This window comes from Nomascus leucogenys, chromosome 18, assembly GCF_006542625.1.
Source record: "Nomascus leucogenys isolate Asia chromosome 18, Asia_NLE_v1, whole genome shotgun sequence".
Taxonomy (NCBI): domain Eukaryota; kingdom Metazoa; phylum Chordata; class Mammalia; order Primates; family Hylobatidae; genus Nomascus; species Nomascus leucogenys.
The window spans coordinates 40349580-40467810 of NC_044398.1; the positions used below are offsets into that span (position 1 = coordinate 40349580).

Below are 118231 nucleotides of genomic sequence, written 5' to 3' on the forward strand. Positions count from 1 at the left end.
TTGTGTAAGGTGTAAAGAAGGGGTCCAGTCTCAATTTTCTGCATATGGCCAGCCAGTTTTCCCAGAACCATTTATTAAATAGGGAATCATTTTCCCATTGCTTGTTTTTGTCAGGTTTATCAAAGATCAGATGGTTGTAGATGTGCAGTCTTATTTCTGAGGTCTCTATTCTGTTCCACTGGGCTATGTGTCTGTTTTTGTACCAGTACCATGCTGTTCTGGTTACTGTAGCCTTATAGTATAGTTTCAAGTTGGGTAGTGTAATGCCTCCATGTTCATTCTTTTTGCTTGGGATTGTCTTGGCTATACAGGCTCTTTTTTGGTCCCATATTAATTTTAAAGTAGTTTTTTTCTAATTCTATGGAGAATGTCAATGGTAGTTTAATGGGAATAGCATTGAACCTATAAATTACTTTGGGCAGTATGGCCATTTTAACAATATTGATTCTTCCTATCTAACAGCATGGAATGCTTTTCCATTCGTGTCCTCTCTGATTTCCTTAAGGGGTGGTTTGTAGTTTTCCTTGAAGAGGTCCTTCTCTTCGCTTGTTACCTGTATTCCTAGGTATTTTATTCTCTTTGTAGCAATTGTGAATGGGAGTTCATTCATTATGTGGCTCTCTGCTTCTCTATTGTTGGTGTATAGGAATGCTTGTTATTTTTGCATGTTTATTTTGCTGAGGGTACTTTTTGTTGCTGAAGCTACTTATCAGCTTAAAAGCTTTGGGCTGAGACAATGGGATTTTCTAGATGTGGGATCATGTCAACTGCAAACAGACCCAGTTTGACTTCCTCTCTTCCTACTTGAATACCTTTATTTCTTTATCTTGCCTGATTACCCTGGCCAGAACTTCCAATACTATGTTGAATGGAAATGGTGAGAGAGGGCATCCTTGACTTGTGCCAGTTTTCAAGGGAATGCTTCCAGCTTTTGCCCATTCAGTATGATATTGGCTATGGGTTTGTCATAAATGGCTCTTATTATTTTGAGGTATGTCCCATCAATGCCTAGTTTATTGAGAGTTTTTAACATGAAGCAATGTTGAATTTTATCGAAGGCCTTTCCTGAATCTAATGAGATAATCATGTGGTTTTTATCTTTACTACTGTTTATGTGATGAATTATGTTTATTGATTTGCATATATTGAACTAGCCTTGAATCCCAGGGATGAAGCTGACTTGGTTGCTGTTGATAAGATTTTTGATGTGCTGCTGGATTCAGTTTGCCAGTATTTTATTGAGGATTTTTTCCTTCGATGTTCATTGGAGACAATATGTTTTATAAAATAGACATAAAAATACTAGCAAACCAAATCAAGCAACATATAAAAAGATTATATATCATAAGCAAGTGGATTTATCCAGGAATAGAAGGTCGGCATAACATCCAAATATAAATCAGTGTGAAACAATAATTTTTGGAATAGACAAAAAAAGCATCTGATAAAATGCAACACCTTTTTCTGTTAAAAAAAAAAAAAAAAAAAACTCAACAAACAAAATAGAAGAGAATTCTCTTAACCTTCTACAGGGCATCCACGAAAAGCCCAAAGCTAACACCGTAACTTAGTAAAAGACTGAATACTTTCCCACTAAGATAAGGAACAAGACAAAGATGTCTGCTTTCACCACTTCTATTTAACACTATACTGGAGGTTCTAGCCAGGGAAACTATTAAAAGGCATGCAGACTGGAAAGGAGGAAGTAAAACTATCTCTACAGATGATATAATCTTGTATACAGAAGATCCTAAGGAATCCACAGGAAAATTATTGGAGCTAATACATGCATTCAACAAGGTTGTGGGATACAAAATCATCAGAGAAAAATTCATAGTATTTCAATACTTTGAATGAACAATTTGAAAATGAAATTAAAGGCCAGCCACAGTGGCTTGTACCTGCAATCCTAGCACTTTGAGAGGCCAAAGCAGGAGGATCACTTGAGCCCACGAGCTCAAGACCAGCCTGGGTAACATAGGGAGACCCCATCTTCTCTACAAAAAAAAAAAAAGCCAGGCATGGTGATACATCTGTGGTCCCAGCTATTCGGGAGGCTGATGTGGGAGGATCGCTTAAGCCCAGGAGATCAAGACTACAGTGAGCTGTGATCACACCACTGCACTGCAGCCTGGGCAACAGACTGAAACTCTGTCAAAATAAAGGAAAGAGAAAGGGAAAGGGAAAGGGAGGAAAGGAAGGAAGGAAGGAAGGAAGGAAGGAAGGAAGGAAGGAAGGAAGGAAGGAAGGAAGGAGAAAAGAAAAAGAAAAAATTCCATTTACAATAGTATTAAAAATTCAACAAATAATTTGCAAGACTTTTTCACTGAAAACTACAAAGCATTTCTGGAAGGAATTAGAGAGCATCTAAATAAAGTAAGGCATCCCATATTTATGACTTGGAAGATTTAATGTTTCTAAGATGACAATACCCTCTAAATTGATCTACAGATTTGATGTCCTAAAAAATAAAATCAGATTTTTGTTTTTCATTTTTATAATTTGTTTGTTTTTACTTTTTTGCTGATCTGATGTTAAAATTCATATGAAAATACGAGATACTCAGAATAGCTAAAACAATCTTGAACAAAAAGAACAAACTTAGAGAACTCGTATTTCTTGATTTCAAAACTTACTACATTTGGTTATATTTGGTACAATAATCAAACCACTGTGGTACTGGCATGAGGATAAGTCAATATTTCAATAGAATAGAATTGAGAGCACAGAAATAAGTGCTTACATTTATAGTCAATAAGTTTTCTACAGGGGTGCCAAGATGATTCAATGAGGAAAAAAAAGTAACATTTTATATCTTTCCCTCACATCAACCATATACAAAAATTAACTCAAAATGGATCACGAACTTAAATTGTAAGTGTTACAACTATAAAACTTTTTTTTTTTTTCTGAGATGGAGTTTCATTCTTGTTGCCCAGCTGGAGTGCAATGACATGATCTCGCCTCACCACAACCTCCACCTCCCAGGTTCAAGTGATTCTCCAGCCTCAGCTTCCTGAATCCTGAGTAGCTGGGATTACAGACATGTGCCACTAGGCCCTGTTAATCTTTTTTGTATTTTTAGTAGAGACAGGGTTTCTCCATGTTGGTCAGGCTGGTCTTGAACTCCCGACCTCAGGTGATCTGCCTGCCTCAGCTTCCCAAAGTGCTGGGATTGTAGGCGTGAGCCACTGCACCTAGCCTATAAAACTCTTTTTTAAAAAACATGAGAGTAAATCTTCATAATCTTGAATTAGGCAATGGTGGTTTTTTGTTGTTGTTGTTTTGTTTTTTGATAAAGTCTTTCTCTATTGCCCAGGCTGGAGTGCAGTGGCGCAATCTCGGCTCACTGCAACTTCCACCTACCGTCCCAAGTAGCTGAGATTACAGGCCCATGCCACCAAGCTCAGGTAATTTTTGTATTTTTAGTAGAGATGGGGTTTCACCATTTTGGCCAGGCTGGTCTCAAACTCCTGACCTCAAGCCATCCACCAGCTTCAGCCTCCCAAAGTGCTGGGATTACAGGCATGAGTTGCTGCACCCAGCCTTGAATTAGGCAATGGTTTTTTAAATATGACATCTAAGGCAAAAGTGACAAAAGAAAAAAAATTGATAATTGGATTTTCTCATTTCCTCAAAATTAAATTTTCAGGGGGTTCAAAGGACACCATCAAAAAAGTGAAAAGACAACCCCACAGGGTGGGGACAATATTTGTAAGTCATATATCTGATAAAGAACTCTCAAAACTCAATAGTAAAAAGATAATCCAATTTAAAAATGGGCAAAGGACTCATTTTTTCAAAGAAATTTTTCCAAAGAAGATATACATGATAAACATGTGAAAAGATGCTCGCCATCATTTGTCACCAGGGAAATGCAAAGCTAAAGCATAGGAAATACTGCTGCCCATTCATGAAGATGGCTAGAATCAAAAGCAGCCAACAACAAGGCTTGGCAAAGGTGTGGAGGGATCCGAACCCTCTCACTGCTGGTGGGAATGGATGATGGGGCCATTGCTTTGGAGAAGAGCCTGGCAGTTCCTCACAAGGTTAGCCTAGGTGCCACGTGATCCACCAATTCCAATCCTAGGTATCGTTTTTGTTTGTTTTTTTGGGATGGAGTCTCACTCTGTCACCCAGGCTGAAGTGCTGGAGTGCTGGAGTGCAGTAGAATGATCTCAGCTCACTGCAACTGCAACCTCCGCCTCCCAGGTTCAAGCAATTCTTCTGCCTCAGCCTCCCAAGTAGCTGGGACTACAGGCATACACCACCACGCCCAGCTACTTTTTGTATTTTTAGTAAAGACGGGGTTTCACCATGTTGGTCAGGCTGGTCTCGAACCCCTGACCTCAGATAATCCGCTTGCCTCAGCCTTCCTAAGTGCTGGGTTTACAGGTGTGAGCCACCAAGCCCCACCCTAGGTATGTATTAATACCTAAGAGAGCCGAAATATATTTTTACATAAAAACTTGTCCATGGATGTTCATCAGCAGCACTGCTCACAATCACCCAAAAGTGGAAACTGCCCAGTGTCCATCAGCTGAGGGGAGTTTTTGGGAGGCGGGAGGTGAGACAGGAAGGAAGGAAAGCTCAGGGCCTGGAGTGCATTCAGCAGTGGCTGGGAAGACTGCCTCAGGGCCCGTGTGCTCCCCGCTGCACTCACACCCCTTGCTCCATGGAGAACTGAGATGAAACCTTGAAGATCCCAAATGCAGTTGATGGAAATGGCAGTTGCTGTGGTTATTATCTAGGGAGTGCCTGTGAGAATCTAACAAGATAAGACACTTAGAGAGCCCCACCAGCGGCGCCGAACAGGAAGCCTGGGTTCTGTGTTTCCAGTTCCCTCATTGCCCTGCCCTGCCCTGCCCTGCCCTCTTTCCCACTCACTGGCTACACAGAGTCACCATTGGTATCACAGGAGGTCTTGGAGCTGTGTGTGTGTGAGAGAGACAGACAGACATAGACAGACAGACAGTCAGTGGGAGCCAGAGAGAGAGAGCATGCGAGCTAATTTCTCCCTGGCTCCCAATGAAGAATGAGGACAGGAAAAGTCATGCATCATCCAGGCTCCTTGGCACAACTGGGTCCCAATTCCCATCCTCCTGCCATCAGCCTCGGTCTGTCCCCACCTTGTCACTGCCCCCGAATTCAATGCTTCTGAGCATTTTCTGGAACTGTTTTTCTCACATCGCTCACCCTTTCTTATTCCCTTAGTCAAGGCTCTGTCCACCCTCAGCCCACTGGACAGTCAATTTTCCCAGCCGCTGCTGAGTTTCTGGTTTGCCAAGACCCAGAGGCTGGGGGAAGCCAGACAGCAGGTGGCGGCTCTCCTGGCTGAGGAGAGGAGAGGGACAGGGCTGGCTCCTCTAGATGAAGAGGTGAGGGAGCTGTGCTAGGATCAGGCCAGACAGTGTTCCTGGCAGAAGCAGCAGCAGGGGCACAGGCCCTGAGGTGGGGCTGAGCTGACCTATCCCAAGAGTGAATGGCAACCCCAGCCGGTCACCACAGGCTTAGCCTTTAATCATCCTCACTTTCAAGTGGAAGGCAGAGCTCCCCAGACACTGGATGGGTCAGGGCCATCATCTTCCAACTAGAGGTGCACAGCAGGGCTAATGAGTGAAAGGAGGCCACCTCAGGGCTTGGGGAGGGGATTGGGGCCAACAGCTGGAAATCAAATCATCTCCCAGAATCACAGCTCAGCAGACCCTGGGGGAGGGGCACCTCCACTCTCTGCATAGCTCTTGGGTGCAGGCTGGCAAGGCTGGGGGACGGTCCTACCCCCTCTCACCTTAGAGAGTGAGAAGGGGTAGAGAGAAGTGGAGGAGGGTCGCCAGGGGCCAGGTCACACCAGGCCTCATGGGGTCTGGTGGCAGCTTCCAGTTCTATCTTGGTTGCAGGTTTTAATCCCAAAAGTGGTGTTCCCTGGTCACACTTGAGAAATGTGGGCAGCTGCTATGTTGAATGGAGGTTGAAGAAAAGGGGCATTAGGGGGGTTTGCTGTGGTTGAAGTGGGCATGACCACATGGGCTAGGCATTGGGGGTGGGGGCAGGCTGGAGAGACGTGGGAAGACTTGGTGCATGAAATGATGTCCCCTGCCCAGGACTCACTGAGGCCACGGCAAGTGCATGAAGAAGCACAGAGTCCAGGGACTCTTGGTCTCCAGCTTGAGCAGCGGGTAGACAGGATGTGAATCCCAGTGTGGGGACGGATGGGACTCAGTGGAACCCTTGCCAGGTGGGCCCCGAAGCTCAGGGCCCTCCCGGGCATCATTTTATGTACATCATGGTGCAGGCAGGGTAGTGCTGTCCTGGGGCAATGTGAATCCATTATTTATTATGGCACAGCAGTGTTGTCATTTTCTTGTTTATTTGCTTAGTTATTGTTTATCCTTCAAATAGAATTAATGGCTTGCTGAAGTATCCTTTGTGCCTAGAACAATACTGGCACAGGGCAGGGGCTCAACTGATATTTATTGCATGGATGGATAAATGGATGAATGGATGGATGATGGATTATTGGTGGATAGATGCTGTATTAGTCAGGATTCTCTAGAGGGACAGAACTAATATATATAAAGGGGAGTTTATTAAGTATTAACTCACATGATCACAAGGTCCCACAATAGGCTGTCTGCAAGCTAAGGAGTAAGGAGAGCCAGTCCAAGTCCCAAAACTGCAAAAAACTGGAGTCTGATGTTCGAGGGCAAGAAGCATCCAGCACGGGAGAAAGATGTAGGCTGGGAGACTAGACCTTTCTCCTCTTTTCACACTTTTCTGGCGGTTTTTCATATTCTAGCCATGCTGGCAACTGATCAGATGGTACTCAACCAGATTAAGGGTGGGTCTGCCTTTCCCAGCCCACTGACCCAAATATTAATCTCCTTTGGCAACACCCTCACAGACACACTCAGGATCAATACTTTGGATCCTTCAATCCAATCAAGTTGACACTCAGTATTAACCATCACAGATGGACTGACGGATGAATGGATGAATGGATAAATGGATGGATGATGGATGGGTGGATGGATGGATGGATGGACAGACGGACGGATGGATGGATGGATGAATAGACATATGGAAGAAAAGGCAAATAGACGCACAGATGGGCAGATGGATAAATAGATGGACAGATGGATGATGGATGGATGATGGATGGAGGGTTGGTATTAAGGACTTAATTGTGTCCCCCCAAATTCAAACTGAAGCACTAATACCTAATGTGGCTGTATTTGGAGATAGGGCTTTTAGGAAGGCAATTAAGGTTAAAGGAGGTCCTAAGGGTAGGGCCCTGATTCAATGGGACTGGTGTCCTTATAAGAAGAGGAAGAGACACCAGAGAGCTCTCTCTCCATGTGTGCACAGAGGAAAGGCCCTGTGAGGACACAAGGAGAGGAGCCTCCTACAAACTGGCAAGAGAGGCCTCACCAGAAACCAGCTCTGCTGGCACCTTGTCCTTGGATTTCCAGTCTCCAGAAGTGTGAGAAACTCAATGTATATTGTTTAAGTCACCCAGTCTGTGGTATTTTGTGATGATGGCCTGACACGGATGATATGGATGGATGGAGGGACGGACAGCTCCCCAAGCCCCTCTGAGTCTTCCCTCTCGGTGCAGGCAACCGTCTTCAGGGACAATGTGAGTGCATGGCTGCTGCTGGAAAGACCAGTCTTGGGAACTGTGGTTATGTTTGACTTCCTGGCTCTTCAGCGTGATGCTCTCTAGTCCCAACCTGGGACAGGGCTCCTTTCCCACAAGGTTCAAGTTTGCAGAGGGACCCTGGAAACCCTGAAGGCAATGCCTCGGGGCCCTCACACCTGGACCCGCTCACACATTTCCAGGTATTGGTGCCTCCCCTGGGAGCCTGCCCGGAGCCCTTGCAGAGGACCTGGGGCAAGGGAATAGGGCGGGAAGCTGAGAGCCATTTTCCTCAGAGCTAATGGAACCTCTTCCATCACCACCGGCTTAGCCTTTAATCATCCTCACTTTCAAGTGGAAGGCAGAGCTCCCCAGACACTGGATGGGTCAGGGCCATCATCTTCCAACTAGAGGTGCACAGCAGGCCTAATGAGTGAAAGGAGGCCACCTCAGGGCTTGGGGAGGGGATCGGGGCCAACAGCTGGAAATCAAATCATCTCCCAGAATCACAGCTCAGCAGACCCTGGGGGAGGGGCACCTCCACTCTCTGCATAGCTCTTGGGTGCAGGCTGGCAAGGCTGGGGGACGGTCCTGAACTGTTCACCCAGGCGTTGCCCCCTGCACACTTCTTGGCCTCAAAACTTTCATTATATGGAAGCTTGATGAGTAAAAACTGGTCTGGTTGACAGCAGGTAAGGGCTTTCTTCCTTCCTGCCAGGCTGACCCTGGGAGGACACCAAATGGCACATTGGAATGCTCCACTTCCACCCTCCCCAACCTGCCTACAGTGACCATAGCTGTGGGCGGCCACCATCCTGCCCAGACCACACCGACGACCCTTCTCACAGCCTCCCCTTTGACCCCTCCTCCTCCACCTGCCCCTGGCACCTGCTGTGGCCCTGCCACCACTCCCACTGCAGTCCCAGCAGAATGAAGAGCCTCGTTCAATGTGTGGTTACAAGGAGTGAAATGCAAAGCTTCCCCTTTCCTTTGCAGTCCCTCTTGATGTGTTGTGGTGGTTATGTTTGCTATTTAATGGCATTCTGGTCAAGAAAAGTTGAAATTTTAAATTATAGAAAAAAATTAAAATTTTAATTTTAATGGTAAAGTAAAATTTACCATTCATCTTTATATCGTTCAATGCCAATTTTAAACATAAATTGCTGTGTAAGAGCATTTAACTCATGCAGAAACACCAAAATTTCTGTAATTCGTACATGCATATATATATTGTCCTTTTCAGAAAAGCGCAAACACTTCACTGAACTAACTCACCTGATTGAATTTCACTTCCTGGTGCAGGCGCATTGTACCAATCCTCTCTACTTCAGCCTACTGGGAGGGAGGAAGGCCACCGTCTTTCCTTCTCCTTCCATGTCATCCTCAGCGTCTATGCTTGTGCAGTACAGGTAGGTGACAGAGCCGGCAAGGATGCCCAGGGCTGCTCCTCTGTGTTTCTTAGGAGCCGCTGCCCCACAGTGCTCAGGTAGGGCAGCACGTGTTGGCCACGCTCACCAGCTGGCTGAGCTCCAGCCGGAACCCCGTGCTGGGGCCTTGGGAGGCCTGATGGGAATGGGCTCACACTCATCCACACATCCCTTTTGCTCAGAGGGCCCAGGGCTTCACTTAGCACAAGTTCAGACATGAAATCATTAAGAATTCCAGCGTAGCCGCAGCCCAGCACTGAACCCAATGCCTGCTCCTCTGCCTGTCTACCTTGGCTGATTACTGTGTCACTGGAAGGAGGAAGGAATCCCTCCCCCTTCACCACGGTTGTTCTGTTTTGGGGCCTGGCACCATCACCCAACAACTATTTGCTGAATAAACTCATCGATCACCCACTGAGTATTTGCTGAGCACCTACTGGCAGGGCGCCCTGAGGGCGCAGAGATACAGCCGAGGACAGTGCAGCTTCTAACCTTGCCATTCCCGAGGTGCGCGTAGCCCTTAGGGTGACCAGCTTGCTGACGAGCAAGCGGAGGCCGAGCAGGTGAGACCGGCTGAGGCAGACCTGTTGCCGGGGCAGACGCAGGACAAGGCTGCTTTTTTGCCCCTGGACCTCAGGATCCAGGTCCGGGACGCCGCGGGCAGGGGCTGCGGACCGCGCTGCTCGGCCCCTCCCCCACCGCCTGGGGCTGCCGGGCAGGAGGGAGCCGCTGCAGCCAACCTGCTCCTCCCGCACTATCGATTTTCAATTGACCTCCGCCTCCCGCTTTACACTTCAGAGCGCTCAGTGGCCTCCACACCTCCGGAGCAAGGGGGAAAGCCAGCTGGGCGCGGGGCCCCTCCTCCCTCCCGGAGGGAGTCCTCTACCAGGCCACCACCACCAATCTCGCTCCTCTCCCTTTCCTCTCTGTAAATGACACGAATGGCATTGTAAGGACTATAGCAGGCACTTGGCCTTTCTAACTTTTTATGTGAAAATAACATCACACCTACAGAGGAGTTGCAAGAACAGGACAATGGATTCCCGTGGGCCCTGTACTTAGATTCGCCCATTGTTAACAAGACAAGGACTTTCTCTTTCGGGACACAGCATCATAATCAAAATCAGGAAATTTAACCATGATGCAATACTCTTTTCTAATATTCAGTCCATATTCAAATTTCATCATTGTCCCAACCCCGTGTGTCCTTCAGAGCTCTTATTTTTCCCTAATGCAAGATCCGACTCCAGATCACACATCTCATTTCCTTATCCTGTCTCTTCATTAAGAACAGTTCAGAGAGTCATAGCATATGATTCTGACAGGTGCAGTGCCCTGCTCTCATGCTCCCCACACGCGTGCCTGTTCATGCACGTACACACACATGCACGTGTGCATGTGCACACATACATATGCATACATATGTGCACACACATGTCCATACACATACCAGCCTACAGCGGGCACTCGAGGTCCCCTGCCATCCTCCAGTACCTCCCCAGCCATGTGGCCGTCACCTTCTCTGCACACAGCACCCCACCAAGCTGCCACAACGCCTAACATCCCCTCTGGCGGCTGCATGATGATGCCCATAGTAAACATACTGTGCTTTACTTGCGGATTTTTGCCAGAGAATGGGGTGTACGCTGGCTTCTTGTGATTCCTTGAAATCATAAGACCTGCTAGTCTGTGTTGGGCTGTCTCTGAGTGGCCTCCCTCTGGGTCAGGGCCCAGTCCTCGGGGCCAAATGATGCCCATCCAGGCTGGCCTTGTGCCCAGCTGGCTTGTCCTGGCCGACCCTGCTCCAGGGGCACCTCTAGAGCTGAGGCCCGGGCCTGAGGGCTGTCTGTCCCCCAGACCTATCGGGAGGCACGTGAAGCTGCCAGCACAGCAGGAAAGTGGCTGAGTTCAGTGACTCTGGGACTCTTCATGTGACCTCAGGCAGTTTCCCTGCTCTGTAAGCCACAACTCTATCTGGAAAATGGGAAGAACATTATCTATTATATGAACGCTAAATGCTCAGAAAGCCCTTCCTTCCTGGAATGGGTTAGTGGCACAGCACTGCCCTATCCCTTCTTCCCTTTTGAGAAGCACAGAACCCTATGGGTGCTGTCCCCAGGGCACTCAGGCACCCACTGCTCCTTGGTGTCATCTGAGGCCGGGAATCAGCTGAGGCTCCGGCAAAAGGATTCTTGTTTTTCGTTCAAGTGCCACCTCTTCTTCTGCAGACACTCCTCTGCAGTCCTACATGTACTGCACACATACACACATGCACATGCAGTGGTCCCAGAAGGCAGCCCCAAATCTACAGGCTCCACAACCCCAGGGCTCAGAGCCTGGCCTAGCACAGAGTGACTCACAGGCCACCTGGGGCCGTGGAAGGCCAGGACCTGGCACCCTCCTTGGCAGCAGAAAGGACAGAGAAAGTGCCAGTTGGAGGCATGGCCCAACACAGTGACACTGCCTAGTTCAAGTCACAGGCCCTGCAGGAAGAGCACAGGGCTTGGATCCACTCACAGTGCTGTTCCAATGACCTGTGGGGCCAAAGTCTCAGACACCAATGCTTGGGTCTATACATTGAGACAAGCCAGACTCCATGGGTCTGACCCCAAGGCAGCCTCCCGTGCCACCTTCCCCTGGATCAGGCACACCATCCACACCTTGTCTGGCTTCACTCAGGCCTTTCTCAGTGCTAACCCACATGGCTGTTGGTTTGCTGCTTAGGTGTGTGAGACAGTAACATGCATCTTCTCCCAGAGCTCACAGCCTGCTGGCTTTATCTGGTAGCACACCTGCTAGTGCTCCACTGACCTGTCTGTTTTTCCTACCTCATTAGGGCAACTTTGTTTTTCTGAAGGTGATTATGACTACTTACTGAACTTGAATATACTAACAGATACTTCTCAAGTATACGCCTGAAGACGCTGCTCTGAGATGCATGGGAGTGTAGATGAGGCGCTGTCTGAGATCAGAGTTTACTTCTTGCAAGGCCATCAGAGGAGACGACGTCATGGAGGATGTGGTCATTGGTAGTGCCTCTGGCTCCAGACAGGCACAGTGTGCAGAGGACCTTGCAGGAGCATGGGTATGAAGGGAATAATGAGTGAGGGTGAGCCAAGAAATGTTTTAGGGGGCAGAGCCAGCCAGCGGCCAAGCCAGGACAGTTGGATGCAGCTAGACCCAGGAGGGCCTCCGCCCAGGTGGGACTCCGGTAGCATCCACTGCAGTCTCCATCCAGCCAAGTGCTGGGGTCACAAGGCATGAACATGATCTCATGATGAAAGCTGTCTGTCTATGGCTGTGGGAGTGATTGCATTCCCATCCTTTCAAGCTTCCCCCAGCAGGAGTGGCAACGCTGAGCCTCTCTCCCTGGGGCCTACTGTGACAGACGCCATGGCCAGCTTCTCGGGGTAGAGGTGAGGGTGAGGGATGCAGACCCCACAAAGTTCAGCCCAGCCTACTCTTCACTGCAGCTCTGACTTACAGATGTCAATGGGCTCCTTGGAATTCTTCAAATTCAGAGTCACAGCCCATTGAGGGGGCAGCCTGAAGCTGGTTCCCTGGAACCTTTTTCTGTCCACGTTGAGTGCTTGCTAGAAGCTTCAAGAGCAGCTCCTTCTCACTGTTGTGGTGGCACAAACCACAGCCTTAACTCCTGAGTCTGCCTGGGCTGGAGTTAGCCTCCTTGACCCCTCCCTCTCCCTCACACTCCATACAATGAAGCCCCATTCACTTTACTTCCATAATCCCTCTAATGAGCAGGCTCTTCACCCACCTCCTGCCCGCTTACTGTGCTGCTCAGTTTAGGCCCTCATGAGCCCTCACATTGATTCCCTGCCTCCAGTCTCACCCTCTGCAATTTCCTCCCAACCTAAGTGCAAAACACAAGTGGCATCATGGCAATCTTCAGTCTGAAATATCTAATGGGCATTCAGGTAAGAGAACACTTGAGCATGGGCATCCAAATGCCTCTCCCAAATGCTGGCCCAAATGACTTCAGAAATAGAAAAAGAAGGAGAAACCTGTATCCATTTTGGAAATCCATCAGGGCACCATTTACATGCCACATGCAGAGTCATTTCCGTAAGTTACAGTACAGGCAAAAAACAGCCTGAAGGAAACTTGCAACCCTCCTTGCTGAGCAAGTACAGGCATGGGGAAGGGAAGAAACTGCAGGGGCCTGAGAAAGGCCCCAGGAATAACCCAGCTATAGAGGATGGTGCAGATGATGAGGGCATGACACATGGAACCTCTTAGCACTGAGGGTCAGCATGTCTCAAAAGCAGAACAGGGCAGGGGGGCCAGGGCAATACTTTTCCTGAGGGGTGCGTAGTAGTCCAGGAAACAGGCTAGACAGACAAGGGATGGACCAGTCCAAGTAGAAAATTAATAAGAAAAATAGGTTCAAGGAAGAAATTCCCCTGTACAGAGACAAAACACCCTGTTGGAACTGACCAGAACCATCTCCTCCATCTTGGGCTCTGAGTTGATTGTGAGGCCCTTAGGCCATGTAACACTCTAAGCAGAGGATTCTGTTGTTATTTGGGTGGACAGCAAGGAGAAGCAATGATGTAAAGAAATGCCATACTTGTTTGAGGCAAATGCCAGTCTTTCATAGAGCCCTTGCAATTCAATGCTAGATCAATGGAAACAGCAGATATGAGAAAGAGAAAGGCTTTGCAAAGAAAAAAAAAACACACGCTTCTCAAAAGATAGATGAAGAGTGATGAAAATGATTTACCAAAGGAAACAGAAATTGTCTTAGTCCATTTGTGCTGTTATAACAACATCACGGCCTGGGTAATTTATAAAGAACAGAATTTTTTCACAGTTCTGGAGGCTGAGAAGTCCAAGCTCAAGACATCAGCAGGTTTGGCTGTCTGGTAAGGGCTGTTCTCTGCTTCTAAGATGGCTTCTTGAGTGCTGTGTCCTCACATGGCAGAAGGCCAAAGAGCAAAAAGGGTGAAATCATTCCATCAAGCTCTTTTTTTTATTTTTAAGTTTTATGGGTACATAATAGGTGTATATACATAGTAGGTATATATATTTATGGGTTCAATGAGATATTTTGATATAGGCATGCAACATGTAATAATCATATCAGGGGGTAAATAGGGTATCCATCACCTCAAGCATTTATCCTTTGTGTTTTAAACAATCCAATTATAATATTTTAGTCTGTCAAGCCCTCTTATAAGAGCACCTAATCCCACTCATGAGGGCAGAGCCCTTATGACTGAATCACCTCCAAATACTATGGCATTGGGGATTAAATTTTAATATGAATTGTGGAGAGAACACAATCATTTAAACCACAGCAGAAATAAATCTCAGAAACCATCCATTTGATGTTCCCAATAAAACATAAATTTAAAAATAGCTCTTAGAAGTAGTGACATTGTCAAAGTGGCAGAGTAGGAAGCTCCAAGCCTCCATTCCCCCATAGAAACACCAAAAAACAGCCAGAAACTGGCTATTTAAAACTTTATAGGCACTTTGGAGAGCAGCAAAAGGTCCACAATAGCCATATTCAAAAGAGTAGGAAGTTTTCTGGCATTTTTACACACTCTCACCTCACTCCCTTCTTGGCACAGCACAGTCTTGGTCTGGAGGAGGCTGCAGCCCAATTCTCAGTTTCCTCCCTCAAACTGGAAGGAGCAGAACAGATCTTAGTTGCAATGTTCTTTTTTTTGAAACAGAGTCTCGCTCTGTAGCCCAGGCTGGAGTGCAGTGATGCCATCTTGGCTCACTGCAAGCTCCGCCTCCCTGGTTCATGCCATTCTCCTGCCTCAGCCTCCTGAGTAGCTGGGACTACAGGCACCTGCCACCTCCCCCAGTTAATTTTTTTTTTTTTTTTGTATTTTTAGTAGAGATGGGGTTTCACTGTGTTAACCAGGATGGTCTCAATCTCCTGGCCTTGTGATCTGCCTGCCTCGGCCTCCCAAAGTGCTGGGATTACAGGAATGAGCCACCACGCCCGGCCTAGTTGCAATGTACGAACCTGTGTAGGGGCTGCCTGAAGAACTGCTCTCTTCCATGCCTAAGTCACATCTCAGGCAGGGAAAAGTGGCAAAACTCAGGACTTAAGCAGGGAAAAAACAATGGGCATTGCCCATAAAGGTTTCAGGGAGACTACAGACCCATAGACACCTGGGGTAAAACATTACAGAGGGAGACATACAATAGAACATCTAAGGTCCCAAGGAAAACTAGGGTGAGACTCTTTGGAAAATTAAGACATTCAAAAGCCACTGTGCATATAGAGAAAATTAGGGGTGGGGGTGCAGAAGCACACACACAGGCACAGGCAAGATGCATGCTCAAAAAATACCTGAGAAACTTTCACATCTGGCTGATCTTAAGTCTCAGAGCACACCCAGCCAAGCAGGAAATGACTGCCCTGGTAAAGAGTCAGTTTGAAAAGACAGAAAGAGGTGACTGCTTTCCAAATGCCCAATTTTCAACAATAAAAAATTACAAGGCATACAAAGAAACAAGAAAACATAGCTCATTCAAAGGAACAAAATAAAATGGCAGAAGCTGTCTCTGAAGAAACATGGGCATTGGACATAGTAGACAAATAATTCAAAACAATTCTATAAAATCCTCAAAGAGCTAAAGAAAACACAGATAAAGAACTGAAAAGAATCCAGAAATTTATATAGAATCAAAATGATAATATTAACAAAAAGATAGAAATTATAAAGAGCCAAACAGAAATTCTAGAGCTGAAAAATGCAATAATGAATTGAAAAAATTCACTAGAGGGGTTCAACAGCAAACTTAAACAGATGGGAACTTGAAAACAGGTCACTTAACAAGAGCAAAAAGAAAAAAGAATGAAGAAAAGTAAACAGAGCCTAAGAGATTTATGGCACATCATAAAGTTGACCAATATATGCATAATAGGAGTCTCAGAATGAGGAGAGAGGGAAAAGGGTAAAAGAGTTTACTTGAAAAAGTAACAGCCAAAAACTTGACAAACTTTTATATCCAAAGAAATAGATAAAAAAAATACAAGAAGTTCAACAAATTCCATTAGGATAAGCCCAAACAAGCCCACAGAAAGACACACTATAATCAAGCCACACTATAATCAAATCTTTGAAAGACAATGTCAAAGGGATAATCTTGAAAGCATCAAGAGAAAAGTGACTCACCAAATACAAGAGAGCCACAGTAAGATTAGCAATGAATTTCCTAGTAGAAGCCCTGCAGACCGGAAAGCAATGCAGTGATACATTTAAAGTGCTGAAAGAAAGAAAAAGCTGTCAACTGAACGTTCTATACCTAGCACAACTGTCCTTTTAAAATGAGGAAGAAATTAAGATATTCTCAGATAAACAAAAGCTGAGGGAGCTTGTTACCACTAGATTTACCCTACAAAAAATATTAAAAGGAATTATTTAAGTTGAAATTAAAGGATGCTAAATAGTAACTCAAAGCCATACAAAAATATAAAGTTATGCAATAAAGGTAAATACATAGACAAATACAAAAACAAGTATTATTATAATTTTGGTTTGTAGTGCCACATTTTATTATTTTATAGAGTTTATAAGACAAAAGTATATAAAATAATTATGAATCTATGTTAATGGGAACATATATGAAGATGTAATTTGCGACATACATCGATAACATAAAATGGGAAGAGCCATAAGGTTATAGAGTTTTTATATTCAATTGAAGTTAATTTGTTATCAGTTTAAAGTTAATTGTAATAACTTTAGGAGTTTTATGTAATTCACATAGTAATAGTAAAGAAAATATCTATGGAATACATACAAAAAAAAAATGAGAAGGCAGCCCTGATGTATGGCATACATATTTATAATTGTTATACCTTTTTGTTGAATTGACCCTTCTATCATTACATAATGTCCATCTTTGTCTCTTGTAACAGTTATAAGCTTAAAGTATACCTTATCTGACATTAATATAACCATGCTTGCTCCTTTTAGTAATATTTGCATGAAATTTTTTCCCATTCTTTTACTGTCAACCTGTACACATGTCCTGTGCCCTTAAATCTAGAGTATTGTAGGCAGCATACAGTTGGATCACAGTTTTTCTTTTAATCCATTCTGCCACTCTAGGTCTTTTAATGGGGGAAGTTAATCCATTTACATTTAATTAATGTAATTAATAATAAAGAAGGACTTACTATTGCTGTTTTGTAGTTTGTTTTCTGTATGTCTTATAGCTTTTTTGTCCTTCATTTCCTCCCTTCCTGCCTTCCTTTGTGTTTAGTTGACTTTTTGTATTGATATCTTTTGAATACCTTCTTATTTCCTTCTATATGTATTCTATAGATATTTTATTTGTGGTTACTATGCCCAACACCACTAATCATTAGGGAAATGCAAATCAATAACCACAGTGAGATACTATCTCATACCCATTAGGTTGGCTACTATTTAAAAAGCAAAAATGAAAATAACAAATGCTGTCAAGAATTTGGATAAATTAAAACCCATACGAACTGTTAGCTGGGATGTAAAGTGGTACAGCTGCTGTGGAAAACAGCATAGCAATTCCCCCCACCTTCTCCAAGAATTACCATATGATCCAGCAATTCCACCTCTGGGTATATACTCAAAAGAATTAAAAGCAAGGACTTCATCAGGTTTTTATACACCTATACTCATATCAGTGTTATTCTCAATAATCAAAAGGTGAAAGCAACCCTAGGGTTCACTAATAGATGAATGGATACACGAAATGTGGTATATCTGTATGATGGAATATTATTCAGCCTTAAAAAAGAAGTAAATTGTGATACATGCCACAACATGGATAAATCTTGAAGACATTATGCTAAGTGAAATAAGCAAGACACAAAAAGACAAATATCACACAATTCCACTTACATGAGGTGCCTAGAGTAGTCAAATTCACAGAGAGAAAATACAATGGTGGTCGCCAGGGGCTGGCAGAAGGGAGAATGAGAAGTTGTTGTTTAATGAGTATAGAGTATCAGTTTGGGAAGATGAAAAAGTTCAGAGCTGAATGATGGTGATGGTTGTACAACAATATGAATAATGTACTTAATGCCATTGAACTGTATACTTACAAATAGTCAAAATGGTTATTTTATGTTATGTGTATTTACCACAATTTTTTGAACAGCTTTTGAAGTAAAAGATAAAAATGAATTAGATGACTGACTTGGATGAGGAAACCAGCTGAGCTAAGGAAAAGATGAAACAACTCTAATGAAACAAAAAGAAGACTTTTCTCTGCTCAATACCAAGGGGCTTAGGGCAGGCACAGCTCCTCCTTCGGTGAGGAGTAGAATGAGCAAGGAGCAGAGATGTACCATTGGGGATCTGCACCCAAGGAGGCAGGTCACACAGTTGAGGTTCACACTTTGGAAAGGATGCAACCCCTGAGGTTACATGGAGAGAAAGAAGAGACAAAAGGGTTAAATTAAACCTGGAACAAAAGTAGCAAAATGAAGCTCAAAATAATGAGTTATTGGAGGAAATGGAAACTAAAACCATAAGGAGATGCCGCTACTAACCACTACTAGCCATTTAGCCATACGATAGCTAAAACTAAAAACGTTGACAATGCCAAGTGTTAACGGGGACGTGGAGCAGCTGGGACTCTCAGACAGTGCCAGTGGAAGTATAAGTTGGTACAACTATAACAGAAACCCAGTTGGCAGGATCTACTAAAGCTGAATATATTCACCCCTATAATCCAGCAATTTCACTTCCAAGTATTTACACAAGAAAAGAGAAAATTTATGATCAAACAGACTTGTACGTGAATATTCATAGCAGCTTTAGTCATAACAGCAAAAAAACTGAAATGAATCCAGAAGTATCACAACAGCAGAATGGAGAAACAAACTGTGATATGCCCACCCAACAGAATACTGCTTGGCAATAGAAAGAACCAACGTGCTAACTCACACAAGAAGGACGAAGCTCAGAAACATGAAGTTGGGCAAACGAAGCCAGCCAATTATCTGACATTCTAGAAGAGTCAAAACTACAGTAACAGGAAGCAGATCAGTGGTTGCCTAGGGATGGGGCGGGAGGCTTGACTGCAAAGTAGTACAAAGCAACTTTCTCGGTGCCGGAAATATTCCAGATCTTGATGGCAGTGGTTACAAGGGTATAGACATTTGCCAAAATGCATCAAACTGTCCACTTAAAAAGGGTGCATTTTATTATACAAATTATATAATACAGTTGTTGTTTTAAGTGAAGGATTTGAACTTTATATCCAGGACAGATGAGAGTGGGAATGAGACACGGACTGGGGACAGAGAGAAGTATAAGAAAGCAAGGAACTCACAGGAACTATAGAGGGCGCTGGGTTGGGATCTGGGTCCAGCTTCTCAGCTCTCTAGATGCAAGGAGGTCCAGTCAAGACATGGGATATGTCAGGAAGGCTATATCAGAGTTCAATACTAAGCTGCAAGCAGTAATGTGCAGAATCAGTACTTAAGAAAAAGAATGTGGGACGTGGAACATTTGCACAGGAAAAGGTTTCAAGACATAAAAGCCATGCAAGAGAAAAGGAGAGCTGTGCAAGAGCAAGAAGAGAGGCCCTTGTGTGGGCCACTGATGTCCCCGGGGTTGAGGCCAGAGGTGGAGCAGCGTGATCTGGAAGGAAAGCAGAGGGGTCAGGTTGCAAGAGAGGCTCTCATCTTGAGACAGCAAGCTGAGCTTTAGGGACCAGGGAGACCATGGCTGGTGGTCGCCACCTGGAAGCTGAGGACAGAGTTGTTTATGATGAGCACCCTTCTAGAACATCCACCAGCATTTGCAGCCCACTCTGGGACAGCTGGAGAAAATGGCCTGGAGGCTGGTCCAGGGTGAGCAGAGGTCCCTGGCACTCCTACCAGGAGGGCTGTCTCCTATGGACACCTGGCCTGAGTCACTGGTATGGCTCCTGAGCCCCCCAACCCTAGGCCCTGTGCTCCTGCCTGATGTTGCCATGCTTGGGTGAGCCTGGCTGGCACCAAGAGCCAAAGTGCTCAGGTGATCGAGTGCTCATGGAGGACCACTAGGCCCTTGGCCAGGAGCAGGGGGCCCTCAAAGGCACCTCCACCCTTGACCGCCCCTCACTGACCCACTCCTAGCTCTGCACATATGTGCTGATAGCCTGAAGCCATGTACCTCCTGGTCCCCATCTCTAGGCACCCACAGGAGCTGGAGGTGTGGCCCCCCAGAAGGTGTGGCCTTGGGAAGGGGGTTTCATGGAGGCTGCAGTTGCCTGGGGTCTGGATGCAAATTACTTTTTGGGGTGGGATGAGCTGGGGTCTGGGATGCATGCCCTGCCTGGTCTGTGGTCCTGCTGCACTCTCACAGCAGTGGGAAGGAAAGCCAGGTGGGAGCTGCGGCTGTCCCCGGCCCCTCTGCAGGTCTTCTGCTGTCCGCTGTCACAGAGGGTGGTGGGAACGGTAAAGAGAAGATGACGGAGAATGGCCAGGTGAATTCGAAGCCTGTGATATCTGTGTGCTGTTATTTTTATAGCTCTGATGTAAACCTGACTTCTCATCCAACCCAGACATGGGGTGTGGAGAATGGCATAGGGCTCAGAACTGGCCTGGGTGCTGGAGTGGGGCATGGGTGGGAGTGGACCAGGCTGACCTCTGGCTGGGCCCAGAGCTGCAAGGTCCCCAAGCAGTTTCCTGGACCAGGGTGAGCTGGAGACCAGGGGGGTTCCCAGAGGCCAGAGGGAAACTGAGGCAAGAGCCTGTGGGGCCCAAGCAAGTGGGCTCTGGGAAGAGACCAAGGCTAGAATCCAGGACTCCCCACTGGGCTGTCCTCTAAGGGATGGGGTGAGTTTGTGAATCTGAACTCCAACCTCATGCCTGGCAGGGGCCCACAGCAGGCACAGCCCACAGAGGCCCACACTGTCCTAATACAGAAAAGACTGCCACTCTCTCCAACTCCACTCACCTTTTTTGTTAAATATTTTCCCCCCAGCTAATTCCCTTGGTTTTCCTTTGTGAGTTTTGTTTTTGTTTTTGTTTTTTATGCGTGAAGTTTTAAAACTATAGAAAAGTACAGGGAACAGACACCAGCATATCCACCACCAGCGCCTCATTTCAAAGAAAGGGAAACCGAGGCAGCAGCCCACAGCCAGAGGCCTAGGAGTGTCCATGGGCATGGACTGTGGAGCCGCTGCTCACCAGGGAGCAAATTGTTCTGCTGCCTCCTTACTCGGAGACACTGAGCCCAGCCCCAGCTGCAGGGTGACAGGACGTGGAGGTCAAAATAACCTCCCAAGCTCACTGTGTTTATTGTGTTTAAGGCTTTATCGCTTCAGTCCTTCCATACAGCACTGCCACTGGGACTTGGGTGGCCCCCTGGGCAGGCAGGGCTGAAGCTGCTCCAATGAAACAGCTGTGGCCAGGAGGCTGGGAGGGTGGAGGGAGGCGGGGTCCTCATCCAAGCGTCCACACTCTGAGGAGGGCAGAGGCCACTCCCACCCAAGGACCTGCACTCCCCAAGGTGGGAGAGCCTTTCTGGCCACCAATGCTTCCCAAAGGCCCAAGCCCACTCCAGGGGCACCTGGAGAGGCTTCAGGTCCTGAGCCCCCTCAGCATTGCACGGCACAGCCTCCTGGAGGAGGCAGCAAGTGAACTGCAGCCTGCCTGTGGGCACAAAAGGACCATGTGTGACCCCAGCTATGCCCCTGGCCAGTCCTCCATGGCCCCACAATGCCCTTCTGCCCTGGATGCAGTGGGATGCAGAGGGCGGGTCCCATGGAGGCTGGTGCGCACTCTCTGCAGCCGTGGGCAGGGTTCTGAAGCCCCTGCTCCTCTCCAGCTTCCAAAGAACCTGCAGCATCCCTGGAGGCTGTGCTGTCACTCAGGGCCAGAAAAGCTCCAGGGTGAAAAGGCAGGTCCCTCAGAGAGGCCCACACCCAGTCACTCGCTCAGGCCTGAAGAGAGCTCAAACTCAGTCATGGGAGCCACAGTCCCTCTAACTCCTGCCACGGAACAGGCTTCTCGGACCCAAGTCACATCACAGGAACTGAGGGAGCTGGGAAGGAGTTGGTCAGCTAGGGGAGGTTAGCAGCTTGCCCAAGGTCCCTGGCTGAGTGCATCTCCAGGGCTGGGGGTATTTTGCACTTGGCTGCAGGGAGCTCTCTACCCAGGAGGAAAGCTTTCTCACCACTGCTCTTGCTGGCTTCTCCCTGAGCTCCTCCAGGCTCCCTACCCAAGCTGGTGTCCAGCAGCTGGACTCCAGGGTCCCCTGCCACCCACCTAGTGCCTTGTAGAATGCATGCCTCACCCCCACTCTCTCCAGGTGGGGCTGCCCTGAGCATTCACTGTGCATTCTAATTTTCAGAGGGACCCTGAGAACATGGAATGGTTCCTGTCCCTGTTTTATCGATGAATGTACTGAGACTGCTGAGATCGAGCCACAGGGTAGGGTCATGGAGTTGGGCCTCTGAGTTTCCAAAGTGCTTAGGCAGCCCCTGATGCTGTCTTTTTAAAAAGGCAGAGCAAAGCCTGCCTCCTCTCTCTGCACAGACCTCTAGGTCCCAGAGGAGCTGCCGCACAGCCACATACACACACGCCCACTCACACATACACAAACATATGCACACACACATGCACACACACACGCACACACATGTATACACACACACACACCTGCAGGAGCCCCCCCACCGCCAGCAGGCCAGCCATTCCCCTGGCTCTGGGGAGCTAATTACATCACAGGAAACTGCGGTGTGAGTCTTATATCATCATGGTCTCCAGTGGAGCGCCGAGACAGAACACATGTGGTGGAGCTCCGGGCCAGGCCCAGCTGCCTCAGGTGTCCCCGCAGCTGGAGCGCAGCCAGGCGCTCTGTGCAGCTCAGCCAGGGAAGGGCCTCCCTGCTAGGCCAAGGGTGGTTAGAGTGGTTCTGAGAGAGGCCTAGGGCCTGAGCAGCCTCCTCTGCTTCTCCTCTTGGGTGTCCTGGCCTGGGGCATGTTGTCCTTACAACAGGACAACGTTAGTCCTGTCACCCTCAGGGAGGGTAAGTGAGACCCTGCATAGAAAGGTGGCACACAACACCTGGTGCAGAGGCACAAGGACAGTGTCTGTGACAACAGAAACACCGTCTCTGCCCACAAGGGTCACATTCAGGGATATGAGACCCACGTGCCTGAGGCTCCATCCTCACTCAGGGCCTGGGACACACGGGTGCCACTCTCTTAAGTGACACTGCCAGTGAGCCCATGGCCCACGGGACCAGAATTCTGCTGGGGACTCCAAAATTCCTACAGAGGGTTGGAGGGCTCAGGCAGGGCACTCCAAAGAGACATGTGAGCTGAGGCTGAGGGGAGAGGGCAGGTCAGATCGGAGGGAGATGGGGCCGAGAAAACAACGGCAAGGGCCCCTGGCTGCAAGCTCCGGCCAGAGAGGTGGGCAATGTGGCCCAGGAGGAAACATGGCCGGAGAAGGAGGGGACAAGTCTCAAAGGGCTGGGCCTTCAGAAAGAAAGCGGGCTGTATCCCACTCGCAGCAGGAAGCTACCAAAAGGTGTGCATGACAGTGACATGCACACACGTCCTTTTGGAAAGTTCATGCTGGCTAGTGTTGGGGAGGGCACAGAATGGTGGTGGCTCCAGGGGGTGATGGTAAAGATGGAGATGTGAGGGGTCAAAAGGACAGAGGACCTGCCATGCTGTGGGGGTGGGGTGCTGACAGGACCTGCCGTGCTGTGGGGTGTTGTGGGGTGGGGCTGACAGGACCTACTATGCTGTGGGGGCAGGGGCTGACAGGTCCTGCCATGCTGTTGTAGGGGGGATGCTGACTGGACCTGCCATGCTGTTGGGGGGTGGAGCTGATAGTACCTACCATGCTGTTGGGCGGTGGGGTGCTGACAGGACCTGCCATGCTGTGGAGTGGGGCTGACAGGACCTGCCATGCTCTTGGGGGCGGTTGACAGGACCTGCCATGTTGTCAGTGGGGGTTAACAGGATCTGCCATGCTGTGGGGGGTTGGGCTGACAGGACCTGCCATGCTGTGGGGGGTTGGGCTGACAGGACCTGCCATGCTGTGAGGGAGCGCTGACAGGACCTGCCACGCTGGGGGAGCTGAGAGGACCTGCTCTGCTCAGGAAGGGGAAGGGGGAGAAGACAGAGAGAGGAGGGTGGAGAAGACAGAGAGAGGAGGGTGGAGAAGACAGAGAGAGGAGGGTGGAGAAGACAGAGAGAGGACGGTGGAGAAGACAGAGAGAGGACGGTGGAGAAGACAGAGAGAGGAGGGTGGAGGTGGTGGTGGTGGGGGATGAAGTCCAGGCATGAGTGAGGAGGAGGCTGGGTTAGGGCAGGAAGCTGTAAGTAGACATGGAAGAGAGGAGAGTTCTGGGGTAGAATCAGAATCAAAGAATCTCAGAAAGTCCAGTGGAGAAGGATCCTGTGGTTTTCTATCTCCTGAAGTAAAATGAGAGGCCAGAATTTACCTCTAACCGCCATTCACTATAACCCACCCCTCTATAACCCCTGAAGCACTCCCTGGGGACCCCGTGGGCTCATGGAACACACACTGAAAACCCTGGAGTGGGCCAGTGGGTCGCCTAGAGCCATGTCATGGGTTAGTGCTGGAGCAGGGCAGTTCCAGGACATCAGAGGCCGGCCCTGGGCCAGCTCCCCGTCAGGGGCTGAGTCCCACCAGCAGCGTCCCTCACCTGAGAGCTGACCTGAAGTCCTTTCTTCCTTTCCCCTGTCCCTGTTTCAGTGACCAGCTGCTCCTCCCTCCTCCTGGGCATGCTCCACTAAGGCGGGGATGCAAAGGCCAGTAGGGAGGCGGCCCCTGGACTTTCCCAGGCAGACAGCAGTCCCGGAAGAGCGTGCTGAAGGAGAGACAGACTGACTGCTGTGTCCTGGGTCACCTCCACCCAACTCAGCCCACCTCCCAAAGCTGGAGCCCTCTTCAATGTCTCAGCCATCAGGGCCCAAGAGCTGGGGCAGCTTCTCGAAGCTCAAAGCTGGCAGGGGCAATGCCAGGCTTTGCTGTCACCAGAGGGACCCTGTGGGTGTAGCACTGACTTCCCCTGAAGCCAGCTGCTGTGTCCACGCAGCCTGAGGACCCAAGGGGACCTTCTGGCTGTCCCAGCAGGAATCCCCACATGAGCACTCTTGAGCCAGGTGCCCAGCCAGCCTGGAGATCACCCAAGATCCTCAAAGGTTACAGAGGGAGTTCTGCCTCCTCACTTCCTGGTCCTGCACCCTCCCTGGAGCACCCCAGGAGACTGCCCCCATACCAGCCTTGGGAACATGGGCAGGTTGGAGACCAGCCAGGAATGAGCTCCTCCCCTCTGGGGGATGCCTCCCCATGGCAGGCCCTTCCCCATGAGGGAGAGATGGGGGTCTTCCAGTTTTCTGGCTCTGCGTGGCTATCCAAGACCACAGTCCTGGGGGGCCTGGGAAGCCCAGGGTCCTTCAACCTCGGGCCAGGCCATGGGACCATTCCCCAGGGCAGAGCCAGAGTAAGTGCAGGCAGGAAAGTAGGGGTCACTTTTAGAAATGGGACCGATCTGCAGGTGTGGCTCCCTGTCCTGGGAGGAGAGGCCAGTTACATTTTTTTCTTCCGTCTATGCAATACTTAAAGGCCAAGAGGGCATTTGAAGCAGACCTCCCATGTTCACTCCAAGTCACACAGATGGCCTACACTCCCTCATTCATGTCTCTGTTCCCCACTTAGGAGGGGTTGCAGCCAGGGTAGGGGACCCTCACCCATCTCCCAGTGGGCTCTGGGCACGCACCTTTGAGGTCAGGCCCAGCCACCCCTCCCTCTGGGCTTCAGGGAAGTTTGGGCCGGGTAGTCATAGGGTGCCTCCTGCTGGCACTCAGGGCCAAGGCACGGAGTCCCCTCTTGGGACTGGGGCCACGCTGAGGGGGCTGTCATGCCATGAGTCAGCCAGCTGTCAGGGACCTGGCCCCCAATTCTTCCCTCCTGCCCTCCCCACAGCCTGCTTCACACTGGATGGGTGCCCGGACTGGCTGGCCTGGGTGTCTTCAAGGGCCACAGCACGTATCGTGGCTGCAGCCCCTGGAGGGATGTCATTAAGGCCAGATCAGCCACAATCCCTGGCTCTCACAATCCCAGTCTTGCCGCTGACAACCTTGACAATAAGTGCACCCCAAAGAGGAAATGGGGCCCAGAAGCAAAGCTCTGTGCCATCAGCTCAGCTCTCAGACCTCTGTGGGCCCTGCCACGACCTGATGGGCTCCATTCCCGATCAGGAGCCACACTGGGCATCAGTCGCATGCCCACAGGGTGGGCAGGGTGCTCAGCACCTCCAGGGAGCCCTGACTATGCAAGGCCTCCCCGCATCAGATGTGCCTTTGCCCCTCTGCTTGGAGTCCTAGTTCTGCCCCACGTGTGCCCAGAACAATCAGTGTCTCTGCCCTCAGGCCAAGAGCCTGTGACCTTGGGTTGGAGCCTGGGCCTGGTGCAGGCCTGCTGATCTCCTTCCACCTGGCTGTCAGCCTCCAGCTACAGGGAGTCCCCAGATCTGACCCAAGGGGCAGAGACCCCAAGGAAGAGGCCTCTGTGTCCCAACCTTGCTGTGCGGCATGGTCCACTGTTGGAGGGGCTGCAGCCCCTGGATGGCTTCTTATTGCGACTCCTCCCCTGAGGGCATCCCTGCTCCAGAGACTCCCATGGTCCCACAGTCCCTGTGGAAAGAGCCCCAGAGGGAAAGGTGGGATGGAACTGGGCTGCCACCTCCCCCACCTGCCAGGGACATGACCGAGGCCCCTTGGCACCCCACTTTCACTTTGGGAAGGAGGTGGCATGGCCTCTGCAGTTGCCCCTCCTAATCCACAAATGTGTGGCCTTTCCTGCTGAGTATGATGGTGATTGTCAGCAGTCGGTCTCAGCAGGATCATCGTGCCAATTAAGATGGAAATGCCACCCTGTGGGGGCTCCCCCCTCTGCCAGGGAGCAGAAGTGGAGAGAGTATGTTTATACCCAAATGCAAAGATACTGCCCAGCACCAACTTCTGTCTCAGGGGGCTGGGGAGGGATGTCATTAAGGCCAGATCAGCCACCATCCCTGGCTCTCCCTGCCGGGAATTCCCTGGGCAGCAGGACTAAGCGGCCCTTCCTTCCTCCTCTACAAAAGCTCCAAGGTCACAGGCACATCTGAAACATGCCCCACACTCCCCCTGCTTACCAGGCCTCATTTCAGGACCTCCTACCCGGACTACACTCCAGGCCCAGTGGCAAGACACCTGCAGGGCTCCCGGATTGGGGGCGGTGAAAACCTGCACGGTGCACGCCCCAGCAGACCATAGTCCTCATGCCGGCTGGCCAGCAGCTGCACAGAGGCTGGTGGGAGGCAACTCCCTGACACAGTCACCCCTCCCAAGAAGTGCCCTGTGAGGCCAGGGAGGTGAGGACAGGCAACCCCTCCTCAGAAGTGCTCTGTGAGGGCTGAGGGAGAAGCACAGTCTCAGTTGGGCCTGGCCATGGAGACAGATCGCAGTGAACAACATTGATTGTTAGTGCAAAATGGCACCCCAGCCGCTCAGCCTGCTTGCTGCCAGGGCCCCTGGCGGAAGCTGACACGACACAAAGGAGAGGAAGGGGCACAGTGCGGCAAAGCCAGAGGCAGAGCAGTGAGGCACAGCTGGGGGCCCCCGGGCCAGCACAGGCATCTAGGGCCCAGCCACAAGAACTGCAGTCCCACAGAGGAAGGGGCGGGCGTCGCCTCACTCCCAATCTGTGCAGCCCCTCAGAGCCCTGCACAGGGCCAAACAGAGACCGGGAGGGTCCCTGTGCCTGCAAGGGCTGCTGCCTAGGCCTCTGCAGAACAGGGGGAGGGCAGCGGCCACACCCCTGTCTGGACGGCTCCTGCTGAGTACCAGCTCCTCACCTACCCGCCCTGGGTGCTGTGGGCCCCAAGGCAGAGGGCATAAGCTCTGTGCAAACATCCTGCCTTCTCCCCAGGATATTTCCTTTAATAAAACACCATGGAAATGTCAGCTAGTCTAAACAAATAGCCAAGGTTTTCAGAGGATGAGCAGCCTGCATAGGAGAGCCTCCAGGGCCCGCTTTTCGGGATGGCTTTGGGAAATTGTGTGCCAGAAAGGCAGTGGGAGCCCTTCCTGGTAGGGCGAGCACTGAGGGTTGTGGTGACTGAGCCCAAAGAGGCAGGGCCTGTGAGGTCCCCTGGGAGGAAGGGGCAGGCCCTGAGCCGGGTGCAGGGTGGCTGTCCACTTCCGCTGCAGGAGCCACTTCTGGAGCCCCATCCTCCTCCTTGTCCATAAGCTCCACGTTAGGGGAGGCCCCTGCTTGGGGAGGCCCCAGGTCGGCCAGGGGGAGGTGAGAAGTCCAATAATGGGGTGAAACTTGCAATCCGTGCCTGACAAAATGTGACCCAGGCCCAGCGGTGGCAGGGTTGGGGTAGGGGTGAGATATGTGTCACAGCCCCCCGCAGCATCCAGGGCCTGCATCTGTGTGGGGGTCAAGTGTTCCCGTGATCCTACTGCCTGAGCAGCAGGCCATGGCATCCCTGCTCTTCCTTGGCAGGGCAGACAGACCCATGTCTGTCTTCCATGTGCAGGGCAACGTGGGCAGGGCCCAGACTGCCTCCCCAGCCAAGAAAGATTTTCAGGGTGTGGATCTCCATGTGGGTTCAGCGTCTGTGAATGTTGTGTCCAGGCAGGGGACACATGTGCAAGAATTGCTGACCCTGCCTGGGCCAGTGCAGGAGAGTGAGGCTGGGCTTCCAGGCACTGGGCTCCGGCTGTGCCAGGTAGGCCGACGCTCCTCAGGAGGCCAGCAGATGCCTGCAGGGTGGCAGTGAGGGTGGTCCCAGCCCTTGGGGCCTCCATGCAGCCACCTGCATCTGTGGCCACAGGTGGAAAAGGTGAGCCCACAGCAGGTGGGATGGCCAAGGCTGAGCAGGTCCACAAGGAGCAGAGATGGAAGCCAGCAGTCAGCTCCGCACCAAGGCAGGGCCTCTGGGCACCGCCTGGGAAGAAGGGCGTGGGCTCTGGAGTCCTGTATGCTGTGCTGGAATCCCAGCTCCATTTCCTCCCCTGTGAGCACGGAAGTGGTTTCTAGCCAATGCGGTGCAGAAGGAGAGAACAGGATGAGGTGCCTGGGCACGGCTCAGCACTGAGCACTCGGTCCCTCCCCAGTCCCTCTGACGAGGCACCCAAGCAGGCCCTCCCCTAGCAGAGGACGCCATCCTTGGGCCTCTGGGTGGCAGATGGCATTTTCTCAAAATGGCCACAAGAGTATCTCCAATCCCACGCATTCTCAGAACCTTGCTACTCTCCAGGAGCACACCTGTTTCCCCTTCCCTGGACCTGGGTGCAGGGCAGAGGTGGCGGGTAGGGCCCGCAGAGGCCATGCAGAGTGAAATCAGAGACTGGGGCAGATAGGGCAACTCATTTCTGCCTGATTCTCTCCCTAGGGAAGTTCCCCTTGGAGCCCAGTCCCATGCTGTGAGGAAGCCCAGGGCCCTGGAAAGGCCACATGCAGGTGTCCCACCTGAGGGCCCAGCAGTAGCCTCCGCTGCCAGACCCGAGCACCAGGAGCCCTCAGATGCCTCCAGCCAACCCAGTTGACACAAGTGGAGCAGAGACACACTGTCCCCACAGCACCAGGCCCAATGTGCAGTTTGGGGAGCAGAATTAATATTGTCAGCGAAGCCACTGTGCTGCGGGGTGGTTTGTTAAGCAGCAGCATGACGGAGCATTGGTGCACTGGCTGAGTGACAACATGACTGCGGCGCCCCCTTCTCTGTCAGACTCTAGCCAGGGGACGGGGCCCACTCAGAAAAGCCTGTTTCAGGAGACAGGGCCTGGTGACCATTCTGTTCCTCCCATCCCGAGGCCCCAGACAAGGCTAGGCTTGGAATCCAGAATGCCTGGGCCCTCAGGACACAGCGCCCTGCCCCCCAGGAGCCAAGTGCTGAGACACGCACTGTTCAACGGCCTCATTCAGAGGATCATGCACCCGGGAACCCCACGCAGTCAGGACTGGTGTTTTTCATAGGAGGAATCTGAAGCTCCAGGATGGGCTGAGTCCCTTGTCTAATGCGCCCTGCTTGACCTTGGAAGACACATGCTGGGGACTGATTTAAAGCCCCCACTCCATACATTCTCCCTGCAGCTCCCATGCCAGCCACTGCCATCCCTGCTGTAGGAGCACAGCTCTCAGCCACAGACGCCCCCATCAATCAATATTTTTAATTACTTACATGATTGACTAATAAAATTCTCCACCAACTAATTGATTTTTTTGATCAGAGAGAGCCTTCGTTTTTATTAAAAGGCTACTTAGATGAATTTTTTTTTTTCACTTAAGTGGAAAGTTGTATTTCTTTTGGTCATTTTGGAAAAAGAAAAATAGGAGGGGGCTAGGACAAGGGAAGACCCCGAGGCCAAGAAGATTACAGGTCCAAACTGAAAGACCCGTGATAATCATCAGAACCCCCTCACCATGTGCCCACCAAACACTCAGTGGCTCAGGCTCTGGCCAGAGGGGCCCTGTGGCATGGGTGGGCAGACTGGGGGCACATACCACCCAACTGCCAGCAGCTTCCATCATTTTTAAAGGTGAACTGTAAACTTTTCTCTGCATTTTAATAAGAGAATCGGGCTTGAAATTATAAAAGCAACTCATTCATTGTGTACAGTTTGGAAAAGACAGGCAAATCTCACAAAACAATGAAAGTGGGCTTCCTGGCATGGGGCCCATGGTGCCTGGGGCAGGTGACCTGAAGCTGTGAGAAGAAGCTGCAGGGTTGACTTCGGTTTCCCAGGGGCCCAAGGCCCCAAAGAGCCGTGACCATAAAAACAATCTGGACAGCCACCCACCACCCAGAAAACTGCTCATGGGCTCACAGATCAGTGGGCTTTTTGTTGTTTTCCTTTTTCTTTTCCTTTTTATTTATTTATTTTTTTTTTTAGAGACGGGGCCTCACGCTGTTGCCCAGGCGGCAGGCAGTGGTGCAATCATGGCTCACTGCAGCTTTGAACTCCTGGGCTTAAGCAATCCTCCCACCTCAGCATCCTGAGTGGGTGGTACTAAAGGTGTGTGCCACCACTTCCAACTAACTTTTAAATATTTTTGGAGAGACAAGGTCTCACTATGTGGCCCAGACTGGTCTCCAACTCCTGGCCTCAAACTGACCCTCCTGCCTCAGACTCCCAAAGCACTGGCCTCCCATTTTCATTTTTCTTTTACCAGATTGGCATCTTACTGTAGATCAGGTGTGGCCATGTTCCTCCAGTTGCAGTGACCTTTAAAGATGTGTTTCTAAGTGGCTCCACGGCAGCCCATCCTGGGACCTCTTCATGTGGCACACACTGAGGTGGCCTTCCCTGGGCAGCTGCTGGGCACAGGATGATGCTGGGCAGCTGGTAGGGCCAGGGAGCTTGGCAGTGACGATTAGGGTAAGGGATGGTGGGCATGTTTGGTGAAGGAGGGGCAGGGTACAGGGTCCCCACCACAGCCATGGGATGCTCCCTCTCTCCTGGCTGGAGGGTCTCAGCTGGGGGACACAGTGGACAGGGGGTGTTGCCCCCAGCTCCACACTGGGCCTGCCACTGCCTCTGCCTGTTACTTCCACAGTCATGGTCACCCACTGATTTCACTGTGACCTCATCTCTTGTTGGCTGCTCCATGCCCTACAAGCAGAGCAGTACCCAGGACATGGTGGGTGCTCTGAGACCAAGTTACAAATGCTTGCTGAGTAACCCTACAGAAATGATGAACGTTCTTACCATGGCCTCCACATGGCCCTTCTGAGTGGGGCCCTGGGGCTGTGGGGAGGATGAGCCTGCTCCCTTAGGACGGTCACTGCAGATGTGCAGAATGACAATGGAGTGCAGAGGTGACAGGGGCAGAGCTGTCCCTGTGTCACAGCTCATCCACACAGACTGGGTGAGGGCTCTGTGCCTCATGCCAGCCCCATGTACAGAACTGAGTCCTCGAAGACAGAGGGGCTGAGTGACTCCCTAGGCCACACAGCCTGTCTGGTTCTCCCCATGGTACGCTTCTTAGGCTCACCCGGAGCTTTCAAAACAGACTCCTTTGCCCATGACCTGCTCTCAGCCTCATGTGAGGCCTCAGACCAGCAGGGTTGGAACAGAGCTAATGACATGGTAGGGAAACATGTGGATGCTTAGCGACATGAAGGCCCACCCAGCTGGCCCTAGAGTGTCTTGCCTGCCTGACCGGCAGCTCCAGTCTGTCACCCTGACTGGACATGTCCAGAAGCCTGGCCCTCCATCCTTGGTGATCTCATGCTGCGTGGCTTGCACCCGCTGGGAGCCAATGCCACCACGCCGATTACTGCAAGCCTCTGAAAGGCACCTTGAGGTGTCCTGATCTGTCCCCAACATGCACCCTGCCCCTAGATGCCCTCCCAACCACAGCAGGAGGCAGTTTTATCCTGCTCAATTGGAAACCCTGGGAGCTGAGTGACCCTGCCGTTTCCTCCGCCCACTGCCAGCAACGTCCCTGCTGAGAAGACCAAGTAGGGAGTTGGGGCTTTGATCCTCACTAGCTGGTACTGATTCCCCCACCCGCAGCAGTGTCAGAGAAGACCACACAGAAAGCCAGAACTCCCATTCCCACCCAGCTGTAATGAGGAGTCCCCACCTGCACCTCAGGTGTCAGCAGAGGCTGAGTGAGAAACCCGAGCTTCTACTTCTACCTGGCAGTGAGAAAGTGCTGCCTCCCTTTCCCTGACAGAGGCTGACAGAAAGTACCAGCTGAAACAGAGGCTTAAATAAGACCCAGAAGCCGGGCGCAGTGGCTCATGCCTGTAATCCCAGCAATTTAGGAGGCCAAGGTGAACGGATCACAAGGTCAGGAGTTTGAGACCAGCCTGGCCAATATGGTGAAACCCCATCTCTACTAAAAATACAAAAATTAGCCAGGCATGGTGGCACACACCTGTAGTCCCAGCTACTCGGGAGGCTGAGGCAGAAGAATCGCTTGAACCTGGGAGGCGGAGGCTGCAGTGAGCTGAGATCACATCACTGCACTCCAGCCTGGGCAACAGAGTGAGACTCTGTCTCAAAAGAATAAAAAAAAAAGACCCAGGGTCTCGTAACAAAATATGAGAATATCCAGGTTTCTAAAGAGAATTTCTAGTCATACCAAAACCCAGGGAATCTCAAACTAAATAAAACAATCAATAAATGCTGACATCTAGATGAAAGAGATGTTAGAATTACCTGACAAAGATCTTAAAGCAGTCATCAAAAAAGTGACTCAACAAGCAAATATGAACATGCTTGAAACAAATTGAAAAACAGAAAGTCTACGCAAAGAAAGAGAAGATACAATATAAAGAAGAACCAAAGGGAAATTTTAGAGTTGAAAATTACAGTAACAAAAATCAGTGGGTGGGCTTAACAGAATGGGGACAAAGGGAAGAATCAGTGAATAGGAAAATGCATAGAAGTCACCTGGTCAAATAACAGAGAGAAAAATAGACTGAAAAAAATAAAAGAGGAATCCAGGAGAGTATAATACAAGACCTAACTTTCATGTCATTCAAGTCCCAGAGAAAAGGAGAAAGAGGATCGGCTGAAAAAATACTCGAAGACTGGAAACTCCTTGAATTTGGCAAGAGATGTAAGCCTGCAGGTTCAAGAAGCTTCATAAACCCCAAGCAGAATAAAACCAGACAAACCCATGCCAAAACATATCATAATTAGATTTCTGAAACATAAAAAAAATCTTGAAAACAGCAAGAGACAACTGTCTTGGAAGACAGTTTAGATGACAGTGGATTTGTCACCAGAATCACAGAGGTTAGCAGGCAGTGGTATAATATTTTTCAAGAGCTGAAAGAAAAGAACTGTCAACCCAGACTCTTTTACCTAGTTAAGTCATCCTTCTCATTCTCATTCTCAGATGAAGGGAAACTAAGAAAATTTGTCACCAGCAGGCCTATGCTAAAAGAATGCCTGAAGAATCTGTCCAAACGGAAAGCAATAAATGAAAGAACCTTGGAACATCAGTAAGGAAGAAAAAATGCAGCAAGCAAAAGTATAGATAAATAAAAATGGGGTTTTGTTATCCCAGAAAAATGAAGACATGTTCACACAAAAACGTGTGCACAAAAATTTATAGCAGATTTATTTGTAATATCCAAAAACTGGAGAGAACCAGCTGTTCTTTATGAAATGAATGGTGAAACACACTTTGGAATATCCATACCATGAAATACTGCTCAGCAGCAAGTAGGAACAAACTTCTTTTTGTTTTGTTTTGTTTTGTTTTGTTTTGTTTTGTTTTGTTTGAGACAGGGTCTCACTCTGTCCAATAAGTTGGAATACAGTGACACGATCATGGCTCACTGTAGCCTCAACCTCCCAGGTTCAGATGATCCTTTCACCTCAGCCTCCCAAGTCACTGGGACCACAGGCAGGCACCACCACACCCGGCTAATTTTTAAAAATTTTTACGTAGAGACAAGGTGTCACTATGTTGCCCAGGCTGGTCTCCTGGGCGCAAATAATCATTCCTCCTCAGCCTCCCAAAGTGCTGGGACTACAGTCATGAGCCACTGTGCCCAGCTGGAACAAACTATTGATGCAATCAGCAACCTGCATGAATCCCCAGAATTACGCTGAATGATAAAAGCCAGACCCAAAAGGCTACATATTATATAATTCTAATTGAAATGCCAAAATTATAGAAATGGATAACTGATTGGTGGTTGCTAGGGATTAAGGGGTGGGGGGGAAATGGATGTGGCTATAAAAGGGCAACTAGTGATTCTTGTGGTGATGAGATATTCTGCATCTCCACTGTATCAATCTCAAATCCTGGTTGTGATACTGTATCACAGTTTTGTAAGATGTTACCACTGGGGGAAACTAGGCAAAAAGTTCGGGGATCTTCTGTATTATTTATTACAACTCCATATCAAACTACAATTATCTCAAAATAGAATTTTTCATTTTAAAAATATGATGATAAAATTAGAAACAGACTTGTGTCCTGACTATATTGTTTAATTACTAGAGATTTTGCTATATAAAAATATTAAGTATTAGAGATTTTGCTATATAAAAATAATCTTGCAGTGGTGGGGGATGGGGAGTTACTCCTCAGGAAAATAAGACACTGAGATGCCTAGAGAAAAAGAGGATGGATTTGACTAGATGAAAATGCAAAACGTTTGCATAACTAAAGGCCCTATAGACTTCAAAAGACAAACCACAGAATGGGTTATTATTATTTGGGTTTGTCCGCTGTCTCCTTGGGATTAGATTCAGGTCACGCATTTTTGGCAGGAATGCTGCAGACCTACTTCCGTGCCCTCCTTGACAAACCACACCAGGATGAATGTGGAAGTTTATTCCATCACTGATGATGATATCAGCTTTCACTATATGGTGAAGTCAATATTCATTTATAGTGAAAATTCACTACAAGACACACAAAATAGAAAAGAAATTTAATACAAATTCAAAAAGCATTTCATTTAGTAAAAACAAAAATGATGTAATAGAAAAATGAGCAAAGATTACAGATCATTTAAAAAATAACTGGAAGCCGCGAATACATGAAAATAAGCTCAACATCACTAGTGATGAGACCAATGCAAATTCGAGTACCTGTGAGATGCCTTTTTTGCTCCTAACACATTGGCAAAATTATTTTTCTCCTTAAACCTTGTGTTTGAAACAATTCCAAACTTAGAGAAAAGTTAAAGAATAGTGCAAAGAACTCCTATACCTCATCTCCCCGGATTCACCACTGTTCACATTTTTCTTCCCGTGTTCTCTTTTCTTTCCCTGTCCCTCCCCCACTCTCTCCACGTGTATATGCAATTTCTGTTTTGAACCATTTGGCAATAAGTTACTTCCATTCACCATGCCTCCTTGCTCCCAAATATTAAACCTTTATCTTCCGCAGACAAGGACATGTTCCTACTTAGCCATGGTACATCTGTTCAGTACTGAACAGGAAAGTTAGCATTGATACAATACTATTGTACCTTGTACATTGATACAAATACTATTATCTAACCTAAAGTCATATTCCAGTTTTGTCAGCTGTCCCAATGTTGTCTTTGACAATAATTTTTTTCCCTCCAGGATCACGCTTTGCATCCGATCATCCTGTCCCAGTGGTCTCTTTAAACTGGGACACCCTCCACCTTCCTCTCCTCTAACATTCACATTTTGGAAGGGGATTTCCACTTAGGCTGTAGACCGTGTCTCCATTTGGGTTTGTCCACTGTCTCCTCAGGATTAGATTTGGGTCATGCATTTTTGGCAGGAATGCTGCAGACCTACTTCCGTGCCCTCCTTGACGCACCACACCAGGATGAATGTGGAAGTTTATTCCATCACTGATGATGATATCAACTTTCACTATTTGGTGAAGTCAGTATTCACTGGGCTTCTCAATTATAAGGCTATTATTTTTCCTTTTGTAATAAACCAGGACTTTTATGGGCAGATACTTTGAGTCTATGTGATTCCGTGTTCCTGCACAAACTTTCACCCTCAAATTTAGCATCTGCTGATGGTTGTTGTCTGAATCAGTTATTCTAATTGTTGCCAAATGATTATTTTTCTAAATTCCACCTACTTTTACTAGCTGATGCTTTATTATACTATAAGGACAAGCTTTTCCTTATCTTTTTATTTCATATCATTATTGGATGATGAGCTCATGGAGTTTTATTTTATTCAGGGGCCATAATTCATTCCTATCATTCACTCTGATGCTCAGAATGTCCCAGCGGGGCCAATGGGAGCCCCTTTGCTTGGTTCCTGTGCCCTGTAATATGCCTTCTTTGTTCTCCGAGTCCTTCCTTACTTTCAGTGAGATGTTCTAACCTCATTTTTTTTCTGTTCCAGCCCTGGAAACCTTTCTCAAGGGAGCCCTGGTTCCTTTTAGTGGAGACAGAATTTAGAAACCAAGATGTGAGTGCTGGGTCTGCTCATCATTACTCTAGAATTCCTGAAGGCCTGGGGACGGAGCACTCTCATTCTCACTTCGGGGAGAGAGCTGGTGCAACAGTTTAAGGGGCATTTGGCCATCCCTGTCAAACGTGGCCATGTGCCCAACTGCACACAGACACGCCATTTGCAGGAATCTGTTCGACAAAGAGTAGCACACAAGTGCATAACAGCAACCCGCAGAAGCAACCAGAGTGTCCCTCAAGGTCAGCTAAACAAAACAAAACAAAACAAAAAAACCCTGAGCTCCCTTTCTAAAGGACATTCAGTGTACATTGAAAATAATGAGCCTGATTTGTTCAAGTTCAAGAATTACTAAAGGAGAAGCAGCAACTTATAGAGTGGCACATGTAATCCGATTTTTAAATACGAGCACTGGGTCCCTCCACAGGAAGATGGGGAGGAGGTGTGGGGGATGGAGAAGGAGGGAGGGGCCCGGCAGAGGGGTCCTGGAACTTGGGGAGGACATTAAACGGGGTCCCACCTATTATGAAGCAGCAGCAGGGGAAATTCATCTGTGGGGACAGCTGGGAGCTCCAGGACTTAGCAAACCTGAGAGCCTGTGCAGACCAGGATGCAGGGCTTCCAACCCCAGCCACCTCCCTGCCGAAACGGCCACCACTGCCAGCTCCAGGTTGCTGGAGAAAGCTGGAGGCTGCCAGTTTGCTAGCTCCAGCCTTTGGCAGCAAGGGCATCTCTGGTCAGTGCCTCCTTGATTGTTCAACCTGTTTCCATCTTCCAGGCTCTCAGGAGCACTGGGCAGTGCAGTGGGGTGGGGGCTTGGGAGCTCCCATGTGTGACAGACACAGCTCCCAGCTTCCCTTCACATCCGCAATGCAGGACTGGCTGATGGTATCTAGTTCCTGAGACCCTGCAGTGAACTCAGACCCCAGATACTTTCCCTTGATAACAGCTTCACCTTTTTCATCTCTTTTAACAAATACCAACTCCTGGCTGAAACCCAGACTCCTGGCTGGATACCAAGTCCTGGCTAAAAACCCCTTGCTACTTCCCAGAAACAGCCTAGTCTGAAATGGTCGGTGGAGAAGAGAGTGGGCCTGGTGCCCACGGCCACTTACTGCCTTATCTGGGCCCCAGTTCCTCCTGGTGAAATCAAGAGGGTGGGTAGGATGCTTCCTGGCTGCCCACTCTGTGCACAACTGGTGGCTGTGGGTCCTGGTTGCCCCTCTGTGCACACTCTGTGGTTGTGGGTCCCGGCTGCCCACTCTGTGCAAGCCCAGTGGGTGTGGGTCCTAGTCACCCCCTCTGTGCACACCCGGTAGCTGTGGGTCCTGGTTGCCCTCTCTGCGCACACCCCCTGATGTGGGTCCTCATTGCCCCTCTGTGCACACCGGGTGACTGTGGGTCCTGGTTCCTCCCTCCGTGCACACCTGATGGCCATGGGTCCTGGTTGCCCCACTCTGTGCACACCCAGTGGCTGTGGGTCCTGGTTGCCATCTCTGTGTACAACCTGTGATTGTGGGTCCTGGTTGCCCCTCTGTGCACACCCATCTTGCCCCTCATCTGGATAAAGTCACTGCCCATGGTGGCCTCATGCAGCCTGTGATGCTGGGCTCTCACTTGCTCCACTTTCCTCAGAAAAGCTGTCCCTTGCCTGGATCTGAGCCTGGTCTTGCAGCCCAGAGCTCTTTACACCTGGCTGCACGGCTGGCAGTGACCAAAATTTTTGGTCCCGACCCAGACCTCAAGAGGGTCAGTGAAGAGTGTGCTGGATTGGCCTCTCCTCCCCTCTGCAAACCCTCTCAGCCCACATTCTTTCAGCTTCTCACAGACGGCATGAAACAATGCGATAGATGCAATATGAGATTAGGAGCTGAACCTCATCCAGGTCAGGAAATTCCAAGTGCAGTCTCCCAGCTTCGCTCTGGCTCCCGTAGGCTGCCCTCCAGGTCGCAGCGGGGTGTGCAGGGGACCCTTGCAGGCTGCAGGGGCACCTGCATCCTCTAGAACTTCCTGAAGACCAGACGCTCTGATTTTCCAACCAGCACCGGCCCAGTCATTTCCCTCTGCCTCCCTGGGGACTATCCCAGCCACCATCCCTTGCTCCTGCCTCGTGCAGGTTTCCTCTAAAGCCAGATCCTCCCCATCTGTATCCAAAAATATTGTTACCTCCCTGTCTTTAAGACAGTCCACTGTTTGACTGCTTTGCTTGTTTGTTTGCTCCTCTTGATGGTAAAACTGCTCCGGAGATGTGGCCCCATCTGGGGTTGCCCCACTGAAGCTCTCCACAGAGACTTTGTGACACCTGACCACTAACCTCACCTCGCTAAACTGAGGCAGAGCTTGGCAACAGTGGTGACTCAGTGGCTCAGCCCTCCTCTTGAAACACCGTCCTCCCCAAGTTCCAGGACCCCTCTGCCGGGCCCCTCCCTCCTTCTCCATCCCCCACACCTCCTCCCCATCTTCCTGTGGAGGGACCCAGTGCTCGTCTCTATTCACACTAGGCCCCACCTCTGCACCCTCCACCTCAAGGATGGATAGGCCTTCTGGGCTGCACCCGTGAACCCCAGGCTCCAGGTCTCCCTAAAACCTGCTCACCATCACCTTCTCAGGTACAAAAACAGCCCTCTTCCCTCATACCCCCACCGCCCAACCTGTGGTCTACCTTGGAAATAAACCTCACACCTCTGGTCGTCTCTACTGCCACCCCACTCCCCACCCAAACCACTCAACAGCCACCTGGACCTGGGAGCGTGGCAGCTGCTGGAGGTCTTAAAGGCGCCCTTTCCCTAAGGTGAGCTGAAGCCCAGATGCCAGCACAGCCCCTTCTCCTCTCTGCTCTGGTCCCCACCTCCTCTCACCCCTCACTCTACTCCAGCGCCCTGGTCTCCTGAGCACCCTCAAGCACATGTCCCCAAATCCAACTCCACCCCCAGGTCCCATGATTCCCTCTCTTCCTTCTACAACTCATTTCTCCAATAACTCCTGCCCTGCTATCCCATCTTGAACTGCACCCACCCTGGGGTTGGTTAGCCAGTGCTGAGGAACAAATCAGCCCAAACCTTAGGGGCTTCAGAGAACATTGCAGTCTCAGCTTCTGTGGGTCGGGAGCCTGGACATGGCTCAGTGCCATGTCCCCCACCCCCAGCCCAGGGTCTCCCATAGGCTGCTCTCAGGCTCGGCTGGATCAGGTCATCTCAGGGCCGGGTCCACCTCAGGCTCCCTTACAAGGCAGGAACGGGCTCCTTCTCAAACTGTAGCAGGGGCTGCCCCAAGTCCCTGGCATACCGTCCCCCAGAGCGCTGCTGAGGACATAGAAGCAAGCAAGGCAAGAGAGGGAGCAGGCACCAGTGAGACAACCCACAGGCCTCTGTCAGACAGGGGCCTTGGGGGTGGCAGCCATCCCTTCTGCCTTTTCCGTCCATTAGAAGCAAGTCCTGGCCCAGGCAGCCTCTGGGGAAGGGTAGCTCAAGAGTGTGGCCCCAGCAGTGGTCGTGAAGCTCTCCTCCCCACTGCGAGCTTCTCACTCCCCATGTAGGTGACTCCAGTGCCCAGCTCTTTGTCTGTCTCCTTCAAGGAGAATGCAGGCTCTTGAGGACAGGGCATTCCCTGTCATCACAGGCTTCATCCCCACCACCTGCCGGGTCACAGCATCAGCACAGCTCACAGCAGGTGCTGAATAAACACTCGTGAACTTCAGAAAGCCCCTCACAGCGCAGGAGGAGAAATGGCCATCCTCCCCCAGAGACTTCACTGGCATTTTCCTGTGTTACAGCCTGAGCCTGGGACCCACCGAAGGCTGGTTTCTGGAGGAATGAGGAAGCCTGGGTGCGAGCCCCTGAAGCTGGGGCCGTACTGGTTATCTCGGCCCAGCGGCCTGGAAATCACACCCTCCCCAGACTTGGCCCCACGTCTGAGAGGAGAGACACATCGCAGAGCCTGGCCTCGAGATCTCAGGGGTCCCATAAGGGGGTGGGGCTAGGTTCATTCTTTTACATATGTTTTCAAATATTACTAAAAGTCATTAATTGGGCCAGGCATAGTGGTTCAGGCTTATGGTCCCAGCACTCTGGGAGTCTCAGGTGAGAGGATCTCGAGTCCAGGAGTTCGAGGCTACAGTGAGCTATGATTGCACCACTGCACTCCAGCTTAGGTGACACAGACCCTGTCTCTTTAAAAAATCATAAATTGTTAGACATACTTTTGGGGAAGTCGTTTGGTACACACTCCTTGACCAGTATGTCCAGATCCTGGAATTACTGATTTTTTTCTATAGTCACACATGAATGCAGAGATGTGCAGTGCAGCTTTGTCTATAGGAGCAAACAAATAGAAAAGCTAGATGTCCTCGAGTAGGAGTGGATGAATTATTACAGCACAGCCCCACGGTGGAACACTGCACAGCCACTGGAGTCCCAGGCAGAGCCGCATCTGGGTGCATCACCATCTCCCTCTTTGTGTAACCAGCGGACAGCTATAGGGCCTGCACCTCCCGAGCACTGGAGGCAGGGAACCGCATCGCTGTCTTCAGGAGCTTTATCTCAGGGTTAATGCCAACATGCAAATAAGAATGCAAACACACAGACAAATGCAGCTATCACAGGGGTGTAAGGAAGGTAGAGCAGGACAGGGAAAGCGGGAACATGCTTCACACAGCAGTCCGGGTGGCCACACAGATGCCAGCGCACAGTGAGGGAGAGGCCGCAGCAAGCTGGGGCCAGCCCCTCCCAGGCAGGAGGGACGGCCAGGCAGGGCAGGTGGGGGTGAGCCAGGGTGAGAAGGATCCTGCGGCACCTGGCAGCCACATTGGCATTCCATACTGATCTGTGTTACAACACAGGCACTCACCTATAAGAGCAGCCTGGGCTACTCGCTGCCAGCTGCAGACAAGGGTCAGGCTAACTGTGCTGATAAGACACCAGCCCCCATGCACCTGGTGTGATAGGGCCTTGCTGCCTGCCAGTGTCACTCTGGAGCAGATCAGCAGGGGTGAGGGCAAGGGCAGGGGCCGGGAGGAGGCTGCATGACCCAGGGTGGGGAGACCGACCTAGAGAAGCAGAGTGGGGCAGGTCGGGGAGACACATACTCTGAGGGGCCCAGGACCTCCACGTTCTGAGACGCTCCGCACACAGCTTCCGGAAATATTATGTGGAATGAACCATCTGGTCTTTCCCTTCCTTTTTTTTTTTTTTTTTTTTTTTGAGTTGGAGCCTCGCTCTTTCGCCCAGGCTAGAGTGTAGTGGCATGATCTTGGCTCACTGGAACCTCCACCTCCCAGGTTCAAGCAATTCTCCTGCCTCAGCCTCCTGAGTAGCTAGGATTACAGGTGTGTGCCACCACACCCAGCTAATTTTTGTATTTTTAGTAGAGACAGGGTTTCACCATGTTGGTCAGGCTGGTCTGGAACTCCTGACCTCAGGTGATCCACCAGCCTCGGCCTCCCAGAGTGCTGGGATTACAGGAGTGAGCCATTGTGCCTGGCCTTTTTCTTTCATAGACCTTTGAGATTGCCGAAGTCCATTCCAAGACTCAAATCTACAGGCTCTGATACAGGACATGGGCATTTGGAGTAGACCTCCACCCAGACACAGGAAAGTAGCCCCCCATCTCCGTCCTCACTGGGGTCCACTTGGCAACCCAGCCCAGCGCTTGGACACGGATGGCCTACTCTGCCCCAGTGCAGACAGCTCCAGGTGCCAGGTGCTCCTGAGCCCTGGCCACAGGTCAGACCCCATTCTGAGAATGGTCAGAAGCCAGAGAGAGGCCTCAGTTCCTGTGACCCCAAGGTGCTGACCAAGGACCTCGCATGTGTCTGGCAGCATGCTGGGCCTCACAGGAGGAAAGGGGGCCCTGGGACCTTCATGCACATTGCTGCAAGGTGGGCACTGTCATGTGACGGGGAGTGTGGAGGCCTCGGGTGGCCCACACTAGGCAGCGGGAGGACAAGGCCAGGGCCCAGGGCCTGCAATTCTCCATCACACCCTGTGTGCTGAGCAGCCATCCTTCACCCTCGGGCTCCTCCTCGTGGGGGCACAGGGGACCCTGGCTCGGGGAGTCCATCGCTTGCACAGGTGTCACAGGCATAGAAGTCCAAGCTCAATGGACGCCCTTGCCTCCAGCTCCCAGCTGAACATCCTGGCTGAAAGGGGCTGAACGCCCTGACTTTCCTCTGAGGTAGGTGAGCTCTGGGGGCTCCATGAGGGAGGTGGTTGTGTCCAGGCCACACATCCCTCTCCACCAAAGTGTCTGCCCTGATGACATCACCTCACAACGCCAAGCCGTTACTCACAGAATTACGGCTTGTCTGGAAGTTGCATGAGATGTATACAATGTGCCAGGATGACAAATCCTCCCTTTGAGTGGGTCATTTCCTGAAGGAGATTCCAAGGATTCACAGATCAGCGTATCCTGGCATTGCAGGCAGTGGGAGCCGAGGCCCCTGAGATGTGTCTGGGTCTGGTCTCCTGTGCTAATGAGGCCCCAGGGCCAGAGTGGACACTGACGTCCCTGTGGGGCAGGGCCACATGATCACATCCATGTAGTGAAGAGGCATTCTGGACTTTGTCCCTAACTCCTGGTGGTGAACCATCTTTGGAACCTGACCCCTGGGCCCAGACTCCCTGGTGGGTCTGACCTCTAGCCCACCGCATAGCAGGCTGCAGATCTCATTGTCCAGAAACAGCCACAGCAGTATTTCTGTGCCCTCCGGAATTTGGCCACTACTCATTGAGAGGCAGAGTCTATTTCCCCTCTCCTTGAAACCGGGGGTGCCTTCACGACTGCTGAGATGAAGAGGAGAGAGGGTTTTAGGTGACTTCCGATGATGGGTCACAGACAGTAACGTGACTCTGGCCACCACTTTGTAAGGAAGCCCAGCAGTCCCGGCCCACGGCTCCAGCAAGGGAGCTGTTAGTCAACCAACAGTCAACAACAGTTACCAGCCACCAGCTACATGAGGCAGCTCAGTGTTGCCAGCCCCAACCTACAAGCTGCCTGCCCTAAATGAGACAGAGCTGAGCAGAGACAAGCTACTGCACAGAGCGCTACCCGGATCGCAGACTCAGGAGCAAGGCAAATGATGGTGTTGCTTTAGGACACTCAGCTTGGGGGTGGCTTCTCATTCAGCGCTAGACAGGGAGAACACGCCCTAGGTGATTCCCCGGCCTTCCCTGGGACTTCTGTGTCTGCAGATCACTGGTGCAGATCCTAGGCAGGCAGAGGGCCAGAGCCCATCTGCAGTGATGGTTCTGCATCCTGGGCGGGCTCCAATGGGTCGAGAGCAGCTCCTTGGGCCTGGGGGCAGGACTCAGAGCCGCATTCATGGCTGCAGGAGTCATGGATCTGTGGCCACCAGGGTCTGTGAGAGGGAAAGCGCTGCAGGCTGGAAGCCCTGTCTGGGGTTTTCTATTTAATGGGAGATGTTTTCATAGTACCAAAAAGTATTAGTCTTCAGAATTAGATATTTGGTCATTTTTCCAGAGGCTGTGAGGTCTCTGAATCTCTCCTGCAGATCTGTGACAAGCTGTGCACTGTCCTGTAAAGAAATGGCCCTTTCTAGATCTCCACTCTAAAAGCAGCAATAACAGGACAGCGCAAGAGCAGAGCCTGGCCCCAAGCAGCGTGGGTCCCCAGGCGTTAAGGATCCTCTGAGATGGGTTTCATTCGATGAGTCGTCTTTGGTTTTATTTAAAAATACATATGCCCTTTTTATTAAGGCAATATTGACCTGTGACCATGTGGGAGGACAAGCCCATGCCCTAGTCTCTGGCTGGAGGGTGTTGCCCCCTGGGCCTCCACGGGCTTCCTGATCAACCACCCTGCCATCCATGGGCACAGAAAACATCGCCAGGACAGCAACAGGGGGAGGGCAGAGTGCAGTTCCCACCACGCTGTGGTCCTTGGGGTCCTCAGTTGGAGATGAGGGCTGCAGCTCCCCCACCTAGGTCACAGCCCACGCCCCTCTATCCCAGCAACCACTGGACCAGCCTCTACCAAGGCCACCACCAAGACAGCACCAGGCCGCCTTCCCACCAGTCAGCAGCTTCCTCTCAACCTCTGTTCATTAGTAAATAAATTCTGACTCATGAAGCCATAACAAAACAAACTAAACAACAACAAAAAACTATCTAAGACAGCAACTTCCCCGAAAAGCAAACAAACAAAACAAAACAAACAAACAAATAACAAATGGTACTCTGCATTCCCTAGAGTGAATTCCTTTGCAATGTACATGAGTTGCTGGGGCTGCTGTAAGGAAGGGCCACAGACCAGGTGGCTAAGTTTACTGCCCTGCAGTTCCAGGGAGGCTGGAACACACTCTTCCCTAGCATCTTCAGTGGGTGGGTGGCCCTCAGAGGCCTTGATCCCAGACTATCAATGCTGTGAGCATCTCCAAGCCCAAGCCCCGGGAGGGAGCCCCACTGCATGGGCCTCAGGCAGCTGCTGACCAGCCAGCCCCCACCGTGCCCCACCCTTACCTGCCCTCTCCTTCCTTGGAGAAGCTTGAGGATAGGTGCCCTGGGCCAGGCCTCTGGGATTTTAAATCCTTCTGCTGCAGGCCTGGAGCTCACCAGGGTGGAAGAGGGAGGGGATGGGATAGCCCAGATGGGCCCCTGCTCCCAGCAGCCTCCCCAACCCCTGAACACTCCCTTCCACCCCGCCCAGCCGGGCAGGCCCAGCTGGCCCCATTTCTCATTCCTATTGATTATGGTGGCAGAGATCTGCAGCACAGAATGTAAATCAGCATCCCCGGAGTATTTAACCCAGGAAGGGTTAGGTGGAGGTGGCATCCCTTATAAGTCCTGCATCTGATGTTTTTATATTAATTCCTATAGTGGCCAGATTAATTTTTATTCCACTGACTATTATCTCTGCTTCATTGACTAGGAGACATTTCTGAGAAGTGCGTATCTGTTGAGTATCAGTCATTTAGTGGGGGGCTTCCCTGGCTGCAAGGTTTTCATTAAAGAAGGAAAATTCCTTTGCTCCAAAGACTCGGTCTGGAAATAACAACGCGCAGGCCGGCTGGAGTCACTGCCAGCGCCGCTGTCACCTGGGAGCGGGGTCTGCAGCTGCCTGGGAGCCTCAACTAAAGGGGCAGGGCCCCCTAGCCGTCCCTCATCCTCTCTCTCCTCCCAGCCTCCCAGGCCCAGCTTTGGCCTCACACAGGCTCTGAGTGAGCCTTCAGCAAGTGACCACCCCCAGCTCATCAGCCCTTGCTCTGTGCTGGGGCCTCCCCTCCCACATCTCACAGAATCTGTGCCCCAACTCAGAGTGAGGTGGGACTGTCGCTGCAGCCATTTTGTAGGTGAAGGCAATGCATTTGCTATAGATTCCCTGACACTCAGTACTGTACAGGGTCATGGATATCTTGGGTGGGATCCAGGCCTAGATCACAGAAATGACCACCCTTTTTGCTGGGGTGGCTGAGGCACTGGATGGGTGGCTTCCAAGGGCTCTGGGCCTTACATGAGGAGTCCAGCTGAAAAAATGGGTGTCAGAAGGCCAAGAGCTGTCTGCAAACCCAAGTCTCTGCAGAGTGTGGTGTGGTGTGTTCTAGGAGCGTCCTTCCCCGCTGACCAGTGAGGCCAGGGCCAGGGGCATAAGTCCAGGGCACTGAGGCTGGGAACAGAGAGGAGCATGGGGAGGAGAATGGGAGGGGGGCTCAGCAGCTCCGGGGATGCCTGGCCAAGCTGGACATGCTGCCAGTAGGTGGGGGAATGCCTCCACTCTGAGACCTTCACCTGTCCCTCTCCCACTCTACAGGGTTGAGAGCAGTGGATCCCAAGTGTGGGCCCAAATGTGGAGCCAGCAGCACCCCAGCCACTGGGAGCTCATGGCAAGTGTACATCGCGGCCCATACCCCACATCCCACCCTGGGGCCTGGTGACCAGCCTCCACTGGCACTTGGGAACCATGAGCAGGGTGGCTCGAGGGCCCCAGAGAAGAAATACCTGAGCTGGAGCCTCAGTTAGCTCACCTGTAAGATAGGGATGTTGCTGCCACCTGGGGATGCTGTGATCCTGAGTGAATTAGAGGGGCCAGTCCTGGGCTGCCCACTTGCCCACATGGTAGGGAGGATCTCCACCAGCTATCCTCACCCCCCAAAAAAGAGGCCTGCCTCTTTGCTAGAAGAGATGATTCAGGGACCAAAGCTTTAACTCCCTGAGGGATCTCATTCAGCTTTTCTTCCAGGGGCCAGACATGCATAACTAAAACCCAAACCTTTATGATTTGGAGAACGCTGACAAATTACAAATGCAAATGGGTAACCAGGCAACAGCCCCCCGCCCATGCCAGGCTGGGTATCAGGGCTGGGAAATAGAGCAGAGGTCACTTCCTCCCACCTGGCACAGGTCACGAGAGCCTCAATGACGTGTCCTTTATGGAGCTGCTTTTATTTAGTTGGAAGCTGCTTCAGAGACAACCGTGAAGACAAAAAAGATTGCTGTGTGTGGTAGCTAAGACATCAGCTGCATCTGAGGGGCTGGATTCTGCAAGGAAATAAACTATGAGGCAAGAGAAAGGCTTTAGAAGATCCTCCAACTGTTCTCATCCTTCCATTGGCTGGTCTCCTGATGAGGTTCTGGGTGAGTCTCAGGGGCTGAGGTGGTGAATTCGGGCCCCTAGGAGAAGAAGGAGGGGGGAAACATTTCCCTTCCCAATGCGGGCCTTTCTACACCTACCCCTCACTTACAGCCTAGGATGAATCGACCAGGGCGGCTGTTCACACACAACCCTGCCCTGACCCCGTCCCAACCCCGTGCGCACCACCTCCCACCCAGGAGGGTGCCTAGGTCCCCATGAGTGCAGGGCTGGGTGGGTGAGGGTTTGAGGCAGGCCCTGAGGGCGAGGCCCAGGGAGGCAGGATACCCACAGAGGTGGAAACCGTAGGCCGACTTTCTCTTGGCTCCAGCGCTGCAGCTGTTGAAACCGTGGCCCCAAATGTGCATAAAAGTCAGCAGGGCAGAGGGTGAGCTGCCTCGCCCCCTCTGCCATCAACATGGAGGCCTGGAAGCTTTCTGCAGCCCTCAGAAGGGGTCTTGGAAAACAGTGCAGACACCCGTCCCGCCGGGCCTGGAAAACAAGCCTGCAGTCAGCCCAGCCTGGCCCTAGAACCACCCACCCAAACTGGCCCCAAGCCACAGCACGGACGATCTGGTGTGTCGTGCTTAGATGCCAGCCTCACTCGAAGATGAGTTGCAATTGGGGCTGCAATTCCAGGAGGGCACCCACACCTTCACAGCTCAGCCCCATCCTGGGGCTGGGAGGCTGAGAGTAGAGCAGCTCAGGCAGGCTGGAGCCAGCCCCACCAGTGGCCGCTTGGTATCCAGGCCTAACCTGGGCAAAGGGCGGCTGCAGGACCCTGGGCAGGGCCCAGGATGGATGGGTGGGCAGGAGGGTGGGGGCCCATCTCTAAGCTGGAAGGAGAAGCTTGCAGACATGATTGCATCTGACCTTCTCCTAGCGTCTCCTCTCTCTGGCTCAGGGCCCACGGTGAGCTCAGCTCCGTACTCCTGGGCTTCATCCTGGGGAACTTTGTAAAGTATCCAATCTACAGAAAATTGCCAACCTCTGGAAGCCTCAGCAGGACCAATGTCCTCCACGCAGAGCCCTTCTTATCCCCTAGGACCACAGGCCCAGGCTCCTCTGGGGGTCGGGGTGGGGCACAGCTGGGAGGGAAGGGGAGTTGCTCTGGGTAAGCAAGATGCTTCTAAGCTTCTAAATCAGGTTCTAGAGAGACCCCCACCCCGATCCCCCACCCCCTGCTAGCCTGGAGCACTGAGGTCTTCCAAACCTTCCAGAACATTCTCAGCTGAGCAATCCCAGCCCTGGGCAAATCCCAAGGGAACCTGGAAAAGGAAGCCCCTCCCCTTGCTGGGCTCATCATATCCTTATGTTTAAAGGGCCAGAGGGAGAAGAATGTTTCTGTGCTTTTTAGAGAACTCTCTCCACAAAACATTTCCTGATGCTTGTCTGACACCAAAAACCTATTAAAGTCATAAAGTTCTCCTGCGGAACGCTTCTCAAAAATGTATTTATCTAAAGGGCATCTGTGTTTGGTCTCCAACGCAAACGCTCCAAATGTCGGGCCCCGGGTGATTTATTTGGGCTCCTTGTTCTCTCCCTGCGAGTTGTTTTCAGCTCAAGCCCCTGGTCGCGTCGCTCCTTCCCCTGATGTTTATAGATGGCTTCCATCCGCGCAGAGCCAGGCCGGCCAGGAAGAAGGGGCTCGGAGGAGCGGGTGAGCGTGCATCAAGGGGCTGCAGAGAGTGGGACAGTGGACAGATGCTCCCAGCAGACCCCTGCACTCCCCACCTGCTGGCTGAGCACACTCCTGGCTGGACCCAGGCTGTCCTTCCTGCCCAGAGGGCATTCTCCTGGCAGACATTTGAACAGCAGCTAGGAATCCTCACCAGGTCCCCAGTTGCCCTAGATACTGGGAGTTCAGCAGTCAACGCACCTGAACCCACGCAGACAGACCGGGCACACGAGACAGACCAGGGAACAGACAACATTGAAGAGTGATGTAGGGAGCCTGGGGCCAGACATTGCAAGGCCTCCCTCAGGCCACAGGGAAACGCAGCACAGCTAGGGCGCACTAGGCTCCACGCAGCGCCAGTGCCGAGCATCTAAGCAAGGTGGGAAGAGGTGACTTCTGAGTGATGAGTAGGAGTTGGACAACAGAGGGGCTGGGAGGAGCCAGGAAGATCCGCCCAGGCAGGTGGGGGTCCAGGACAGGGAACACCTGGGGAGTCTGAGGGATGGGGAGTCTGGGGCAGAGGAGAGAGGGCTGGATGCTGAGGTCCCAGCATTCGTGATCACGCCTGGGCCTCCAGCTGCATGCAGAGTCCCCTGACAGCTCTTCATCAGCCTCTTAATATGCAGTAGCTCATCAGCCCCTTTCCAAAGAGGCCCCTGAGGGCAGGGCTCTGCCAAGGCTGAGCTGTGTCTGTGCTCCTAGGCCTGCCTGCTGTAGGAAGGAAGTCCTGGGGCTGGGCCTGGAGGGAAGCAGAAGACTCTCCAGATAGGGGGTGCCCAGGGTGTACCCCTGCAGTGCCACCCATCTCCTCAGGGCTGTGCATTTTCAAGCTGCCCGGAAGCCGAGGCACAGAGGGAATGCTGCAAGAGCAGAGTTCCCTGGAACAATCCAGCTGGCTGCTTCTCTGCTCTTCTTCCAGCAGGGAGGTGGGTGGCAGGAGCCCATCTTCCCTAGGCACCCCAAGGAGAGGCTACGGAGATGTTTTTTAGAGCTGCATTGCTCAATAAGTATCCTGGCCACATGTGGCTATTTAATTTTACATTATTTTAAATTCAATAAAATTAAATATTCAGTTCCTCAGTTGCACTAGCCACATTTTAAGTGCTCGGGGAGCACAAAGTTCAACATGGTCATCGTCGCAGAACCTTCCCCTGGACAGACAGAGCAAGCAGGGAGGGGCCTCTCTGGTCTGTATGAGGGGTCCAGGCATGGCGGGAAGCCCTGGGCAGGCCTCAGCTCAGGTAGCAGCACAGGGTGGTGCAGGGGCTGGAGGGGAATTCCTGAGGCCTCTGCCTGCAACCAGCCCCAGGGCTTCCAAAGCAACAAAGGCCTGCGGGAGAGCCAGAAGGGGTACCAAGTGCCTGGGCCCACTGCAGTACCTGAGCAAGTACCAAGTGCCTGGACCCTCTGCAGACACAGGGGCTGGAAACCACGCACGACCTGCACCCTGCACCCCACACCCAAGGGCAAGCAGGAGGGAGGAAAGGAGGGTGGCCTGCAGGCAGCTTACAGTTCCCTCCTGTCCCTGCAGCTCACAGCAGCTCCCGAATGTGGAGCAAGGCAGGTTCCCCTGAGCACCCACAAGCCTGGAGGGCCCTGGCAGATAAACACTTCGCCAGAGCCACAGCCACCTCCATCCTGGGCCCATGGCAGCCTGCAGACACCACTGGGGCATTCAGTCACTGGCTTCCTGTTTGTCAGCATCCCAAAGCACCACAGGGTTTTTTGGCTCCAAAAGACCTCCTGGGCCAAAGTGAGCCTCTGCAGGTCCTGCAGGTAGGACCTCTCTCAGAGGATGGAGGGTGCACTGCAACTTCCAGGGAGGCCAGCCAGAGGCTGCTGAGAGGATGCTCTCCTGGGAGGGTGAACACCTGCCTGTTCCTGCTGGGGCACTGCGGGGAAGCCAAGGCTAGCTGGCCTCCCACCGCCTCCCGGTGTCTCCAGGGCAGCACTGTCCCCCAGCACCATCCTTTTTGCCCAAGGTCAGCTCCTGGGGCCGCCCAGGCCTGACAACCATCACCTACATCTCTTCTGCCTTGGACCCCTGCACACGTGCCTTGAGTTTGGGAGATTGTCCCCTAGATGTACGGGGAATGGAGGGACTTGGTTTTCTTCACTGTAATATCTCTGTTTCCAAAAATGGTGCCTGGAATATAGCAAGGGCGCAGGAGATGTCTGTCAAATAAATAAGTGGGCTTTTCAATAAGGACGAAGGGCAATTGTGCAGACTGGGGGAAAGAGAGATTCTCCTACCAGTGTTGGAGCAAAAAGCAAATCCTCAGTGGTCATTTTGGGTTTGGCAACTGAAGAGGAGAAAAGCTGAGGACACTGGGAGCCGGAGGGGGCACACTTCCTCCCTGGAACCCTGCTGAATGGCAGCTCATGGTGGCCTTGGATGCTAGGGTTCCTCCTTTGAAGTGGCTCCTCTGTGGCCCCTCCAGCTCAGACCTGGTTGTAGTTGAGAAGCCCAAGTAGAAGTTGTAAATAGGTTTTGCAATGGCAAAGGTGAGCTTAATTTTTCACTGAGCTTACCTCCAGCTAATAACGAATCGGGGGCGCTCTTTCACTCACAGAAGCAAAAAGGAAAAGAAAGGGCTTCCTAGTGACAAGATAATTTGTCAGAAAGTTATGAGTGGGCACGGCAGGGCTGTATAGGAAGTGTGTATTGAACAATATGACACACTGGCTTCTAATTGCTGCTGCCTTTCTGATCAATAATACATGTTTTCAAAAAGCCTTCTGCTTGCATTTACACAATGGACTGTAACTACTGCAAAGATCCATTAAGGCCTATTTTAAAAAGTGCATTCGTAAAAAGTTGTCTAAATCTGCATTACAAGGCAGATTATGAAACTGCCTTGGGAGATGCTTTGTCTAAAAAGCATTCAGCCCGTATCTGCTGGACGGCTGACTTGAGCTCCCACTCTTCATGTTGCTTGGAGCCAGGATGCCTTCTCCAGAGGATGCACCAAGCAAGGCACCAGCAGGCCTGAGGTCCTGTCCACAAACCAGCCGGCCTCTGAGCCCCTCGGGCTGGGGCCGCTTATGTGAGCCAATCCCCCAGGAGCCTGGGTGGGTGCAGACATTAATCAACCCACCACTCCCGAATGTGTAATTCAAGGTCAGATAAGTGGTCCTCTGCGGCAAATAGGACTCTGGTGTCCCGGGTCCCTCCAGCGCTGAGAAGGCTTCCGGTTGCATGGGGAGGGCTCAAAGCCTGTGGCCGTAACAGGATGCAGAAGACAGGTTTGTGCTCTGGCAGGCCAGTCTCATTGACCACCAGCCCCACACAGCACACAGGTGCGTACTGTCACATGTGCAGGTGGAAAGCCCGGACTGTTTGGGTCCAGGGCCCCCTGGCTTTCTATGCCACCCTAGCACCGTCCAGTGGCTGCTTCGGCCTCATGGTCTCAGCCCCTACAGCTGACAGGATAGAGGCTGATGACAGCGGCAGCTCCTGCTGATGGCCAGCGTCCCTGGGCTGAGGGCTCTGTGCAGACTGACTGTCTGCATCCCCGGGGAACTTGGGGAGAAGGAGCTCTGCTTTCCCACTGAGGCATGGAGACTCTGGGTAACCCGCCAAGGACATGGGGACAAGAGACAGAGCGCAGACACACTCGGAGCCACCTGCAGCCTTCCCACCATGCTACTGCCCCAGGCCACACCTAGACAGCCTCCTGTAGGAGAGAAAACCCTGGCAGAGGGGCAGGAAACACTGCCACTGTCTGCTGAGCCCACTGACGCATGATTGGGCTTTACCCTCAAGGCAGTGCCCATGTTATTGCTCTCATGTCACAGAGGATGACACCGAGGCCCAGAGAGGACCACAGAAGCTGCTGAGTGGTGTGGCTAGCTTGGCTCCGGTGCCAAGCGAAAAGGATGGAGATTCCTCCAAGGGAAGGGGAGGAGAAGAGGGGCAGAGGAGGAAGAAGAAAGGAGGGCGAGGGAAGGAAATTCAGAAGAGAACGAAGTGTGGGGGCATGGAAAACTGAGGTGGGCAAAGTGATAATGATAGGTTAGTGGGAGTAGGTGCGCAGGCTGGTGGGAGGAGGTGGGCTTTCTCTGAACCCCCCAGGGTCTCTGATGGATATATAGGCCCCTGTTGCTTTTGTTCAGGCACCCGGCTCCTAATCAGGCCCCAGGGAGGATGCAAAAGGGGTCTTCTCCCAGGCCAGGCTGAGGGCTCTTCTGCAAACACACCTAAGGGCACCTGAGGCCCACAAGCAGGCAGGACCTGCGCAGTTAGGTAAAGCCTGTCCTGCACAGCCACACCCTGCAGGCCCAGGCCAGGTGTTCCGTGAGCATGCTCATGGAAACAGCATATTTGGCATGGGGTGGGCTGGCTGAGCAGCCCCTCTGAGTGCCCTGAGAGCCAGCTGGTGGTCACTGGCTTCCTCCTCGCAGCTGCCCTGGAGGGCACCAACAGCAAGGCCAGGGAGGCAAACCGTGGAGAGGAGTAGACCTGCCCCTCACCTCAATAGCCCGATGGGGGAGCAGAGGGCAGTGGCAGGCAGATGGGAAACTGAGGCACCGACCACTTTGCTAACAGGGCACACAGCCAGCCTCAGAGTCTGTGCTTCCAACCACCATGTCACACTGCCCATGGGAGGGACCTGGACCCCTGCCCACGCCCACTCTGAGAGGCCTCGGTCAGCAGTTCCAGGAATTCCACCCAGCCTTCCAGCGTCACCAGGACCGAGCTGCGCTCTTCAATGTGTTTCCCCCTACCTGCAAGTGACAAGACACCCCCAGAGCCAGAGTTTCCTGTCACTGCATTCAGCCTCACTCCCACCATGCTTCTCAGTGCAGGCAGGGACCCCCATGTCACCTGGGTCAGAGGACACAGCCCATCCCGCCCGCCTCCTGCCAGGCAAACCTGCACAGGCATGGCCCAGATCTCTGTCCGTGATGGGCTTGCCCTCCTCCCTCCCTTCCCTGTGCTGCGTTTTGGTGCTTTGGGGTCAGACCTGAGGGACTCCAGTTAATCTTCACCTGCTCAGAAGCAATGAATGACCTCCAAGTTCTCACATGCTACAGGGAGATGGTGTGAGCCACCCGCCCACTGAGCATCTTACCCTGCACTGGGGCACAGCCTTGAAAATACCATCTCCTCACAGTCACCAGGGAAGGACACTGCTTCAGTCCCCATTTGAGAGATGACAAAACTGAAGCTGAGGAGTAATGTATGCAATGTCACACAACTATGAATGGCAAAATTCAAACTCAGGTCTAATCACTCCAAGTAGATGCCTGCACCAGAACCTCTTGGGGAATTTTTTTTTTTCTTAGAGATAGAGTCTCACTGTGCTGCCCAGGTTGGTCTCAAACTCCTGGCCTCAAATGATCTTCTCACCTTGACCTCCCAAAGTACTGGGATTACAGGTGTGAGCCCTTAGCCTGGCCCCTGAACTTTTTTTTAACATGGATTTTTAGGGAGCGGGGGGCCCAGGATGTGTGTCTTCATAAAAGCTGCCCTGAAGGTTCTCCAAGGGGACCTGCAGGCAGGGGCAGGAAGCACTGACCATACTGTGATGTGCCCTCCTCCAGCTCCCAGAGAGCCCACGACCCTCAGCCAGGGCGGTGTGGCCAGGATGCCCAAGCCCAGGCCCAGGGAGGCCCAATGGCTACAATTTACTAAGGGCTTCCTGTTTGTTGGGCACTGGGCTCTACCCTCACATGCACCCCTCTTTCTAGCTTCACCCCTTCTTCTGAAAGGGAGATGTTTACAGCTGGGGAAACTGAGGCTCAGAGAGATGACTAAGGGGAGTCAAGAAAGAGAGGCAGAGCCCCCTGCAGGCCCTCCCCACCCCATGGACTGAGAGAAGCCAGGGCCAGGACTCCTGGGCAGCCAAAGACCGGCACCTCTGCCTTGCACTTCACCCGGCCTCCACCTCCCCTTGTGAGACCTCAGGGGGTGGCCTCGCTTCCCCTCTGCTGGGCGAGGAGCTCCTTCCTGCTGCCTGATGTTCTGGATACTGAGCCTACACCCAGCAGGGCTGAATCTTCTCTCCACGCAGTCCCTGAGGCCAGCAGGCTCTGGGCCTCACATCTGTCCTCTGCTGAGCGACCCTTTGGTCAGATCCCTGGGCGTACACATGGCAGGGAGGTATGCATCTGTGTGCGTGTGTGTCCACGTATGGGAACACAGGTGTCTGCATGTATGCATGTGTATGGGGTACACCCATGCGAGGGCCCCCCAGACCTTTTTCCAAGGAGTAAATGACACCCTCTCATGGTGTCAGGTGTTCACTCAGGACCCCCAAGGGTGAGGGTGGAGCAAGAGGGTGGAAAGGCCTGAGGTAGGCTAGGCATGAGCACAGCCCCAGATGGCCCCTTAAGATGGCCACACAGAGCCCAGCCAGACATCAATGTCAGCCAAGGGCTGGCCAGGGTGGTCCCCGGGAGGTGCGGGGGTGGGGCTGTTTAAGCCTACCCACTTCTGTCTTCATTCACCTAGGAGGCAATCACAGGAGCTTGTTTGTAGCCAAAAGATGCCCCCAGCCCCTCCCTACCTATCAGGTCCCTTCCCTGGGCACAGGCCTGAGTGTGTAGCCTAGGTAGCCACTGACACCAGAGATGGAACCTGTCTGCACCCAAGGGAGCCCCTTGTGGCCAACTCCAGCTCCATAAACTGGAAGGGTGTGGCAGGCAGCCGGAGTCCAGTGGCCCAGAGTGGCTCTCCTGGGCTGGCAGGCCTGTGCCCCAGCCACCTACCCCTCAGCAAGCCAGGTCTGGACATCACGGTTGGCTGAGTGCAAGCCAGCCTCTGTCTTGGCAGCTCCCCCTCCTGCCTGTGAGGGTGACTTCACTTTGACTTCATATCTGCAGTGATGTGCAGATCACTTACTCAGCCCTGAGCTCAGCCAGGCAAGAGGGCGGGGTTCTGCACACAGCAAGCAAGGGAGCGGCTGGCTCAAGTGTGCCCTGGGCCCAGGTTCCCAGGCTCTTCCTCCTCAAGGGCCCATGGGCTTCCCTTCTTCCATCCCTCTGCGCCTAGGTGCAGGCCAGACCTCAAAAAGCAGCGGGGGATGGGACGAGAATAGAGAACTTCCCCACTGAGCCCACATCCAACCTCACCCAGAACCCCTTCTCAGGTCCAGTTGCTGCTCCCTATTAGGGGTAAATGTGTTTATGCGCATCATTTCCATCATTTCTTTGGGGGAAAATTGGATTATTTCCTCCTCCTCGCTACTCGCTCTCCGACTCTGCCAGCCCACCTCCTGAGAGTTCTCCTGTGTAAGGGATGCAAGGGCCACCAGCACCAAGTCTCTGAAAGGCGGCCGGAGCCAGTTTCCGGTTTCCAACGGTTGGACCAGTACCGGAGGGGGGAATCACAAACTGCCCTTCCAGGACCCTACCCTTTCTACTACCCCAGGATGTTGAAAAAGGCTATTCTGCCTCTCTTCCCCTGCTCAGCTCTTCCCCGCCTCCTGCCCCGGGCCCCAGCAGAGGCCGCGCTCCCACGGCGCCTCCCGCCTCTGAGAAATGGCGCAGCAAGCGCTCCGCGGAGAGCCTGGAGGCGGGGCGCCCTTCTCTGAGTCCGCGGGGTCGCACCCCGAGCCAGTCGGCCAGACCTGCATCCTGCGTAAAATCCCTGCCCTCTCTGTGCAGCTGAAAGGGCAAAACGCAGGGACTGCAAGCGGGCGCGCACCGGGTAGGAAGAGCGGCTCTGCGTAGGTGCGCGGACCTCGGCTCCTGGGTTCCATCCACACCGCGTACCTCGGGGTCCGCACCCGGCTCCTGCCGGGCCTTTTTCGGCCGCACCCCGCTCCCGCACCCCGATCCTCCTCAAGCCCCACCAGGCCCGCGCCGCGCGTCCCGCACTGAGCTCCTACACGCGCCGCGCCCCGACCGCACCCCGCGCAGCGAGAGCTAGCACTGGAGCACCGCCCCTGCACGCACCCCGCCCGCCTCCGGCCCCGCCTGGCCCACCCCTGGACCGCCCCCGCACCGCCCCGCCCCGCCCCTACCCGCTCCTCCGGCGCAGCCGGCGCTTGCCTCGCTTCAGTCCCGCGACCGAAGCAGGGCGCGCAGCAGGGCTGAGTGCCCCGGAACGTGCGCCGCGCCCCCAGTGTCAGTCGTGTCCGCCGCGCCCCGGGCGGGGATGGGGCGGCCAGACTGACCGCCGCACCCGCCACCCAGACCCGCTGGCCCCAGCCGCCGTCCCTCCAGCCGCGGCCCCAGCGCGCACGGGCGATGGCGAAGGCGACGTCCGGTGCCGCGGGGCTGCGGTTGCTGTTGCTGCTGCTGCTGCCGCTGCTAGGCAAAGGTGAGTCCTGCTGGCCGCCGGCTCCCGCAGCGGCCAGGGCGAAGTTGGCGCCGAGCAGCGGAGCGGGCGCGTTCAGAAGCGCCTTTCTGTTTGCCGTGGGCAGCGGGCTGTGCGGTCGCCGGCCACCCGGCCTCGGCTGGGAGCGCAGTGGCTGCGGCGGGCGGCGGGCAGGGCGCCTTGGGCTGGGGCTGGGCGGATCTCGGGCGGGAGCGGAGCGCGGGCCGGGCGGAGGGGGTCAGTGCTCAGAACCCTAGTCATCGCCGCAGGTCTCAATCTGGCCGCGCCCTGCGCCAAAGCCGCGTCCTGGAGCAAATGGGACAGCCGATTCGGGGCCGGCGTGGCGGACGGGTCAGGGAGCTCCGAAAGCCCGCGATTCGTGCGGAGAGTTCTGTTTCGGCAGGAGACGGCTCCGTCCTGGTTTCCTTTTCCCGCTCAGCGTCCGTGCGTTCCTCCCCCAGCTCTGCCGTCCTGGCCAGCCGAGGGATTCGGAGGCTCTTTTGAAAAGATCGCTTTTCCCTCGTGCGTTTTTGCCGCCCTGGTTTTTAAACACCTAAAAACCGTGATTTCTGGGGTGGCTCCCCCCGAGGGGACGCCGTGATAGGCGTCCCACCGGCAGCCCTGGAGTCGTGTGGCGCTGGCTGGCAGAGATGCTGAAGATGCGGCCATAGGAGGCCCACGGCTTGGGGTGGGGTAGGGTTTTGCGCCGCCAGCCAGCGTCGGTGCTGGGCCTGGTGAAACCGCAGGTGCCTTAGGATCCCAGCATTAGGTGTGGCCTTGCAAAGATGGTCATCGACCCCACCCAAACTCTGGCAGAGTGAGCCGCAAGGCTGTGGAATCTTTGACCCCTTGGCGCGCGTTTTGGTGTCCCTCAAACTGGCCCTGACTTGATCCCCTCCAAGTGCTTGTGTATGAACCAAGTTTCCCTCTAAGAGGGAAGGAGCCCTGGCCATCCTCCCTCACTCCTTACAAAGGGCTTTCTCTCTCCATAGCCTTTGGGAACAGAAGAAGCCATGGCCCCAGGCCCTGCACAGACTGAGTTTCCAGGCCTGCCTGAGACTTCATGTGTGTGACCTGCGCCTCAGCTCAGCATATGCTGAGGCCAGAGTGGGTCCCCAGTCCACCTAGCGAGGGACAGGGGAGAAGCCCTTGTCCTCCTATCTATTCTGCGTATTAGGACTTTGGGGTCCCAGTGCTGCAGGGGGAAGACACGGGGCAGAAGCAAACAAGGCGCTGTGACGCTGTCTTGGGATTCTGGGCTGTGGCTTTGGCTTTGAGGTTGTGGCCAGGGGGTCAGGTGTGAACAGCTGCTGGTGTGCTGGGCAGGGGACTTCCCCACACCCTTCCACAGCCTTGCGTTCAGTTGGGGTGGCCAGTGAGGCTCTGGGGGCCGGCTTTTGGCACTCAGCAGGCATGCAGGTAGCTTTCCGTGCCCAGACCCCTGGCCCACAGACAGCTTCCCCAATCCAGAGATCGTGAGCCCCTAGCCGCTGGGATAACCCGGACACCACAGTTGGTGGCACTGGGAGTGGAGAGGCAGCCCCATTCCCTGGAGTAGACAGCTGGGGCCTTTGAAGAGGCCTGCGGGGCTCCTTCCCAGGAGCCACAGCTCCGGAGGTTCTAGCCGCGCTCTTGAAGCTACCAAGGACCGCCCCAGTGAGCCCTGCGGTGCTCCCCAACCACCCCACGGGGACAGCTCGGCCTCAAGCGCCCTCTTGCGGACGCTGCACTTTAGTGGCTGGGCCTGATGACAGGCACAGACCGGGTCTCTAGAGGATGAGAGTCCTTCCCCAGCTCACACACGCACACTCACACTGGATCACCATCAAGACACACTGCTGCCCCTTCTCACAGCACTTGCCCCCAAGGCTGTGGACATGCACAGCGTGGTTCGTTCACACCCTGCCTCACCCAGGTCCACACAGGGACCCAAGCCCCTCTCATCACTCATACACACAGGGACCCCACGTGTGTATATAGGGACACACACCTCATACCTGCAGGGCATAGCCTGTCAGCCCCAGGTACGCTGGAACCAGAGTGAGAGAACCTCCATCTAAAAGTTACATTCATTTAAAAGTTGCTCTTAAAGGTTTCTGGCATTTCACTGCTCAACACAGATATGGCTGTCCCCGTTGCTTGGATGAGGAAACTGAGTCTCAGCTTCTGGGGTTCCCCCCAGGTCCCAGGCTGACCCTGCACCTCAACCTCCCACAGCTCCTAAGCAAGCCTCTTGTCTCTCGTCTTCCTGGCCTGGCCTCTTGGGTCCTGTTTTGCAGCAAGGAAGGACATTTCCTCTCTGCCCCTGGGCCCCGGGGCCTTCTGCTCCCAGCATGGAAGAGCTGGGCACTGTGACTTGGCAGGGCCCCGATCCAAGCTGCCAGACCACCCTCTACAGAGGGCCTAGGCAGCCCACCTCTGCCTGAACCACCAGGTATCAGCGTGGGCAGCTCAGGCCAGGGGTACAGCTCCCCCTGCTTCATCCTTTTCCTCCTCCCCTTTCTCTGGCCAGAGGCTTCACCAGGTTCACCTGGGCCTGGCCTGCTTTCTCCTCCACTCCAGCTCACTGACCCTGTCTGACCTCCAGGAGCTGCCTGCAGCCCTCACTGGTGGGCTGGGCCTGTTGGGGGCCTGCAAGCAGAGAGCAAATGGGGAAGTGCATTGAGCTGATTCACTAAATTGCCTTTATTCTGCAGAATCACTTTAGGGACAGGCTGAGGAAATCACTGTTTCCTTGGTGGTGTGAAGAAAATGGGATGCGTTCACCTAGTGGGGAGCTAATAGCCTTTTAGCCAGGGGAGGAGAAAACCAATTAAAAATTACGATATCTGTTAAAATGGAACCTGGGGTGCTAAGGGGAAGGGAAGGCCCTGAAGCTGCCATCTCCCCTGAGACCTTCCCCCTCTGCAGCCTAGCCAAGGACCCTCTAGGTCCCCTCCTCTTAACTGGATAAGGCTAATACCAGCAGTAGCACCCCATGGGGGCTCACAGTGCACTGCCCCTGTGCTGTGCCTACTCACTTCATCTTTTCCAACAAGTCTGCAAGGGTCATGGCCTTGGCCCATTTCACAGGTGAGGAAACTGAGGTTCTCATAGCCTATGGACTCGAACCAGTAGAGAGGATGCAGGAGCTCCCCAGCCCTGGCCCTCTGGCTTGCTCCAGCCCGTTCTCTGGGCCAGTGGTGTGGGTCCAGGGTGGGCTAAGGAGGGCTTCCAGGGAGGTTGTCCTGAGCCTGCCCACCCACTGGTGAGGCCCCCCACCTCGGGCTCCAGGTGCCCTCAGGACATCCCAGCCCAGATCCCAGAGTAATGTGTGGCACCATGCACAGACGCTGAGACACTCTCTGGGTCTTGTCACCTTTAGTTGATGTCTGGGAGTCCTATGGGTCTGGGGACAAGCACCAGGCATGGCTGTGCCAGCAGAAGGGTCGACTGTGTGTGCTCCGTGGATGGCAGGAAGGCATCTTGCTGCCAGTGGCGGTGCAGATGTTCAGCTGGGACACCAGGCTGTGGCCCTTGCAACCAACATATGCCTGAAGCCCTGGCATCGGATGGAAGCTACTGTGCTGAAGACAAGGGTGCAGGGATGGGGGTTGGGCATCGGGGGGGGGTACAGCTGTGTTTCCTCATGCAGGACAGGGCCTTCCTCCTCATCTTTCCCATCCTCCAGGACAGCCTGGGAGAAGAAAGCCAGGGAATAGGGGCAAACGGGGCGCAGCCCCCCCGGCTCCCTGCTCCCCTCCTCCCCTCCTACAGAGGCACTTCCTTTCCACTTCGGGAGCCCCTCCCTGAGAAGTGGGCCCCCAGCCCCCCTCCCTGCTTCAGAGGCTGCTTCCTGGTGCCAGGTTATGCTCCCTCCCCGTTCTCTGCTGTGCCCTCTATCTCTCCACTCCTCTGCAATTATTTTTCAGCAGAGTGACTTAATAGTAACAATAATAGTAACAATAACAGTAACAATAATAGTAACAACAGCAGCCTGGGAGCACTCCTGAGGGAGCCTGGGCTCCTGCCCTGCTGCTCTAGGGCTGGGGACTCTCTGGAGCTGTCTCATGGCAGGGAGAGACCGTAGTCAAGGAGACCCTGTGTAGTGACTTCCACATGCGTGTGTGGCAAGGGGCGGGGACTGGGCAGTGACCACCAGGCAGGGAGCACACCTCAGTCATGGTCACAGAGAAGGTGATGGCACCGGGGCCGTCTCTCCCTGCCCGTCTGCACCTGGGCCTGCCAGAGCCGTCTTCTGTGCTCCATGGGGTAAGGGAGCACCCCATGGCCCCTGGGAGGCTGCCAGTCAGTAGGACTATGGGGTCAAGTGGGGAGGTCCCTTGGGGTCCATGACCCAGGCACTGCACCCCTCAGGGCTGGAAGGGGAGAAGGCCCCAGGTCCACTAGAGCCCCTCTGGCTCCCCCACTAGAACAGCAGCCAGGGCCAGCTCAGGGATGGAGGTGAAGCCTTGGGGATTGATTCTTTGCCCCTGTGAGGCAGGCTCTACCTCTCATAGGAGAACTTTGGTGGACGGGCCCTCTCCTGACCAAGGCTCTGGGACACTTGGCGGCCCCTGAGGTCCTGCCTTACCTCTCTGCCTCGTCCCCTCTTCCCTGAGCTCTGGGGCCAGGCCTGGGCACATGGATGGGCGCTGAAACAGTGAGGCCTGGACCTCCATGGAGCTCTGGTCCTGCAGCTGTGTGATCATGGGGGCCTCAGGGACCCCGCTCCCCTCCATTCCCCAAGCCTAGAGGCCATGAAGCCTGTGGGTCCCTGAACTGTCCACCCTGAGACCCCAGGCAGGGCAAGGCTGGGCAAGAGCAGGCAGCGAGGCGTCCTTGTTCCCACAGCTCCTCTTGGCTTGGCTCCTGGCCCCTGAAAAGTCTGGGGCAGGGAGATGGTGCCAGCAGGACCTTAAGGACAGCAGTTCAGGTAGCACCTGGCCCTGGAGGGAGCAGGTGGCCAGCTCCGAGCAAACACCTCTGTTTGCTTTTGCCTCAAGGGTGGCTCCACAAAGTACAGCAGCCCAGGCACCACCACAGAAAGGTCACCGCTGCACCTGGACAGGTGTGCGCCCACCTGGTGGACCAGCGGGCGTAGGCTTTCCTCCTTTATACCAGGGAGGGCCTGGTGCTGGGGCTCTGTGCTCAGGGGAGAGCCTGTGGCCCTACAGCCACAGGTCCTAGACCCCCTCCCAGATTCGGGTGCCGCAGCTGCGCTTCCACTCCTGGCCCTTGCTCCTCTGTGCTGCTGCTCTCTGTGCCCTGCAGGAGCCAGGGTTCCAGGGAAGCACCTGAGGGGCAGTGTGGCCCCAGGGCAGGAGCAGGACAGTGGCCACCAAGCTGTTTCCAGTTCCCTTGTGTGCCTGTGACTCGGGAGGATTCTTGCCCTTGTGTTCCTGAGAGGGAAAAAGGAAACATGTAATTTCCTAGAATTTAAGTAATGACGGGGGAGATGTGTGCTCTGGGTGCCGGGACGAGGGTGGGTGAGCTGGGGGTGCAGCATGAGCTGGTGCAGCTCTGGAGGGAGGGAGAGGGCTCACTGGGTTTCTTCCTCATGCTACTTGCCAGTGCAACTGGCACAGACCTGGCAGCTGTTGCTGGGCTAGGGGCCAGGGGCTTCCTCCTGCTCTGTTCCCCTTCCTGCTCAACCACTATTGCCTGTAGGGCATCTGTCACCCCCGGGAAGCCTAACACTTAGCCCAGGTGGGGCCTGGCCTGGCCCTCCTCACCCAGGGAAACAACGGGGCTCATAGGCACTTGGTGACATGGGCACATTGCTCTGCCATCGTGAGGGGCCAGCCTGGCTATGGGACCCAGCACCGGTGGGCAGCCCACAGGTTGTCTCTGCAGGAGACTCCTCTGGCAGGTCACATACAGGACGTCCCACAGCACCTTGAAAACTCGTGACCCAGGAAAGCCTCAAATTGTCTTTGCTCCCCTAGCCTCCCCACCACCTGTATCTGCAGGGGCAGGTGAGACTGTACATGGTGACAGGAACACCCCCAGTCTCAGGGGCTTAACACCATCTACGTGTTCTGCTTGTGGCATAGCCTGGCATGGCCCTTACCCACTGGGTGGCCACACCTCCCAGCCCGTGTGCCTGGCTGTGTGCACAGGAGGGCACAGAGCTTCGAGAAGCCTGAGGCTTAAGGAGCTTTGAGGCCTGGGAGGGGGCCACCGTCACTTTCCCTGTGTTCCCTGGGATCCTGTCACATGGCCCTTCTCACCCCAGGAGGCTTCAAGTACAGAGGACATGGGGATGGGGGCACTCAGGGGTGTACCTGCACACACTTCTGCCTACTGGCTCTCCAGCCCTTGTCCTGGTCCACATAGCAGGGGCTGGTGGAGGGCCCAGCAGCTGAGGGGGACAGAGGGGGAAACAGGGTAGCGAATAATTATGGGTTACTCTTTTTTAATTGTGAAATTTATATAACATAAATTTAACCATTTATAAGTGAACCAGTTGGTGGCATTTAGCACATTCACAGCATTGAACAGGCATTGCCTTAGTTCCAAAAAATTTGCATCACCCCAAAAGGAAACCCCATACCCAATAAACAGCTGCTTCCTGTCCCCGGGCAACCCCCAGCCTGGATTCTGTCTCTGTGGCTTGGCCTGTCCTGGAACATTTCATCTGCGTGGACTGTTATCTGGCTTCACTCAGCATAAGGTCTTTAGGGTTCCTCTAGGCTGTGGCATGCGTCAGCCCCTTCTTGTGAGGGGTAAATAGTGTGCCGTCACCCATTCATCTGGGGACAGACACGTGGGTGCTTTCCCCTTTTTGGCAGTTATGAAAAATGCTGCCAGGGACATTCCTGTTATAAATACCTGAGTTCCTGCTTTCAGTTCTTTTGGGTACATACCCGGACATGAAATTGCTGGGTAATTCTGTTTTATTTTTTGTGGAGCTGCCAAACTGTTTTCCACAGTGGTTGAATTGTGTTACATTCCCAAGGGTTACAGTCTATCCACATTCTCACCACCACGCGTTATTCTCTGTTATTCTCTGGTTCATGTCTCACTCTGGCCGTGCAGCCAGTGCACAGTGCTAGCTTGTTGTGGCTTTGGTTTGCCTTTGCCCGCTGATGGTGTGCTGGGCATCTTTTCCTGTGCATGCTGGCCAGTTGCATGTCTCTTTGGAGAAGCGTCTCTTCAAGCCCTCTGCCTGTTGTCTAACTGGGTGGCTGTCTTGCCGTACAGCTGACTTTGCTGTTGCATCTGCATCAAGAGGTGCAGAGAAGCAGCTTCATCCAGGGCCGTCACTGTCAGTGATTGAGCCCCAGGTCCCTTGTGAGGAGAGTGTGGATTTGTCTGATTCCTCACATGGGCATTGAATCACCACTGCCCTCGGGGACCTTGAGGACATTCTCAGAAGACCTGGACTCTGAGGCCTCATTGAGCACAAACATCTGGAAGCCATGGTGTCACTGCTTGTGCATAAGAAGGGGCCTGCCAGGAACCGCCCTGTGAAGGATGGAGGAAGGGGAAGGTGCAAGGAGCCAGCAGACCCCCACCCCACTGATGAGACGAGACTGAGCAGCATGGGAACCCACGGCCGCCCTCTCTCGCTCACCCTGAACCCTGACTAAAAATAACCAGGCTGATAATCGGATGTGCTGTAAGTTGATTATCATCATTGCCGTGGTGTGATGTCATGCTGCCGGGCCCTGGGGCAGTTTTCTCAGGACAGCGGTGGATGCACCTAGGGAGCTCTGGAGGCCAGCACAGAGCTGGGGGGCTCTGAACCAAGGGTGGCAGGCAGCCTCTGTGAGCTCCTGCGAATCTGCTTGGTGGGGGTGGAACACTGGCATCCATAGGCAGGCACTCTGTGCTCCCAAGGAGGAGTTCCTGTCCCCATTCGCAGCTAGGGACAGAGCCAGGGAAGCCAAGCGCCCAGCCCTGGCACACAGCAGGGAAGCACAGCGGCATGGGCTGGGCCGCTCTGCCCTGCCTTTCTGCTCCCTCCTGCTGCTGAACTCTCTCCTTTGGACTAGGCCTTTGTCTTCTTGCCTCGTCGTCGGGACCTGGGAGGACACTTGCAGTCTTAATCCTGTTTTGGCCCCATGTCCCTCACCCCCCAGGGGCCACCTAGGCCAGAGCCTGTCCCGATTTCCATCTCGGCCACCATCTGCTCCTCGGTCCCTGGTCAGGAACTCATTCTGTGAATACTCCTGCACAGACACCACATGGACTCAAAGGGCATGAGGACCTCGGCTGAGAGGAGCTTACACATCAGTGCAAACCTCTCATTTTACACATGGAGAAATCGAAGCCCTGAGGGAGGTGTGAGTTGTCACACATGGGGACAGTGTCAAGTGAAGACTTGATACCACTCCCCTGGGCATCCCCTTCCCTGCATGGCATCCCTAGCCTTGGATTTGGATTCCTCTTCACCCTTGATGTTGAGGTCTTTGCTCCCAGGACCTGGATAACAGCATCCAGATGCACATGGTGCCCCCGCATTGGGCTGCCTGGCTGTGACCTGGGGCATTGGGATTGGCGGCTTGTCTGGCCCCAGGTCTGTGCTGGGCTGAAACCTACTGTCTCGGGGGCTCCTGACTCTCTCCCTCCACTCTCCACTGCTCTTGAGAGCAGACCCTCAAGCCTTTTTTGTGTCCTCTCTCCAGGGAGAGCCCAGCTTCTGCTCTGCAGCCCAATGCAGAAGGGGTGGTAACTCACGGTGCCTCGGCTTCTCTGCATGCCTGTCACTGAACAAAGAAGCCCAGGCCAGACTGCAGCTTAATTCCTAGCCTCTGTGTGGCCTCCAGCAGGGTACCTGAGCTAGCGCTGCCTCATTTTCCTCCTATGTGAGCTGGGAATCCTCATGGTCCCTACCTCTGACAGTTGTTTTGATGCAGTGGGTGATGCAGATGAAGCGCCTGGAGCAGACCTGCTCATGAGGAGCACACCGTGGATTCCCACTGGTTAATGTTGAACAGGAATGAGAAGGGGCTGGGGTAGGGCGAAAATGGGCAAGACCGTCTCAGCTTGAGGAACATGAGCTGACAGATTGACTTAAATTAGCACATGGACATGCTCTGAGTCACTGCCTTGCTGAGTGCATGGGGACAGTTGCCCAGGCCAGAGGCACCAGGGTCAAAGCCAGTGGCGATGCCCTGGCCCCGTTGTCCCAGGCCAGGGCCAATGAACAATGTAATCAACTGGGGCAGACTCTACAGCCCTGCAGCCAAGGGGGCCAGTGACGCTTACACGGTCATCCACAGGCCACTTGGGTGGCCAGTCCTGTTACAGCCAGGCCTTGCCCTAGGAAAGAAATTAATTATAACCTAATTGGCAGTTTCTGTTGCATAGAAGCCGGAAGCAACTGCCAGTGAGGCTGGTGATTAACTCTGCAGCAGCTGGGAAATCACATTTGGGCAGGAGCGCCCATCATCTTGGCCAGGCCACTGCAGCTGGTCTGGGTGTGGAAGTGTGGGTGGTGGCCATCGTGCAGCTTAGGGCCTGGGCCCCTCAGAGCAGAAGGCTGGGTCTGTGTGCAGGAGGTAGCCCTGGGCTGCCAGGTCCCCCAGTGCCCAGTTGCGGACCTCCTCCTCCCAAACCTCAGCCATGCCTGGACCCCTTCCCCACTCACGGCAGAAGGCTGCATGGCTTTTAGGGGTGTCAGGAGGCTCATGTCCTGGTTGCAGTTCTACCATGGGTGTGCAGCGGGAATTCTGGGCCTCTGTTTTCTAGCATGGGATGGGATGAGTGATATCTCTGTTCGACAGCAGGGGCTTAGACCGGGTGTGTGAGAAGAGCCTCAGTTAAGGAGGGCCATGCTCGTGCATGCAGGGATCGTGGTGCCTCCCAGGCCAGGGCCTGGCCCCATCTCTCCTCCTCCTCAGCTGCTCTTCCAGTTACCGGCCACCCTGCCTGGCTGGAGGTCCAAGAGGAGAGGTATCTCAGGAGATCCTGCACTCCACACCGGGTCTCCTGCTCAGCATTTTGGAAGAACGAATTTTTAAGTCTGGTACTGAGGCTGCACTGCCATGATGATGACTGGTGTCACCAGGACACCAGGGAAGTAGCTGCCCTTGGTGTTTATTGAGCGCCCGGTATATGCACTGAGCTGTCCATCCATCTGCAGAGGCCAGTGTTTTCTTGATGGTTTTACAGAGAGATGCTTAAACCCGGTGAACAAAGAATGGGACAGGCTGTCAGATTTTTCTCGACGGAGGTATTGGCTTGTTAGTGGGTACAATTCAGCTAAGGAACCAGGGGCTGATGCAGTGTGCTCCCGAAGAGGGGCTTCTATGGACTCCAGTTACCAGAGTCTGCCCCAGGCTTTTCCTTCACACCTGCTCTGTGCTGGGGATCAAGCAGGGTTATAAATACAACAGCGGGCAGGATGAGCCAGTGGTGGCCCTGTGGGTATTCACAGCCCAAATTTCCTTCCATGGTTAGTGTAGGTTAAACCTGGCAAAGCTGCTTTCATTTGGAAGTCTCAGGATGCCAGCAAAGTGATGAGAGTGGTGGGGATACAGGTGAGATGGGGGTGGTGCTGGTGATGGTGGTGGTCATGGTGTTGGTGTTGGTAGTGGTGGTATTGGTGATGGTGATAGTGGAGGTAGTGATGATGGTTGTGGTGGAGGTGATGGTAATGTTGATGGTGGAAGTCATGATGGTGAGTGGTGGTGGTGGAGGTGGTGATGGTGATGGTGATGGTGAAGACAGTGGTGGTGGACGTGATGAGGATATTGATGGTGGAGGTCATAATGGTGATGGTGGTGGAGGCGATTGTGGTGGTGAAAGTGCTGGTGGAGGCAATGGTGATGGTGGTGGTGGAGGTCATGATGGTGAAGGTAGGGATGGTGGTGGTAGAGGCAATGGTTGTGATGGTGGTGATGGAGGCGATGGTATTAGTGGAGGTGATGGTGATGGTGGTGGTGGAGGTCATGATGGTGAAGATGGGAATGGTGGTGGTGGAAGCAATGGTGGTGGTGATGGTGGTGGTGGAGGCCATGGTATTAGTGAAGGTGATAGTGAAGGTGGTGGTGGAGGTCATGATGGTGAAGATGGGGATGGTGGTGGTAGAGGCAATGGTTGTGATGGTGGTGATGGAGGTGATGGTATTAGTGGAGGTGATGGTGATGGTGGTGGTGGAGGTCATGATGGTGAAGGTGAGGATGGTGGTGGAGGCAATGGTAGTAGTGGAGGTGATGGTGCTGGTGGTAGTGGTGGAGGCAGTGGTGGGGAAGGTGGAGGTAATGGTGGTGGTAGAGGTGACGGTGATGTTGATGGTTGTGATGCAGCCATCTTCTTGGTGCTTGGTGCCAGCCACTGTTCTGTGAACTTCATGTGCATTAATTCCTTCTAGCTCCCAACACTCCTGGGTGGTGGGAATTCTGAGTCTCGGTGGGTACAGAGGAGAAACTGAGACACAAATGTATGTCCCTTGCCCCAGGCTCATTACCACTGCAACACACACTTTCTCTCCGTCACCCAGATGGAGTCCACAGCCTTGCCTGGAATCCACAAGCTTGCCCAACCTTCCTCTTCTTCCTAAGTTCATGCCCTCACGGCCTGAGGAGCTGGCCTCCTGTCTCCAACCAGCATTCGCCTCCGGCCCTGTGCTGTTGCTGCTCATCTGAACTGTCTCTATCTCCTGCTGCTTTTCCCCTCCCTTCACTCTGGCTCTGCCCCCAGCCCTCCTGTCCTGCTGGGCACTGGCTCCTGCTTGTGGCTGCAGCCTGGAGCAGTCCCTTCCCCTTAGCCTCCACTTGCCTGTCTGTGGCTGTCTCTTGGTCAGGCATTTTTTCAGAACAGGCAGCGTGGGGTAGCCCCCTTGGCCCCTCAACCTGGGCTAGGCACTCTCCTCCACCCAGGGCTGGGCCCTTTAAACAGGTCAGGCAGTGTCAGCTCAGCATAAGGGTGTGGTGACTTCCCCAGCCAGCTGACCTCAGGGAGGGTGCACATGGGTGCCCCAGTCAGCTCTCCTGATGTCCCTGCCGGGGTCAGGTGTCCCAGGGTCTCCAGCCTTAGGGTCTAACACATTCATCTCTCCAAAAGTAAGGATTCCTTGCCAGGGAAAGGGCTGACAAGCTGCCTGTTTTCTTGGCCAGCAAGCATCCTCCCCATGAGCCCAGGGCTATGTGTGACCAGCAAGCCATTAGCATGTGCGTGTCCATCTGTCCTGCCTGGCTTGTGGGCTGCCAGGATAGCCGCTCCTTTTGCTGTCCAAGGAAGTACTCAGGACCCAGTTGCTGTCACCTCTCCCAAGGCGTGCAGGTGGCGTGGGGAGTGCATGTCCGTTCTTTCTGTAGGACACACCTCAGGACCCCAGGGGACATTGTCAAGAGGCAGAACCAGGGTGCTCCTGCTGTGTACCAGGGCCGACAGCATTGTGTCGGGGAGCCCTCCCCCATGTGCAAGGACACGCCACACACTTGGAGTCATGGAGCACGTGTGGCCTGTCCCACCTGCTAACAGGCTGGCCAGCGGGGCCCTCCTCTGGCTCATAGGCAGGGCGTTTGGAGGAAGCCATCCCTGCCAAGAGCAGGTTGAGTGTGTGGGCACTGTCTGTCAGCCTCATACTCTTGTTATCATCAGACAAGAACCGTGAGAGTTAAGGGAGGCAAAGGCCAGCAAGGTCAGGACTTGGGGCAGAGATGGGGGCTGGGACAGGAGCTTGTTCAGGACAGTGGGCAGGACTCCCACAGGTGGAGAGGACAGGCATGGCCATGCACCTGGGAGCCCTGGGCCAGGCTGAGTGAGCGAGCACCAGGGCCCAGAGTGAGGGGCTGATGGCAGGGGCATGCAGGCAGCTGCACATACCAGGCTTTGTGTATGAAGGGGAAACTGGACATGTGTGAGTAGGCCCAGGCCTGGCAAATGGCTCAGAGAGACACCTGTGAACAGCTGTGTGTGGTGGCTGCCCTGGGCAGGGGTGAGGCTGAGAGGCCACTGAACCTCCTGAGTCAGAGGTGATGAGAGCCACCCCCAGATGCAGGGAAGACACAGGGAATTGAGGAAGAGAGCAGGACGCCAGGCAGGGTGCACTTAATCATCACTTGGAAACCAGTGTCCGGTAGTGGCTGCCCGGGAGGCTCTTGGGTTGGCACTTGGGCTCGGGTGGGGAGGAGGCGTGGCAAAGGGAAGGGCTCTGTGACAGAAGGCAGCTGAGACTGGGCCGCCTCTGGGCACTGCCTCCTCTGCTGAGGCCTCGGATGGGTCCCTGCCTTGCTCAGGGCTGTGTGCTCCATGCTAAGCCTTGTCCTCCTGGGGGCTCAGGCACAACCAGGTGACTCTCAAGCCAGGACCACATGCGTGCACCATGGGCCCCTCCCACATCCAAAAGCAAAATTGTATTCTGCAACTGTGTTGGTATAAGACAAACACAATCCAGGCCACTTTATTATTATTTATTCCTTATTATATTTATTTCATCCTTTTGATTTTAAAATTAATTAAAACAAAAACATTTTTTGCGCACCCAGGCGCATGCAGCAGTGGTGCCGGTGAGGAGCAGAGGTTCCTCCTCTGCAGGCTCCTGGCCCCCTGGGACCCTGGCACTGAGGGCTGGCCCTCGTGGCCCAGCCCTTGTGAGCCCTCACACCTGCCTAGAGATGGCACGCTCCCTAGCCAGTCAGGGCGCTCTCGTTCCTGGCTGCCGTGGTCTCATGAGTGGACAGCAGCTGAAGTGGGAACTGCAGCAGAAACTGGCCATGCGCAGGTGTGTACCTGCCCCAGGCAGGAGGTGGCCAGGGCAGCAGGGCGATGCCAGATGGAGCCAAAAATTTCATGCTTCTGTTTGACCTTGGTTCTAGCTGAAGATTTAGCTGCGTACACATCTTTAAAACTGGGATCCCCCTATAAAAACCAGATGCACAGGCAGCTGAAGAAAGAATGGATGAATTGGGCTACATCAAAATGTAAAACTTTCTGTGAACCAAGGCCTCAATTAGTAGAGTGAAAACACAGCCCATGGAATGGAAGAAAAACTTGTAATTCATAGATCTGATCAGTGTTAATCCAGAATCTGTAGAGAACTCCTCACACTCAACAACAGCAACAAAAAAACCTGATTCCAAAATGAGCACAGGGGGCCGGGCACAGTGGCTCACTCCTGTAATCCTAGCACTTTGGGAGGCTCACGCAGGCAGATCACTTGAGGTCAGGAGTTCGAAAGCAGCCTGGCCAACATGGTGAAACGTTGTCTGTACTAAAAATACAAAAAAATTAGCCAGGTGCGGTGGCAGGTGGCTGTAATCCCAGCTACTTGTGAGGCTGAGGCAGGAGAATCGCTTGAACTCAGGAGACGGAGGTTGCAGTTAGCCGAGATCGTGCCACTGCACTCCAGCCTGGGTGACAGAGTGAGACTCCATACAAAAAAAAAAAAAAAAACAACAAAAATGAGCACAGGGCTTGGATGGACATTTCTCCGAATAAGATTTACAGATGGCCAAGAAGCACATGAAAAGATTCTCAGCATTGCCACTCATTAGAGAAATACAAATCAAAATCACAGTGTGATACCACCTCACACCCATTTGGATGTCTACTATCAAAAAAAAAAAAAAAAGAACCAGTGTTGGTGAAGATGTGAAGAAATTGAACCCTTGCGCACCGCTGGAAGGTAAATAGTGTAGCTGCTGTGGAGAACAGCAGGAAGGCTCCTCAAAGGTTAAACCTAGAGCTGACTTCGGCTCCAGCACCTCCACTCTGGATACATACAGGAAAGGAAGCAGGAAGCAGTCAGGATACATTTGTATGTCCCTGTTTTCAGCAGCATTATTCATAGTAACCACAAAGAGGAAGTTACCCAAGTGTCCATTGACCAATGAATGGATAAGCAAAATATAATACAGACATACAATGGAATATTACTTGGCTTTAAAAAGGAAAAAAATTTTGCCGCATCCTACGCCATGGATGAACCTCGAGGACATTATGTCACAGAAAGACAAGCACTGTATGATTCTACTTATATGAGGTCACTGCAGTCGTCAAATTCGTAGAGACAGTAGAATGGAGGATTCCACGAACTGGGAGAGGAGAGGAGGGGGAGTAATTGTCTCATGGGTACAGAATTTCAGTTTTACAGGATAAAAAGAGTGCTGTGAAAGGATGGTTTGCACGGCAGTGTGAACACAATGCCACTGAATTGTACACTTAAAAATTTTAAGATGATAAAGTTCATGTGTATTTTACCACAATTTAAAATAACTTTTTAAAACTAGAATCTCTCTTTATATATACCTCCAAATTTGTTATTTACGGTAGAGCCTCCCTTGATCTGTGTTTTTTTCCTAAAAGCAAAGTTAGATTATAGTCCCAGGCAAAAGCAGCCTCCAGCTGGGACAGAGCCCAGGACCCAGGTCTGTGCAGCATGCTGCAGGTGGTCCTACCCGAGCGAGTCTGGCTGGCAGCTCTGGTGCCCAGGGCTCCTCAGGCACCGATAGATCATTTCCTGAGCTGAAAAGGAGTGGTTTTGTCCACAGCCTCAGGCTTGTTTGCTCAGCACAGTGGATGGCCCCACAAGGCTGCTGGTGCACTAGTGGGCACTGCACGTGTGCACAGGGCACATCAACACAGCTCTGTTCTGCCACTGACAGCCTGCCCGTGGCTCCAGTGCCCGTGAGACCATGTCACGATATCTCCCCGTCCCCTTACCCCCTTTCCCTTCCCAAATTCTGACCATTTCCCAAATGTGCTCAGCCCTTTCACACTCCTGTTTATGAAACCATTGTACTGGCTCGTTGATTCATTGATTCATTCATTGGTTCATGAATTTATTCATTCAGCTCACAGAAAGTGAGTTGGCAGATGTGGCAGGAAGGTGGGCACCCTGTAAGAGTGAGGAGGAAGCGATTTGGAGGGCAGAGGGGGCCCTGGGAGCCCTGATGAGAAGCTATGTTTTATTCTGCAAGCAGCGGACAGTTAACACAGGGCTCCACAGAGGGTGCCATGATTCAGTGGACCCTGGCTCCTCTGTGCGAGATTGCCTGTCCTGCCCAGCGTGTGGTCCAGGGTTGGATGGGGGTGGCAGAGGGGACTCGGGAGGTGGGGTGAGGAGTGAAAGAGAAAGGGATCTGGGGACTGAGGTGTGTGACTTGAGCAGTGAGGTGGGGCCATGCCGTGACGAGATGGGGAAGAGTTGGGGACAGTTTGGGGTGAGGAGGGGCCAAACTGAGGCAAAAGAGTGGAGGGAGCAAGGCATGGAGATGCCCAGGCTGCTGATCAGCATGCTGCACAACAGCATAGAGATGGGATTAACAGCCCAGGGCCTGGATATGGCTGGCGAGTGAGCCGCTGCCACCATCTGGAGGACAGGGTGCAGAGGAGGAAACCAGCCTAGGGGGTGAGCAGCCTCGGTAGCATCCCAGCGATGCTGGACAGCACCAAAGACAGAGGAGGTCCTGGGAGCAGCTGAGAGAAAGTGGGTTACCCAGGAGGGGCCGGCTTGAGCATGGGCCCTCAGCAGCAGCACTGAGGCTGAAAGACGGGAGCCAGACATTATGTAGAGTGGAGGAAAATAGCTGTCCACATGGAATTCTCCACCCAGCAAAAATGGGCCTTCCATGAATGACATCAAAAAATGAGGCAAGAAGAAGGCCAGGCGCAGGCTCCTCCTGTGGGGGGTGGGACACAGTGGCAGGTGGGGAGGCGGGAGGAGCAGCAGTGTGGCCAAGCATCCAGTTCAGCAGGGCCACGGGCTCCTGGGTGTTTGTTCAGCATAAATGTTCTGTGAAATGTATTCGTTGTACATGTCAAATATTTGACTATAGTAAGAGAAAACATGAGTGGGAAGTGGGAGGGAAGTGGTGGGGGGTGGGGGTGGGGTAACAGGTCACATCCTGAGAGGATAACAGTGTTCAGCATGGGGCTGGAGGGACCCCCATAGGGACAGCTGGCCTGGGGAGGCAGGGACCGCCTCTTTCCACCCCCAGCCCCCAGGGAGGAGCCCTGGGGCCTGTTTCCCATTCCCAGGAAGATGATTGCATTAGGAAATCGTCTCTTAAGGAGATTCTGCTGGGCCATAATAAAGCTGTCATCTGCATCGTCTGCCACCCATCAAGGGCAGGCGTGGGGCTGGTGTTGCATGAGGGGTTCTGCAGGAAGGGCCTGCTCTACATACATGCCCTGTGCTGCTTCTAATTCATGCAGTTTTTGGATCATATCGTTGTTATTGTTTTCTTTTTTGGAAGTCCCAAATTAAATTTCGGCTCTTGTGCTGCCATCCTAGGGAAGTTTTTCATCGTTTGGAGCTCCATTTGTGTTTCTGTGGCAGGGTCACCATGCCATGGCAAGGGTGACCTCACAGTGCCCCATCAGAGCTGCCGGGTGGTTGGCAGTGGGGGGGTGGGAGACCAAGGGCCATAGCCAGGAGCCTGTGGAGAGCTGGTGAGCCCCCGCCTCCACAGACAGGGCCAGGCCATGCTTAGTATGTGCGCACCGAGGGCGCGGGAAAATGTGTGTGCTTGTGTGTGAAAGCGGGTGTATACCAATATGAGCGAATACATGTGCTTGTTAGAGCCATATTGGCAGTGTGATAATGTGTGAGCATATGGGAGAACAAGTGTGTAACAGTGTGTGCCCCCATGGTGTGTAATGGTACGCATCTGAGAGAATGAGTGTGTGTGAGAGAAGAAATGCATGTGTGCAATGTGTCCGCCTGAGTCTGACCAGGAGACAGCCCCACATGGTCCCTGAGACAGGAGCAGTAACATCAGAGGCACTAAGCTGTGATGAAAGAGGGATGAATGGGGGTGGGGAGAGCTCTGTGGGGCACCCTCGGCTGAAGGTGGGCTCCAGGGAAGGAACCCCTTCCCAGCTGGGGTCAGAGCCTGAGGGAGGAGCTGGATGCTAGGCTGGGGCTGCTGCGAAGGCTCAGGTCTGGCAGGAACTATCCTCAGGGCACGGGAGCTGAGGCTGGGAGCTGCAGGAAGCTGATGGCTAGGCTCAGGTATGGGCTGCATCAGTGCCGAGGGATTGCATGCTTTGGGCATGCGCTAGGGTGGAGCACATAGCACACCCTATCTCGTGGACTGCCCGGGCAGCAGGACCCAGAAAAGGCAGGTGTAACAACTGGAGACAGGAGCAAGCCCTGGCCTGTCCCAGCATCCCTCCAAAGCCCTCCACCAACGAAGCTTGGCCTTGTGCTGCCTGCAAAGTAGCCTGCTCCAGGCCCACCTGGGCATGAGAACGTGCACACCTGGACGGAGTGTGTGGACCGACAAGGTGTGTGCGTGCACACATGTGGGACGAGGGGCCTCAGGACTGGTCCCCTCTGCATCCAAAGATGAATAAATTAAACAGCCCAGCCAAGTGTGGAGCATTGGAAACAGTCTTCACTCTGTCAAACACCAGGGCCGACTCTTTCCTGCTGAGGTGGACAGGGTGGGAGCAGATGGGGTCTTGGGTGGGCGTGCTTCCATCTATTTTTCTGTCTCCTGCATGCCCTGTGCGTGCACACATATACACACACTCATGACACACACTACACAGGCCTTGAAGGTTCCTGAGGTCTCTCTGAATGTGAGCAGCAACTTGGGTCTTTGGCAAGTGTGCTGTGAGCAAGCAGGACCTTCCCCCACCCCATCCTGCATGGTGCCAGGGCACAGCCAGCCTGAGGAACCAGAACCATGGTGGGGGGGTCATTGAGGGTTGGCGTGGGAATCCTCTTAGTTTCTCAGACAAGCGACACTGCCATTTGCACTGTCGGTGGGTGTGGTGTGTGCCAGGCCACCACCGTGCTGCAGAAGTACAGGGTGGGCCCAGCCCTGGCAATGAAAGCTGTCAAAGCAGACACCTGTGTGCTAGGTGTGGGGGAGGATTCTGTCACCACGTGGCATTTGGGCCTTGAAGGCATGGGGTGGGAAAAGCTTTGTAAGTCCTGCTGGTGACCTTCCCATGGTGCCAGGAGTGGCTCTCACCGGAGGTGGGTCTCGACCCACAGGCCTGACCTTGGTCCACAGGCCAGGCGGCCCTTCTAGGCAGAAAGGTGGCAGCAGGATGGGAAGCCAACCAGCAGGGCCCTGGGCCTCCTGGCAGGCTCAGCCCCTGCTGGCGCCTGACTTCCACCATCACTTTCTTAGCTGTTATTCTAACCCCCAAGACACAAAGCCTCACAGCGTGTCCAGCTGTTTCACTTGGTCAGGCTTCTCGCCACCCAGCCCCACTGTTCTTATCTGTGAAATGGCAGTGAAGGGATCTGCACCCAATGGCTGAGTCTGCAGTGAGATCCTCATGATGATACACCCCTGTGCAGAGGTGTATGCCTGGCTGCACCTGCACTAGCCGTTCCTCCTCTCCTTAGCATGCCTCCCCCACTTCAAAGCTGGGGAAACTGAGGCTCAGAGGAGGCCAGTGTTCTGCAGAGTCTGCACAGCCCGGTGGTGCCTGATGCCAGCAGCTCTTCCCCAGCTCTCCCCCGTGGCTGACCCACCATGATTGGCTGCATCATTTGTGGGCCCCTTGTTCTAGAATTATGAAGAATTTCAAGACTGTAGCAAAGAGCATTAAACCAAGCGTGAAACCTCTGAGCAGGGCCCACTGGGACTGCCCAGGCTGCACTCCGCTGAGGCCGGCCCTGCACCCACCTCCTTCGTTCTCCCACCTTGGACCATGTGTTTTTCCATCTAGAAGTGTCTGTGACAAGCGGGAACCTTAAGACAGCTGTGCCCAGCTGCAGAGACCACCTGGGAGGCATTTTAAGTGCATTTAAGTCTGTTTCTGCTCGCAATCATTGCCTGATCCACAAATCCCTTTTGGCAGCAGGAAGACCAATTGGGATTGGGCCCCCCACGATCCTGTAGGGGTGGGCTCTGCCAGATGGGAGCAGGAAGGCCCGTTCTCCCCTGCACATGTGGGCTTTGTGGTGGGGGCTTTGGGAAGCCCAGGCCTGTCCTACCTCTGGTCCCTGGACCACTAAAGGTGCTTGCACATCATGGAGGCCCCAGAGGAGCACCTGTGGGATTCCCAGACTGGATCTGCTCCTGCGACAGATGGGGTGCCAGGGCCCCACCCACTCTTCTGCAGCCTGGGCATCACCAGAGCCACCCCATGGCCACCCAAGGGCAAATGGTTCTTATTGGGAAGACCAGGGCCAGAGGTGTGTGTCCCAGAGAAAACTAGACCCAGCTGAGCTGCATTGCCTCTCCCTATCTGAGCTGTCAACCCCTAGCATCCCCTCTGGGGTAAGAACATGGACCCCACCGCCTGTGTGGATAGCCCAGACATAGGACGCCACATGGGATCGGGAGGGGGTTCATCGGGGCCAGGGCATCTGGACCCTCCTCGCCCTGTGAGGCCGCTGTGAGTTACAATCTCTCACCTTCTTTGTCGCCAGAAATGCAGCACCCCCCTCCCACCCCGAGGGCAGTGTCATGGGAGCAGTGTTCCTGATGTGCAGTGAGCACTTCAAGAGAAGCCTTCTGTTCTATTTTCCCACTGTGGGACTCCAGACATCTCACCTGTTCTCTTCCAGGCTCCACTTGGCACTTGATTGTTTCCCCCAGATGTGTCCCGGAGGAGCCCAGCGGCCCTGGGGGCATTCTCAACTGCTGCTGCAGGCCCCGCCCTCCGGACCCCTCCGCGACCTCAAGCAGCAACCGTCTGGGTGGGAGCAAACTGATCGAAAAGAGAGATCGATTACATACAAGTGCAGTATTCCTAATGCCTGCTTTGGATGTTGGTATTGTTTGGGCATTCTGGAGTCTATTTGCAGGTTCTTAATGGATTTTAAGCATTTTTTGCCTATTTATCCATCTTTTTAAAACTTCATACTATTTTTTATTGTGGAAAAATATACACAAAAATGATTTACAATGTAACTATTTTTAAGTATACATTTCAGGGACATGCAGTACATTCACATTGTTGTACAGCCATCACCACCACTGTCCCTGAACTTTTCATCTTCCCAAACTTAAACTCTGTCCCTATCAAACACTAACTCCCCACCCTGTCTCCCCCAAGCCCTAGCAATCACCATCCTATGTTCTGTGTCTGTGAATTTGACTACTCTAGGGATCTCACATAAGTGGAATCATGCGGTGTTCATCCTTTTGCAATGGGCTTATTTCACTTAGCATAATGTGCTCAAGGGTTATCAGTGTTATAGCCTGTGTCAGGATTTCCCACACCTCCGCCTGCCACAGGCAGCCAGTCTGATCCATTTTTATTTTTTATTTTTTGAGACAGGTCTTGCTCTGTTGTCCAGGCTGGAGTGCAATGGCACAATCTCAGCTCACTACAACTTCCGCCTCGCGGGTTCAAGCCATTCTCCTGGCTTAGCCTCTCAAGTAGCTGAGATTATAGGCGCCCGCCACCACCCCCAGCTAATTTTTGTATTTTTAATAGAGACGGGGTTTCACCATGTTGGCTAGGCTGATCTTTTAACTCCCGACCTCAAGTGATCCGCCCACCTAGGCCTCCGAAAGTATTAGGATTACAGGCGTGAGCCACTGCGCCCAGCCAGATTCCCCTCCTTGCTAAGACTGAATATTCCATTGTATGTATAGACCACGTTTTGTTCATCCATTCATCCATTGATGGCCACTGGGGTTGCTTCCACCTTTTGTCTATCGTGAATAGTGCTGTTGTGAACATGGGTGTGTAAATATCTATTTGAGACCTGGCTTTCAATTCTTTTGCGTATGTACCCAGAAGTGGGATTGCTGGATCATATGGTAATTCAATTTTTAAGTTTTTGGGAACTACCTTCTTGTTTTTCATGATAACTGTATATTATTTTCCATTCTCACCGACAACGTACATGAGTTCCAAAAACTATTTTAAAAGCTTTCCACTGTGGGAAATGTTGGCCACACACAGTCAGCAGCATAGTGCACTCCTCCCCTGCTTGGGCTCACTCGGCCACAGCCGAGGCCAGCATCCTGCCTTCTTCGAGGAAGCTACGCCTCTGTCCACAGCGCCCTCAGTGATTCGTTTTTCAGTTATTTAGGTAAAAATCACATAGATAGGCTGGGCACGGTGGCTCATACCTGTAATCCCAGCACTTTGGGAGGCCGAGGCGGGCGGGTCACCTGAGGTCAAGAGTTTGAGACTGGCCTGGCTAACGTGGAGAAACCCCATCTCTACTAAGAAAATACAAAATTATCTGGGCATGGTGGTGCATGCCTGTAATCCTATCTACTGGGGAGGCTAAGGCAGGAGAATCACTTGAACCCGGGAGGTGGAGGTTGTGGTGAGCCAAGATTGCACCATTGCATTCCAGCCTGGGCAACAAGAGCAAAACTCCATCTCAAAAATAAATAAATAAATAAAAATTACGTAGATAAGATGCACGGACCTTAGCTGTACAATACTGACAAATGAATATGCCCACGTGATCTGCGCCCCTCTCAGGATATGGGACCTTCACATTCCCCAGAACGTGCCCTGTGACCCTTCCCAATCTGTCCACCTCCCCCACACCCCTGCCCGCCACAGGCAGCCAGTCTGATCCATTGCCTAATATACGTCCAGAATCGTGCCATGTGCACTCTCCTCTGCCTGGCCTCCTCACCTTGGCATGGTTTGTGTGTGTGACCCATCCAGGTGTTTGCATGTATCCATAGTTCATCCTTTTTCATTGCTGGGCAGCATTCTGTGGCGTGGCTGGACCATGGTCTGCCCATCCATCCACCTGCTGAAGGGCCTCTAGGCTCTTGGCTTCTGTGAATCATCCTTCCAATTTCAACTATGGCATTTGATAGACATATGTTTTCATTTTTCTTGGATGAATGGAGTGGAATTGCAGGGTCATATGGTAGGCGTATGTTTAGATAAAGATTTATGACTTTCCTATAAGGTGCTTTCTTCATTTTTTGGCAACTGTTGCCTGCCCCGCGTGGCTGGCAGTGTCTCCTGCCCTTGAACACTCTGGCTCTGGGTGACCTGTTGAGAAATCTGTATGATTCAGGTGACCTTCCAGCTTGGATGATTGAGAATAGGCCTGTCACTGAGGATACTGCTTCCCGTTTCCTTTTCTTTTTCTATTTTAAAGCAGTTCTTTTCTAGCCCATGTGTAACTATACAAATAATTGAGTGTTCATGTTCTCAGGAACAGAGATGAAAAACTCCTGCCAAGATCGGAATTTTAAATTAATGATTTTTTTTTGTCCTTTTTTTTTTTTTGGCCTTATCCTCACCATCTCTCACTCACTTCCCTACTTCCCACAGTGGCATTGGGCCTCTACTTCTCAAGGGATGCTTACTGGGAGAAGCTGTATGTGGACCAGCCGGCTGGCACGCCCTTGCTGTACGTCCATGCCCTGCGGGACGCCCCTGAGGAGGTGCCCAGCTTCCGCCTGGGCCAGCATCTCTACGGCACGTACCGCACACGGCTGCATGAGAACAACTGGATCTGCATCCAGGAGGACACCGGCCTCCTCTACCTTAACCGGAGCCTGGACCACAGCTCCTGGGAGAAGCTCAGTGTCCGCAGTAAGGGAGCCGCCCCAACACCCACCCCGTGTCCCACCCCACCCCTTCCTCAAGCCGCCCTCATCACAGCCGCTGACACTGAGGCTTGGGGTGGCTTCCCCACCACCCCTGGTGTGGAAGGCGTCAGGGGTTAGGTGAGGCTGGCCTGCCTCTGTGTCCAGCCTGGAGAGAAGCCAGGACAAGCTTCAGGGCTGCGTGAGGCTGTAGGAGTTTGGAGACACACAGGAATCATCCGGGTACACTCTTCTGCCAGACTCCAATCCCTCTTCCAGTGGGGCTAAAAAGGATTAGGAGGTTTCAAGAGAGGGAGTAAGCGGGGCTGGAAAAATCCCAAGGTCTTGATTTAGCAAATGACCTGCAACTCTGTGGAGAAGGGGCAGTTCCCAAGGAAAGCCTGACTTCTTATCGGCAGCTGGCTGCCCTTGTACCCGGCAGGGACTTGGGCCTGTCCCATGTGTCCAGGGAGGAAAGAGGAGCAGTCAGAGCCAGAGTCACAGCCACATGTGACATTGGTAATGGGAGGGGTGGGGGGGAAGCAGAGCCCCTGTGACAGGAAACGGTGATGCTGCACCTGGTAGCTCCCATCCCTAGCACCCCTCCAGGGCCACGGCTCGCACAGCCCTCACAACCACCGTGAGCCCTGTCTGCTGGTGAGAGGCAAGCCTCAGACTGTGAATGCAAAGCAGGCATCCCTGCCCTACCCAGGCAGAGTGACTGGCCTATCTGCCAGGGACAGCCAGGGTGCAGGGGAGGGAGGGGGCTTGGGTGGGCAGCTCCCTCCGGCGCAGCCCAGGCAGTTCCTGGAGGAGGCAGCATCTGAGGTGGGTCGTGGTTCTACGCAGTTAGTTGCTGCCCTCTTCATCCTGAGCCTCCAGGGTGGAGCTTGAGGAATGGGAGTCCCTGGGTGGGAGCCAGCGTGGAATTTGCCCTGGGCCTGCATTTCCTAGGAGGCCTAAGCCCTCCAAGGTGGGGAGAGGCTTCATGCACAGCCAGTTCCTGTTGAGGAAGAAACCACAGGGTAATTTAACAGGGAAAGTTTGTGTAAAGAATTAATTACAACAGGGGATTGGAGCAATGAGGGACAGGCTAGTAAAAAGCAAAGAGAATGCCAGAGAATATGGGAAGAGCAGCTCTGAGGAGCAGCCGCCCACCTAGGGCTGAGATGGAGGCTGGGAAAGCCCTCGCAGCCCAGCTGAAATGGCTATGGCACATTGGTGATGGAACTTGCCGGAAATGCCCCCTCTAGGCATTGGGGAAGTATGTCTGCGGCCATTCCAAACCTCCTGAGGAGGGTGTGGCAGGCGGGGGTGCTGGTCACCCCTTACTGGAGAAGTTGCCACCATCAGAGTAGGGGAGCCTTAGACCCAGTGCTCAGCACACCTCCCTGAGGAAGGGGCCTCTAAGCCAAGAACTGAATGATGAGAGCTAGGCCTGTGAGGCACTGGTGCTCTGGGCCGCAGGGCTGTGCAGCAGAGGTAAGGAGGTGGCAGGCGGAGCTGGAACACCAGTCTGAGCTTTGTGGACCTTGGTGGGGACCAGGGTTTACACCAGCCCTGGAGCTCCTGCCTCCTCCCCATTCCCAACTGCCTGGCAGGTGTGGCCGATGCCCCCACAGACCTGACTTCTCTCTGCAGACCGCGGCTTTCCCCTGCTCACCGTCTACCTCAAGGTCTTCCTGTCACCCACATCCCTTGGTGAGGGCGAGTGCCAGTGGCCAGGCTGTGCCCGCGTGTACTTCTCCTTCTTCAACACCTCCTTTCCAGCCTGCAGCTCCCTCAAGCCCCGGGAGCTCTGCTTCCCAGAGACAAGGCCCTCCTTCCGCATTCGAGAGAACAGACCCCCAGGCACCTTCCACCAGTTCCGCCTGCTGCCTGTGCAGTTCTTGTGCCCCAACATCAGCGTGGCCTACAGGCTCCTGGAGGGTGAGTGCCGACCTTGTGGGGCCGCCCCGCAGTGCCTGCTACTGCTGGGCTTGCTCTGCGAGCCCTTGACACAAGCCATCTGGTTTATTCTTCACCTCCATGCCATCAGTTCATTCAATATTCCAGAAGTACCTCTTGCACACCTGCCAGGGGCCAGGTACTGTTCTAGGAGCTAAGGATATAACAATGAACAGGTTGGAATCTTGCCTGCCTGCAGCTTTCATTCTTGTGGGGCAGACAGAGCGTCTGAGCATGCCAAGGAAATTGTGTGGTTTCTGGAAGGAGCTAGCTGGGGAGGAAACTGGGAAGAGGGAAATGCTGCGGAGGAAGGGAACAGACGAGGAGACCTCCATTCCTCCATCATAAATTGGGTGATCAGGGTGGGGGCTAGCAGAGCAAAGGTGGGAGGGTGCCAGGTAGGCAGGCCTAGCCCCTTGGAGGGCACCACAGTGTGACCCTCGTGTGCCTGGAGTGCACTGAGCGACAGGGAAGAGCTGAGGCTGATGGGGCAGAATAGTTCCTGGGGCGGGGGCAGGTCTGGGAGCGGCTTGCAGGGCTTTCTCCGGAGGAACATGGGGAGCTATGGAAGACTTTGGAGGGAGGGAGTGCTGGCAGGACCTGACTTAGTTTTAAAAGGATTAGTCAGACTACTGTGTTAGGAATGGTTTGGGGTGGGAAGGTTCAGGGGTGAAGCTGGGAGACAATCAGAAGGCTACAGGAGAAACCTCTGAACAGGAGGATGTGGGCCGTGATGCCGGGATACAGGTGGAAGCCGAGGCATGGCGAGAAGCAGACAGCTGCAGCCAGTCAGGGGGTGGGATGAGCTGGATCCCAGTGGAGAGGGGAGAAGGCAGCTGACCAGGTGCAGGGAGGCCCCGTTTGATCATCTGAAAGTCAGGAAGTGGGGCTCAACCAGGTCACAGAGGCTGCACTGCTGGCAAGTGTGTCCTAAATTCACACTAACTTTATCACAAACATGGCAAGAATATTAAAATCTCAGTAAAGGAAGAAAAGCCATCACTCATGCTTCCCCAGATTCCTTTCATTCTCTGGGGCAGCGATAGATGTCTTTGAACCAGATGGTTGATGGAGCACTTGGTTTTTTGCATGCTGCCCTTTTTCACTAAAAATTATGTAATTAAATTTAGTTTAGCGGGGGGGTTTTTTGTAATCACACTCAACAGAGGAAAGCATTATATGATAAGCATTTCCCACATACGTAATTCATGCGCAAGGCATGGTTCTGCCTGGGAGGCTTGTGGAGTTGCCCCTGCCTCCTTGGGGTGGGTTGTGGGGTCTTCAGCAGTGACCTTCCGCCTTCAGCATGCCCCCTTTTCTGGATTATTTCTGGAGGACGGATCCGAGGTCAGGCTCGTTGAAGAGTGTGTTGAGGTTCCTGGCCCTGCTTCAGGGGCGATGTAGTCTAGCGCGAGCTGCCGTGCAGGGCATGGAGCATGCGCTTTTGTCTCGACATCCGCCCTTCAGAGGATGACCAGCCTGGCGACGCACTGGACAAGGAGGTGTAGAGTGGAGATGCACACTAGGCGGTCGGAAATCATTATGCGTTAATGTCACATCATACCCCAGATGTCCACTGTGTTTGTTTTCAAGTGGTAGAATCGTGGCTTTATTTCTTACGTTCTCTAAAATGAACACATATTGCTTCCATAATTGAAAAAAAAAAAAACATTTTTTAAAAAGCAGCCAAGGTCACCAATATGGTGAAACCCGTCCCTACTAAAAATACAAAAATTAGCCAGGCATGGTGGCGGGCGCCTGTAGTCCCAGCTACTCTGGAGGCTGAGGCAGGAGAATCGCCTGAACCCGGGAGTTGGAGGTTGCAGTGAGCCAAGATCGCGCCGCCGCACTCCAGCCTGGGCAACACAGCAAGACTCCATCAAAAAAAAAAAAAAAAAAAGCAGCCAAGGCCAGTAGCTGGCTCCAGTGCAGCTTGGGCTGAGCCAAAGCTACCCTTCCCCACACAAGGCCACTCCTGATCAAGGCCAGGTGGGCGGAGGGGTGTCCCAGTCCCTACTGGTTGATCAGGGAGCCTGGTCCCGGCTCTTCCCCACCAGCAGGAGTGAGGACGCAGCTGCAGCAGGACGTAAGCACAGTCATCGCTGCAAACTCGTGCTCTGAGCGCTGCGCTCCCCTGTGGAGCGGAGGAAGGGAGGCCTGGGGCCACAGCGGTGTGCGCCCCGCTCTGACCACAGAGCCCCCTTCCGGAGGAAGGCGGCTGGCCCGGTCCCGGCTGGCGATCACGCGGGGCCCCTGTCTGTTTGGTGCGCAGGTGAGGGTCTGCCCTTCCGCTGCGCCCCGGACAGCTTGGAGGTGAGCACGCGCTGGGCCCTGGACCGCGAGCAGCGGGAGAAGTACGAGCTGGTGGCCGTGTGCACCGTGCACGCCAGCGCGCGCGAGGAGGTGGTGATGGTGCCCTTCCCGGTGACCGTGTACGACGAGGACGACTCGGCGCCCACCTTCCCAGCGGGCGTCGACACCGCCAGCGCCGTGGTGGAGTTCAAGCGGAAGGAGGTGCTTGTCCGCGCGTGCTGTGGTCTACCCAGTGTCTGTCTCCGGCCGCAGTTCGTTTCTCGGTCGGTTTAGTGTCCGTGTAGCCACCCAACCGTGTGGCCGACCATTCACGCTTTCATTTGTCCTTCGTCTCCGTCGGCGCCGTCTGTCCTAGGGAGAGGGGAAGGGGGAGTCCTGCCAGCACCCAGCGGGGCCTTGCCTCGGGAGGCTGAGACCCCTGGGTGCCCAGTCTGGGACTGACCAGGACGAGGCCCGAGGGCTCGCGTCTGGGGCACACTTGTGCCGCTGCAAGCGGGTGCGTCGCGCTGCCCGGGCGGGGAGCATCTGCCGGGAGGGCACTCCCTCCCACCAGCAGTTAGCCCCCAGTGGCGGGGTCCTTGAGTGACCAGGAGCAGTGCCGGGGATTGGAGAGGGCCGGGAAGGCGGATCACCTCCGGCGCCGCCCGCCCCGACCTTCTCCGGCTCGCGCTGGTGGAGCGCGACTGCCACCTGCTGGGCCTCAGGCCTTCCTGCAGCCGGCCCACCCCGCAGGGGCCGTGGGAGAGCGGGCGTGGGGACTGAGGTAGTGCGTTGCCTTGTCCTGCTTCTCTGGGCACACCACGTGCAGGTTTGGCAGGGAAAGGAGGTCTGGCCGAAAGCACACCTTGTGAGTAAAGGCTGTGTGGGCCTCCTTGAGCCGTCTTGGGGTGACAGCAGAGGCCTGGTGGGCAGAGCCATCCCAGGTGCCCAGCGGCTTTCCTCACAACCCCCTCCAGCCTGGGGTAGGAGGATGCTTGGAGCAGACCGCTCTGATGTACACCTGGACTCGGATCTCGGCTCTGCAGTCTGTTCCTGTGTGACCTTGACCTGACCTTCACCCTGTGGGGCCCAGCTTCCTCAGGGGAGAGTGGAGGTGCTCATCCTGCTCTCTGGGGACCTGGATGGGACCTGCCAGCAGGGTGCCTGGGCATCGGCTGTAATTCTCCTTATAAGAGGTCTGCATTGCACCTGTTACACAGGCGAGGCTCAGTTGCTCAGGGAAGGTGACTAGGCCAGGCTGGCCAGTGACCCCGTGGGAACTTGAACCCAGGTCAGACTGTCCCCAGACCTGGCTCTGACAACACACACCTGGTCCACCTATGGGCTGTGCGGGATGTGCAGCATCCTGAGGTCTCTGGTTCTGGGGGGTCTGAGGGGCCCCTCTCGCCTGCACTGACCAACGCCCTCTGCATCCTGCAGGACACCGTGGTGGCCACGCTGCGTGTCTTCGATGCAGACGTGGTACCTGCATCAGGGGAGCTGGTGAGACGGTACACAAGCACGCTGCTCCCTGGGGACACCTGGGCCCAGCAGACCTTCCGGGTGGAGCACTGGCCCAACGAGACCTCGGTCCAGGCCAACGGCAGCTTCGTGCGGGCGACCGTACATGACTATAGTAAGAGGGGCTGGTGGCATGGCCTGGCTAGGCCCCCAGGAAATGAGGTGCTCGCTCTTCATGGGCAAGCAGCACCCTACACACATGCACACCTGGCATGGCCCTCTGTGGCCCAAGCCACTTCCCCTCCACCCTCTGCCCAGCATTTCCTGTGTCTCTGCCAGGCCTGCCCTCCAGCCACCAGCAGGGCTTTCACCATGGGTCCTCTCTCCCTGAGCTGCTCCATGGCCGACCCTGGCAGGGCCCCACCACACACCCCTGCTGACCTCACCAGGGCTCACCACCGACTGCAAACACACATGTCACCTGAGGCTTTCCTCCAGCCCCTGGCACTCCATCATTGCCCCTAAGGCATCCCAAATGCTTATGGATTATTGCTCCAGCCTCAGCAGCTCTCTGCTAAACAGGCTGGTGTACAGAAGCAGCCCCAAGCCAGGTCAGGGCTTCTGAGCCCATTGTCCTGCCTGACTGCTGACATGCCACCATGCTCACCTGCTTTCAGGGGACCTTTCAGCAGCTGCCTTGCTTCCTGCCTCCCTCCCCCACCTCCTGCTGATTTCTCCTGGGATCGCCTTCCAAATAAACCACCTGCATTTGGGGTCTGTGTCTGGTGGAACCCCAGGCCATGGGTCCTTCGCCCCTTTCTGCCTGGCCTGGTCCTGTTCATTCCTCAGTCCTCCCCACCTCACCAAGCCTATGGAGGCCCCACCTGTCAGAGGGGAGACAGCCTCCTTGCCCTGGCACTGAATACCCTGTGTGCCAGAGTGCCCCTCCCATCATTGTTTCCACCACATGAGAACCACAGCGGCAGCACGCAGCAGGTACAGGGACGGCATGACTTCCAGAGCTTGGCCTGCGGGGTCATTGGGTCTGCTGGAGGTTCCTGCAGTGGAGGGGAGTTCTGCCATACTCTGGGGGAGCTGTCTGGAGGGCTCTAGTGTGTTCTTCCCAGGGCCTTGGTAATGTAGACCTTTAACCCCCCATGTCTCACACACACACACACACACACACCTGTTACCCAAAAAACGAAACTCTGTAAAACATTTTAAAGAGGTTTATTTTGAGCCAAGATGAGTGACCACAGCCTGGAGAAAACACAAACCCAAGAAGCCTTGAGTAAGTGGTCCCCAGGTCCAAGGTGGTGGAGTTACAGTTTGCTTTTATACATTTTAGGGAGACAGGAGTTACAAGCAAGGACATAAATCAACACATGGAAGGGATACATTGGTTTGGCCCCAAAATGCAGGGTATCTTAAAGCAGGGGCTTACAGGTTAGAGGTAGATGCAGAGATTCTTTAATTTACAGTTGGTTGAAAGAGTTAAGCTTTGCCTAAAGACTTCAGGTCAGTACAAAGGAATGTTAAGGAGGCCTGCTATGTGTCGCCTGATGCTATACAGGGTCAGGATGGAAAGTAAACTGCGTTATACCTGGGTAATTTAAAAAAAAAAAAAAGGTTTTTAACAAGATTTTATGGGCCAGGCATAGTGACTCACGCCTGTAATCTCAGCACTTTAGGGAGACCGAGGCAGGTGGATTGTTTGAGTCTAGGAGTTCGAGACCAGCCTGGGCAACGTGGTAAAACCCTGTCTCTACAAAAAAAAAATATGAAAAATTAGCCTGGTGTGGTGGCACACACCTGGATTCCAGGAACCTGGGAGGCTGAGGTGGGAGGATGGCTGGAGCCTGGGAGGTCAAGGCTGCAATGAGATGCAACAGAGCAAGACTCTGTCTCAAAAAAGAAAACCAATGTTATGGTTTATAGGGTGTTACTTAACCCTTGCCTGGCATGGCCTTAGGTCCTGTTTATAATTTGGTATCTTACTGCCACAAAGAGTCTGTTCTGCCAGTCTTATGATCTCTGTTTTAATGTTAATGCCTGTCAGTTGTGTCCAAACTCCAGAAGGAAGAGGGCCTAATAAGGCAAGTCCACCCTGCCTTCCTGTCATGGCCCAGAATTCCGTTTTTAAGGTTTTTCTGGTGTCCCCTTGGCCAAGAGGGGATCTATTCAGTTGGTCTGGGGACTTAAGATTTTAGTTTTAGTTTACAACTCTATACACAAACACCCCATACACACAGGCACAAATACCCTATGCACAGACACCACACACATGCATACTACACACTTACACATACCACACACACGCATACCACAAAAGCATATCATACACACAGACACCCCATACAATGCGTGCACATGCATACACACACAGGCTGCCTCAAATTGAGAAGGGTTCCCTGGACTTTCAGTTCAGCAAATCCCAACATTTGAACATTGGTGCCAACTTAGGACCAGCCCCAGGCCTGTCGCATGGCACTGTACATGTGAAAGTATGTGTTTGCACCAGTGTGTGTACAGGGCTGTGTCTGGGAAGACGTGTGCTACACATGAGGGAACAGCCAGAGCAGCTCAGTGGTCATTGTTGTGCCCCTACCTGTAGGGCTGGTTCTCAACCGGAACCTCTCCATCTCGGAGAACCGCACCATGCAGCTGGCCGTGCTAGTCAATGACTCGGACTTCCAGGGCCCAGGAGCGGGCGTCCTCTTGCTCCACTTCAACGTGTCGGTGCTGCCGGTCAGCCTGCACCTGCCCAGTACCTACTCCGTCTCCGTGAGCAGGAGGGCTCGCCGATTTGCCCAGGTGAGCTCATACCTATTGCCTGTCTGGGGAAGATTGAAGGGCCAAGGGACATGGGGGCACAGGGAGGCAGGTGACACTGCCTCTTGGCCCAACCAGCACAGAGTAGACTGGGTGGAGTCCTGAGCCCAGGGCCAGGAGGTACAGCTGGGTGCGCACAAGAGGCCTGGGAGAGCTCACAGTGAGCAGGGCTGGGGGCTCCTTGGGCCTCTCTTTTTTTCCCTTTCCATTCTTGGTATCTTTAAAATGTATTTTCAAAAATGCAAGAGCAATGCTGGGTAAATCTACATATGGTGACTTGGAAGAATCTTCCTGGTGGATTGGTGAGAGTGGCTTGCAGAGATGTTGGTCCCACGTGACTCCCTTTGTTCAAAAGCAGATCTTCCCTGACAGGGATCTGCAAGTGTGCAGAGATCACAGTGCTGTCCACAGTGGTGCCCTCAGGGGGAGGCTGGAAACGCTTCCACTTTTTACTTTTTGTAGCTAGGTTTGCTAGAAAGCATATATTTATATTTGTCTTTGGAAAATAATGATTAGAAATAGAAGAAATAAAAGTAATAAATATTCATGAAAGAAGATGAGGCATGGGGCATGATCCCTTCTGCCCATAGGCGGCAGTGTTGCACATCATGGCGTTCTTTCCGGGATGTTTCTCGTAAGCACTTATTAAGTTGACTTGAAACTGCAGCACGCATGTTTTCACATGCCGCTCTCCCTCGCAGAGCAGCCCGTGGCGCCTCCTCTTCAGGGGCCATCTGCCAGTTCTTTCGGGTGGTTCTGTGCCCCCATCAGCTCCTGGCAGCCACCCGTGTCCAGCCCACGAGGGAGCCCACCCTTGGACATATCCAAGCTCCCCGACCACCCCCTTGGCCTTTAATGGGAGAGGGATCAGAGACGGAGGGGCGACAAGGCAGAGGGCCCCGAGGGGTCTCACAGGTGGTGGGGCAAGAGCAGGCATTGCTGAAGTTGGGTCACCTCCCCTCTGTCAGGCTCAGGAGCAACGGGGCCTGAATCCCAGTCCAGCCTCAGCCTCACTGTGGTCTCACCCTTCTCCCCAGTTTGTAAAGCTGTGAATTAGGGACAGGAACCCTGGACTATTTTGAGAGTCACGTGAGAATTTGGAAGTGGGCTTTGTAGGGGAAAGTGAGGAGGCCCAGGAGGCTGGTTTTTGCTGTGGTCACGTGTGGGCCTGGGAGAGCCCAGCCCTGCTCTGGCCCTCCCCCATCTCACCATCTGTGGAACTTTTGGTTTCAAGCAACTGCAAGAGTTGCGAAGAGGTTGAAAGAATTCAGCTGCCTGACTCCAGGACCTGGCATCCCCAGGAGAGGCCCCTCTTTCCCAGGGGCTCTAGTCAAAGTCCCAGAGCCTGGCATCCCCAGGAGAAGAGGCCCCTCTTTCCCAGAGGCTCCGGTCAAAGTCCCAGGGAGGCCCCCTTGGTCCTGCATGGGCTGGGGCAATCATGCTCCCGAGTCTTGCGGCTGGGGTTCAGTGCTCTGACCAGGGGACACCAGGGCAGGGTGGACCTCTAAACCCTGTGCACTGAGGGAGGAGCGAGGGGTCCCCAGAGCACTGCTGGGGCAGCTGGGAGCAGCCAGGGAGGAGCCTGGGAGAAGCCTGGGAGACATTCCGGCGGCCTTGGTGTCTGAGTGAGGGAGTAAAGGGGAGTAAAGGGTTGAGTCAGGGCCTGTCTGGGGATTTTCCTGCCACCAAACTGAACCTCCTTGAGGCCCTGGGTTGCCTTGACCTCCAGCTCCCAGGAATAGGGGCAACTCGTAACATGTGGCCTGAATGGAGCTGGGCAGGGCAGGGCTGGGGCAAGTGGGTGGGTATGCAGGCTCTGAGGGGATGGAGGACAGGGTGCTCATGGGGGGCTGCTGTCTCCAGGCCCAGTTGGGGGCGTTCCCGGACTTAGGCTATGTGGGAACCTCTACCCTCAGGCTATTGCAGGCCGGTCCAGCTGCCTGGCTAAGGTGTTCCCCTGTGCCCCCCTAGATCGGGAAAGTCTGTGTGGAAAACTGCCAGGCGTTCAGTGGCATCAACGTCCAGTATGAGCTGCATTCCTCCAGCACCAACTGCAGCATGCTAGGGGTGGTCACCTCAGCTGAGGACACCTCGGGGATCCTGTTTGTGAATGACACCAAGGCCCTGCGGCGGCCCAAGTGTGCCGAACTTCACTACATGGTGGTGGCCACCGACCAGCAGACCTCCAGGCAGGCCCAGGCCCAGCTGCTTGTAATGGTGGAGGGGTCATGTGAGTGCCTGCTCCAGGGAGGGATGGGTTGGGGGCCTGGGGGCTTCCGGAGCCCGGGCCTCCTGCCCTTTGAGAAAAACAGCTGCAAGGCTTAGCTGGGGAGTGGGGAAGGCATGGACCAGCTTCACCCTGAGTGACCCAGCAGTAAGTGGTTGCCCCTTCCAGATAACATACAGGACTTTCATTAAATTTGAATTTGGGGTAAACAACAAGCAATTTTTTGGTATAGGTGTGTTCCATGCAACCTTTGCAGCTTCTCGAAAGACACACCTCCAGGTCCATCCATGCCCTCTTAGGAACATGCTGACACAGCGGCCATTCATGCCATTCATTGTGTATCTGAAATGCAGGTCCCACAGGGCATCCTGGGTGTCGTTGGCCAAATCTGGCTGCCCTCACATCCTTCCTCCTGTACTTACCCCAGCCCAGGTGACCCCTGCTTTGTGACCATGATGTCCTGTACCCTGCCCTGCGCCCTGTGCTCCTGGCACTGTCTTTGCTGCCTGGGTCTGTCACTCCGGTCCTCTTGGGCTCCATCCGTGGGGCAACTCAGCTGGTGCTGTTCCCTGTCCTTGGGCACTAGCTGGATGCTGGGCCCAGGCCAGCCCCCTGTGACCCTGCTTGTCTGCCACCTGCAGATGTGGCCGAGGAGGCGGGCTGCCCCCTGTCGTGTGCAGTCAGCAAGAGACGGCCGGAGTGTGAGGAGTGTGGCGGCCTGGGCTCCCCAACAGGCAGGTGTGAGTGGAGGCAAGGAGATGGCAAAGGTAGGCCCTGGAAACGCCTGAGGGAGGCCTGCGGGGGCGACGGCACCGGTGGAAACGGGGTCCTGGGGCCCTGCCAGCCTGGGGTAGCTCTCCCTGCTCCAGGTCTGCTTCTGGCACCTCATCCCCCATGTGGATCTCGATGCCAGCATAGCGGGCAGCAGTGCAGGGCTGGGGAGGGGGCTTGTGAGTACAGTGAATGGTCCCTAGGCCGGATTCACTCTGGACTTGGGAAGGTCTGAACAAAAGTTGGGATGTGCTGGGGACAGAATGGCCTTTTCTGGGAGGTCCTCGGCCAGGGGATGTGGTGTGGGCAGGGGACTCATTGTCTGCATCAGCCAGAGGCCAGCCTGGGTATGCCCACCACCATGAGGGGCCCTCACCATGCAGCCCTGAAAAGGTCCCGGCCTCTTTGCTGTAAGGGCCACCTGTGTGAGGAACCCCCCATACCTCCTCTCCCATAAGCCATGGCTCCCCAGGATGCTTCCGCTGGCAAGGCTCTGTATGTGGTGTTTCCCTACTCAGGCCTCCGATTGCTTCTCCCTAGAGGGGCAGGATCTGCCTAGGAGGTGGTGGGGGTGTGTAGCGGGGCTCCCACATGGGTGACAGCCTGCTGTGTGTCCTGTGCAGGGATCACCAGGAACTTCTCCACCTGCTCTCCCAGCACCAAGACCTGCCCCGATGGCCACTGCGATGTTGTGGAGACCCAAGACATCAACATTTGCCCTCAGGACTGCCTCCGTAAGCAGGGTTTAATCAGGGCATGGGAACAGGTAGGAGACAGTAGGGGAAACCTGGATCCCACAGGCACTTCAGCCAGAGTTGCCAGGGCTGTCAGTTTTATGCATCAAGCTGAGCCTCCTGTGCATTTCAGCGTCCCCTAGCCATGGGGAGGGAGGGAGCAGGTGGGGTCAGGGACAGGGGGAAGGCAGGGACCCACAGACTGTCCAGGCCCCTGCTGAGGTCCCAGAAGTCGGCACACACAGATTTCAGAAGCAGAGAATGGTCAGTAGGGACACTGACAGGGAAAGTGCGGCCCTGAGCCAGACGAGGGACACTGCAATGTGCGGGTCAGGCCACCAGGCTCCAGTTTTGGAGGTAGAGTCCTTTGTTCAGATGAAATGTTACGAGGGGGCCTGGCTTCACCCATGGCTTCAGAAAGGCACTGTGACCGAGCCCTGCCCAGCTGAGCCAAGCTGCTGGGCCCCTGGCCTCCCTGGGCCTATGCTTGTGACCCCAGTTGGGAAGGGGGCTCTTTGGGACACTGCCCTCGAAATATGGGGGCCTGGGGTGGTCAGGTGCCCCAGGAGGCTGAGTGGGCTACGTCTGCCCTCAGGGGGCAGCATTGTCGGGGGGCACGAGCCCGGGGAGCCCCGGGGAATTAAAGCTGGCTATGGCACCTGCAACTGCTTCCCTGAGGAGGAGAAGTGCTTCTGCGAGCCCGAAGACATCCAGGGTGAGTGGGCGGCGGCTGGGACCACCACCACCTCCCAGCCCCATGGAGGTCTCAACAGCACATCTGAGGTCCCAACAAGGGAGGAAATTGCTGGGAGGCAAGTGGGCCCCATGAAACTTCCCTCCCTCCCTCTGGGCCTCTGTTACTCCACCCAGGAGAGGGGCCAGGGCTCCTATAAAGTGTCTTCTGGCCATAAGTTCTATGATGGACAGGCCAGAAAGGCAGTTCTTCCACCAAACAACTTGTCAGCCTGACAAGTCACTGTCCCTGTGACCATGCAGCTGGGACCCACCGAGGAACACATTTCAAGGTCAGCAGGTATGGTGGGTGGCACAGCCACACTGACTACACTCAGGGGTGCTGTTCTGCCTGAGCACAGGGACACGTTTCTGTCATTGAGTTTTCCGGTGTTATATAGCCCTACGTCCCCAGCCGCTTAGCATTTTCATAAAGAAAATGCCAAAGACATTTGGAACAGAGGAAAATTTTGACCTCCCCTGCCAGCCCTCCAGTGCCAGCTGGTGTGGTGAGCATAGCCTCTGCTGTGTGACCTTGGCAGGCTGCTCAGCTTCTCTGAGCCTCTGTCTCCATCTGTAAGAGGGCAATAGTGTTCTAGTAGGGGGCAGTAAATGGCAGTACCCATGCCTGATGGGGTGTTCTCAGGCCTTCCCACACCTCCACGGCCACTTCCCCGCTGGCGCGGACACGGCGGGCTAGAGAGCCATGAGGCAGAGCATGCGCAGCCTGTACCCAGTGGTGCCGAGCCTCTGGCGGTGCCGAGCCTCACATCGCCCCCACCCACAGATCCACTGTGCGACGAGCTGTGCCGCACGGTGATCGCGGCCGCCGTCCTCTTCTCCTTCATCGTCTCGGTGCTGCTATCTGCCTTCTGCATCCACCGCTACCACAAGTTTGCCCACAAGCCACCCATCCCCTCAGCTGAGATGACCTTCCGGAGGCCCGCCCAGGCCTTCCCGGTCAGCTACTCCTCTTCCGGCGCCCGCCGGCCCTCGCTCGACTCCATGGAGAACCAGGTCTCCGTGGATGCCTTCAAGATCCCGGTGAGGGTCCCCGCGGGGCAGGGAAGATCCCCTGCCCTCCCCAGCTGCCTTCCAGGGAGGGAGGCCAGCTGGGGAGATGGAGGCCATCCCGTGAGGAGCTGCCAATGCTGGGCAGACGAGGCCCGTGTTCTGCCCCCATTTCCGTAGGGCGCTGTGTGGGGACAGTCTGTGGGGTGGGACTATGATGAGGTGCTGTTCCCATCCAGGTGAGAGGCAGTGGTCAGGGTCGCAGCATCGGGCAGGGGAGCAGCAGTGTGGATGGAGGGGCACTGAAGTCAGAGGGGGGTGCCTCTCTGGGGAGCCTGACCTGCAGGTCTGCATGTGCTACTCAGAGCCTCCAGACTGTACCGAGTATCCTGGAGCCTCCTTGTCCCGGCCAGGCCTGCTGTGTGGTGCCTCTGCCCTCTTCTGGTGGTGGCCTGCCCCTTCAGTGTCCCTACTAGCACTGTCCAGGGCGCTGGAAGCTAAGCCCAGTTCTGGGAGGAACAGAGGCTCAGAGCCAAGGGTGTGAGTGAACGGTGAGCCACGCAGCTTATGGTGGCGTGAATAGCTCCTCGGCAGGAGCCTCCAGGGAGGAAGCTAAGCACCCAGTGGCCACAGGGCCCTGGCACTTCCCATCTCAGGCTGGGAGGTGGCCTGGGATTCCTGGGAGGGGCCACATCCCACAGTGCAGCTCAGCCTGAGGCCTCATCTCTGGAGCCTCCATTCAGGCAACACCCAGCCCTCGGTAAGGGTGTGGGCCAAGGAGGCCTTCCCAGATGTGGCCACTGCTGCTTCCCCACCAGCTTTCCTAGTTGGTGGTCCCCATCCTGGCCTGCCTGCAGCTTAGCCTCATGGCAGGGCTCTAGGATGAGCCACGAGAGTCCTTCATAAGCCCAGCAGGTTTGTGTGAGGCTGCCCAGGGAGGCCACACTGGCCTGGGCTGCTGCTGGCAGAGACCACCACCCTAACCCCAGTCAGCTCCAGAGTCACACTCATCAGCACCAGGTCTTGGACCCGTGACTCAACCTCAATATTTGAGAGGATCAGGTTGATGTTGCCCTCATGTGGTTACTGCAGTCTCTGGAGTGTGGTAAACGGGTTTCCAGTGCCAGCTGTGGGGGTGACAGCGCAGGGAAGCCATGGCAATGTCAACACTGACCTTGACTGTGGGTTCCCAGGGAACGTGGGGCCAGACCAGGACAGCCCAGGAGCAGGAGACCTGGGGTGATGGATGCCCAGAGCTGGCACATCAGGGGAGGGTTCCTGGATTGTGGCAGGCTTTGGCCTCCCTGGTCAGAGTTCAAGTACTGGGGGCCAGGGTGGGGGTCTGGGAAGGCATCCAGAGCAGTCCCAAGTGGGCCCAATGTGTGGATAGAACTTTGGCGGGAGGGCAGGGTGGTGGTGCCAGCAGGCAGGGTGAGCGGGTGCGTGGGGGCCCATGGCAGCCCTGGAGGAGCAGTGCTTCCACACTTTGAGGCGGAACATGGTGGCGCCTTTCTTTGCAGGGGTGGCTATGTAGAGAAGTTCCCCTGGACACTTCCACTGTAGCCGGAGGTCCTAGTCTGGGCCTGGTGCTCATTTAGTCCTGGGGCAGGGGTCAGGGGAGACAGTAGAGCAGGAACCAGAGAGGGTCGGATTACTGAGTCCAAGCCATGCTGTGACCACACCTGTCATGTAGCAGCTCTCAGGGGCCTGGCTGTGGGGTCCTGCCCTGGGCAGAGACAGGCAGCATTGGCACTGGCTCAGATGACAGCTGGTTCTCTGCACATTGGAACTTGTCCATGGGGCCTCCTTTAAGGGTCTTGCCTTCTTCCTCCCCTGTCATCCTCTCACTTTTCTCCCCTCTTCTCCCCCTTCCCTCATTTCCAACATAGGAGGATCCAAAGTGGGAATTCCCTCGGAAGAACTTGGTTCTTGGAAAAACTCTAGGAGAAGGCGAATTTGGAAAAGTGGTCAAGGCAACGGCCTTCCGTCTGAAAGGCAGAGCAGGGTACACCACGGTGGCCGTGAAGATGCTGAAAGGTACCTGCCAGGCACAGGCACAGTGCCCCTGAGGGAGTCTCCAGGGCGGGGAGTGGGTGAGGCCCCTCCTGACCAGCATGGGACCCTGAAGAGCCCCCATTGCTGATCTAGAGCGGCTGCAGTTGGGGGACCCCTACCATGGGCCACTTGGGCCTAGAGAAGCAGAACGAGGACTTTGCTCTCCCTGGAAGGCTCTAGAGGTGCTGCTGTGCCAGTGCCACTGAAGATCTAAGCTTTAAACTTTAAAAAGCCCTTTGATTTTGAGCTGACAGCTGTCTTCACTCCAGTCTGCCCCATTTATTCCTCTCAGCCCAGTGTCTCCTGGGGTCCTGGTGAAGAGACCACCAGTAGGGACTGGCCCTCAATCTCAAGAGACCCCCATGGGCCTGTCTCACCTGCATGCCCAGTCATGCCACAAGTTTGGCTCTCAATGGGCACATGCACGTACCCACACAGGCATGCGACTGCACTGAGTGGCCCCCTCTTCTGTGGCCAGGCCCCAGGTCTGTGGACAGCCAGGCTGAATGGTGGTGAGGGAGAGTGGTTGGTGTACACAACAATTATTTGCAGTAGTCGGGGGCTGCACAGCACAGGGTGCTTCCAGATGCCTACCCAGCCCCTCAGACTGGGTTCACCTCCAAGCCAGTAAAACCCCGGACTCTCCAGGGGCACAGGGAGACCCTTGGATTTCCATTGCAGCCATGCACAGCCCCAGGCTGCCCACACCTGGTCCAAGGGGTCCTGGGGCCCCAACTCCCAACTGTCCTCTCCCTTCCAGACAACCCTTCAGGGCAGAGGAGGTGGCACGGCACAGCCGGGCAGTGGGACAGCTGACCTGGGAGGGATGGCTTAGCCACGTGTTCTGACTCTTGGAATACCTTCAGGCCCAGGCACCTGCTGGGCATTCCAGCACAGCTCTGGCCACCATCGGGACGTGTGTGCTGGGCAGGTGATCCCTGTGGTGCCTCGTTCTCTTTCCATCATGCCTCTACAGTTAGACTCTCTGGGGAGTCATTCTGTTCATTAAGAATAAGCCAGAATGTCAGGTGTGCAGTGCACTGGTAACACTGTTTTATCTCAGGTGCTAATGGGGGTCTTCTTGGTAACTAACGGAGTGTGAGCTGCTGACGTGTGTGTGATGGATAGATCAGCAGCACGGGAGATGCCTGGGCTCCAGGCTGGCCATCTCAGATGGGAGCAGGAAATGGGGAGCCTGGTCGCGGTGTGTGGACCTCTTTCATAGCTCTCCACCTTCTCCAGGGCCTCTCCCCACAAGTGGGTGTGTGGGTACCCCTCACCTTTCCAGAAGCATTAATGCGGGGAATCTCTGTGGACCACTGTCTTCTAAAGACAACGACTACAGGAACATAATGCCACATACACAGGCCAAGCTCTGGGACACTCTGAGGAAAGATCCAGCATGTGTGGATGCTGGCTCCTCAGGGCGCTTCTTCCTCAGGGCAGATGAGGCCCCTGTCCACTGACCCCAAAGGCTGGGAGAAGCCTTAAGCAGCATCGTCTTTGCAGGCCTCTCTGTCTGAACTTGGGCAAGGTGATGCGGGTCCATCCTGACCCGGTATGGTCATGGAAGGGGCTTCCAGGAGGGATCGTTTGCAACCTGCTCTGTGCTGCATTTCAGAGAACGCCTCCCCGAGTGAGCTGCGAGACCTGCTGTCAGAGTTCAACCTCCTGAAGCAGGTCAACCACCCACACGTCATCAAATTGTATGGGGCCTGCAGCCAGGATGGTAAGGCCAGCTGCAGGGTGAGGTGGGCAACCACTGCACCCAGGCTGGGGGCTCCATACAGCCCTGTTCTCCCTCTTTCTCCCTTTCCCGACTGCTCCTGCCCTGTTTCCTGTTCTCCCTCTTTCTGGAAGCCTGGCTCAGGCCCCAGCCTGGAGCTTGTGTCTAGCTGAGTCCACGGGCTTGAGTGGTCACTTTCCATCAGAGGGGCCCCATGCTAGCGGCACTCCCTGGGCCCACAGGGCTACTCAGAGGTCTCTGGTATGACATTGCCATGTGTCCTCACCCAGTTCGTGGCTGGGCCCACGGGGCAGGGAGCTCTAGGGATGGACAGTGCATCCCGGGTACTAGGGTACCCTGGGTACCACAGGGCACTAGGTGTGCTGTGACCTCAGGTGACCCCAGCCCCGCCCTGCATGGCAGGAGCATTGTCACCATTTCTCAGATAAAGACCCAGGAGACCAGCCTGGTTTGTTGGTTTTACAAACCACCGCACTGCTCAGGGGCTTCCCAGCATGCGTGTGCGGGTGTGTGCGAGAGGAATAGGGAAACACCGGGAGCACGCAGCAGGCACTCTGGTCGGCACCAGTAGAGTTGGAGGCTGGGCCTGGGGCCGGACAGGCGGGAACAGGGAGCAGGCTGCATGCAGAGCCTAGCGCCAGGCAGGAACCCTTGCATCTGCGCAGGCCTCTGCCTCCATCAGCACCCCTAGCCTACACTGGGGCACGACCCAGGAGGCAAAAAGGCATGGAGTCCTAGCATCAGGGAGGGGTGCCTCCCAGGGCAGTGTCGCCTGCCTCAGGCACCTCGAGAAGGAGGCGCCCACATGAGCAGCAGGAGGCAGAGAGCAAGTGGTTCAAGAGAGAGCTGAGACTTCGAGGTCTCCGCTCTCCACAGAGCTGCAGCGGTGCTGCCTGAGGCAGGGCTGTGTCCGCCCCCTTACTCATTGGGTGGCCGGGCCTGGGGACCCTGCGGCCTCCCACCCTGGTTCCTGGAAGACCGGAGCTGCCTGACCCGCGCGCCCAGGGCCCCTTCTCTCTGCCCCCAGGCCCGCTCCTCCTCATCGTGGAGTACGCCAAATACGGCTCCCTGCGGGGCTTCCTACGCGAAAGCCGCAAAGTGGGGCCTGGCTACCTGGGCAGCGGAGGCAGCCGCAACTCCAGCTCCCTGGACGACCCAGATGAGCGGGCCCTCACCATGGGCGACCTCATCTCATTTGCCTGGCAGATCTCACGGGGGATGCAGTATCTGGCCGAGATGAAGGTGCGTGCGTATGGCTCTGCACCCAGCCAGCCCCGGCCAGGCCACAACCTGACCCACCACGCCCCTGCCGCCCACATGCTGGCCTGCCACGCCCCCACCATGCCACACTCTAGCCCACCACGCTTCTGCCACCCACACCCTGGCCTGCCACGCCCCCACCATGCCACACTCTAGCCCACCACACCCCTGCCATGGCTTGCCACACCATGGCTCACCATGCCCCTGCCATGCCACACCCCCAGCCCAGGTCTCACCAGGCTGCTATCCGGGCCACACACCACCCCTCCGCTGGTCACACCAGGCTGAGCCAGTGACCGCTGCTGCCTGGCCATGGCCTGAGGACTCGTGCTATTTTTCCTCGCAGCTCGTTCATCGGGACTTGGCAGCCAGAAACATCCTGGTAGCTGAGGGGCGGAAGATGAAGATTTCGGATTTCGGCTTGTCCCGAGATGTTTATGAAGAGGATTCCTACGTGAAGAGGAGCAAGGTGCCCAGTCCCGGGGATGAGACGGGGCTCCCAGGGATCCCAGGTGCACCACAGGGCAGGCAGTGCCCTTGGGACGCCTAGGAAAGATACCGAACATTAGTGGAGCTCTAAGCTTTTTATAGCCCTCACCCCAAATCTTTCTGACCCTGGGTCCCCAAGGACCCAATTAGAACTCCGCTGAGCCTCTGCCGTGTCCTTCTCCTCCAGGGCCTCCAGGGCACCCCTCCCCTGCAGCACACTGACCCGAGGCCCTTGCCGCACTTTTCAGAGGCCACCTCATGCTGCGGAACTAACAGTCCTCTTCTGCAGAATAAAGATCACCGTTCTGATGTGACCTTAGCTCTTTTCTCAGACAAGGGTGGGATGAAATTAGCAGGATCATCCTTCTTTGCAAAAAGGAATGAACTGCTTTACAAGTGAGGCTTCTCCTGCACAGGGGCCTTGGACACTGGGCTGGGTGAGTTTAGAGGCATAGGAACCCCCTGGACAGGATCCAGCAACGCAGCCCAGCTTTGTCCAAGTCTATGAAACAGGTAGTGGGCACCCTTGGGGACACCTGGTTCCCTACCATGGTCCTAGTCCCGGGACAACTGCCTTGGCCCTCTTAGTTTTTCTGCCCATGTCAGCCCCTCTCCTGCAGCCTCCCAGTGGCAGCCCAGGCAGGGCAAGTTCAGGGGGGGCTGCTCAAAAGCCATGCTGCCCAGACGTTCAGAGCAGACTCTGCTCAAAAAAGAAGAAGAAGAAGAAGAGGAAGAGGAAGGAGAAGGAGAAGGAGAAGGAGAAGGAGAAGGAGAAGGAGAAGGAGAAGGAGAAGGAGAAGGAGAAGAAGAAGAAGAAGAAGAAGAAGAAGAAGAAGAAGAAGAAGAAGAAGAAGAAGAAGAAGAAGAAGAAGAAGAGGAAGAGGAAGAAGAAGGAGAAAGAAAAAACACAAAAGGCAACTTCTATGATTCAGCTTTGCTCTGAGGGGTCTGGAGAAGCCATTTGTGTTGCCAGGGGTTGTGAGCTGTTCTGTTTCTTCTGGGGTTTCCCTTGTGACAGCAGATCTCAGAACTGCTGTGGGGGAAGTGGTAGGGGCTGGCCCCTGCCCTGTGGAGGGTGTGGACAGAGCCTTCCTGTTGATGCACTGGTCCTCCAGGGAGAGAAGCTGAAGGCATTCCTATACAAGGCGTGCAGGCTGCACTGTCACACACTGCTGCCAAGACAGCCACACTGCACTAAGGACATAAATCCCTAATGTGTTTAAGTAAAAGAAGTGACAGTAATGTTGTGTTACAACCCAAGGCACACATTTTAAAACTGGACTTGCACCTTCAGGCTTGTCTGTGGAGAAGCTGTTTCTCAAGCCACCCTGGAAAGGATTTGTTAGGTCAGACCCCAGCACTGATGAGGGATGTAGGGGGCTGGGGGCACTCATTCAGAGATACTAAAAGCACCCTGCAATACAATAAGAGAGAAAAAACAGCCTCCCCCAAGGCACACAGACAAATCCCTTCCCTCAAGGCTCCTTCAGTGTGGTAGCTGCTGGCAAAGTGCCCAACATGAAAACGCTAGATGTTGGTTTCCCAAACACATTGGCCCTCAGAACCCCAGGAGAGATCTTTCTGGGGGAGTTCCAGGCCCATGCATAGGGAAGCACTGCTCTGCACCACCAGCAGGCCTGTGGCATGTGACAAGCTGGCCCTGTGTGGCTGTGGGCGGGCAACTGACTCTCGCCAGCATCTCAGCAATCCCCAGGAGGTTCAGGCTGGAGCTCCAGCCCCTTCAAAGCTGTGTGTGGCCAGCTCTGTGCCCAGGAGTGTCTACAGCACTCCTCTGGTTACTGAAAGCTCAGGGATAGGGCCTGGCCTTCTCCTTCACCCCTCCTTCTTAGAGAGTTAGAGTAACTTCAATGTCTTTCTTCCATCCCCTCTTTAGGGTCGGATTCCAGTTAAATGGATGGCAATTGAGTCCCTTTTTGATCATATCTACACCACCCAAAGTGATGTGTAAGTGTGGGTGTTGCTCTCTTGGGGTGGGGGTTACAGAAACACCCTTATACGTGTAGTGGGGCCACGACGCCCGTCCATGCAGCTTGGCCAGGGAATTGCACTGGCCCTGAGCACCTGTCTGCAGTGCCAGCCCTCCGCAATGACCCCCTCACTGAGGGGCCTTCATGATGTATTCATGAGGAAAATGGCTGGGACAGGCCGGGCTGCAGTTCTGAAAGCTCCGGTGGAGCATGAGAGCAGAGCAGGTGGCCAGTAACCCAGCCTCCCCCGCCCTTGCCAGCCCCATGCTTCCCTCTGGGTCCCTTGGTGACTCACAGGCCCAGCCCAGCAGTTACCCTCCTGTGGTCCTGAGTAGGGCTTTGGGCTCAGGCAGAGCACCCAGTGACTTGCCCCCACCCACAAATGGAGCTTGGGGACTCCACCTGAAGATGGCCTTGTGTGAGTTTATAGATTTGTGTGCCCCAAACTGCTCAAAGGTGGAAGCCAAAATCTCATTCGTCCAGGTCCAACGACAAGAGCTGATCACTTTTAAAACACAGGATTCTTGCCTCTAAAGTGTTCTACAGTCAGCAGAGGTGTGATGTGCATCTCTTTTTTTGAGGGGGGAGGGGATAGGGTCTCACTCTGTCACCCAGGTTGGAGTGCAGTGGTGCAATCCTTGCTCACTGCAACCTCTACCTCCTGGGTTCAAGCGATTCCTGTGCCTCAGCCTCCTGAGTAGCTGGGATTACAGGCACGTGCCACCTCACCTGGCTCATTTTTTTGTGTTTTTTAGTAGGGACAGGGTTTCACCATGTTGGTCACACTGGTCTTGAATCCTGACCTCAAATGATCCGCCTACCTCAGCCTCCCAAAGTGCTGGGATTACAGGCGTGAGCCACCACACCTGGCCAACATGTGCATCTTAAATACTGTGGGCTGTGAATAAGCAATTGGACAACAGCTTTCCGATTACATAAGCTGACTGTAGGCTAGTTGGAAAAGGCAGAGAAAAGCATAAAGAAGAGACTGAATGTCACTGGACCACACTGCCCAGTGACCTCTGGCTGCCCTCTGGTGTGCTCTGTGATGTGCACATGTATACTTTTTATTGCCCTAACTGGGCTCATGCGATGCTGTTTTGTGATATGATTTTGTTCCCATTGCAAAGCAAGTTTCCTTCACAGTTAAAATGTTTTCCTATAGCTTTTTTTCCTTCTAAGATTTTATGAAACTTTCCAAGCACATAGAAATGGTAAAAGAACTATACAAGGCACTCTGAGTCTGGTGGTCTGCATTCTCACCCCTTTAAGTGTGAGAATCTTAAGAATGATTAAGATTAATTCATGACATTAATTAATTAATGTCTCATTAATTCATTAGTCATGAATTCATCTTAAGCTTCATGTGTCCCTCGTGGGTGTGGCTGCTCTGATGGGAGTGGCTTGGGCAGGGACTTCAGCTTCATGGAGTAGGGGCCAGGCAGGCAGGCAGCCCTTCCCCACCTTCATGCTACATCCATCTGAGCAGCCAGACCCAGGCTGACATCTGTGAGCATCTGTGCTTGGAGCCGACAGGGTCAGCAGGTGCTTGGTGGTGGGGGTGGATATCTGGGCCCCCCGGAGGGCGCTGTGAGGGCCAGATGGAGCCACTCGCTGGTCCTCTCGCTCTCTGCAGATGGTCTTTTGGTGTCCTGCTGTGGGAGATTGTGACCCTAGGGGGAAACCCCTATCCTGGGATTCCTCCTGAGCGGCTCTTCAACCTTCTGAAGACCGGCCACCGGATGGAGAGGCCAGACAACTGCAGCGAGGAGATGTGAGCAGGGACCGGCTTTGGCCCAGCCTCACTTGGGAAGGGAGGGTACACCTGTGTGCATTCCCTCCCCATCCAGAGCAGCCCCAGGAGAAACCAGGAGAAGTAGGGGATGGGGAGTGGGCAGGGCAGATGCTCTCTCTAAGAGAGCCATCCTTGGGTGTGGCAGTAGATGCTGGGGGTCCTACCCCACTGAGGGCTGGTGGGCTTCCTAGAGGGTCTTATAAAAATGAGCGAGAGCAGAGACTGGTGCAATACAAGCTCGAGGGCTGAGAGCTGTCCCAGCAGGACACTTGGGGAGGAGCTGGTAATTCCAGATGGCCCAGGGGGCACATGTTAAGGGGTGTCTGAGTGGAGGTGCAGAGCCAGGCAGGGGTAGCCTGGGCTGCAACATGAGAGGTTGAAGCCTTTACACTCTCGGGGGAGATGGTCTTAGAAACCAGGCTGAGAACAGATGAGAAAGGGCTGCCCAGAGGCAGAGATGCATGGTACATGCATTCCACAGAGTGTGCACACTGCTGGGGCGTGGAGGGGTCATGCTGGGCCAAGAAGCCAGGTACCGCCTCCCTGGGCCCCCAGCTGGTGGCCAGCTGGAGTGCTGTGGTCTGCCTGGGCACCCAGGCAAGCAAGGACAGTGCAGGACAGACGTGTGATTGCCAAAGGTTCTTGTTTGTCTGTCTCCACACCTAAAAGCCCTCAATCAATTCATCCTTCTTGAGAGTTTTAAGGACTGGCACTTCTCAGCTGCCAGAGCAGGCATAGTATCCAGTGAGCTGTTTACCAGTGTCTTTGCAAGGGAAGTAAAAATGAATCTCCCTTGGAGGGAAGGGAAGCCTGTAGGATTCTGGACCACAGCTCTGGGAGACCTGAGCACAGTGGCCCACGGGCTGGGATCCTGCAGACAGGCCATGCCCCAGTCCCACGAGGCTCAGAGATGTCAGCAATGAAGAAATAGCTTTGGAGTTGGAGACAGAGCACACTGGGCCCAGGATGCAGGGCAGGGTGCGGTGGCTGTGTTGGGCTGTCCTTCTGAGACCTGGCCCTGCTTGGATCATATTGGCCTGTCTGCTCTTCCCACCAGGTACCGCCTGATGCTGCAATGCTGGAAGCAGGAGCCAGACAAAAGGCCGGTGTTTGCGGACATCAGCAAAGACCTGGAGAAGATGATGGTTAAGAGCAGAGTGAGTGCCTGGGGTCAATTCCCACAAGCTGAAAGTGGCATGGGGAGACTCCAGTCTCACCCCAGGGCAGTAGTTTTAGCCCTCAGAGTTCCCAGTGCAGGGCCACAGTGGAATTGTGCAGAGAGAGACAGTCATGCTCTCCCCTGTGTGCAGACAGCAGATTGAACCCTTCTCAGGCCAGGCCGCCTGGGCTTCTTTTCAAGTCATGAAGAAACCAAGATTCTTGACATTTAGGAAGAGCTCTCTACAGACAGGCATGGGAGGAAAATATTCCAAAGCCAAAAAAATAGTTTTCCATAATGGAAAATGAGAAAGTTGAGTTAAAGCAAGTGCCCAAAATTCAGATGCCCAGAGGGGAGTCCGGCTCAGGGAGGGCAGTGAGTAAGGAGCAGTGAAGACTGTGGCAAACAGCCAGCCCCCTCCAAAGGGTTCCTTGCTGGAGTACCTGTGGCCTGCAGAAAAAGGAGCCAGGAATGGGCCAGGTCTTCTGAATTTTACGAGGTTTATGTTGTCTCCCAGTTTTTATTGTTAACAATTCACTTAAATTTCCCAGAGCCGAACGTAGGCCAAACAAACCATATTGGGGGGTGGCCAGAGTCAGCCTGTGTGCCTGGAAGTACAGTTTGTGAGGTCTATACATTTTCAACCAGTATTCATCAGGCAGCTGATAGGACCCATACTGTGTCTCAGAGGCCAGGAATGCAAAGAAACAAGACCAGCACAGCCCTGCCCTCACGGGGTTTACACACAGGCCTTGTCTTAACATTGGCATATTTACTGAGCTGTCACTTCTTCAGACTTGGATAGTGGGATGCAGGACCTAGGACCCCGTAGGAGAACTTCACATCACTGTCTCGCTTGGATGAAAACTCCAAGTCCTGAGAATGCAGGGTTGTTCAAAACAGAAGTGATCACTGGTGCTGGCCTTCCTAGAACAGTGCTGAGAAACAGCCAGGAAAACCCTGGGCCCCTCTGCACATTCAAGCTAGGCATTGAAAGGAGCAGATGCCAGTGGCCCCTCGTGCTGGGGAGCCTGTGCCTGTAGCAGGGTCCTGTGCACCCTGACAGTGCTGTCAGATTTCAGAACTCAGCCCTGACATGACATTCTAGATGGCAGGGGTCCTTGGGGAAAGCTGGAAAACATCCTGCAGGCTGGGGCTGCGTCCTGGCATGTGGCTGCAGTGGGCTCCCCCAGAGCCCAAGGGTTTGTCAGCAGGCTGGTTCCCTGCTGCCCGTCTCCAGGTTGGGCCAGGGGCAGCTGGATGAGGTGTCCCCCAGGGCTGCCCTCCAGGCCCTGGAGATAAGACGCTGAGGGAGCACATTTCTGTCCCCAGGGAGGTGACTTTCCAGGGGAAGAGACAGAATAGACAACACCCAGGGGAGCGATGGGGACCTCAGGGCAGGACCAGGCAAGCCAGGAGTCCTGGGAATCAGCGCAGCCTGGCCCTGGTCTCTTGGAGAGGCCAGGAGATTGGTGCCAGGTGGAGACACAGCCAGAGCCTCTGCCCTGGGGGTGGCGGGGGGCCTGAGTTGTGTCTAGTCGTGGCGCATGGCTTGGAGTGACCGGCCATCTCTTTCTTCCAGGACTACTTGGACCTTGCGGCGTCCACGCCGTCTGACTCCCTGCTTTATGATGACGGCCTCTCAGAGGAGGAGACACCGCTGGTGGACTGTAATAATGCCCCCCTCCCTCGAGCCCTCCCTTCCACATGGATTGAAAACAAACTCTATGGTAGAATTTCCCATGCATTTACTAGATTCTAGCACCGCTGTCCCCTCTGCACTATCCTTCCTCTCTGTGATGCTTTTTAAAAATGTTTCTGGTCCGAACAAAACCAAAGTCTGCTCTGAACCTTTTTATTTGTAAATGTCTGACTTTGCATCCAGTTTACATTTAGGCATTTTTGCAACTATGTTTTTCTAAAAGGATGTGAAAATAAGTGTAATTACCACACTGCCCAGCGACTTAGGATGGTAGAGGAAAAAACAGATCAGGGCGGAACTCTCAGGTGAGACCAAGAACAGGCTGAATAAGGCATTTCTGGGGTGGGAATCAAGTCATAGTACTTCTACTTTAACTAAGTGGATAAATTTACAAATCTGGGGAGGTATTCAGTTGAGAAAGGAGCCGCCAGCACCACTCAGCCTGCACTGGGAGCACAGCCAGGTTCCCCCAGACCCCTCCTGGGCGGGCGAGTGCCTCCCAGAGGCCACCTGGGACTGGCGATCAGCCACTGGCCAAGCCTCAGCCCCATTCCCAGCCGCATGTCCTCCATCAGGGGCAGCAAGGTTGCAGGAGCTGGCCGGCCCTGGGAGGACGCACCCCCACTGCTGTTTTCACATCCTTTGCCTTACCCACCTTCAGGACGGTTGTCACTTACGAAGTCAGTGCTAAAGCTGGAACAGTTGCTTTTTGAAAGAACATAGTCTGTGGTGCTGTGGTCTTGCAATGGACAGTAAATATGGTTCTTGCCAAAACTCCTTCTTTTGTCTTCGATTAAATACTTGAAATTTTTTTCTGTTTCCTAACTTCATCATTGATTGTTTGAAATCTTGGAGTTTCAAGCATTTTTTCAAGCTGAGACGGTTCCTTTTGCATGCCTCCTGACTCACTGACTCCTCACTGGCTTTGTGTCTAGTGCCACACTCCATTTGTGCTGACGATGCTATGAGGCTGGCCCGCGTGCGCCCTCGATTTGGAAGGTCCTCTTCTCCGTTGTAGGCTCAGACAACAGACGAGTGCCTCCTTTATGTTAGAGAATGTTTTGTAGAACGTTCCTGCTGCAGTAAGCCATTGAGTGCAGCAGTGTGCTGTTGCCCTACACTGCCTTAGAAAAAGAGTTAAGCAGTTTGACAAATATACATCAGATTTGAGAGTCTCAAGCTCATAAAAGTCAAAATTGGTAGTGTCTGTTAAGTTACATTTACCAAGAGAGCACATGATATTTCCCCTAACTATAACAGTGTTTTTGGAAACCTGGAGCACAAAACCATTAATATAATTGGCATAGAAACTACGAGTTTGGTTTGAACATCAAAGGGAGTTTTGCCAAGGCCTTACTGTCTGCACTTGAAGTTTTGGTTCTTCAGTGCAGAACAAATGATCTGTTTTCATTTTTAGGCATGTCAGACCCGAACTGGCCTGGAGAGAGTCCTGTACCACTCACGAGAGCTGATGGCACTAACACTGGGTTTCCAAGATATGCAAATGATAGTGTATATGCTAACTGGATGCTTTCACCCTCAGCGGCAAAATTAATGGACACGTTTGATAGTTAACATTTCTTTGTAAAAGGTAATGGACTCACAAGGGGAAGAAACATGCTGAGAATGGAAAGTCTACCGGCCCTTTCTTTGTGAACGTCACATTGGCCGAGCCATGTTCAGTTCCCAGGTGGCAGACTTGTTTTTGGTAGTTTAACTTCCAAGGTGGTTTTACTTCTGATAGCCGGTGATTTTCCCTCCTAGCAGACATGCCACACCGGGTAAGAGCTCTGAGTCTTAGTGGTTAAGCATTCCTTTCTCTTCAGTGCCCAGCAGCACCCAGTGTTGGTCTGTGTCCATCAGTGACCGCCAACATTCTGTGTTCACACATGTGGATCCACCACTTACTACCTGGTGTATGAAACTGGACCTGAACTGTTGGATTTTTCTAGTTGCGGCCAAACAAGGCAAAAAAATTTAAACATGAAGCACACACACAAAAAAGGCAGTAGGAAAAACACTGGCCCAGATGACCTGTCCTTATTCAGAATGAGAGCCTGGGGGGATCCTGGGGGTAGTGTCAATGCCCCTCCAGGGCTGGAGGGGAAGAGGGGACCCGAGGATGGGCCTGGGCTCAGTATTCGAGATCTTGAGAATGATTTTTTTAAATCATGCAACCTTTCCTTAGGAAGACATTTGGTTTTCATCATGATTAAGATGATTCCTAGATTTAGCACAATGGAGAGATTCGATGCCATCTTTACTATGTGGATGGTGGTATCAGGGAAGAGGGGTCACAAGACACATTTGTCCCCCGGGCCCACCACATCTTCCTCATGTGTTCGGTACTGAGCAACCACTACCCCTGATGAGAACAGTATGAAGAAAGGGGGCTGTTGGAGTCCCAGAAATGCTGACAGCAGAGGCTTTGCTGCTGTGAATCCCACCTGCCACCAGCCTGCAGCACACCCCACAGCCAAGTAGAGGCGAAAGCAGTGGCTCATCTTACCTGTTAGGAGCAGGTAGGGCTTGTACTCACTTTAATTTGAATCTTATCAAATTTGATTAATTTGAATCTTATCAAAGGGACAGGCTAGCTAGCTGTGTTAGAAGTAGCAATGACAATGACCAAGGACTGCTACACCTCTGATTACAATTCTGATATGAAAAAGATAGTGTTTGGCTCTTATAGAGCCTGTGTGAAAGGCCCATGGATCAGCTCTTCCTGTATTTGTAATTTAACGCTGCTACAAGACGTTTCTGTTTCTTAGATTCTGACCATGACTCATAAGCTTCTTGTCATTCTTCATTGCTTGTTTGTGGTCACAGATGCACAACGCTCCTCCAGTCTTGTGGGGGCAGCTTTTGGGAAGTCTCAGCAGCTCTTCTGGCTGTGTTGTCAGCACTGTAACTTCGCAGAAAAGAGTCGGATTACCAAAACACTGCCTGCTCTTCAGACTTAAAGCACTGATAGGACTTAAAATAGTCTCATTCAAATACTGTATTTTATATAGGCATTTCGCAAAAACAGCAAAATTATGGCATTTTGTGAGGCCAAGGCTTGGATGCGTGTGTAATAGAGCCTTATGGTGTGTGTGCACACACCCAGAGGGAGAGTTTGAAAAATGCTTATTGGACACGTAACCTGGCTCTAATTTGAGCTGTTTTTCAGATACACTGTGATAAGTTCTTTTACAAATATTTATAGACATGGTAAACTTTTGGTTTTCAGATATGCTTAATGATAGTCTTACTAAATGCAGAAATAAGAATAAACTCTCTCAAATTATTAAAAATGCCTACACAGTAAGTGTGAATTGCTGCAACAGGTTTGTTCTCAGGAGGGTAAGAATTCCAGGTCTAAACAGCTGACCCAGTGATGGGGAATTTATCCTTGACCAATTTATCCTTGACCAATAACCTAATTGTCTATTCCTGAGTTATAAAAGTCCCCATCCTTATTAGCTCTATTGGAATTTTCATACACGTATATGCAGAAGTTACTAAGTATTAAGTATTACTGAGTATTAAGTAGTAATCTGTCAGTTATTAAAATTTGTAAAATCTATTTATGAAAGGTCATTAAACCAGACCGTGTTCCTTTTTTTGTAATCAAGGTGACTAAGAAAATCAGTTGTGTAAATAAAATCATGTATCATAAAATGTGTAAACTTTTTTTTCTTTTTAACATTCTAGTTGGAAAGAACAGATTTCTGATTTTGTAGTTTCCAAACAATATTTAAAACATCACAAAGAATTCTATCACGATAACCACTGAGGCATCAATAGTGGTCGAGGACTAGGGGCTACGGTGACATCGCTGGTTTATCTGGTACATTTGCATGTGAATAGACACATTGATAGAAACTGAAAAACTCAGCTAACTCCACTGTTCAAGGAATCCCTTCCTTAAAGGTGTCCATCCCTAGAACAAAGCAGCAGCCAGTGTCAAGTTTAGGTCTTCACAGTTCTCTAGTAATTTGCTTGTTGCTGATCTTTTGAAGTTGGCCTTAGAGCTGTGGGAGACAGAATATAAAATGCCGAGTCCTGAGGAAAGCCATTAGAAGTGTGAGGGAAAATGCTGTCCTGAACCACCATGAAGCCTGACACACTCACTGCTTCTGTTTATGTCTACCCCGAGGAATTCTCTGGGCTTCTCATGCCGGGCTTGGAGCTGGTGGGTCAGTGGGCAAACGGGAGTTGTTGTCAACATCAGTCTCATCTGCGATTGCATTGTGTCAGATGCCAGGGGCCTGTGTCACACGTATACACGTGTGTACACGTGGGCCTTTGCATGCCTCATCAGGTGGTGTACACGCAGGCCTTTGCACGCCTCGCCCAGTGCCCGCCCCAGGCCCACGAGGCCCCACCTCCCAGCCGTGGGTGCCTGTGTCTGCTCACGGCTTCCTCCTTCAACCTGGACGACAGGGGCTGGAAGTGAACATAATCTCCAGAGCCAGCTGTTTGCTGTAGCCTTTACCTCTGAAAGTAGAAATCTACGCCAAGAAAAGTTAATACTAAAAGCCACCCCTAATGTAGACTCTACATTAGGACTATTTGTGTGTGTATGTTTGCTGTTTTATTTTCCCCTAAAAACACATTTTCTGCCAACCTTCACGAAGGATTTCTTCCCACCATAAGGCCAGCTTATGTGGGCAGAAATCTAGTTGAATGTGCCTGAGAACAGGGCTTGAACAAATACTTCATATACAAAAGAAATTTTGAAGGGAAAGCATAATTTCTAACATAAAGAAAGCCTCTCCCACAGGCAGGCGGAGCAGTTAGTGGTGCCTCTCCCTGCCTGGGGTGCGTTCACGCATAGTGTCTGGCACACCTTGTTTTACTGCTCTTTGCTTTATTGCGTTTTTCACAAATTGAAGTTTTGTGGCAATGCTGAGTCATCAAGAAAGTCTATCAGGGCCATTCTTCCAACAGCCCACACTCACTTCATGTCTCTCTATCAGTACTGTTAAGCAATAAAGTATCTTTAAACCAAGGTACGTACGTTGTTTTTTAGACATAGTGCTGTCACACACTTAACAGACTCCAGTACAGTGTGAGTGTAACTTTTATATGCACTGGGAAACCAAGAGACTTGTGTGGCTCACTTATTTGGGATCTTCAATCTTTGCTTTACTGGGGTGGTCTGGAACAGTATCTCTGAGGTTCACCTGTGTTTAGTGGTCCTCACAACTGGGGGGTGGTTCTAGGAAGTCCTAGGGAATCCTAACCTCTGTGGCCCTGAAAAAGGTGGAAAGGTGGGTCTGCAGGGTGCATGCAGCAGTGTGCGTGGCCCCTCGCGTCTTCCAAGTGAAGATGCTCCAGGTGCATGTCCTAGGCTTGTGCACCTGCAGGGAAAGCACCCGCTCTGCCAGGGCTGCCTGCTGTGGCCCTGTCCCTTCTCCATGGCAGCAGCCTTGACCAAAACTGTGTAGAGTCTCCCACCTCTTCAGGGAGCTGGGACTCAGGAAGGATCATCTTAGCTGAGGTCATAAGAACCTGCATGTAGAGAACTTTTCTGCGTGGGGCCACTACCGTGTCCTGCTGCTGAGGCCAGGTAATGGCCGTCTGAGGCCTGCAAGGGCAGGCTGCTCCCAGGAGTTAAGGAGGCAAACACTCTGAACACCCTGGAGAAATCACAGTTTATCTTTGCAACTACAAATTTGAGTGCTGTGTCAAGTGACCAGGTATTTTTGCAGATGTCTCTGAGGTGTTAAATCACAGGACCTGGCCAAGCGAGATCTCTCAGCTGGACCCTGGGCAGGAGATCCTTTATGGAGGCACATCTCACTGTGGGGGCTGCAGAAATGTGAAGGTCAGCATGGAGGGAGCTTGTGGTCTGAAACTACCCCAGCCACTGTGACTACCACACTAGGAGAGATCATAAACCTGCATCCTCTCAGATGACAGTGAGCAGTTCAAGCTAAACATGTGTTGGTAAGCAAGGTAAGTGAATTCTAAAGCTAAAAAAAATCATTTTTCATTTTTTGAGAAGGAAACAAGTTTGATATTTCATACACAGACAATATTTACCATGCAGACTGTCGATTTCTTGAATAAAAATATGAAATTCATTTAAAACATTGAAGTTTTTGTGTATTTTTGTCAATGTAAACAGAAGAGCAACCTATTTCTTTGCTGCTCGATTTTCTCACCTGCACATCAATCCTTTTCTGTACTCTCCCATGGAAGAAGGGGTCTCTGGGGGCAAGAGACTTTGGTCAGAGGACTGCAGGGAGCCAGGCAGCACCCATGTCTTGGAGCCTCCACTCTCCCTAGGGCGTGTGCCTTGCTCCCTATTTTGTGTCTTTCGTCTGGGAGTTTTCAAGAGCTTGAGAATTTTTCCTGGAGACTCTGGCCACAGGGCCTGAAGCTCTTAGATTGCTCAGAACCCCATGGTAAAGGAGCACACTGAGGGTTTGGGGGACTTCAGTGTCTGGGAAGAAAAGTAAGATCATAGCAAATGATTTCTAAAAATAAGAATGACACCAAGGATGGAAGAGCTCTAGTGTTTCACAAGACAGTCACTGGAAAAAGTACAGGAAGTGTGGTTGGACACTATTTTTAAAGAGATATTCACACAATTACCTATAATCTTTAACTTTGTAGAAATAAGCAAAGGCTACCCATATAAGAACCCATAGGAGCCATTGGTTCTGAACTTGCTGTAGCAAGAGAGTCAACCAGCATCACTTACTTTTGGCAGACACTCAAAGGCAGGCAGAGGAGTGGTAAAGCCGTATAGTAAAAAATACAAGGTGGGGAGGGTGAGGAGAAGCCTTCAGGGATGCTGCGATTGGGGCCTGCTGGCCTGGGGAAGCTGGAGGCAGCTAACCAGGAGGAGGGCCTCTTATGTGATTGGTTTGGGGGACACAGGTGGCTTTCTCTGGTTAGTTCAGCAGGCAAAAAATAGGGAAGCTTGCAGTTCCTGACCAAGTCCTAACCATTCTGGGATAATTGTTGCAGAGGCTGTGGTTTGGCTTTCTGGCTAGTTCTGCAGAGAATCTGATTCAAATCTTCTGGCCATATGTGGTCTGGCCATTGTCTGTTTGCATGTTCAGTCTCTTAGTCCCCCTTGTTGGTCATTTTCTTGTTTGTAAAAGGTTGGCCAACTCAAGGAAGTCTAGAGATCCAGCTCTTCACTGCTCAGAGATTATTCAATTGTCTCTCTGGTCAACTGTATTGTGAGATCTTGATCCTTCTGTTGTTGTAGCATCATAGTGCTCATTTGACAAGAATGGGATGCAGTGGAACATCAGGACCACTATGACAGAAACAAGAGCAACTGTCCCTTTGAGACGCTTTGAACGCAAACCTCAACTGATCAATGCAGGCCAAAAGCAAATCCCATATAGGCCATGAGGATCAACCTTAGAAAGCCAAATAGCTTTTGCCTCAAGTTGATGTGTGACCTGTTCTACCTTCTCTGTTTCACTGATCCAGGTGCAGTATTAGCAGTGGCAGAGGCCATCACCAACCAACAAGAAATCTACAGCAATGAGACTGTCCATCACTACTCATGCCAATGAGTTGAGACTGATAGGTGCCCCATCTAGGGAAGAAGTGGCATTGCTAATGACTTCTGCCAGGGTTAATGATAAGTTTATGACAACAGGATTCCCACAGATGAGAACATTGCTCTGATTGTTTGCATAAACAATGAGTAACTCTCCAGTTAGAGTGCTGAATAACCAAGGGTGATGTTACGGTTTTTGTAGTTTTACACCAACCGGTTTGTGGTAAATCGTTACAGCAACCCTAGGAAAACCAACGCACCATTTGTATGTATGGTTAATGCATGGCAGATGTTTAAAGGTATTGCAGGATATTGGTGCTTTTCCTTTCCCCAGTGCACCTCATTGATCTGAAGTGAGGGATTTTTCTTTTTGTCTTGATTTTTGTTTTCTAAGATTGAACAATCTTTTTTTCCCAGTGTCCCTTCTGTTTACAGTATCTATAAGTGCCCTTGTCAGTAGCTGACTGGTTGGGGAGGGGCCACCCAGCTGTTTGATCAGCAGGGCCACAAGTTAATTTTGGGTCCTGTCTTATTTTTGTTCTAAAGCACTTTTAAAATGTCTGGCAGGTGTTGTAGTTCAGGTTAAGGGGCTATTTCCCATTCTCATTTCTGTTTTTGATTAGGTCTCCGATTTCAGATTTAGCTCCTTGACAACAAGCAATGAAAGGGCCACTTTCTAGACTCCCAAATGGTACAATGTATTTTCTAGCCTATCCCAAAAAAACCTCCTGCAGGTTTTTTTTTGTTTGTTTTTTTGTTTTTTTTGGCATGACACTGGATTATGGTCTAATCTTTTTTTGGGGGGGAATGTTTGCGGTATGGCTTTTAGAAGACTTTGCCCTATGTTTTGAGCCTCTTTGTTAACTCTCAATTTTATTGTGGACAGTGGGATCCTAGGATCCCTTTTGGGGGAGTCTAGTCAACTTTTGCCATTCAGGATTTAGCATGCAAGGTTCTGGTCAATGTGTACAAGTTCATATGGGTTAGGTAACACTGGGTCACATGCTTCTCCCCGCCGCTTCGCGATAGGGTCTTGCTCTGCCACCAAGGCTACAGTGCAGTGGTGCAATCATGGCTCACTGCAGCCTCGACCTCCTGGGCTCAAGTGATCCTCCCATATGAGCCTCTTGAGTAGTTAGGACTACAGGCACGCACCACCATGCCTGGGTTTTTTTTTTTCCATAGAGATGGAGATCTCACTATGTTGCTCAGGCTGGTCTCAAACTTGTAGGCTCAGGCACTCCTCACTGATTCACCTTCCAAAATGATGGGATTACAGGTGTGAGCCATAGTGCCTGGCCAAAGTATTCTTAATTATTTTATGAATAGTTGCTGATCTTGCCTGGGTTTGGGGAAATCCTTAATTATGGTTATTAATTTGGCTTGGGTCTAAGGTTTAAATTCCACAGTTGTCTGTATATGGGGCTCATGGAGGAACAGGCCTTCTGAGAGGCAGCTGGCATCCTGGGGTCATAGGAGGGTTGTTGTGAAAGGGCAGGGATCTGGACAAGAGGAAGAGAAGGGAAGTGTGGACAGATGTGTGGAAGGGAAGAGATCAGGATAAGGGGGAGAAGAGGGAGAGCTGTATTAGGGAAGCAAATGGATGATAAGCAGGAGAAGGATTTACTAGGAAAATGAGTCTAGGTTGTTGCTGCTTAAATTTGCCAAATCGCTCATTAGCTTTAGCCAAAGAGTCTTTCAGGGAAGCACTTTTTGAATCAGAATATCATTTGGAGACCTCTGACTACCAATCAAAAAAAGGCTGCTCATTGGGCCTGAGAAATCTTATTCTCTTTCATTTCTAAGGCGTCTCTCAAATGAGCAATTTTGTTCAAGTTAGATGTTCTCCAAATAAGCTCTTCACCAAATCAACCTTGGTGAAGTTAATGCTTTTCAGAGATGGGCATAAGAATTAGAATTATTAAGAGAGTATATGTAAGAAGCAGGAGTTTTTCCTGGAGGAGGAGAAGATTTAAACTTAGACAACACCATGAATGCTAGCTGGTAAGGCTGGTGAGAAATGGAATGTTTGTGTCTCTCAGGACATGAAAGCGAGATGGAAGCAGAACCTCATTCAGTTTTACTGGAAACCCACAGCAAAGTTTGTCCAAGTAGAGGCCAGCGTGATGAGAACTGCTAACTCATGGGCTGCGAGGCTGGCTCAAATAAGAGGCTTATGAGCCCCATGCCTGTGTCCTTTCCTATGGTTTTCCTTCTTATGATAAGCAGCACTTTTTGACAGCACAACACTAAACACTAACGAAATACAGTGAAAAGGGATAAAAAGAAGGGCCTGATTCTACTAGAGATGCCAGACAAATGAGAATCAATAACAAAACCAGAGTACCAAACTGAGAATAAATAGCCAGAGACCTCCGCGCAGAGTGAGGTGAGCCCTAGTGCTGACCATATCGGCGCACCTGATAGGCCAAGAACATGGAGGCATGAGGGGCCTCTGGGTGGCACAATGGGTGGAAGCCTGGGGACTTCAGGGACAAGCAGTACAGACTTACCATGGGATCACCAGGAAAACTGTGGAAACCAGCAAAGGCTATTTATTCACAAGTTGCTATAGCAGGGGAATCAGCCAGCATCACTTGCTTTTGGTAGAAATTTAAAACGCCCGAAAGAGATGGGAAACTTTTATAGTTTTGTTTTGTTTTGTTTTAAGTATCAGATTGGAAGTTGTTGGCGGGAAATGTTTTTAATTACATTTTTCTGATATTAAACCCAACACAGTTGTACTTTAATATTTTCCCTAGGAGAACTACTTATTTTACAACTATATCCCAGTGTATCACCCATGATCAGCCACATAATTTGAATCATGCATTATCTTCTCTCCACATTCAAATTACATACATTTAGTATTTGGCTACTTAAAAAAAATCATTAAAAAGTAACAATTTAAATCCATTGATGGGAGAACCACAGTTAGTTTAAAACCAACAATTCTTGCCAGGCGGGGTGACTCATGCCTGTAATGCCAGCACTTTGGCAGGCCGAAGCTGGAAGATCGCTTGAGCCCAGGAGTTCAAGGCCAGCCTAGGCAACACAGGGAGGCGCCATCTCTATCAAAAATAATATTAACAATTAGCCGGGCGTGGTGGCATGCACCTGTGGTCCCAGCTACTCGGGAGGCTGAGGCGAGAGGATCGCTGGAGTCGGAGGTGGGGAGGCTGCAGTGAGCCATGATCGCTCCACTGCACTCCGGCCTGGGCGACAGAGAGGGACCCTGTCTCAAAAAATAGATGAATAAATAAATAAAAACAATTCTAATGGAAGATTTGAATAGCAATTTAAAACATGTGGCACCTAACCCTGACCCTGCGGCTTCAGTCTCCCCGCCGCTAGCTGAGGGCCGTGGCCGCTGCACAGGGGCTTGTGAGGATTCGGGGATTCAGGCAGCGCCCGCCGCGCGTGCCAGACGTGCGGCCACAGGGTAGGAGCAGTAAGAAGGATCCAGGGAGAAAAGTCCACGAATGAGAAAGGAATCCCAGCGTTTGTAGGGCTAGGAGGACAAAGAAAATGCTGGCGGCGGAGGGCGAGCCTCCGCGGTGCGTGGCAGATGGGAATTTGCTCGCCGGCCGCTCCTCTTTCTGGAGGGCTTCCCAGTGTCCCCTCCCCCGCCAGGCCGCGGTGACGCGCCCGGCGCCTACCAG

The 118231-nt window shown here is 53.1% G+C and overlaps 1 protein-coding gene across 4 annotated transcripts; it reads left to right on the top strand.

Annotated features, from left to right (window-relative positions):
- The first annotated feature begins 57180 nt into the window (after positions 1-57180).
- On the top strand, positions 57181-110716 carry RET (ret proto-oncogene). 4 transcript variants are annotated; one of them, XR_004026753.1, is made up of 21 exons: positions 57181-57485; positions 80595-80858; positions 82493-82780; positions 85071-85312; positions 86531-86726; positions 89166-89365; positions 91355-91613; positions 92252-92377; positions 93005-93115; positions 93711-93830; positions 94635-94891; positions 96748-96895; positions 98535-98642; positions 99688-99902; positions 100267-100389; positions 102304-102374; positions 104034-104171; positions 105250-105349; positions 106934-107081; positions 108471-109575; positions 109883-110716. XR_004026753.1 is itself a non-coding variant. In XM_030798524.1 (21 exons), exons 1-20 carry the CDS (start codon positions 57413-57415, stop codon positions 108626-108628), a joined length of 3345 nt encoding a protein of 1114 aa, XP_030654384.1. In that variant the 5' UTR covers positions 57181-57412; the 3' UTR covers positions 108629-108644; positions 109883-110716. The 4 variants fall into 4 exon arrangements, 3 of the variants coding, with proteins under 3 accessions (XP_030654384.1, XP_003271206.1, XP_030654385.1); XM_030798524.1 differs by having other exon boundaries at positions 108471-108644; XM_003271158.1 differs by having other exon boundaries at positions 108471-110716.
- The last annotated feature ends 7515 nt before the right edge of the window (positions 110717-118231 follow it).

Bases quoted from the DNA above. Each gene is read 5' to 3' on its own strand.
- RET (XM_003271158.1), top strand. From the start codon at position 57,413: ATGGCGAAGGCGACGTCCGGTGCCGCGGGGCTGCGGTTGCTGTTGCTG. The intron at 94,892-96,747 runs GTGAGGGTCCCC...TTTCCAACATAG, and splicing joins TGGATGCCTTCAAGATCCCG to GAGGATCCAAAGTGGGAATT. The intron at 102,375-104,033 runs GTAAGTGTGGGT...CGCTCTCTGCAG, and splicing joins TACACCACCCAAAGTGATGT to ATGGTCTTTTGGTGTCCTGC.